We start from the raw sequence: 141,566 nt of genomic DNA on the forward strand, positions 1-141,566 counted from the left end.
CCCCCTCTTGTGGGTTCCTGACCTGAGGGACCTCCCCCCGAGGAGTCCCTACCTGTGAGACCTCTAAGAGGTCTCTGAGAAGTGATCAGTTTCCCCTTAACACCCTGATGGGTGGGCCTCACTGGGTCCTGGGGCCCCAGGCCTTACCAGAATCCACTGTTGGGACCAGGTCCTCACCTGCCAAATCTCCTTTGAGCCCAGGTGGAAACAGCAGAGCTGGCCGGTCTGAGGAGACTGGGTGGGAGATTATGCAAGATGTGCATTAGGCAGGGTGTGCCTTCTCGGTTAGGATCCCTCATTCCATCATTGCCCCACCATTGCCCCAAACCAGTGGCAACAATGCGCCAGCACAGTTGGGGTTTCCCGGTCAGGGAACCAAATGTTACAGAACCTGAACTGGATCCTGACAGAAGAACCAAGTGGCACTCAGAGACTCTGGAGGGTTGGAGGTTTATTTAACACCAGTAGGCTCAGAGGAGACCGTTCTCCAAAGGTCTGAGCCCCAAGCACAAGCAGGGAGGGTAATCTATACCCTTCTACTTCTGCATACTTGGTACTTTTGACATGCACAGGACATGGGGTAGGAAAGAAGAACCCAAAAGGGCTTCGAGACAGGGACCGGAATTCCCATGCTGGTTTGGTCAGCCATCTCAGAGTACAGTTTTTCCCTTATCATTCCTATTTTACAGATGAAGAAACACAGACACCAGACTTTAAGGCTGGCCAAGTGGGAAGTAACAGCCAGGATTCACTCAGGCAGTCTGACTCCTGAGTCACCCATCCAATCACTCCATCTGATCGCTTCTGGTTATAAGACAGGAAGACCCCTATCTGATTGAGTTTTTTGTTTGGTCTTGCCAATTAAAGTTAGATTATATCAAGGCTTTGAAGACTAAACAAGGATGGATCTTGATTTTTTTTTAATTTTATTTATTTATTTGACAGAGGGAGAGAGAGAGATCATAAGTAGGCAGAGAGGCAGGCAGAGAGGGAGGGGGAAGCAGGCTCCAGGCTGAGCAGAGAGCCCGATGAGGGGCTCAATCCTAGGACCCTGAAATCATGACCCAAGCTGAAGGCAGAGGCTTAACCAACTGAGCCACCCAGGTGCCCCTGGAATTCTAATTTGACAGCTAATTGCTAAGTAAGCAAAAACTGAGCAAGTGGCATAGGAGAGAGCCAGCTAGTAGGACAGAGATGCTCTGTTCACAGATACATGGAGAAAGATCTGTGCTTGGTTGCTAATCAGCTCCAATCCCTCCTTACAGCTGGCTGCTTTACTTTACCACACAGCCAACATTCTCCTCCTGTAGGCCTGGCGGCTCACAGATAGGCTCACAATGGGCGGGGTGCGGGTGGGACAGGTTCTGGGTGTGTGCACAACTCCACCACCATCCCTATTCTACCTGTCCTACCAATGGAGGGCCATCAGGGCCACAAGAGGACAGCCTTATGCCCTGGAGAAGTGCCATTTGCCAGGACCCCCTCTCAGCTGCCTGAATTGCTTGGACTCAAGGAGGGTTATTAGCTCTGGGTCCAGAGCCATTATTTGAGATGAAAAAAAGAGGCACAGCAGGGGGTGAACGTTTGGTTGCACCTAAATTCAAAAGCAAGCCGAAAATTACATTTAACCACTTTTTTCTTGGGCACTAAAGTGAGTTAAGTATTCTGTCATTGGCTAGCAGTTTCCATAGGTCTAATTCAGGTCATTAAAGGTAACACAAAGTTCCTCTAGGCTTACAGCATCATGCTATATCATGATTCTGTAGAGGTTAAGGGCAGGCCACCCCAAAATGGGCCATGTTGGCATGAAGATAAAATATTTTAAGTTAAAAAGCAATCCAGACCCAGCAGATTCAGGAAAAGCTCTCTACCACCCCCACATCTACCTGAGAAGAACTGAGATAGAGGACCTGCTCCAGAAAGAGAGCTATCATGGTGGATAACTACCTTACACCATGAGCTAGGTCTGGTTGGCAGGAAGGAACCTAGCGAGGCCTGTTTGATCAAAGTCCTCAGTGTCCCATTGTTTCTGAGTGGCCCAGCACACATGTGTTTACCCAATACAGACTCTTTTTCATCTTCCTGTGAATCTCACTCCTTCCCTTTGAAGTCCCAAGGGCCTAGTCCTTCTCCCTAGTTCAGGAGTATATATCATTCTGCCTGACTATCTTTGGAATTTCCATGTCTATGTGGATTCCTCCTCGGTATGAAATTAAATTTGATTTTCTCCTGTTAATCTGTCTCAAATCCATTTGATTCTTTTTTTTTAATGAGGTTTACTTTTTATATTTAATAATTAATTTATTTTTGAGGGTTTTTTTTAAGATTTTATTTATTTATTTGACAGACAGAGGTCCCAAGTAGGCAGAGAGGCAGGCAGAGAGAGAAGGAGAAGCAGACTCCCTGCTAAGCAGAGAGCCCGATGCAGGGCTCAATCCCAGGACCCTGAGATCATGACCTGAGTTGAACACAGAGACTTTAACCCACTGAGCCACCTGGGTGCCCCAGTCCATTTGATTCTTAAACCAGCAAGAAGGACCTAGAAGGGGAAAGGAAATTCTGCTCCTCAACACTACAAAACTTTAGTACCACAGTAAGCTAGTGTGCCAGGAGTGGCCACCGTGTTAGACCTTCCTTAGAGAGGTCAGCAAAATGTGCTTGCCAAGAAATTCATCTCATCTTCAGAGGAGCATGAATCCTACAGAATGCCTGGGTTCGTACGCAGATGGTTGACTAGCTGTGGAACTGGGCAAGTTACTCTACTTCTCTATCCCTCAGTATGCTTACTCCTAAACAGGGGATAGTAATAGTTCCTACCTCTTAGGGTTATTGTGAGGATCAAGAAACTAATTCATGTCAAGTGCTTGTTACATTTCCTGGGACAGCCCGCCACATATTTCAGCTTTGGCTTTAAGAATCTGCTGTTCCTGGGGCCCCTGGCTGGCTCAGTCACAAGAATGTACGGTTCTTGATCTTGGGGTAGTGAGTTCGAGCCCCACATTGGGCGTAGTGATTACTTAAATAAATAAACTTAAAAAAATATATACCTGCCATTCAGATGAGATTACTGTGTTTCCGCATGAGTTCAGTCTACCTGCTAACATGACTTAAGTATGTTGAAATAGGGTATGAGAGATAGGTTGGTTTGCCTGCTAACTGGGATGCCACTATATAAAAAGGCTTATTTATATTACTTGTCCTTAAGGTAATTCTGATCATAATCTCAACCAAGCACCCAGATCAAGTTCAAAAAGGTGGTCAGACAGATTTCAGGAAAACAAACCATAACCCCACCTTGTTTGCTACAAATCTACTAATGCGGGAAGAGCAAGTTCTGAGGAATGGGACCCAATCCGCATTGTTTTAATTCACAACACCTCAGTGCAGGGATGCAGGCTGTCACCAAACTTCCCATGTGCCCTCAGAGATTTCTACAAAGGAGGGTTCTAGGGTTAACAATCTGAGGGTAGGGCATGGATACTTCTCTTGCAGCATTTGAGATAGCAAAATAGTTGCATATTTACTTGGAGGGCCTTTGTGGAAGATATTTTGAAGAAAAGGAGGGGCTGAATTCCCCATACCACCCCTTGGTTACCACCACTTTCCTCATTTCCCACTCAATGTCAGGAGTATTCAGTCACATCAAAGATTTATATTATGTTTCAAGAGTATTTTGAGTTTATCTGGATAGCTCCATCTGTTAAATGTCTGCCTTCAACTAAGGTCATGATCCCGAAGTCTCAGGATGGAACCCCACACTGGGCTCCCCGCTCAGCAGAGGAGTCTTCTTCTCCCTCTCCCTCTGCTCCTTCTCTGCCTCTCACTCACTCTTTCCACCAAATAAATAAATAAATAAATAAAATATATATTTTTTTAAGTATTAAAAGAATCTCTTATTTCCCTCTCCCTGCTTCCCCAGTGAGATCAGTGAGGAACCCTGGAGGGTTTCAAAGCTAGGCTGTATCTTGATGTATTGGAAAAAGGAAAAGACATGCCACAGAAATGCTATTTGATCCTATTTGACAGCTATTTGAGAAATGCTATCCATTCCCTAATTCAAGAACTTCCTTGAAATTTTAGCTAATGTCCCACCATGACAGGTGTGTATATAATATACTCTTGTCCACTAACTTGAAATGTTTCTGAAGAATGGGCTTAATGGTGCTAAAACTGGTACAATTCCTGACATTCCAGAGAAGTTACAGGAGGGCTTGGATGATGTACTTTTCAGTCACTTTGCTCTGTTGGGTTCTTGCTACCCAGCTCCTCCACATGGAAGGGCTGGACACATATTTGGTGACACATGTGTGACAAGGTACAGGCATTGGGTAAGAGGTTCTGGGCACCAGGCGGCAGCTGACTCAAATGTCTTGGAGCTGGCAGATGACAAGGAAGTGAAAAGAGAGTTCACCCATGGGGGCGACCCCATTTCAGTTGCACTCTACTGCTGCCAAGTAGGAAATAGGGCAGGGGATTTCAGACATTCCTATATTCTCAAGAGAAGCCAGAAGTCTAGGTTATTACATGCTATCTCCTGATTTTTAAGGCCGGCAAATTACTAAAGTATTTTTAAAGTACTACATGGATGACCAAATATGTACAGGCCACTAATTCACAACCAATGGCCACTAAGGACATGCCAAGTACATTGCTTCTGACCTTCAAAGGTTTGGTGACCTTGGAGCACTCATAGTATTAAGTTCATCCCCCACCTTACTACTTGCCTTGGGCACCGACTGGCCTGGTTATTGTATACCCATCACCTTATTTCACCCCCCTGCCTCAGCAACACTATGAGTTAGGAACTAGTATTATCTCCATCCACAGCCAAGAAAACTCTGTCTTGAAGAATCTGAGTAACTTAACCAAGGTTGAAGACCAAGTATAGGGTGAAATTTGTCCTGGGGCAGCCATGCACTCTAACTGAGGGGTGGGACTCACTGGCACCTCAGACCTAATATGCTGTCATTCCACTGAGCCCACCTCTCAGACTACAGGTTCTTTTTTTTTTTTTTTTTTCCAGACTACGGGTTCTAACACATGTCATTCAGTGTGGTCTCACATTGACCACTCAAACACAAAATTTGTTTAATTCTTCTTTTTTAGTGAGGGACAGCAGTGTAGAGTTTTGCCAATAAATATTTGAAAGTAGTGATTTCAAAAGCTACTGTGAAGCAATTCCATGCCATGGATTTAAATGTCTAAACTTACAAAATTTGGCAAAAAGCATGTTATAAATGGATGCCAAACACAGGGGAGTGAGGAAAAGGTAAAGCATGAAGGACTACTGAATTTTTGTTTCTCTGTGATACTAGTGAGAACTACAGACTATATAAAAAGGGGTGGAAAAATCTGTATGGACTTTTACCAGAGCCGTTTTCAATTTTTACAAATTGCTTACAACCATGTATGGTTACCAAGCAACTGTAACCAAGTTATGACTTCAGTGGTGAAAATACAATACACATACACCCTCATGATCTCTCCAACAAATGGCCCCTGACTCATTTTCACCAGTCCTTGATAGCAGCATTTGCAGATCTGCAGGAACTATGATATCATCATTTCTTCCAATGAGCCAGAGGAAGTTAAGCAAGTACAGTGTGTGTGTGTGTGTGTGTGTGTGTGTGTGAGAGAGAGAGAGAGAGAGAGAGAGAGAGAATGAGAGAGAGAAAGAAATGGAGCAGGGCATCTAGAAACAGAGTCAAATGATCTTCATCAATTTCCACAACAGCAGGCCTAGATTACTTTAGGACACTGATAAATTTTAAGAGAATCACCTTTTTTTTTTTTTTTTAAGTATTTTGAGGGAACTGATTTAAGCCTGATCACCTTCTACCATAAGGCAATGGGTGCAATGTTTACTCACACGGGCTCTGGCACCAGACTGCCTTGGTTTGAATTCCAATTTCTTTACTTCCTTGCTATGTTTTCTCCTAACCTTGATAAACTTCAGTTCTCCCATCTGTAAATGGGGGATAATAACAGACACTACACTGTAGAGTTGTTGTCAGGATTAAATCAGTTAAAATAATAGATTAAGTACTTAGAACAGTGGGTGGCACATAATTAGTACTCAACAAATGTCAACATTATTATCTCTCCTGATGAAAATCACAGGTAACTAAAAAATGCTGACCCTTTTGACCAGTCGTTCTCAACAAGGATGGGTCACCTCTAAAAGGGGGGAATCTGGGGCACCTGGGTGGCTCAGTGCGTAAAAGCCTCTGCCTTCGGCTCAGGTCATGATCCCAGCGTCCTGGGATCAAGCCCCACATTGGGCTCTCTGCTCAGCAGTGAGCCTGCTTCCCTTCCTCTCTCTCTCTGCCTACTTGTGATCTCTATCAGATAAATGAATAAAATCTTAAAAAAAAAAAATAAATAAAAAATAAAAAAAATAAAAAATAAAAGGGGGGAATTTACAAGTGTGTTCTTTGGTTGCACCATGATCGGCAGGCACCAGCACTCAGCTGGCAGGGTCAGGTTTAGGGATAGACACTCTACATTCCGTGCAACAGTAACCGCCCCCCGCCAAGGTCTTACACAACTTTAAAAGTCCTCCTAGCCTTCCTGTAGGTCAAAATTTTAGGACTATCTGAACGTAGAGCCTAATTCCATTTTACATATAAATGTGAAGCATTTTTTCCCATAGCTGGAACATCACTGAATTTTACAGGAATGCACCTGGCATGTAAGTCAAATAAAGCTAAACTTCAGCTATTTAGAAATGTCCCAAGAATCGTTCACATTTTGTAAAACGAGGTGACTGACGACAATTGCGAGTCACCAACATATCTCTATCAGCTCAAATCTGCACTATTGCAATCACAGGGATTCCATGTGTACTTTCAAGATTCGGGGTCCATCCTATGTCTTTGGAGTTGTTATGTGAAGTTATAGGAATCTGTAATCTTTCTGGGCCTCCAGTGTTCTCATTCAGATAACAAATATTTACAGAACAACTGCTCCCAACCAGAATTTGGGCTGAGGTTTAGGGGGTCAAAGAATAGTACAGTGTACTATTCTTTGTACACTGTACACTGTACACTATTCTTAGTACACTGGTGAATTTCAGTCACCCCAGAAGAGAAGAGAGGTGTCTAGACGCTCTCTGAGATCTCACTCAGCTTCAACAGACTACGAATCCAGGAGTCTAATTACAATTTGATGCTTACTACTTTTTAGGTGTGTGTGAGAGATTCCCTGAGCTCTTAAGTTTTGTTAGAATGCAGGAAACAGTTATTTGAAGCTAGATTACTGAAAAGGTTTCTCCAAAACAGTAAAAGAAATCACAGTCTTAATTTATCTCAACTCAAAGCATCTCTGTGAAACTTTCTTTTTATCCAAACTAAGATATAAGTATTGCTATCACTTTCAATTTCATTTAATTCCATGCCGCCTCCCCCTAAAAAGTCAGGGAGCACCTTCTCTTGGTAGTAATTACTTATTTTATAATACCAGTGCTGCTGTTATGTTATCTTCGCATGCATAGAGGCTATTTTATTTTTTTATTATTTTATTTATTTTATTTGACAGAGAGAGAGAGATCACAAGTAGGCAGAGAGGCAAGCAGAGACAGAGGGGGAAGCAGGCTCCCTGCTGAGCAGAGAGCCCGATGCAAGGGCTCAATCCCAGGACACTGAGATCATAACCTGAGCCGAAGGCAGCCACTTAATGCACTGAGCCACCCAGGCGCCCCCATAGAGGCGATTTTAAATGAGTAAATTCTAAGGCAAATTTGAGGTTTTTAAAAATAAGAGAAGTGGGGGCGCCTGGGTGGCTCAGTGGGTTAAAGCCTCTGCCTTCTGCTCAGGTTATGATCTCAGGGTCCTGGGATGGAGCCCCCCATAGGAGGGCTCCCTACTTGGGGAAGAATCTGCTTCTCCCTCTCCCTCTGTAGCTGCTACCATGCCCTTCCTGCACAGCACTCTCTCTTGCCTTCTCTCTCTCTTATATGAATAAATAAAATCTTTAAAATATAAAAAATATATAAAATTAAATTAAGAGAAGTAATAAAAAATAAGGATCTTTAGTAAGAAGCAAAATGTAATTATGGTGGACTGGATGGGGGAAGTTAACAATACAAGAACAAAATAAAACAATTTTTAAAGGAAGGGAGAGCAATGTGGTAGGAAAACAGCAGGGAGAAGAGGGAGACACAACCTCTTTCCATCTGTAAGCTTCACTTTGTTTTATTCCTGCCCACATCCCCCAAATAGCTGATACTGCCCTAGTCCCAGGGCCCCTTCTTTTTGAATTTGGCTAAAGACAAAGGAGTACCAGGGTCAAATGGGCCTCTGATGCCCCCTGCAGGTCCTCAAGGCAAATTGCTTGCCCTTTTTAAAAATTTTTTAAGGCTGTATTTTTTAAATTTGAATTTAATTTTAATTTCTTTAATTTAATTTTTAATGTAATTTTTAAATTTAATTAATTTAATTTAAATTTAAATTTAATTATTTTTTTAAAAGACTGTATTTAACCTGTATATATAAAACTGGGTCCAACAAGATAGAGCAAATATAGGTTTCAATAGTGTATGATTCTGGAAATGACATCAGTATTATGCTCTGGGTGCACCTGTGTGGCTCAGCTGGTCAAACACCCAACTCTTGATTTTGGTTCAGGTCATGATCTCAGGGCCCTGCTTGTGGGGGAGTTGGCTTGGGATTCTCTGGCCTTCCAGCTCTGTGACACCCCCGACCCCTACTCGCTCTCACTCTCAAAATAAAAAAAGATAAATCTTTTTTTAAAAAAAAGAAAAAGGATTATGCTCTAGAATTGCTCATATTAATGAAATGAGAGATTTCACCAATATTGGTAAAAGACTAGCAGTGTAGTTAGCTGTAATTTAGTGAAAATGCATATAATTTGTCAGGAACACTGGGTTTGAATTCCTGCTCTATAACTTATTAATTCTGTGATCCTGGGAAAGTTAATTGATCTCCTGGAACTGTCTTCTCACCTTTAAAATAGACATTCCAAGGCAGACACTCCAGGGTTGCTGTGAGAATTAAATGCGATATGGGTAAAAAGTGCCTCATTCGGTATCTAGTCTCTGGGAGCTCCTTAACAAGTGGTTATATTCTTCCAAAGAGAAGAATATAGTAAGAGTTCTGTATCAGGGCACCTGTGTGGCTCAATTGGTTAAGCGTCTGCTTTCAGCTCAGGTCATGATCTCAGGGTCCTGGGTTCAGGCCGCACGTCCAGCTCTCTGCCCAACAGGGAGTCTGCTTCTCCCTCTGCCCACCCCTCTGCCTGCTTGTTCTCTCTCTCTGTCAAATAAATAAATAAAATTAAAAAAAAAAAAAAGAGTTCTGTATCTCTTGTGGTACCAAAGACCAAGGAAATGTAAATAATAGTCATGTTCTTCATACCCCACCCCCCCCAGTCCTTCATGCTGAAGGCAACTGCAGTTCCGGTGGTTTCTGCTCTGGAGGGAGAAAAACCCACAGGCACAGCCCACGTTGCCTGCAGCTGCCAGTTCTCCTATGAGGAGGACTATCCTGTGACTCATACCTCATTTTCCAGGACGATCCTTAGAACTCATCGTACTTTTTTTCTTACAGCCTTAGAAATTTGGCGGAGCATTCACCTACAAGACACCACATGTCCATACATTGAAACCTGCTTTCAACAACCTCATACCCACTCAGAGGAGGACATAGATACTGCTCATTACCCACTCTTCACGTGTAGAGTACCACCTGGCAGAGAACCCAAACAGCAACAATCCAGAAGCTGTACCCCCTCTTCTAGCCCATAAGATTTGATGGTAACAACTTTGCAGTCCAAGGTTCAAGGAGATCGAGGACAGGTACTCCTAAAATCTGAACTATTTCGAATCACTAAACATACTTCATTGTCCTCCGGGCACATTTAGTCCTGCTATGGATTTAAGTACTGGAGAAAGAGGAAGGGAGCATCTTATACCTCTCCTCATAGAAGAGGAAACAGTCCCAAGATCTCATTGTTTATATCTCTATAAAATGTCTCTTCTGGGGGTGCCTGGGTGGCTCAGTGGGCTAAGATTCTGCCTTGGGCTCAGGTCATGATTCCGGAATCCCACGTGGGGTTCCCTGCTTCGCAGAGAGTCCGCTTCTCCCTCTCTGTCTGCTCCTCCTGCTTGTGCTCTCTCTCTCTCACTCATTCTCTCTAATAAATAAATAGAATCTTCTAAAAAAATAAATAAAATGTCTCTTCTGTACCCAATTTGGAAAACAAAAATGTTAAATAACAATTTATCACTGTGTAAGCCTCAGCAGATGAAGTTTTGAAGTTTTTCCAAGCCCTTAATGAGACAGTAGTCATCAGTTAAAGGGACAAACTATTAGGTATATAACTTACTAACTTCTTGAGGAAAATCAGCCACCAGTGTGCAGGGAAATAAAGATGTATAAAATCTTCCTAATTACTCATAGGATGTTCATATAGTCAAAAATTTTACCTACTGACTACAAATTCAGAAGATTTGGGCTAAAGGTCAATGGAAGATACAGATAACTGTCTAAAAATACTTCTAGGCAGAACAGAAGGCCCCCAAATATGTCCACATTGTAGTCCCGAGAATCTATGAATGTTCCCTCATGTAGCAAAAGGGATTATGCCAGATGTAATTACATTGAGGAACTCAAAATGAGATTATGCTGGATTTCCTGAGTGGGCCGGATGTACTTACAAGGGTCTTTAAATGTGAAGAGGGAGGCAGAAGAATCAAAGGAGATCTCAGATGATAGCAAAGGCAGGAGTTAGACCCTTGCGGGCTCTGGGCCCAGAACCAAGGAATGAGGGCGCCCTCTAGAGGCTTGAAAGGGCAAAGACCTAGACTCTCCCCTGAATCCCACCCCACCCCCACCCCACCCCCTCCCAGCATTCAGATTTTAGGCCCATGAGACCCCTGTGGAGTGTCTGATCTCCCCAACTATCTTTGCACTGTTTTAAGCCACTAAGTTTGTGGCAATTTGTCGGAAGCAATAAGAGACTAATACACACTATCTTGGCTGTTTCAGGTTAATGTGCAGTTTTGGTGAGAACATACCGAAAAAAAAATCAACAAATTCTATGATGTTCCTTCTGTGTGTTCTTGGTGTACCATAAGGTAATTTCAAAAGAAATGAAAGGGCGGGAAAATGTAATACATAAATAGAAGGCAGAGTTACTATAGCCTACTTGGAAATGTTAAAACCACTAGCTTTCTGGGATGTAGAGCTGCAAACAGTTCCACAAAAAGACACCAAAAAATGGGTCATAAAAAACTACAATACATCCTAATCTATTTCTCTTCAAGCTGGGAAGACGTCAGTAGATTCTTAATGGTGTTTAAACCCCACCTCTCTTCATATGGAATACCAGCTCCAAAACCCACATTTACAATTTCTCAAGCAAAAGAAAGGCAGAAAATGGCACGCATTTGACAAAGAATGTCTCATAAGCGAACAGATCTTTAATGTGCTGTCACTTCTTAGTATCTACCAAAATTTTTATGTAGGATTAACTGAAGTATATGTAAGTTACAGTACATTTTTCTCTACAATAGGCCAGATTGTCAGAAAGCTATATACCTGTTGCCTCCCCTGCTGGGTCTTTCCATTCCCCCAGAATTTCCTTCCTTGGACTTTGGGACCATCGGCTTATGTTGAGGGACATTATATGGTAGAACTATATGAGGCTTTTTTCTGTTTTCACAGCCAGGATGTCACTGAGGGTGTTACTCGTTACATTTTACAGAATCCCCTCCGTGAGAACCCCTGTATACATCCATGCCTCAAGGTCTCAGTACTAGAAACTGGTAAGCTATTTCTGAGCAGAGGGTGGCTCTTTTTACCTCTTATGGAAATATAACATATATGACATGATACATTTGTCAAAGACCAAGTACAACATAAAGAGCAAACCCTAATATGAATGATGGACTTTAGTTACAGCCTCACTACTGGTTCATCATTTGTAACAAAGGCTGTTAATAACAGGTAAAACTGTTTGGGGGAGAAAGGGTACAGAGGAACTCTCTGTACTTCCTGTTTAACTTCTCTGTGAAGCTAAGATTGCCCTAAAATATAAATATCTAAAATACCTATACAATGGGGCAACTGGGTAGCTCAGTCAGTTAAGCATTTGCTTTGGCTCAGGTCATGATCTCAAAGTCCTCAGATCGAGTCCCACATTGGGCTCCTTATTCAGTAGAGAGTCTGCTTTTCCTCTCCCTCTGCTGCTCTCACTGCTTGTACTGGCTCCCTCTTTCTCTCTCTCTCTCAAATAAATATTCTTTAAAAATAAATAAATAAAATAAAAATTAAAAAAAATAAACTATCTATACAGCACAGGGCATGCATCTGAGTGTAAGGGATTCAGCAGGGATGGCAGCAGCAGTTTTTTTTTATCTCTGAATCCTCACCTGAAACCAGACAAGCAGGGGTACCTGGGTAGCTCAGTCAGTAAGCATCCAGCTCCTGATCTCAGCTCAGGTCTTGATCTCAGGGTTGTGAGTTCAAGCCTCACATTAGACTCCACTTTTTTTTTTTTTTTTTTTAATTTTAAAGATTGATATTAATTCATTTTTGAGACAGAGAGAGAGGGAGAAAGAGGGAGAGCACAAGCAGGAGGAGGGGCAAGGGGAGAGGAAGAAGCAGGCTCTCCCCTCGGCAGGGATCTCAACACAGGACTTGATCCCAAGACCCCAAGATCATGACCCTAGCTGAAGGCAGATGCTCAACCAACTGAACCATCCAGCCACCCAGGCTCCACTTTAAAAAAAAAAAAATTCAGACAAACAAGTAGATAGCAAAACCAAAACCTCACGGACAGTCACCGCATGGGGAGGAAGAACTTCTGGCCCCTTCAAGGTCCCTCTGGCTGGACTTCTTAGTCAAATTGACAAGAGACAGTTTAACAGGAGAAAATCAAATTTAATTTCATACCGAGGAGGAATCCACATAGACATGGAAATTCCAAAGACAGTCAGGCAGAATGAGATATACAGCAGTCCTGAACTAAGGAGGAGTAGGGGTCTGGGACTTCAAAGGGAAGGAATGTGATTCACAGGAAGATAAAAAAGAGTCCATGTTTGGTAAACATACGTCTGCTGGGCCCCTCAGAAACAATGGGACACAGAGGACTTTGATCAAACAGGCCTTGCTAGGTTCCTCCCTGTCCACCAGACCTAGCTCATGGTGTAGGGTAGTTATCCACCATGATAGCTCTCTTTCTGGAGCAGGTCCTCTATCTCAGTTCTTCTTAGGTAGATGTGGGGGCAGTAGAAAGCTTTTCCTGAATCTGCTGGGTTTGGATTGCTTTTTAACTTAAAATAATCTTTATGCCGAAGTGGCTCATTTTGGGGTGGCCTGCCCTTGGACCCTTTAATAGTAAAAGTAGATGGCAGAATATCTCCCAGGTGTCTCAAAATAAAAGCAACTAGAGATAAATCAGCAGTCACAAAACCTGCACAGTATCAGTATCAGTATGGGAAGAAGAAGGAAGAAATGGCAGCAGTGTCTGATGGACCCAAGAACAGGAAAACTTCAAAACAGCAACAGACACAGAAGGCCCAGCTGAAACTGGGGAGATTCTGCTCTCTCAATACTAAGTGAGTACAAGGGGTCCCTAGTAAGGACCAAAGAGGCTGAGCAGTCTGGCCCCCATAAACTGTCAGTACCCATCCCCCAAGGTGTCCTAGCACAGAGAGGAGGCAGAGGTCCTGATCAGGGAGGAGAACAGAGTCCAGAAATCTCAGAAAGTGGGCTTCATATTTTTAACGTTACACCAAACAGAAGAGGAAGGTCTGTGAAGTTGGGAAAATTTTCTTACCTCACTCTAAAAGTTCAAGAGAACTACTTTCATACAAAAGTGAGCAACGAAAGAGGATTTAGTTGAGTCATCACAAAGTTTTAATAACAATAATTTTTTTTAAAAAAGAGTTAAGGAACAGAATAAATCCCCATAAACAATAGAACATTCCAGAAAGATATGTCCCCGAAATGGATCAAAACTGTAACCTTGGGGCATCTGGCTGGCTCAGTTAGTAGAGCATGTGACTCTTGATCTTGGGACTGTGAGTTCAAGCCCCATATGAGGTGTAGAGATTATTAAATAAGTAAACAAACATTTTTTCAAAGCCCTATAAACTATTATTTCGAAAGGAGCTAAAAAGACATTAAGAATATGTTATAGGGGCGCCTGGGTGGCTCAGTGGGTTAAGCCGCTGCCTTCGGCTCAGGTCATGATCTCGGGGTCCTGGGATCGAGTCCCGCATCGGGCTCTGTTTCCTCCTCTCTCTCTCTCTCTGCCTGCCTCTCTGCCTACTTGTGATCTCTCTCTGTCAAATAAATAAATAAAATATTAAAAAAAAAAAAAGAATATGTTATAAATCATAAGTGTGGTTCAATAGATTTATACAAAGGGACATATACTTGTAACCACCGTCTGTTTCAAGAATTGGAACATTACACACATCTTTGTAGGTTCCCATGTATCTCTTCCTTATCAATAATCTCCCTCCCTAAAGATAACGCAATTTTGACTCTATGATTTTAAATGTATTGCCTGGTTTTGAAGGTTGTATGAATGAAACTTCAACCTACTCTTGTGTGCCTGGCTTGTCTCCACCCAATATTGTTTATGAGGTTCACCAGGCTGTTGTGGAAAGCATGGTTCATTCTTTTTCAAGGCATAAAAGAAGTCTTGTATGAGCTAACCACAGGTTATCCGTTCTGCTGCTTATGGGTATGGAGCTGCTTCCACTTCAGTACTATTATAAAAGAAGATACTGTGGACATTCTTTTCCTTGTTTCTTTCATTCGCTTTTGTTGGGTGTAAGCCTAGGCGTGGAACCGCTGGGTCATAGAGAATGCATATGTTCAGCCTTAGCAGTTGCTACCCAACAGCTATCTAAGGTGGTTTTATCAATTTATACGCTTAGTAGCAGAGAATGAGAACTCCAGTTGCCCGTCCCATTCTTGGTACAATTAAAAAATTTGGTATTGCCAGGGTTTTTTCAGTAGACATTCTGGTAGGTGCATATTGGTTAATTAGCATTCCCCTAATGACTAATAAAGCTGAGTACCCTTTCATTTGCTTACTGACCATTGGATATCCTCTTTTCTGATGTGCTTGATTGAGTTACAAGCACGTGCTTACTCAGCAGGGTGTCTGCTTCTCCCTCTGCCCCTCCCTCCTGCTCAGGCTCTCTCCCTCACACAAAAATAAATACATAAAATCTTTTTTAAAACAATAATTACATAAAGCCCTTCATCAGATGCATTTCTACAAGTATCTTCAGCCTCCCTTAGGCCTGCCTTTTTACTCTCTTATTGGTATCTTTTGATTAATAAAAGTTCTTAATTATAATGAAATTCAATTTATCAATATATTTCATTTACGATTAGATTTTTTTTAAATTAACATATAATGTATTATTTGTCCCAAGGGTACAGGTCTGTGAATCATCAGTCTTACACATTTCACAGCACATACGCTCCCCAATGTCCATAACCCAGACATCCTATCCCTACCCCCTACCCTCCAGCAACCCTCAGTTCGTTTCATAAGATTCAGTCTCTTAGGTTTGTCTCCCTCCCTGGTCCCAACTTTTTTTTTTCCCTTCCTATCCCCCATGACCCCCAACTCTGCCTCTCAAATTCCTCATATCAGAGAGATCATATGATAATTGTCTTTCTCTGATTGACTTATTTCACTAAGCATAATACCCTCTAGTTCCATCCACTTTGTTGCAAATGGCAATATTTCATTTCTCTTGATGGTTGCATAGTATTCTATTGTATATATACACCAGATCTTCTTTATCCATTCATCTGTTGATGGACGTCTAGGTTCTTTTCATAGTTTGGCTATTTTGGACATTGCTGCTATAAAGATTTGGGTACACTTGCCCCTTTGGATCACTACATTTGTACATTTGGGGTAAATACCCAGTGGTGTGATTCCTGGGTCATAGGGTAATTCTATTTTCAACTTTTTGAGGAACCTCCATACTGTTTTCCAGAGTGGCTGCACGAGCTTGCATTCCCACCAACAGTGCAGAAGGGTTCCCCTTCCTCCGCATCCTCACCAACATCTGTTATCCCCTAACTTGTTAATTTTAGCCATTCTGACTGATGTGAGGTGGTATCTCACTGTGGTTTTGATTTGTATTTCCCTGATGCCGAGTGATGTGGAGCACTTTTTCATGCGTCTGTTGGCCGTTTGGATGTCTTCTTTGCAGAAATGTCTGTTCATGTCTTCTGCCCATTTCTTGATTGGATAATTTGTTCTTTGGGTGTTGAGTTTGGGAAGTTCTTTATAGATTTTTGGATACTAGCCTTTCATCTGAGATGTCATTTGTGAATATCTGCTCCCATTCTGTCAGTTGTCTTTTGGTTTTGTTGACTGTTTCCTGTGCTGTGCAGAAGCTCTTGATCTTGATGAAGTCCCAATAGTTCATTTTTGCCCTTGCTTCCTTTGCTTTTAGTGATGTTTCTAGGAAGAAGTTGTTGCAGCTGAGATTGAAGAGGTTCCTGCCTGCATTCTCTTCAAGGATTTTGATGGATTCCTGTCTCACATTGAGGTCTTTCATCCATTTTGAGTCTATTTTTTGTGTGTGTGTTATAAGAAAATGGTCCAGTTTCATTCTTCTGCATGTGGCTGTCCAGTTTTCCCTACACCATTTGTTAAAGAGACTGTCTTTTTTCCATTGGACATTCTTTCCTGCTTTGTCAAAGATTAGTTGACCATAGAGTTGTGGGTCCATTTTTGGGCTCCACACTCTGTTCCACTGATCTATGTGTCTGTTTTTGTGACAGTACCATACTATCTCAATGAATGCAGCTTTGTAATAGAGCTTGAAGTCTAAAATTGTGATGCCACCAAATTTGGCTTTCTTTTTATGGATAGATATTTTTATATCTCGTTAAGAAATACTGTTTCTACTCCAAGGTCTTAAACATCTTCCTCCTCCTCCATTTTCTCTAAGTTTTATTGTTTTATCTGCCTGCTTATATCTACAATCCATCTGGAGATGATTTTTTTTTAAGATTTTATTTATTTATTTGACAGAGAGCGATCACAAGTACGCAGAGAGGCAGGCAGAGAGAGAGGGGGAAGCAGGCTCCCTGCCAAGCAGAGAGCCCAATGTGGGGCTCGATTCCAGGACCCTGGGACCATGACCTGAGCCGAAGGCAGAGGTTTTAACCCACTGAGCCACCCAGGTGCCCCTGGAGTTGATTTTTTTTTTAATTTCTTTTTTAAATTTTTTTAAAAATAAAATATTTATTTATTTATTTATTTGAGCATGTGAGCAAGAGTCGGAGGGAGGGGCAGAGGAAGAGGGAGGAGCAGACTCCCCACTAAACAGGGAGCCCAGCTCAGGCCCTTATTCCAGGACCCTGAGATCATAACCTGAGCTGAATGCAGACACTTAACATACTGAGCCACCCAGGCACCCCCAACCAGAATTGATTTTTGCACATAGCATGAAAGAGGGTCAAGGCTCATTTCTTCCCATCAACTATCCAATGGATCCAGCACCACTTGTTAAAAAGAACATATTTTCCCTGTTCTGTTGCAGTGACACGTTGGTTTTAAGTCAGGTGTCTATGTATATAAATATATATATATACATATATATATATATATATATATATAGACATATATATATATAAATGTCTGTGCATTCATGCTCTTTTCTATTCCTTGGATCGGTTTGTCTGTCTGAAACCTAATGAATCCAAAACTGAGTTCCTGATCTTCCGCCTAAAATCTGCCCTTATCTCAGTTGCTGGCAGTTCCATGCTTCCAGTACCCAGGGCCAAATCCCTGGTCTCATCCTGACTCCTTTCTTTCTCTCACACTCCACCTGCAATTCATCAGCAAATCCTGCTGTCTTTACCTTCAAAATAGATCAAGAGTCACTACCTCCATCACTCCCTTCCTGGTCCAGGCTGCCATCCTCTCTCATCTAGATTACTGCATTAACTTCCTAACTGATCTCCTTGACTAGTGGTAACTGGTTGGATGTGAGTTATGAGATAGAAGGACTCAGAATGCCATCTAGGTTTCTGGGCATGAATGGTGGAAACTGATTTCCAAAATGAGCTAGGGAAGGAATTGGTTTGGGGGAAGAGGGAAGAAAGGCCCCTCTGCTGTCAACTGTCCACTGAGTGGCCAGAGTAACACTGTTAAGTTAGCTCTTGTGAGTCACATCATGCCTTGTTCTACACCAAAGCCTCCAATGGTGCCCCATTTTGCTCAGAGTAAGAGCCAAAGCCTTTACGATGCCCTACAAAACTCTGTGTAATTTGGCTTCCATTAGCTCTTTCCATATAATATTCTCCTTTACTCATTGTGATGTGGCCATAGTGGCCTCTCTGCTCTTCCTTGAAAAACCAGGCACATTCCTGCCTCAAGGCCACTGTACTTGTCATTTTCCCAAAACCTCCCTTATTTTCACCAAGTCTTTGCTCAAACGTCATGTTTTCAGGGTCCTTTCCCTGATTACCCCCAATCTAGTACTCCCTCTCTGCTTTTCCTGCTTTATTTTTTTTCCTTAGTTCTGATCACCTTCTACCTCTGAAGTGTAACAAAAGCAATTTTGAGAAAGACCAAGCCAGCACTCTTTAATGAAAATCATACAGTAGAGGAATGAATCATCAGCCATAAGGACTTTTAAAAAAAAGTTTTTATTTTGTTTGCTGCTATATCCTTAGCACTTAGAAAAGAACCAAATATATAGTTGTCTAATAAACATTTGATTAAATAAACTCAACAAATAGAATCAATGAACCAAACTTGTCTTAAAGACCTCCAACATTTAATAGTTTAGTCAAGGAATTTAACTTTCAAAGAAGACTGAGAAGGAACAACCCAGAAGATGGAAAAAAGCTAAGAGAGTCTCATGCCCCAGACACAAAGGGGAATTTCCTGAGTGCTACACTGTCTTTTGTTATTCATAATAGGCCCTTTCAACCATACCTGAGTGTAACAAGCTAATGACAGGACTCAAGGCAGAGCCCCTAGGTATCTTCAGGACCTCAGAGCCTACCATGGGACTGGGGGGGTTGGAACTTTCAGTCCCACCTCTGGACCTCTGGAGATGGAAAAGGGGCTAGAGACTGAGTTCAAACACCAGTGGCCAATGATTTAACCAATCATGCCTACAAAATGAGAGCTCAATTTTAAAAACAGGGTTTGGGGAAAATTCCAGGTTGGTGAACCTGATGTGCTAGGTGGGTGGCGAGCTCAGAGAGACATGGCAAGTCTGCATCACCCTCTCCCCCAACACACCTTCCTCGGATTTGGCTGTCCCTAAGTTACATCTTTTATGATAAAATTGTTACAGTAAATGTGTGCTTTCCTGAGTTCTGTGAATTCTTGAACTCAGTGGGGAGATGGGTGTGAGAACCTCTGAATTTTTTTTAGTCACCTGGCAGAAGTGAAAGTAGCTGGAGTGTCCCATTTGAAGATTGCATCTGAAGTAGGGGCAGTGATGTGGGATTGAGCCCTTACTCCACAGGGCCTGGAAAAAAAGTCACTCGGTCAGATTTGAACCCAAACTTTTTGCCAGAATTAAAGAGTACCAAGTTTGCCCGATCGCAATCCATGAAAAGAAGACAGCCGAGGATAGATGTCCCAAGCTGTAATGAGAAAGTTGATGACTCCACACAGAAGCAACTTTCCAGAGACCCAAGAATTAAACTTGGATGAGGTGGAGTTAAGAGAACCAGAGAAGGGGCGCCTGGATGGCTCGGTCAGTTGAGCCGCTGCCTTCAGCTCAGGTCATGATCTCAGGGTCCTGAGTGGAGCCCCACATTAGACTCTCTGCTCAGCAAGGAGTCTGCTTCCCCCTCTCTCTCTGCCTGCCTCTCTGCCTACTTGTGATCTCTGTCTGTCAAATAAATAAAATCTTAAAAAAAAAAAAAAAAAAAAAAAGGAGAGAGAACCAGAGAAAAGGAAGCTTTAAGAAAAGAAATCAATATGTTTAATTGCTGTGAAGAGACTCCAGCAAGAAGAGGCCTTCAAATCCCCACTGAATATGGCAACTGTGAGGGAAAATTCAGTAGTACCTGGGGAAGAATACAACGGGTTGAGAAATGTGGGTTTTTTTAGAGCTGTGGCTGTGGCGGAAGAGAGGGGCCACACTGGGAGAGTGGCTGTCTATTAGCATTATTGGGTGAATGTGCAGATTTAAACAGAAAGGGGCAGAAAGCACCGAAGGATAGGTGTCAGGCTGCCTGCTCAGGAGTCTGGTCACCAAGCAGGTTGAAAAGTTTTTACTTTTACTTTTACTTTTATAACTTGTGTTGTTTGAATGTTCTTAGCATGTATAGTTGATAGTCTCTGTATTAAAGAAGAAAGAACAACAACAGAAATGAGCCTCATTTTTTAAGAACAAACAAACCTTTCTTCTGCTGCAGCTGCTGCCGCCCCTTCTCCTCACAGGGAGGCTTCTGAGGGGCAGTCAGTCCATTCCCATCTATGTCCTGCCTACTTACTCCCCACCATGCCACACCCCTCTCCAGTCTGGCCACCAACCTCACTCCACTCGTGCAGCTCTTGGGAAGGCCTGCAGTGTGCTCTGTGTGAATATCTCAAAATACGTTTTCAAGTCTTTCTCTCAAACTCCTGACTTTTCTATTTGCCCATTGGCTGTCTCCATGGGTATCTCCAACTCAATAGATATTCCTTCTTTCCTCTGTCCCCAAACACACTTCTTTTCCCGCTTTGAGCAGTATCCTCTATTCTCGAGCACATCCTTGATTCTAATGCAATTTCCACAAAACCTCCATGGTGATCATTCTAAAATATAGACCAGAAAATGTCACTCCTCTGCTAACAGGACCCTTGTAGCTCCCCAAGGCCTAAACACCAAGACATCAGTTGGGCAGTAATGGTCCTTCTGGATCTTGAAGATCCTGCTTGCTGCTCCATCCTCATCTTTCCCTACATCCCTCTCCTACCTAATCCCCAAACCCCACAGAAACCACAAGTGTTCCCTGGGCTTGCCAAGCACCTCCACACTGTCCTTTGGCATTGGGAGTTGATCCTGGACACCCTGTACCTGCAATGTCCTCTCCTGCTTCACCTGCTGGGCCAACTCATCTTAGCCCCACAAGACTTAACTCAGACTTCATCCACTCGGGGACTTAGTGTCTTATATAGGGACAGTTTCACTATTAACCTATTGCAGCTTTCCTCTTCAAGACTCGTAAGATATTTGGGCTAGTGCCCAACCCAAATAGTTTCATACAGTAGCAAAGGAAGTATGGCCTACAGTAATCCTACAACTGTGGAAGTAGACGTGCTTCTTTAGTCGCATGCTAGTGCTTTAAAATCTATATTGAGCATTTGTCAGTATTTATTTTTCAAAAGATTTTATTTATTTATTCTAGAGAGAGAGAGAGAGAGAGAGAGAGCACAAGTGCAGGGAAGAGCAAAGGGAGAGATAGAGAGACAAGCAGAATCCACAGTGAGCACAGAGCCCAACACAGGGATTAATCCCACAACCTGAGATCATGCCCTGAGCCAAAATCAAGATTTGGATGCTTAACGCACTGAACTACTCCCATTTATAAGTATTTTTAAATGGTGCTTTTTATTAGTCATGGCATACCATGGCAAAAACACGCTTTCTTAAAACATAATTCTGTAAAGGATGCTGTTTATCCAGCTTAGCAGATCCCACTCACTACCAGAATTTTCATCTAACAGCATGGTTGGATCCATCAATCCAGGTGTCTTTACATTACAAACCTTATGGGAGCTTTTAATTCTGAAGTCAGCAAAGGCAATGTTGAAAAAGACTGACCCAGCACTCTGTAATAAGAATGACATAGCAGAACATTCTTAGGAATGTATCCTAACATCCAAGAAACCGTACCTTTGATGACAGTACCAGGACATATAATTTTCTCTAGGTGTTTCATCTCTAAAATAGGGATAATAATGGTTATCACACACAATTGTCCTAATGATGAAGTGAAGAGAGCTTTGAATTAGAGATAAAAGTTGGGAGCATCAGCATATAGATGGTGTTTACACCCTTGGGAATTGATGAGATAATCTAGAGAGAGAGGGACTGAGAGAGGAAGAGTCGTCAGCCTCTTTCCAAATGTTTCCCATTCATTAGTTCATCCAACAACTGTTTTCTGAGTGCCATGATCTGTCCATTACTGTGCCAGACATTAGAGATGCAGGGCTGAGCTTGGAGACCTGGAGAAAGCTCACAGTCTCCTGAGGGAGGCAGAGGGCACAAAAATACATACTTAATTACAAACTATGCTAAATGCTTCAAAGGAAAAGTCCCAGCTACTATGGGTGAACTTAACAAGGACCTAATTAGATTAAATAAACTATCAAATGTAAAGCACCTAGCTTTGCCTCTGATACACTTGGTCAAGGAAGTCATACTAAAAGAGTGACAGTTATGCTGACACTGGAGGATTAGTTGGAGCTAGCCGGGTGAAAAGTTGGGGGTAAGAGCAATGCCAGAAGAGGAACAGCATATAAGAAAGCCCGAGGCAGGAAATTTCTGGGGTATTCCCTGAAAGAGAACCCATGTAGGAAGCACATTTGACTGTTAGAAAATGACAATGCTCTATGTCTGGCCATTCAAGGCAGAACTCACCCTCTTGCCACGTGGTTCAAAGGATGATAAGAACCATCTAATGTGTCTAGATACTACATTAACATAGTAATGACACACATGAATTGCAGCTGCCTGAAGTGGCCCTCTTTCTAGCCTCTCCTTTCCTCACTACCTGCTCCCCACCAACCTGTACTCTTTGCCATCCAGTATGTCACTTTGGTGCACTATCCTGGGCATACCAATTCAAGGATGCATCTTCCGTTGGCATGATATATTCAAAGTGCTGAATGGGAAAAATCTGCAGCCAAGACTACTCATCCAGAAAGCCTGTCATTTGGAATAGAAGGAGAGATTTAGAGATCATGAAGAAATTCATGATCACTAAACCACAGCTACAAGAAATATTAAAGGGGACTCTTGGAGTGGAAAGGAAGATCATAAGTGAGAATACAAAAAATAGGAAGCGTAAAAGCAGTAAAAATAAATATACCTATAAAAATCAGTAAATGAAGGGATGCCTGGGTGGCACAGTCAGTTAAGCATCTGCCTTTGGCTCAGGTCATGATCCCAAGGTCCTCGCAACAAGTTCTGCATCAGGCTCCCTGTTCAGTGGGGAGTCTGCGTCTCCCTCTGCCCCTTCCCTGCTCATTCTCTCTCTCTCTCTGTTTCCATTCTCTCTCTCTCTGTCAAATAAATAAAATCTTTTTTAAAAATCAGTCAAGTGATTCACAAAATAAAAGTATACAAAATAGGACACCATATACCAAAATATGGGGAGGAACAGAGTAAAGAATGGGTTTAAACTTAAGCAACCATCAACTTTATATAGAGTATTATATGCAGAAGATGTTATAAAAAAAAAAAAAAACTAATGGTAACCACAATCAAAAACCAATAACAGATATGCAAAGAATAAAGAGAAAGGAATCCAAGTATATCACTAAAGAAAGCCAGCAAACCATGAAAGAGAGAAGGACCAGGAAAAAAAAAAAAAACTCATAAAACAACCACAAAACAAGGGGGGGAAAGTCAATAAATGCATATTAATAATTACTTTAAGTATAAAAGGACTAAAGGCTCCAATCAAAAGGTGTATGGTGACGGAGTGGATTAAAAAAAAAAAAAACAAGATTCATCTATATGCTGCCAGAAGAGACTCATTTCAGACCCAAAGACACCTGCAGATTGAAAGTGAGGGGATGGAGAAACATTTACCATGCAAACAGATGTCAAAAAGAAGGTGGGGCAGAAATACTAAAATCAGAGGACAATCCAATAAGAAGATACAGCAATTATAAATATTTATGCACCCAACACAGGACCACCCAAATACATAAAACAGTTAATAACAAATACAAAGGAACTAATCAACAGTTATACAATAATAGGAGGAGACTCTAACACTCTACTTACATCAGTGGATAGACCATCCAAACAGAAAGTCAACAAAGAAAGAGTAGTTTTGAATGACACATCAGACTAGATAGAACTAACAAATATATTCAGAACATTCTAACCTAAAACAGCAGAATACACATTCTTTTTTTTTCTTCTGCACAAGGACGTTTATGGAAAATTCTGCTCCTCTCCACACTTAAGATTCTTTGATGGTAGCATGGGGGAGGGCTGGACGAGGGGCTCCTCCTCCAGCTCCTCTCCAACCCAGATGTTCTAGCATATAGTTACCTGGCCCAACTAATAGGCACCCAGTGAGTGTCCTTGCCCAGCTTCTCCAAGAGCGCTCTGAGCTGGCTGTGAGCGCTTTGGAGGTCCAGAATACACATTCTTTCCAAGTGCCCATGGAATGTTCTCTAGAATAGATCACATATTGGGCCACAAAACAAATCTCAACAAATTCAGAAAAGACTGAAGTGATACCATACATCTTTTCTGACTACATTATTTAAAGTTTTTATTTATTTATTTGACAGACAGAGATCACAAGTAGGCAGAGAGGCAGGCAGAGAGAGAGGGGAGGAAGCAGGCTCCCTGCTGAGCAGAGAACCCTATGTGGGGCTCAATCCCAAGACTCTGGGATCATGACTGTTGGGTCCATGGTCAAAGGAGCGAGACTGATACAAAGCGAAGGTCAAGCAAAGCTTTATTTCACGCCAAGCATCGAGAATCAAACTGACCAGCCAGGGCCATCTCTTGCAAAGAGGTGACCCCTCCCAGCCTCACAGACTAACTTTTATAGAGTAAAGAGTAAAGGCCATGTGGTTGAGCCTGCCACACACAGGTGGCCAACTGAATTACAATTCACCCTATAGTAACTACTTGAACTAGCCTGTCATTCTGGTCAGAATTGGCACCCAAAAAGCAGGGCCCACATTCTTGGGTGGTTAGGAAGATGCTTTCCCGATTGGATGTCTCCACCTGGCTTGACTCATCCTTGTATTCTGGGCTCTGTTACCTCCCCCTGACCTGACACGTCCTGGTATATGGGCTCTGTTATGAGGGGCTGGTCAATCATATTTTACTGGTTTCTCAGACTTGTTTCTAAGTAAGTTCCTCTGGGGGGGTAGCGGGCAGGGTCAATCTAAGTTTACTGCATAAACAACAAAATGGCTCGCTCTGGCTAAGTAGGCCCTTACATGACCTGAGCTGAAGGCAGAGGCTTTAACCCACTGAGCCACCCAGGCACCCCTTTTCTGACTACATTATGAAACTAGAAATCAACCACAAGAAAAAATCTGGAAACAACACAAATACACGGAGTTTAAATAACATGCAAACTAAACAATGAATGGGTCAACTAAGAAATCAGAAAAGAAATAAAAAATGACATGGAGGGGCACCTGGGTGGCTCAGTCAGTTAAGCATCTGACTCTTGATTTTAGAGCCTGATTAAGATTCTCTAGCACCCTCTCTCTTTACCCTTCCCTGCTCACACACTCTCTCTCTCTCTGTCTCAAAAAACAAAAACACATAAAAATAAAAACACAATGGGGCATCTGGGTGGCTCAGTTGGTTAGGCAGCTGCCTTTGGCTTAGGTCATGATCCTAGGGTCCCAGGATTAAGATGGAGCCCCATGTCAATCTTCCTGTCCAGCAGGGAGTCTCCTTTTCTCTCTCCCTCTGACTCTCCGCACTGCTCATTCTCTCTTTCTCTCTCAAATGAATAAATATCTTTATTTTAAAAAAATGAAAACGTGATAGTCCCAAATCTTTGCAATGTAGCAAAAGCAATTCTAAAAGCAATTCTAATACCAATACAGGCCAACCTCAGAAAACAAAAAAATCTCAAAACAGCCAACATAGACTTACACCCAAAGGAGCTAGAAAAAGGAGAAACAAAACCCCAAATCAGCAGAAAGAAAGGAATAATAAATATTAGAGCAGAAGTAGATGATACAAAAACTTAGAAAAACAATAGAACAGTTCAATGAAACCAGGAGCTGGTTCTGTGAAGAAAAGATCAACAAAGCTGATAAACCTCTAGCCAGAGTCATCAAAAAGAAAAAGATGAAGGACCCAAGTAAACCAAGTCACTAATGAAAGAGCAACCAATACCACAGAAATACAAATAATTTTAAGAGAAATTATGAAAATTATATGCCAACCAATTAGACAACCTGGAAGAAATGGATAAATTCCTAGAAACTTATAACCTACCAAAACTAAAGCAGGAAGAAATAGCAATTTTGAACATACCAATTATCAGCAAGGAGACTCAATCAGTAATCAAAAAACTCCCAATAGGGGTACTTGGGTGGCTCAATTGGTTAAGTGTCCATCTCTTGATTTCAGCTCAGGTCATGATCTCAGAGTTGTGAAATCAAGCCCCACATCAGGCTCCTTGCTGGCCATGGACACTGCTTAAGATTCTCTCTTTCCCACTCCTCTGTCCCTCCCCACCAATGCCCTCTCTCTTAAAGAAAGAAAGACAAAAACCTCCCAACAAACAAAAAGTCCAGAACCAGATGGCTTCACAGGTGAATTTTACCAAACATTTAGAGAAGAGTTAATACCTATTTTTCTCAAATTACTCCAAAAAATAGAAGAGGAAGGAAAACTTCCAAATGAATTCTGTGAAGTCAAAATTATCCTGATACCAAAACTAGATAAAGACACCACTAAAAAAGAACTATAGGCCAATATCTCTGATGAACATAGATGCAAAAATCCTTAAGAAAATACTAGCAAATAAAATCCAACAACAAGGCGCCTGGATGGCTCAGTGGGTTAAGCCGCTGCCTTCGGCTCAGGTCATGATCTCAGGGTCCTGGGATCGAGTCCCGCATCGGGATCTTTGCTCAGCAGGGAGCCTGCTTCCTCCTCTCTCTCTCTGCATGCCTCTCTGCCTACTTGTGATCTCTGTCTGTCAAATAAATAAATAAAATCTTCAAAAAATAAATAAATAAATAAATAAAATCTTTAAAAAAAAGAAAAAAGAAATTACTAGAACCAACCAGTGACTTTAGCAAGTTTGTAAATATAAGATCAATATATAAAAAGTAATTGTATTTCTTTTGTTTTAAAGATTATTTATGAGAGAGAGAGAAAGAGACTGGGGGAAGGGGTAGAGGGAGAGGAAGACAGAGAAGGAGACTCCAGGCTGAGTGCAGAGCTCTGTATTGGGCCTGATCCCAAGACCCTGAGGTCATGACCTGAAATCAAGTCAGTTGCTCAACTGACTGAGCCACCCAGGCACCCTTAAAAGTAATTGTATTTCCATATATTAGCAGTAAACAATCAGAGATTGAAAAAAAAAATCTTATTTATAAGAACACGACACATTCGAAATACTTAAAGATAGATTCAGGCATACCTCAGGATATTGTAGGTTGGGTTCTAAACCACCACAATAAAGCAAATATCACAATAAAGCAAGTCAAATGCTTTTTTTTTTGTATCCCAGTGCATATAAAAGTCAGGTTTACACTATACTGTAGTCTATTAAAGGTGTGATAACATTATATCTAAAAAAGCAAGATACATAAGTTAAAAACACTATATGGCTGAACAAGGCTAACCATCATCTGAGCACTCAGAGTCATAATCACTGATTACAGATCACCATAACAAATATAATAATAATGAAAAAGTTTGAAATATTGAAGAAATACCAAAATGTGACACAGAGACAAGAAGTGAGCAAATACTGTTGGAAAAATGGCACCTTCAATTGTAAAAACACAGTATCTGCAAAGCGCAATAAAGAGAATCATACAAAAACAAGCATGTCTGTGTGACAAAAGATGTACAAGATCTATATTACAAAATATTGTTGAGAGACATTACATATGATTTAAATACATGGGAAGATATAACTTGTTCATAAGACTTATCAATGAAAAACAACTTTCATAAGGAGACTCCATTTGCTGAGATGTCAATTCAAAATCCCAGCAGTTTTTTTTTTTTTTGTAGATATTGACAAGCTGATTCTAAAGTTTCTATGGAAAGTCAAAATATCTAGAATAGCCAAAACAACTTTGAAAAAGAAAAACAAAATTGAAAATAATTTCAAGCCAATAAAGATAGTATAGGATTAGCATCAAGAAAGATAACTAGCTTAACGTACAGAATACGGAGTCTAGCAATAGACCCAAACATCTATGAATAATCAGTTTTTGATCCAGGTGCAAAGACACCTGACCAGAGAGCTGTAAAGTTTTTTCCGGCGAGATAAACACAACACCAGGCAAAGTGGGTGCAAGGCAAGATTTATTAAAACGCTCTCCAGCGAAGTTTCAGGGCTCAGGAGAAGGGGAGCCAGGAAAGTTGCGCCGGGAGGAGGTGGGCACCCTCGGGCGAGGTTCCGCCAATCTGGAAAGCAGAGTGGCGGAAGTCGCGCCCAAGGCAGGGAGGAGGGGGCTTTTAAGGGGTCTTGGGGAAAGCTCAGGGGTCTTTTGGCAAGTTTCCCTTATTTGGATATCCCGCCTGCTCACCGGGATCCCATTGGTCCACAGGAGCCCGGGGCGGGGGTCTCAGGTTCCTGCTTGGGCCTTTGTTCTCCTGTCCGAGCTCAGGTCTTGTGGCGGGAACTTTTGCCATCTTTGGTAGCCCTTCCTGCCAGCCCAACAAGAGCAAAGACACCTGACCAAAGAAAAGAGAGCCTTTTGATAAAGGATGCTGGAATAATTGGAAATTAGTTTCACAGATACTCATTTCTCACACACACACACACACACACACACACAAAAGTAGAAGGGGGCTCTCTGAACTTAACAACAAGCCCAAAGCAAAGTTTTCTTACCTCCGATGACTCTTTCCTCATAATGGTCCCTCCAGTTCCACCTTTTAACTATGTGAGTGGTGACTGAGGTGTGTTGTTGGGAAAATATGTAATGAATGATGTGCTGAGTGTAAGCAATTTTAATAACCTATTATGCTAGTGTTTTAAGACTTAGTGTTTTAAGACTTCAATTCTTAAATGGACTAATGGCATATTATTGCTAAATGTTTAATTAAAAGGGGAGAGAAGGCCCTCATTTGCAATATCTGACTGAATACTCCCATGAAGTGAATTTCAAGCCACCATGTGACTGAAAGTGATGTTGGGAAAATATATGCCTACTATTCCCACCACACAAATAGGATAGAGGTAAATAACCCCAAGAGCACAGGTAGTGTAAGGACCTATTTAGCCAGAGGCTTCCATCCAGGTTAAATAACCTTGTTGTTTAACCCTTAAACTGTCCCTGCCCCCCTTCCCCCAAGGGACTTACTCAAAAACAAGTCCTGGAAACCGGCCCCAGGTAACAAAGCCCCAAAACAAGGGTGGGTCAGGCCAGATGGAGATACCCAATCAGTGGGGGGATGCATACTGTCTCCCTAGTTACCAAGGAGTATGGGCCCCGCCCTTTGGGCACCTTTTTGGTGCCAATTCTGACCAAGGTGATAGGCTGGTTCAAATGTCTACTATAGGGTAAATTGTAATTCAATTGGTCACTTATGAGTGACCTAGCATGACTGATGAGGGAGCACGGGGCTGGCTGAAGACAAAGCGAAAGCTGGCGCCTTGCACCCCCCTCTCCATGCGCTCCCCCTCAGTCCTCTGTGTAGCTTCCCTCAGGCAGCCCTGACTGCCATGAACAATAAGCAAATAGTTAACTTGCAGAGCTCACAATCCTGCTAGACAGGAGTCTCCCTTGGCTTACAAATGTCCTAAATCTCACTAACAAAGACGATTGATAGCAGGATTGTGACAACCCACCAAAAAGTCTCCCAACTATCTTAATGTTAATGGCTGGTCTAAAGACAACACTGATCCAGCCGCAAAGGCAAGGCCTGCGGTAGGCCTGGGACATCCTGGCACCTTGTAGGCCCTCTTTAGCATATGAAAACTCCATTGAAACCTCCCTTCCCCTCACCTTCCCCCAACCGCAGGGTACAAACCTGCCATCCCTCACAACCCGGGGGCGGTAGCTCTTCCTGCCCACGGGTCCTGTCCCCTTGCTTTAATAAATCATCATTTTGGACCAAAGATGGCTCAAGAATTCTTTCTTGGTCATCGGCTCCAGACCTCAGCCCACCGAACCTCACCTAGGTTCTAGAACTTCATCATGACTGTGCAGCTTTCTCTGTGTTACAATTTCATTGGCCACCTGTGTGTGGCCAGGCCCAACCACATGGCCTTTGATCTATAAAAGTTAGTCTGGAAAGAAGGGAGGGGGTTTTCTCTCTGTAAAGGGCGGCCCCGACTGGAGTGTTTGACGGTTGGTTTGATTCCCGATGCTTGGCATGAAATAAAGCTTTGCTTGACTTTTGCTTTGTATCAGTCTCGCTCCTTTAATCACAGACCCACTATTGGGGTACCCATTTTGGGGGGCCCAACAGTAATTAGAAAGTTAGACTCTACCATCAAACACCTTCGTGATTTTTTTAAAGATTTTATTTATTTATTTGACAGACAAAGATCACAAGTAGGCAGAGAGGCAGGCAGAGAGAGAGCGTGGGAAGCAGGCTCTCCACTGAGCAAGGAGCTGGATGCATGGCTCCATTCCAGGACACTAAGATCATGACCTGAGCCACCCAAGCATCCCAAACACCTTTATTTTTAATATAACTTATTCAATTGTAAGTTGACATAAGTTTTTTAAAAGATTTTATTTGAGACAGAATGCACAAGCATGGGGGAGGGGCAAAGGCTGAGGGAGAAACAGACTCTTGGCTGAGCAGGGAGTCCAAGCTGGGGCTCCATCCCAGAACCCTGAGAGTTTGACCTGAGCTGAAGGCAGCTGCTTAAGCAACTGAGCCACTCCCGCCCCATGACATAATTTAAATTTCAATAATAGCAGTATTTAAGGATTGGCTAGCCAAATTCTGAATTTTTAAAAATTTGAGAGAGAAAGAAAGTGAGACAGCATAAGCTGGGGAGAGGAGCAGAGGGAGAGGGAGAAGCAGGCTCTCCACTGAGCAGGGAGCCCCACGCTGGGTTCCATCAGAGGATCCTAGGAGGAGGATTCCCCCCCCCCCCCCCCCCCCGGGCCGACACCCAACCCACTCAACCGCCCAGGAACCCCCAAATTCTGAATTTTTAAGTCTGCTGCTAGGAGCTTATAGGAGCCGGCTCCAGCACACCACCAGCCTGGGACAGTTCCTCTCCTTTCCTTTCCTTTTTCCTTCCTTTGTCTTTTCTTTTCTTTTCTTTTTTTAAGATTTTATTTATTTGTGGGGCACCTGGGTGGCTCAGTGGGTTAAAGCCTCTGCCTTCGGCTCAGGTCATGATCCCAGGATCCTGGGATCAAGCCCCACATCAGACAAATAAATTAAAAAAAATTAAAAAAAAAAAGATTTTATTTATTTGACACAGAGAGAGAGACACAAGGAGGCGGAGAGGCAGGCAGAGAGAGAAGGGGAAGCAGGCTCCCCGCCGAGCAGAGAGCTCCATGTGGGGCTGGATCCCAGGACCCTGAGATCAAGACCTGAGCCAAAGGCAGAGGCTTAACCCACTGAGCCACCCAGGCGCCCCTCTTTTTTTTTTTTTTTTTTTTTTTTTTCTTAAATCTAAGATTTTATTTATTTGAGGAAGAGAGCGAGCGAGCACAAGAGAGCACAAGCAGGCCAGAGGGCACCTTGAGCAGGGAACCCCAGGGGCAGGGCTGGATGCCAGGCCCCTCCCGACCTCCACGGCAGTAAGACTCTTAAAGGACTGAGTCACCCAGGGGCCCCTGGGGCAGTTTCCTGAGGGACGTACGAGGTGACTTTTGGTAACTTCAGGTGACTTCTAACTTCGTGACTCCCACTGAAGAGAACATCCTTTTGTGCACCTTTAGTATTCTCCACAAACAGATGAAGAAACAGAGGCCAGGCGTGGAGAGGAGTTTGAGCTCAGGCCTGTCTCCAAGGCTACAGATGAACACGTCCTTCAAGAGTTCTTAAGAGTTCTTTCTTTTTGAAAAAAAGCAAGACTTAGAACTTTTAGCTCTGCTCGGGGCTTTAAGGGGGCGGGAGACCCGGGGCAGCGGAAGAGGCTGAAAAGGAGCATTTTACGCGTATAAATGCACTCAGTAGTTGGAAGGCTCTCTATAAATCAATACCAGTCTGATCCCAGGGAACGTCTGTGGCCTACAAGGACCTCACCGCTACCGTCCCGCGGGTCCGCTCCCAGCCGCCGAGGGCCCTTCTGTCTTCCGCCCGACGGACTTCCCCGTAACACGCCCAGAGATCCCAGCGCCGGGCGGGAGGGGTGGGACCGGGCGTGGCGACGAAGGCCGACTGGAGCTGCCGCGCTGTGGGCTGATCCTCCTGCCCTCCCCGCTTCCGTGGCCTCGCTCCCCTTGCCCTCCAGCCGGGTGGTTTAACAGTAGTCGGCCCGGACCTGGCGAGGGCCAAAGTTTGACGACACCAAAGGCCACCGCCCCGCCGGCCTCAAGCCGCGCCCACTTGGTCACATGTTCCCTCGGAGAATGGGCCGAGCCGGTGAGCCGGAGACTGCCCGGCCGTTTGTGTCGGAACCCTGCGCCCTCTCCGAGCCATGCTGCGGAGCTGCGTCTCCCTACTGCGGACGCCGGGAGTCCTCTGCGGCCGGCTGGGAGGCGCGTCCCCGCTGGCGAGGGACTCGCGGCCTCTCGTGAGTCCGGGGGCGGGGCGTCGGGAGCGGGCGGCCGCGCCAGGACAGCCTGTGTCTGGGGGGAGCGGGTGAGGAAGGCCGCGCTGACCTGTTGATCCGCTCACTGCGGGGTAAAAGCTAATGTCAGTGCCAGACGTTGTTGTTAGCGGGGTCGCTTTCAGCCCTGAGAGCCAAAGGCGGAGACGGACAGGAAGGTGACACCGGCGTGCGGCAGCCTCCGGGATGTTGGACTCCGGTCTGCTGGTCGGGGAGCATGATGGCTACGGCTGAGACCGGTAAAGAAGCGGTCGTGGGGGCGCCTGGGTGGCTCAGTGGGTTAAAGCCTCTGTATTCGGCTCAGATCATGATCTTAGGGTCATGGGATGGAGCCCCGCGTCAGGGTCTTTGCTCAGTGGGGAGCCTGTTTCCCCCACCCCACCCCCCTGCCTGCCTCCTTGTGATCTCTGTCAAATAAATAAATAATCTTTAAAAAAAAAAAAAAAAAAAGGCGGTCTGGTTTGGGCAAGGTCAGACAGGGGCCGGTAGTGACGGTGGGGTCTGACCTAGGCAGTACTGCTCCTGACCATTACAGTATGTGCTCGCCAGAAGAGCGGTGTCCCTTCGAGAGTTCATCCTGATCATCTCTGCCCAGCGGATAATTGTCCCATAAGCCACTTTCTCAACTTCAAAGGCTGTTGTAAGAGGAAAATGAGGCAACGCTTAATGCACTGCCTGTACTAAATAATGCTTGTTCTTACTTCCCTATGTTTCGCTTCACTGAAGTATTATTACTATTTTTTAAAGATTTTATTTATTCATCTGACAGACAGGGAGAGATCACAAGTAGGCAGAGAGGCAGGCAGAGGGAGGGGGGAAGCAGGCTCCCTGCTGAGCAGAGAGCCTGATGCAGGGCTCAATCCCAGGGTGCCGGGACCATGACCTGAGCCAAAGGCAGAGGCCCAACCCACTGAGCCACCCAGGCACCCCAGTATTCAATTATTACTAATCGAACCCCAACAACATGTAAGACATTGGTCTTCATGATACAAAGATCAGTAAGAAAACCGTTTCTCTCAAGGAGCTCACAGTCTAGTTTGGGAGAAAAGGGTGAATGGCTGTATGTTACAATGAAGTACTAAGGGAACATGGAACAGTTCTGTACTGAGCAAGAACTGCAAGCTGTCACACTTTTAAAGAATAATGTGTGCAGACTGGTTATTAATCCTATACCATCTTTCACCTGGGAAAGAAAATAGCCTGTGCTGCTCTTACAGCAAAGATAAATTTATTACTTTAATTACATGTTGGTGCCTTGTAATCTGTGCTGAGAATATTTAACAATAGTATTTAGAGGCTTTGTAAGTCTTTTTTTTTTTCCCTGTTCAGTAATTTAATCTTAAAAGAAACACATTGAAAAGAAGTCATAACTTCAGTTAACAAGTCCCCCTTAAAAAACATATAACCAAAGACTTTTCCCCTACAGAGAGCTACAAAAGGTAATGATTATCCCTAACATTTATCCCTCACGTACAGTCTGTGCTGGGTATTTGCAAGTGCCTTTACATCAAGTATCTCTTTTTTTTTTTTTTTTTTTTTAAAGATTTTATTTATTTATTTTACAGAGAGAGAAATCACAAGTAGCCGGAGAGTCAGGCAGAGAGAGAGAGAGAAGCAGGCTCCCGCTGAGCAAAGAGCCCGATGTGGGGCTCGATCCCAGGACACCGAGATCATGACCTGAGCCGAAGGCAGCGGCTTAATCCACTGAGCCACCCAGGCGCCCCACATCAAGTATCTCTTGAGTCCTACACTGTTGAACTGAAACTTTTTTTTTTATTTCTCACAACATCACAGTGTTCATCTGAGGTCCTAACACTCTACATGCCTCTAAAATTAATAGATTACTCCTCCTCTTCCCCCTCCTAACAACACACAGAGACTAACAAAAATCTCCTTTCTTTCCACCCCAATCTGCAAAGCTGCAATTCTGGAATCATCCAAGGCGCTCCTACTTCTTTTTCCCCATGATCAGTCTCTCCACATCCCTTGGTCCCAGTATCTTAAAAGTCTCTTAATCTTTTTTTCCCCTTCATTTCTCTCTACCTAGTTTGGCTTCTAACCATATCTCATTTAGATCTTTGCAACAGTTTTAACAGCTTTCCCTGCCATTTTTCTCACCTAGCAATTCATCTTTTACACCAGAGAGTGGTTTCTAAAACCTAAGTTCATATTACTGCTTTGCTTAAAGCTCCCCATAGTGGAAAAAAGTATTTTATCATTCAAATACCACTTTCGTGGTGTTTTAAAGACTACGTTTCTTTAATGAACTTCATCCTAAGAAATAACGTTTGTGAGATCGTCAAATATGACATGTTGTTTATGTCCTTTGATAATAGGCATTCTAAAAATACATTTGTTGTAGTCCTTGTGCTACCTAAAATCAGCTTTCATTTTGATGTTTGGAAACATTGACCTAGCCGATGAAATCTAAGCCCTGTGTTAAGGCCACAGAGGCTCGGTGGTTGAGTGTTCCCCCTTCTACTTTGCCATCCACATCTGGCTGCACATCTGGCTGCTCTTCTCATTGCACCTTACATCCTGAGGACTGAAATCCTGGCAGTTCCCCAAGGTGTCAAACAGTTGTGTCCTCTCTCTGTGCCTTTGCTTGGTATAGCTCTCCCATTCTGTCCTTAGTGCACTCCTTCTACTTTAGAAACCACTCCATCAGTCCTCATCCCTGTCACTCCTGGGTCTATATGTACTCCTGTTAAAGTATTTTCCACACCTGAAGCTGCTACCACTTGAGGGCAGGGCCCAAGTCCTCTTTTCCCTCTCTGCCTCAACCAGTTCCTAGCACCAAAGCAGGCATATAGCAGATTTTAAAAAGTTCACTGCATGTAGTTGAATCCCACCCTTCAAAGTTAAAATCCGGTAGGGCAGCCCACAGCCAAGGGGTCGTTCTAGTTCCTAAAAGTCTTCAATATTCTCTCATCCTGGTACATAAAAAGACGGTGGAACTGATCCATCCTAGAGTTGCCTGTTTAAGATTTTATTTATTTATTTGACAGACAGTGAGAGAGCACAGATAGGCAGGGTAAGTGGGAGAGGGAGAAGCAGTCTCTGCACCCAGCAGGGAACTGGATGTGGGGGCTTGGTCAGGACCTAAGCCAAAAGGCAGATATCTAAGGACTGAGCCACCCTAGCTCTGGTAGAGTCGCCTGTTGAGACCTGTAGATGAGCCAGATATTACAGTCTTTTCTACCTCTCAGCTGACATGTATTTCTCAGTGCATATTTATCTGTGACTGCTTAGATCAGTTTATTTCCAGAATTCATGTTCTTTAAAAGCCATGTGATTGAGACTGGATTCTAAGGAAATAATCCAAAGCAGAGAAAAAGCTATATTCAAAAATTTCCAGTGAACATTCTTACATAAAGCTGCAAAAGATTAGAAATGCTTTAAATGCCTAACTTAAATGGTTAAGTAAATTATAGTACATGAGTCTAAAGGACTATTTTTCTGATGTTGAAAATGGTGATAATTGAGATTAAGGACGTGAAAAAGTGGGTACTACATAATTTTAAGTGGTGAGGCAGAAAGGAAAAATAAATTTCTTACTGAAATTATGAGTATATCAAGAAAGGTTACAATTGGGGCGCCTGGGTGGCTCAGTGGGTTAAAGCTTCTGCCTTCAGCTCAGGTGATGATCCCAGGGTGGTGAGATTGAGCCTCGCAAAGGGCTCTCTGCTCAGCAGGGAGCCTGCTTCCTCCTCTCTCTCTCTCTCTGCCTGCCTCTCTGCCTACTTGTAATCTGTCAAATAAATAAATAAAATCTTTCAAAAAAAAAAAAAAGTTCCATTAAAGGGCACCTGGGTGACTCAGTTGGTTAAACATCCAACTCTTAATTTCTGCTCAGGTCAGGATCTCAGGGTCCTGAGATTGATCCCTGTGTCAGACTCCATGCTCAGTTCAGTGGATAGTCAGCTTGAGATTCTCCTCCTTCCTCCCCATCTGCTCCTCCCCCACCCTCAAGCACCCCTGCTCTCTCATAAATAAATAAATAAATAAATACGAGAAAGATCACATTTAAGAAAAGTTGGTAGAAAGACATAAACATTTATTATTGTCTTTTTTTTTTTAGATTTTGATAGTGAGAGACACAGAACGAAGGGGGGGGGGATGTTGGGATGTTGGAGAGGGAGAAGTAGGCTTTCTTCAGAGCAGGATGCCCAATCCCAAGACTCAGGGACTATGACCCCAGCCGAAAGCAGATGCCCCAACATCTATAATTGTCTTGAGATGGAGACATAATGGTGGATTTTAAAAATTGTTTTATTTTGGGGGCTCCTGGGTGGCTGCCTTTGGCTCAGGTCATGATCCTTAGGTCCTGGGATCAAGCCCCCACATTGGACTATCTGCTTGATGAGCGGCTTGCTTCTCCTACAGCTTGTGCTCTACCATACAGGGGCTCATTCGCTCTCTAAAACTGCTTTATTTTTGAGAGAGAATGTGCATGTCCATGAGCATGAGTGGGGGGAAGGGCAGAGGGAGAACCAGGCTCCCTGGAGCCTGATTCAGGTCCAATCCTGGGATCCTGGGATCATGAGGAGCCAAGGGCAGACACTTAACTGACCGAGCCACCCGTGCACCTATAAATTGCTCGCTCTTTTCTTTACCAGATTTTCTGAACTAGGTTCTAAAGAGATGAGCAAATTCAAAGCCATAGGAAAAAAACAGGTACAGATCCTGGCTAGGGGTGGAGTTGTCTTAACCCTACTCACGTTACCCTCATGAAATTGTTACTTCCTTCTCCTCAGCCAAGGAGTTTTTAATTCTGTAGGGTTTTTGAGACAGGCTGCCTGTATTCTCAACCATCAGGGCAGGATCAGAGCCAGCTAGATAAGAGCCAGTGGAGGTGTCATGTATCAAGTGTCAGTGGAAGGCTAGTTTGCTTGTTCTTCCATCATGGCTCAGCCTTACTGTTTTGGTTTCAGGTGTGGTCCAAGTGTTATAGATACATTGAATCTAAACTGAAAAGGGTGACTGGAAGTGGAATGCCATAGACTTGATAGCTTCTGTGATCTTAAACATTCCAAGATTTCTGCTGAAGCCAAAAAAAAAAAAAAAAAAAAACCAAAATAAAAAGTTTTCCTTTCCAGTGCCTATGGCCATTTGCTTTGTCCTGCTCCTTAATAAGTCACCTTTTCTCCCCCTCTAGGGCCTGGGACCTCTGCACCATTCCACTTGCTGCCTTGGGCACAGGAGTGGTAGCGTGGCCCAGTGCTACAGAGAAATAGCATAGGTGGAAGCCATGGTTATTCTGACAGCAAGCACCCGTCTGCCCAACCTCCGCCCCCTCTTTTTGTTCTGTTTCTTGGTAATTGGCTCTGTCACTCACTGTGTTGCATAGGTCAGAAACCTGGAGCTCGTATTGTCTTTTTACTCTTCCCTTACTCATTATCTTCTTAATGCAGTCATAATTTTTCACTTGGGTAAGTTATCTCCCAAAGCCTTGACACAGGAGTCCCCAGATCCCCTCCTATTATCTTTCATATGATGGCCAAATGAGTTCTTGTTATTTCCCTGTGAAAATCCCTCTGGGAACAACTACGGTTCCAGACCAGTTCAGGCCAACTAGCATAGTATGGAAGTTTCTCACAGCCATGCCCTTGTGTGTATTTCTGCAGCCATCTGCTCTTCCCCTTGCACTGAAACAAAGCCAAACTTCTTTAGGCCTTAGTTTCATCATCCGTAAAATGGGGATGATAAATTAGTACCTACTTCATAAGTATTTGGTCAAAGTGTGGTGGTTCTGAGGCCCCATAAAACTGTGTTATACCTCCTTGCTTTTGCGTATAGTTTCCCCTTGCCTACAGTACCCTTTCTAGCTAGCTAATTTCTGCTGTCTAATTGATGTGGTGAACAAAGGTAGAAGAAAAATTACTAAGTTTCCTTACTATACCCCATTAACAAGTCCTTCAAACAGGCGGAGTGACATTTCTTCTAGGAACTCATTTGCCTTTATGTTAATACTTTGCTAAGAGCAAAAGGCAATCTTAATCTAAGCCCAACCCCCAGGATCCTGTAAGGTCTACTTAAACACAAAAATTCCCTTGGAAACTTCCATTATCTTTACTCCCCACCCTAAGATACATGTTAGCAATCATCCTCTAAGCTTACTGCCCAAAACACAAACACAAAAATTCCCTTGGAAACTTCCATTATCTTTACTCCCCACCCTAAGATACATGTTAGCAATCATCCTCTAAGCTTACTGCCCACTGATCTACACCTGAAGGGTCTCAGGACTCAGGTTTTATTTGACAGTAATAAATGACCCCTTCCCAACAACAGTCAGCCCCCTCAAGGTCCTGGAAACTTTGCTTCCAAAATTCCTTACAATTTATGGTATATCCCTAACCCCTCCCAACTTGAAGGCATATAATCAGTCACCATCACAATCCCAGTGCAGCTCTTTCTACCCATGGGTCCCGTCCTCGTGCTTTAATAAAACCACCTTTTTGCACCAGAGGCAGCTCAAGAATTCTTTCTTGACCATTGACTTCGAAGCCTAACATCTTCCCTACATCAAAATCAAGATTTAGGGGCGCCTGGGTGGCTCAGTGGGTTAAGCCGCTGCCTTTGGCTCAGGTCATGATCTCAGGGTCCTGGGATCGAGTCCCGCATCAGGCTCTTTGCTCAGCAGGGAGCCTGCTTCCTCCTCTCTCTACCTGCCTCTCTGCCTACTTGTGATCTCTCTCTGTCAAATAAATAAATAAAATCTTTAAAAAAAAAAATCAAGATTTAGGTCAAAAAATTCCTTCCTGAACCACCACCACTGCCCCCCTCCTGCCCTCCACAACAACATCTGAGCTAAATACCTCTCCCTGTGCTCTGGGTCCTGCGTACCCCATTAGTAACTCTTTTACATTCATCTGTTTACTTCCAGTTCCTGGTTTACCTTGTGCTTAAGGTGTTTTGTTTTGTTTAAAAAGAAAGGGAATCCACAGACCTGAGCTAAATGCTGCTCTGTTACAAGCTAGTTGGGTGACACTGAGCAAATCTCAATCTCTCCTTTCAAGGAGGTTGGTCTGGCTGATTTTAAAATTTGCTTCTACTCTGAAATGACCACCTTCTGGAAAGAGGAGAGGCAGAAGCAGCAAGATAGTCTCAGGAAAAAAGAAAAATATGTTACAAGATAGGGTTCCCTTCCCATTCTTCTTTTTCTCTTCTCTTTCTTCTAGAGGTCATATTCATCAGAGGTTGCTCACAGGGACCATTCTCTCCCCAACCCCAGCTGGAGCAAGGACATGAGACTCATTTTTGACCAGTTCATGAAGAAGAGTGAAGATGGCTCTTGGAAACGTTTGCCTTCATATAAATTTACATCTTCTAAAAGGCTTGAAGAGGTCAAAATCTTTTTTCCTGGTAGGAACAACCACTCTCTCATAAAGAATATTTAAATGTTAAATACAAAACAGGAAATACTGAGGCACTGGATACTGATGTGGAAATGTTGGGGTCTAGAGCCACGGCCAGGAAGCAATTCTTGAGGTGTCTTTGGTGCAAAGTTGTGGTTTTATTAAAGCACTGGGACAGGCCTGTGGGTGGAAGGAGCTGTGGCTGCTGTTGGCTCTTGATTCTTGCTGCTCCGGGCTTATGAGGAGCAAGTGATTTTATACCTTCCGGTTGGGAGAAGTAAAGATAGGGGAAGTTCCAAATGGACTTTCATAAAGAGGAATGTTAACAATCTGGTTATAAGATTTAATTTTACCTACATTCCTCTGCCTTTGTTCCCCACATCAATAACATTTTGCATTAAAGTGTAATTGATAATTGATGAACTACTATTGCTAATAGTATTAGTATTTTTTTTTTAAGATTATTTATTTGACAGAGATTACAAATAGGCAGAGAGGCAGGCAGAAAGAGAGAGGGGGAAGCAGGCTCCCCGCTGAGTAGAGAGCACAATGAGCAGAAGGCAGAGGCTTAATCCACTGAGCCACCCAGGTACCCCGATAACAGTATCCTTAACCATAGGTTGCATTGGGGTTAACTCTTTGGATTGTGCTTTCTATGGGTTTTGGCTAATGTATGATGCCTGGCATCTATCAGAGTATCATACAGAATGTTTCCATTGTCCTCAGCCCCCCTGCCCCCTCTGTTCACCCTCCCCACCATCCCTCTGAACTGTGGGCAATGACTGATCCTTTGACTGTGTCCATAGTTTTGCCTTATCCAGAATGCCATATAATTAGGATCATATAGTATGTGGTTTCTTCAAATTGTTTTCTTTCCCTTAATAATCATTTATTCAGGTGCATTTATTTTTTCTATAGCACTTAACCACCGTTTGACAGACTGTTTTTGTCTCATACCAGGGTGTGAGCTCCAGGAGGGCAGGGATTTGTTTTTTCAAGATTGATTTATTTGAGAGAGTGTGTGCACATGTGGGGGGAGGGGCAGCGGGAAAGGGAGTCCTAAGGGGACTCTTTGCTGTCTCAGAGCTCTACAGGGGCTCGGTGTCATGGTCTCGGGACCCTGAGATCACTTAACCTATTGTGCCACCCAGGTGCCCTGAGGACAGAGATTTTTGTTTTATTCTCTGGGATCTCCAGTACTTAGAACAGTACCAACTACCTAGTAAGTGCCTTACAAATATTTGTGGGAAGAAAGGAAAGAGAAAACAAACCCAGAAGACCTGTTGAAGGTGCTCTACCTAAAAGGTAAAATTATTTACCTAAAATCTCTGCCCTCATTGAGCTAACACCATAGAGGGAGAGACAGACCATTAAAGAAAGAAAATACAGAGTATATCAAATGGTGATGAGTGCTATACAAAAAATAAATATGCACCTTAATTTTTAAAAAAAGAGTTTTTTAAACTGACCTAACAATGTTATGGTAGTTCTTTGTATACTACATAGGATTCAACAGTTCTGTACGTTACTCAGTGCTCATCACTATAAGGGTAGCTGCCCTCTGTTACTGCACATTGCCATCACAGCAGTATTGACTGCAGTCCCTATTCAGTTCTTATCATCTCCCAAAGAGAACTTTTTAGTTCCTAAAATGTGGTGCCAGATCTCTGGTATAGGAATTGGGAGGCCCATTGCTTTATTTAAAAAAAAATTTTTTCTTTTTTTTTTTTTTTAAATGAAGTTGAACATGTTTACCTCAGGTGTACATGGAAGATACCTAGGGAAAAGTGAGTAATTCCCCGGGTGGCCTTAGTCACCAGTTTAAATACCATCTTCAGCTCAGGACTGAAGCAGGGCATGGGAGAAGGGGAGAAGTTGTGGGAAGTAACCAGCAAAAAGCACAGTAAACAGGATAAGGTTGGTTAGGCAGAATTAACTTGGTGCTTTCTCCATAGATAAGATTCTCTTCAATGTAGAGCCCTCTTGTATTTGGAAAGGGCATGGGGCAGGGTGGGGGGGCACCATTACAAATAGAGATTTCCTTTAGAAATATAAATTTTCCACTCAAAAGGTTAACTTCTCTGTTTTTGGAGGTTCCCCTGTGTCTGCTGTTCCTCGGAATAAGCTTGAGGCCAAAGAGCCATACTTTGGGTTGGCGCGTTCTGCTATCTTTCATTCTCCTCTTTGAAGCTTCCCAAGAAGTTTCATGTCTTTGAACCACTGTTAGTCCTGAGAATATGTTAGTTCAGTTAAACAGTTGTGTCTCATTTCAGGAGGTGGTATTGCAGGGGGTGTTCTGCATAACGTGAGCAATCAATCACCTATTTAATAAGAGGCATTTTTTATGGAAATAAAACTAAATCAAAGGTTAATCGTTGGAACAAACTATAAACTCTGTTTTTGAGTCCAGAGGATAGTTAAGAAGATTTTTAGATACTGGGCTCAAAAGCATCTCAGATGGGAGTGAGGGCCCAGCCAAAAAAACAAAATTCAGCTGAGCAGATTTGAAGATCTAATTGGGTTTATTAAACGATTCATGAATCGGGCAGCACCCCGTTTGGTAAGCGGAGAGGGGCTCCCAGGAGTTACACAGAATAGAAGGTTTTTATAAGAAGGAGGGTGGGGCAAGGAGTTAATAGCAGAAGAAAAGGATTGCAGGCAAGCTTACTATCACCTGGAGGAAAGGGTACTGGGTCTCATCATGCAGATGACCTCATTTGCTTTTGGGGGTGGAGAGGGCCTAGGTAACATTACCTCATTGGTGATGACAGGATGATGCCTGACTCAGTTAAAACCTTTCTGGGGGAGGCTGACACTGCAGGTAGATTAGATATTAAACCCCAGTTTCAGAACAGTCTGGGTGACTCAGCTGGTTAAGCGTCTGCCTTCCAGTCAGGTTATGATCCCTGGATTCTGGGATCAGGCCCTGCATCAGCCTCCCTACTCAACAGGGAGCCTGCTGCTCACTCTCCCTCTCCTGTTCCTCCCTGCTTGTGTGCACTTGCTCTCTGTCAAATAAATAAAAGTCTTAAAAAATAAATAAGCAAACGTTAGTTTGGTGACTTGGCCTAAGTGATGCTGATGTGGGAAACAAAGGCAAAAGGAAAAAGTAAGGCTAAGATTGTGACTTGTTCTACATACAGATTAATCTTAATTTGGCTATTTCTGGAAATGAGAGTGCTTATAGAGAGAAAAATTTATGTTTCCGTAACCCACCTTTGTAGATGTTACTGACAATTACAGTTGTTATAGACAATTACAGTTCTCATTGTCTTTGTATGTTTGCTGTTTGCCTAAGCTAGAAAACTTGAGGTAAATTTTAGAAAAATTTCCGCAATAGCTCATGTATAGACAGTTCCATGTTTGTCGGAGGTTCCTGGTGTCAAAGCAACCCCAGACGTCTCTTGAATGAAATTGCTATGATCATCACCTTGCCCTTAAAGTCCTGGTAGGAAGGATTCTTGGTATTCCCCAGCTTTCCCATTGCATTCTAGACTGTAAAATGGGTGCTGACCTGTGGACTGAGATACCAAACCTCTCCTTGCCCTGAAGAACCCACCATTTTTTTTTTTTAAGATTTTATTTATTTGACAGAGATCACAAGTAGGCAGAGAGACAGGCTGGCAGGGGAGGCAGGCTTCCTGCCAAGCAGAAAGCCTGATGTAGTGCTCGATCCTGGGATCTCGGGGTCATGACTCGAGCCCAAGGCAGAGGCTTTAACCCACTGAGCTACCTGTTAGGTCCCCCAATAATGGGTCAGTGATTAAAGGAGTGAGACTGATAGAAAGCGAAGGTCAAGCAAAGCTTTATTTCGCACCAGGCATCAAGAATCAGACTGACCGGCCAGGGCCACGCCTTTTACAGAGAGCGCGCGACCTTTCTCTGTTTCACTGACTGGCTTTTAAGGGCAAAGGCCATGTGGTTGGGCCTGGCCATGCATAGGTGGCCAATGAGATTGTAATACACACAGGAAACTTCACAGTCCTGTTAGGTCACACATAAGTGACCAATTGAATTACAATGTACCTTATAGTAGACATTTGACCTAGCCTATCACCCTCGTTAGAATTGGCATCCAAAAGGTGCCCAAAGGGCGGGGCCCATACTCCTTGGTAGCTAGGAGACAGTATGCAATCCCCCACTGATCAATGTCTCCACCTGGACTGATTCACCCTTGCTTCTGGGCTTTGTTACCTGGGGCTGGTTTCTGGGACTTGTTTTTAAGTCAGTCCCCTGGGGGGAAGGGAAGCAGGGACAGTTCAAGGGTTACACAACAAGAGTATTATTTAACCTTAATGGAAGCCTCTGGCTAAATATAAATAGGTCCTTACACCACCCAGGCACCCCAACCCACTATTTTTAACCCATGGAAAAACATTAGGAAAGTTTTTACAAGGCGAAATTGTCCAGTTCTATTCAAGTTGTAAGTGGAGGACACTGACAGAAGACAGTAGAAATAGAAATTTATCATGGTCTAAGTGACATTCCACGCGTGTAGTGTTTACAGCCAACTTCTCTAGGAAACGGTCCCAGTTGAACTTAATTTGTTAATGGGTACTGGTTTCAGCCAGTTCCAGAGATCACTAGACTAGAGATGTGGAGAACATCATCACGTTAAACCAATGAGAAGAATCCTCACACGGGAGTCTAAAGATTGGCAGCTATGCTAGCAACTTAGGTGGTTGTCCTGTGCCCCCAAAAGACAACTTTGTATAAAGACAGGAATAAAGGGAAGGCTTCAAGTTTCTGGGTCTACCATTCTGTCCAGGGTCCTACCAGCCAAAAGGCAGGCTTTCTCCTCCCCATAGAGCAGCCCCAGGATAGAGGATTGCAGCCAGAGCAATGACCTGAAAGTGTTCCAATACGACCATAGTTGTTGAAAAGCCCCTGAAATGATAGTAAAGGAAGAAAGGAGAAAGTGAGTCTGAGAAGCTCAGACTTCAGATGAAATGACTGAGATGGATCCCGGGACCCCGAGATCATGACCTGAGCCGAAGGCAGCGGCTTAACCCACTGAGCCACCCACGCGCCCCCAGAAAGAATTCTTGATGTCTTTGGTGCAGAAAGGTGGTTTTATTAAAGCACGGGGACAGGACCCATAGGTAGAAAGAGCTGCACTGGGATTGTGATGGGTGACTGATAATATGCCTTCAAGTTGGGAGGGGTTAGGGATATACCATAAGTTGTAAGGAATTTTGGAAGCAAAGTCTAGGACCTTGAGGGGGCTGACTGTTGTTGGGAAGAGGTCATTTATTACTGTCAAAACCTCTGAATCACGAGACCCTTCAGATGTAGATCAGTGGGCAGTGTGCTTATGATAAAGTTCTAGAACATAAGTGAGGTTCAGTGGGCTGAGGTCCAGAGCCGATGACCAAGAAGGAGTTCTTGAGACATCTTTGGTGCAAAATGGTGGTTTATTAAAGCATGGGGACAGGACCCGTGGGCAGAAGGAGCTGCTGCCCTGGGTTCTGAGAGATGGCAGGTTATGTACCTTGCGGTTGGGGAAAGGTGAGGGAAAGGGAGGTTTCAATGGAGCTTTCATATGCTAAAGAGGACCTATGAGGTGCCAGGATAGGGAGGCCTTGCGGCTTGATCAATGTTGTCTTTTGGCAAGCCATTCACTTTTCTGTTATCAAGCGTCTTTGTTAGTGAGATTTGGGTATAAAAGAAATTTAACTTTATTTAGGGCTGAGGAACTGAGTTATTTGCCTCTGGAAATTGTGCTGTTGATAAGGTAACTTCTTTGTAGATCTCTATATGACATTTGTAAACCCAGGGAGACTCCTGTTTTACAGGATTGTGATTTCTGCAAGTTAACTCTTTGTTTCTCCCTTATGGCAGTCGGGGGTGCCTGAGGAATGTCACACACATTACCGAGGGGAGCAGGTGGAGAGGGGGTGCAGGGTGCCAGCTTTTTCTTTGTCCTCAGCCAGCCTCCTGCTCCCTCATCACTTAGAGGATGATTGCTAACATGTATCTTGGGGTGGGGAGTAGAGATAATGAAAGTTTCCAAGGGAATTTTTTTTAAGAATTTACTTATTTATTTGACAGAGATCACAAGTAGGCAGAGAGAGGGGAAGGGAAGCAGGTTCACTGCCGAGCAGAGAGCCCCATGGGGGTGCTCGATCCCAGGACCCTAGGACCACGACCTGAGCCACCCAGGCGCCCCTTCCAAGGGAATTTTTATGTGTTAAAAGTAGACTTACAGGATCTTGGGGGTGGGCTAAGATTGCCCTTAGCAAAGTATTAACATAAAGGCATCTGAGTTCCTAGAGGAAATGTCACTCTGTCTGTTTCAAGGACTTACAGGCAGTAGGAAATTTTAATGTTTTCTTTTGCCTTTGTTTCCCACATCAGGAGCTACTTCACAAAGTAATGGTCTCTCCTCCTGGGTGAAGAAGAGTTATGCCCCTTTGCTTCTGGTAAAGGGTTTGATAGGGTTTTTTGTTTGTTTGTTTGTCTTTTTTTGTTAGCTAACCATCTAGGGAGGAGCTTACTCTTTAACTTTGGGTGTATCTCCTATATTTTGGTGGTTGGTTTTTCTACTGTCCTACATAGAGTTTTAGCATTACCTGCAGGGAGTATGTTAGAAGGTAGAGGATGATCAGTAAACTATTCCCAAGCTAAGACGGCACTTTGAGACCAGAAGACAAAGCAGGCCACTTGATAGTTTACATAGAGTTTTATTGAGGGTAACTTACTGACAGGGATTCTGGTGGAAAATAGTCCACAGCAGCTGCATAGTTATTCACGAAATCCAGACCTTAGTCCACAGGTGATGTAGAGTGGGGAGGACACAGAAGGGCATTGTAGTGAGATCAGAAGGTTTACACACACCTCCAAAGGCTTTCATGCCCAATTAGATCTTGGGGTACCCCCTATGCATCATCTCTGATTCATGGGAGGCCAAAATAAACCTCCCTCTTCCCCCACCAGTTGTGGCCTTACCAGGCATTTCTAAGGTATATACATTAATCTCCTAGTGGCCCAGAACATGTAGTCCCAAGTGAGGTTTGTGAGCAAATGTGAACAAGATGGACGGCCAAAGATGGGGTGAGTATTGTCAGCACAACACTCTGAGGGAACAGTTTCAAAAATGTCCAACTGACATTTCTTTTATAGCCAGAGGGAGTGGGGTCTTTTGGGTCTATGACCTGCTGACTTACAACCTAAAAACCAAAATGGTTTTACTTGGGTCAACTTCCCTCCTGAGCTTCCATTCCCTCCTTCCTTCAATTATATAAAGGTCAGGTTGATGATTAGCTTAGCATCGATCACAGGTGGGTTCCTGGCCTAGGCAAGACCTTATTGCTGGTCTATGCAGTCCTTATTGCTTGAGGGGCAGTTTTGGTTCCCTAGACAGGATACTTTGCATGGAGGGCTTTTTGCCTGCCTTAAGAGATGAGCTGGAAAGAAATCTTAAGGTCAAAATGGAGGTAGTTGAAAGCCCGCTTTGAGCAGTCTCATTCATTTTCCTTGTGTGCAGTTTGACAATCTCTGGTGATGTCATCAGGTGTGAACCCTCTGAATAGCCCAGCTGCAACAAGCAAGAACATCATCCACGCATGGCTGTTAACAGTGATTCTAGGAAATTTCTGTCTGGTTGTCCAGTTTCAGTTTGCAGGACCTCAAGAAAAGCGGTTTTGTTCTTAGTGATTCCAAGTCAGAAAGAAGGCTGGAAGAAAATTGGAAATGTTTGTTTGGAGAGTCTTAATCAGATAAATATTTGAGAAAACCAGAAGAATTTAGGATCCAGGTCACTTTGCAGATAACAACTTCAAAGACAGTGACAGCACTGGCATCTGATATCCACAAAGGTGTGCTATTGAAACATACTTTTCTCTTCTGCAGTCATCCCATTTGTATCTGAGATGCTCGCAGTAAGACTAACTTGTTTGCAAAATAAATCTGGTCTCATTAAACATGGCCTGATTATTTACATAGCTACTGAATATGCCCAAATTCCAAGACCCCCCAAAGACGACCACCAGAGTCCAGAGTCAAAGCCAAACAGCAAGGGTCATTTATTACAAATTCGAAACCAGACCTCCGCGCACTCGTTGCTGGTGACGCTAAGAGATCCCAAGCTCGGGGTCACAACACCTTTTATATACACTATTTTTGGGGAGGCAGGGACTTAGCATACATCATAGTTTCTTGTAACAGATCGCCACATACCACGGGAAAATTAAAAAGCAACTCCATGACTGGCGCGCTACAGAGCGGGAAAAGGCTGGGAACAGATTATTGGTTAGGTCAAAGGGCTGTCGTTCTTCAAACTGCTTGGTTGGCACCGCTAGGGTATGTGTCACCTCAGGATTGGCCAGGGTCTCCCTGTCAAGACGCGGGGCGCCAGATTGTTATTACCTCTTGCACCCAGAGCTGAGTGGGGGGTCCGGGAGCAGTCATTCTGTCACGTCCAATTCTGGGTGGGGGTTTCTCTGGCGCCAGATGGCTGTTACCTCTCGACCCAGAGCCCGGTGGGGGGGTCCGGGAGCGGCCACTCTGCCAGGTTCAGTTCTGGGCAGGGGATGTGTGGTTACAGAGTGTCCATAGAAAGTCGGCTGGTATTTTTCCATCTCCTCATGGGTTAGCAAGCAAAGGTACAGAAGCAGAAATAGCGGTTAGGTGTATAATGGTCATAATTTTATTCCCTAAGCATCTCACTACCACAAGAATAGTTATTGGCCACCTGGGTTTTTTGGATTTGCCTTTTTTTTTTTTTTTTAAAGATTTGATTTATTTCAGTGAGAGAGAGTGTGAGTGAGCCCAAGCAGGGGAAGCAGCAGAGGGAGAGAGAGAAGCAGGCTTCCTCCTGAGGAAGGAGCTTGATGCGGGCTCAATCCCAGGACCCTGGGATCATGACGGGATCATGACATGGACCAGATGCTTAACCAGCTGAGCCACTTAGGCGCTCCTTTGCTTTTCTACGGAATCTCTGATTCGACGTCTATTTTATTACTATTTTATTTGCCAGAGAGCGAGCGAGAGCACACACAAGCAGGGGGAGCAGCAGGCAGAGGGGAAAGCAGGCTCCCTTGTGGGACTTAATCCCAGGGTCCCAAGATCATGACCTGAGCCAAAGGCAGATGCTTAATGAACTAAGCCACCCAGGCATCCCTTAGATTGTACTTTTTTAATATATATATAAGATTTTACTTACTTATTTGAGAGAGGTCATGAGAGGGGAGAAGGTCAGAGGGAGAAGCAGACTTCTCGAGGAGCGGGGAGCCTGATAGGGTCTCCATCCGGGGACTCTGGGATCATACATGACCCGAGCCCAAGGCAGTGGCTTAACTAATAACTGAGCCACCCAGGTGCCTCCTCAGATTGTACTTGGAAAAGCCACTCAAGGCCAGAAGCCAAGCCAAGGACTCACTGCCCTTGCCTGCAATACATATGAATTTGAATGGATTCCTCTCTTCTGAGAGCCCCCAAAGTATTCTGAACTTCTCAAGCTTCCAGGAGGGGGCAATCTTTATTCATTGTGATGTCGGAAACCCAGTAAGCAAGATACCAGGCAGTGTTCTGAAGGGCTTTTATTGGCTCTATAAAGTCAGCCTTAGTTCTTGAGGCTGTTTGGTCATGTCTGTGTCTGTTATAAGGAACAGATTATCTGCAAATAAATACATAATACCATAAAAATAAGAATACTTAAGCATTTCCAAATTCTAATGAGATCAGGTAAGGAGAAAGATAAATGTTTCAGTTCTGTTTATCTTCAGCAATTCATTTAGTCCCTTGTAATTGATTCTTGTTTTGCTTGATCCTGGTGATGAGGGAACTGAAGCCTGGCTGAGGACAAACCAAAAGGCTGACACCTTGCAACCTCCCCCACCCCCAACCCCACTCCTTGGTGAGACATATGTGACATTCTTCAGGACTCTCCCAACTATCTTTAACAGCTTGCTAAAAAGGGCAAAACGACCTTGGCAATGGCCTGGCCTCTGGTATCCCCTATCTTATAGGTCCTCTTTAGCATATGAAAGTTCTGTTGAGACCTTTTCCCTTACTTCCCCCACCCTCATGGTACAGAACCTGCCACTCTTCACAACCTGGGGCAGCATCTCTTTCTGCCCACTGGTCCTGTCCCTGTGCTTTAAAAAACCACCATTTTGCACCAAAGATGTCTCCATTTTTTCCTGGTCATCGGCTCTGGACCTCACCCCACCAAACCTCACCTACATTCTAAAACTTCATCATAGGCAGTTTTGTGAGTTGAGTTTTCCATTAAAGTTAAGGAAATTCTTACCCAGTTCAGTGGTAATATCTTAAAGTTTATCAGAAATCTATGCATATCAGAGTCCTGTCCTTGAATCTCAGAAGACCGAGCACTTGAAAAAATCATTAGTAAAACTGTAAATGACAGACTTTAAAATGGCCATGGTTTTAAAGATCTGATGAGAGTTCATTCTAATGCAAATGACAAGGAAATGTGGTTATTTCTGTGGCAGAGATTTTTAAGATAACCAGAATTATGACTGATAACATTATACCAGAACAGAGCAGATCACTAGGAATTTAATCACATGATTTAAATAGTAAAGTATCTCTCCTTTAGAAGATGTTCCAGGGAACATGCTGGGAAATCCCAGAATTAGTCTGAGTTTAGAAAGACCTACTTAGACTTTTTGGGGGGAAGTTTGTCAAATATCAAATGTTTTAGAACACCTTATTAAGCAGGTCACTGTGAAGCAGCACTCTTTGAACCAAAGAGATGGTTAAAAGATGTCAGAGGCAGGGCATCTGGGTGGCTCAGTGGGTTAAAGCCTCTGCCTTCGGCTCAGGTCATGATCCCAGAATCATGACCCCAGTCTTCTGGGATCAAGCCCCATATTGGGCTCTCTGCTCGGCAGGGAGCCTGCTTCCCTCTCTCTCTCTGCCTGCCTCTCTGCCTACTTGTGATCTCTGTCAAATAAATAAATAAAATCTTAAAAAAAAAAAGATGTCAGAGGCAAACCAGAAGAATACTTAGTTGTTAAAACACCAAAAACTTAATCTCTGTGACTAGACTAGACTTGGGTTCTCAGGTAAAGACCTGCAAAAGACAACATGGAGCATAGAAATGATGCTGGTAAGATAAAAAATCTGTGCTTTCTAGGCAGATTGTTTAAAAGGTAAAAAAAACAAAACAAAACAAACAAACAAAAACCCTTCCACAGTCTCTTACCAAGAGCAGACCAATAGTCTTTTAAGAAAACTCTGTCCTAATGAGGAAAAGTGGTGAAATTACAACTTTGTACAGCCATTCAGATAAAACTTAGTTTAAAAACTCTTAAAATAGGGGCACCTGGTTGGCTCAGTTGATGGACCATGCGACTCTTGATCTTGGGGGTGTGAGTTAGAACCCCATGTTGGGTATAGAGATTGCTTAAAAATTAAATCTTTAAAAAAAAAAAAAAACCCTCATAATAATTTCATTCAGTTCTGGCCACTTTGACCACAAAAGGTAAGAGTGTTTCTCCCTCTCCCCTCCAACTTTATCTACTTAGTTTGTCCTTTCTTCTCTTTTCATTCTGAAACAACTAATTACTTTACTTGAGGACAGATTTACCTTTTTTTCCTTAACAAAAATACATCTCCACACCTCATACATTTTCTTACTAAAAATACATTCTGCTTGCTTTGCATAGAGTTGTTTCCCTTATTACTTCTAGTACATTTAATACCATATATTAGAATTCTTAACCCACAGACAACTTAATTTCTAGTGAAAATGAAGAAGTAAGCAGTTAAGAACTGCGTCATGCCAGCATTGTGGAGATTATAAAAATGTATTCACAAATTTGCCAATTTCTAGAAGCATACACTTCCTCATAGTACAGTTTTTCAGTGTGGCACAGGACATAATTACTAACAGACCCCAGTATGTTTATTTTTTCTGTAATAAGAAGCCACAGCAGGTAAACTTAGCCTGGGTGGCTCAGTGGGTTAAGCCTCTGCCTTTCGCTCAGGTCATGATCTCAGGGTGCTAGGTTTGAGTCCTGCATCAGGCACTCTGCTTGGCAGGGAGCCTGGTTCCTCCTCTCTCTGCCTGCCTCTCTGCCTACTTGTGATCTCTCTCTGTCAAATAAATAGAATCTTTAAAAAAAAAAAAAAAAAGTTTAAGCAAAAAAAACACTTAGGCTTAATAATATAACAATGTTTCAGTATTTACCTTATTTGGAAATGATCTAGATATTTAATGACTACCCATAACAGCAAAATTCTAAGAATGTAAGTTACCAAAGAGATTTAAGAAACCATTTTTAGGTAGACTTAAAGCCTAATTATTGTTCATTTATAAATGTTTAGCTTACATCCATTTAATTCATTTGTTCTTAGCAATGTTTACATTATTCATAAAAATTTCATCATCTTAAGTTATTTTTCTTGCTAACAAATTTGTATAACAAATAACAGGAGCTTATTTGACTAGCAAACGAGGTAGAAAAAGTTGCATGTCTGCATTTAGTGCTGACAATTCTGAGAACGCCTATCTGTTTTCCTGGGTTAGTGGTGGTTGTTTTAGTAAACCAACAGTACTTATGATGAGGGAGCAGGAGGCTGGCTGAGGACAGAGCAAAAGCTGGCACCTTGCACCCCCTCTTCACCCGCTCCCCTCCATAATATGTGTAGCATTCCTCAGGCACCCCTGACTGCCATAAAATGATAAATAGTTAACTTGCAGGGATCGCAATCCTGCAGAACAGGAATCTCCCTTGCTCTATAGATGTCCTAGAGACCTAAACAGGGAGGTTACCTTATCAATAGCACAAATTTCCAGAGGCAAATAACTCTCAGTTCCTGAAGCCCTAATGTCTCCCTCCCCACCATAAACTGGAGGAGGCTGAGGTAGAAGGGAATGTAAATGATAGCAGGATCATAATACCCCACCAAGAATCTTCCAAATATCTTGATGTTAGTGCCTGACCTAAAGACGACATTGATCAGGCCATAAGGGCAAGGCCTCCCCCCGGCACCTTGTAGGCCCTCCCTAACATGTGAAAACTCTGTTGAAACCTCCCATCCCTTCCCCTCACCTTCCCCCTACCACAAGGTATATAACATGCCTACCCTCACAACCCGGGGCAGCAGCTCTTCCTGCCCACGGGTCCTGTCCCCGTGCTTTAATAAACCACCATTTTGCACCAAAGATGTCTCCAGAATTCTTTCTTGGTCATCGGCTCCAGACCTCAGCCCACCGAACCTCACCTAGGTTCTAGAACTTCATCACTTATATTTACAAAAGATTACCCAAGTCATGTGAATTTGAAAAACATTTGGCTTAGTCTCTTTTTTCTGAGTTTGAAGAATGCTTAATTTACATAATAAGCACTTATATATATATATATATATTTTTTTTTTTTTTTTTAAGATTTTATTTATTTATTTTACACAGAGAGAGAGATCACAAGTAACAGAGAGGCAGGCAGGGAAAAAAGGGGAAGCAGGCTCCCTGCTGAGCAGAGAGTCCGATGCGGGGCTCAATCCCAGGACCCTGAGATCATGACCTGAGCTGAAGGCAGCGGCTTAACCCACTGAGCCACCCAGGCGCCCCAATATAAGCACTTTTTTTAAAAGCCAATTAAGTAGAGCTCTTTTTACAGAGTAATTTTGGCAGTGCCACCTAGAGGTAGAAAAATACCATACATCTAGAACATACATACATAGACATACATAAACATACAGATAAATGCAAAGAAATCTTATACTCAGTTTAGAAAGAACAGTTGAATCCAAATTGTATTTCAGGCAAATGGAATAAGTTGGGGTTAACCCACTCAGCTAAAGCTTTTTACAAACATTTGTATAGAAGACTTTTTTATAAGATTTTATTTATTTATTTATTTGACATACAGAGATCACAAGTAGGCAGAGCGGAGGAAGCCGGCTTCCTGCTGAGCGCTCGATCCCAGGACCCTGAGACCATGACCTGAGCCGAAGGCAGAGGCTTTAACCTACTGAGCCACCCAGGCGCCCCTGTGTAGAAGACTTTGAAGAGTTTTTCATTTGCCCCTTGTCCAAATAGCTCCTTTTTTTCTTTGCAGTCTCAGAGAGTTGCCTGGGATCTCTGTGATGAAGTCCCAGAACCTAGGTCGGGTTCAGTGGGGTGAGGTTCAGAGCCGACGGCTAAAGAAAGAATTCTCAAGACCTCTCTGGTGCAAAAAAGTGGTTTATTAGAGCACAGGGCAGGCAGAGATGCGGCTGCCCCGGGTTGTGAGGGATGGCAGGTTATGTACCCTGCGGTTGGGGGAAGGTGAGGGGAAGGGAGGTTTCAGTGGAGTTTTCATATGCTAAAGAGGGCCTACAAGTAGGTGCCAGGATGTCCCAGGCCTACCGCAGGCCTTGCCCTTGCGGCTGGATCAGTGTTGTCTTTAGACCAGCCATTAACATTAAGATAGTTGGGAGACTTTTTTGGTGGGGTATCACAATCCTGCTATCAATCGTCTTTGTTAGTGAGATTTAGGACATTTGTAAGCCAAGGGAGACTCCTGTCTAGCAGGATTGTGAGCTCTGCAAGTTAACTATTTGCTTATTGTTCATGGCAGTCAGGGCTGCCTAAGGGATGCTACACAGAGGACTGAGGGGGAGCGGATGGCACGCGCTCTTGCTTTGTCTTCAGCCAGCCCCGTTGCTCCCTCATCATCTGGGTCCCTGGAGAGCCCCCAGTAGAGGAAAGCAGTCTGAAGCTCAGGTGGCTATAAGGAACTAAGGGGGTAAAGTGGGAAGGGAAAATCTGGCTGGGGTGGAGAAGGTTTGGAGAGGCAGGAGTTTGAAGTAGGGGATGTAGCTAGGATTCAGGGAACTGAATGGAAGATAGAAGGTGACAAAAGAAGACAAAAGCAGTAGGAAGGAAGAGGTCCCAGAGGAGCCAATCTAGGGAAATCTTAAATTTCCCAAAGAAGCCAATTAAGTTCCAAATTATACTTAACTAAATCATGTGAGCAAGAAGGAAGTGGACAGAGCTGGTGGAGCATATAGTCAGCAGGGATTCAAGAAGGGGGTTTCAGTCAGTTGAGAAGTTCACATGGGAGGAGTCAGGATCAAATAGAGCAGAGAGGCATATAATGGGGCACCTGGGTGGCTCAGTTTGTTAACTGTTAACTTCGGCTAGGTCATGATCTCAGGCTCATGAGAGGAGATGGAGCCCTCCATTGGGCTGCCCACTGAGTGTGGAGCCTGCTTAAGATCTCCTTCTCCCTTTGCCTCCCCGCCCCTGACTCTTTTTCAAGATTTTATTTATTTATTTGAGAGAGCACAAGCAGGGGGAGCAGCAGGTAGAGAGAGAACCAGGCTCCCCACTGAACAAGGACACCCCCCTACCCCCGCCAAGATCATGACCTGAGCTGAAGGCAGCCACTTTTAACAGACAGCCACCCAGGTGCAGCCACCTCCCCCTTAAAACAAAAACTGTCAATTTCCAGTGTGGCCAGGTGTTGACCATTGAGCTTTTCAAAAAATTCCTTTCAAATATTTTCTCATGTTTTGACTGAAACAGTAAATTTTCCTGACATTATTTCTTTTTTAAATACTTTTTCCTGTGTCTTATAAATCAAAAGCATATCCATCAAGTGATTAAAAACTAAAACGAGTGGGACGCCTGGGTGGCTCAGTTGGTTAAGCAGCTGCCTTGGGCTCAGGTCATGATCCCAGCGTCCTGGGATCGAGTCCCACATCGGGCTCCTTGCTCCACAGGGAGCCTGCTTCTCCCTCTGACTCTGCCTTGCACTCTGTCTGCCTGTGCTTGCTCTCTCTCTCTCTCTCTCTCTCTCTGATAAATAAATAAATAAAATCTTTAAAAAAAAAAAAAAAAAAACGAGTAAGCCTTTTATGGCTTAATGGCAGACACAAAAAGTGTCCCTAAAGAGAGGCAAAAGATTCAGACCTTCCAAGACCCAGAACCACTCCCCAAGGTAACCTAAAGAAAGACCTATACAGCCCCCTGAGAGCTGGCAAAAGTTGGCAGGACACTAGCCACAAATGGGGTAGAGTTTACATTTCTGTCTGGCCACCTTTTTGGGACCCCCAGCCTGACAGTTGGACCACTTGTACGCATAAGAACCAACAACCTATGTTGGCAGCAGACAGAAATGCAGCCCAAGTTCTCAGAACAGAAAACAAGACAAACAGAAAAAGTAGTAACTACCCACAAGAGGGAAAGGGTTGATAGCCAGTGGGTACCTGAAAGTAAATCCAGGAGTCACACAGTTCAAAGAATTAATTCTTACTCGTGTTTTTTTCCTACTAAGCTGAATTTAGGAAGGGTGGAACAACATTTTACCTTCCTTTCTTGTCCGGGCACTACAGATGGAGATCTGAGAGAGCCAAGTTTGGTAAGAATTCTTACCCTTGGCTGGCTTCTGCCTGTTTGATCCCATCTGTAGGCTCTGGAAAAAGTGATATGTTTCAGCAGGTACTTTCTGGATCGCCAGAAACTATAGGGGAGGAAAAATAATTCCAAGATCTTGGTGGGAACCCTATAATAAAAGACAGATTAGTAAGAAAATTAAGCTTATTAACATGTATACCTCATGTATAACATGGGAGATAACCAGGGGAAAAGGAGTAACTGCAGCAGCCCATTGCTTGCTTTACCTCCCTTCTTGGGTCTGGTAGGAGTGAAAATCACAGGCCAGCTGTTACGATTTAAAGGGGGCGCATCTGAAAACTTGAAAAACTTGTGTTTCCAGGTCTGCATAGGTTTACCGCTTTTACACTAACTAAAGAGTTAAGCTCCTTTGTGTTTCTCCTGATCTGAATCATTTGGACCCTTTGGTGTAGAGCCTGGGAATCTATTTTTAACAAGCTTTAACACTGTGGGTGCAGTTGGTCCTGGAATTAGGGAACCACTGATTTCTGTTAATGATGTTAACCAACTAGAAGTTGAAAGTTCTTTAAACTGGTTTGATCTTCACATTGCAAAAGCCAATCTTACTGAACTCCCCTTTGGTTTTATCTCCCTTTAAGTGGAGGTAATAAAACCTTTTTTATATGCCATTTTAGGTGATGCTCTGTTGCCCAGTTAGACTTAGGCTCCTAAATTGGACTTCTGCATTTATTTTTTAAAGATTTTATTTATTTATTTGACAGAGATCACAAGTAGGCAGAGAGCCTGACGTGGGGCTCGATCCCAGGACCCTGGGATCATGACCTGAGCCGAATGCAGAGCCTTTAACCCACTGAGCCACCCAGGCGCCCCTAGACTTCTGCATTTAAAACAGAAACGAACACTTGAAATACCTGACCTTAGGAGAATGTAAGAAGTATGTCAGACTTTCAGATAAACAAAGTGATGGTCTTCCTTCCCTAAGGAATGTCCATTTTTTATGGGACCAGTCAGTGTTTCTCATAAGATTCCCAAAGGAATCCATGACCTAGAAATTTCAGGAAGTTTAAAGAGTTAACACATGTGGATAGTTATTGAGATAAATGTATTAATTAGCTAAGTCAAACCAGGATAAAATAGAGACAATAGAATCTGAGAGTTGGGACCTGGAAGATAATTTAGTCTGGAATATAAGAATGGACCATCAGAATCACTTAGGGAAGGGTTCTTAGTCATCATTGCAACTTCCTTCTTTCCTCTCTTGAGATTACTGGCTTTCTTCCTTATACAAATATTTACTGAGCACCTACTGTGTGTCAGACACTATGCTAGCCACTGGGTATAGCAATGAAGAAAAAAATTGAGCTGCCCCACCCTTGTGGAACTCATAACCCAGCACTCTTACTAAGCCACTGCTTTTGGAAAGAACAGTGGGCGCCCTTGTTTTGTAACGGAAGGAAGGCTGGGACCCACTACTCAGTCTAACTTTTTCTCTTTCTTCTCTTGCTTTCTGTATTAACACTTAGGATCATTCATCCGCACTTCACTTGATCCCTTCCCGTCGTAGGGTGCTTGGGACAAAGGGGCTTTATCCATTCTGGACAGCTCAAATTATTAGTGATTTCTTCCTTCGACTGTATTGAGCTATAGTCACTCTTAGCCTTTCACCCATTTGTTCAGGTCTACCAGCTGGGAACACATAGAGTAAGCATCCTTTCACATCCTTTTCATGTGTAGAAGTTAGATACATGCATCTCGCATCTGTGCTGGACAGTTCTTGTTGCCAGGCTTCTCTTCTCTGTTTTTTCAGGTATTTTTCCCAGAGGACATTTCAGTTTGTTCTATAAGCCTGGTTGCTTTTTCCAGGACACGTTCCAGTTTCTCAGAATTTTTAGTGTGTGTTTCCTAGAACTAAGTTTGAAGCCATTTATATCCTTTCAGTTTAGAATAAGATATTAGCAGTAGGTGGGTAGCCATGTCCCACTTTCCACTAAGAGTCAGCTAAACACCTTGTGGTGTTTGTGTGAACTGTTGGTCTCCCTTTTTCTGCACCTACGTGGCCAAATCGTTGAACCTTACTGAAATTTATGTATATACCTAATATATTCTTCATTTTTTGAGTCAGCCTATAAAGACCTTTTAGGCTGCTGATTTGCAAATCCAGGATTTTTTCCTTTGATAACTATCTTTTGAGCATTTCTGCTGCCCTAAGTACTGTAGTTCTAGAATAGGCCTTAGTAAACAGATGGTAAACAGAGCTTATACAGGTATTTCCTAATTTATGCATTATCTTTTAGTCATCCAAACTCATCCCTGAGGATAATTTGGGGATTGTGATGGGTTTTTGTTTGTTTTTTCTTAAGATTTTCTTTATTTGTGAGAGAGAAAGAGCACAAGTTGGGGGTGAGGAGAGAGGAAAAGGGAGAAGGAAAGAGGGGGAAGCAGGCTTCTGGTGGAGCAGGGAACTTGATGTGGGTGGGGGTGGGGTGGGGTGGGACTCAATCCCAGGACCCTGAGATCATGACTTGAGCTGAAGGCAGACGCTTAACTGACTGAGCCACCCAGACGCCTCGGGATTAGTATGGTTTTTTACAAAATAACCTTGAGTAGGCCCTTAATGTTGCCTGAGAAGCATTTTTCATTTTTGCCTATCTGTTCATGCTCCTGCTGTCCTAGAAGACTATATCCTACCTTCTCAAGCCTTGCTTTCAGTTGATCTGCCTCCTGTAACCCTAAGAGAAAGTAAAAGCATTCAGAAAAGAACTTCCATCCACCCTCTGCCTCATTTTTCCACTCCCTGCATCTGTGCCTGGTGTTCTGCTTTTTCCTGATTTTCCTGTTAATGGCTCCTCTTAGGGGAGCCAAGCCTTGTCTCTGTGCATTGTATCCCCCCCTCCTTTGGCCTACTTACAGACCTCCCACTGTGCTGGGTCTTTGTCATCAGTGCCAGACATGCCACAACTCTATCTTTCTCTCTTCCAGTTGCTCTAGAACCCACTTCAGTCAGAATTTTATCACTTCATTGAAACTAATCTTGCCAAGGGCACAGTGACCTTTACGATGCTAACCAGTGACCTCTCAGCTTTTGGCACAGCCAGTGCCTCCTTTCCAAGGCTGCACACTCCCCTACTTCATTGGTCCTTTCCTGTCCATGTCTTTTGCTGGTTCCTCATTGTCTTCTAACTCTTCATGTTAGGGTGCCCCACATCTCAGCTACTCTGTTGGTAACCCCATTCATTCACATGGCTTTGGACACCATCCAAAAGCTGACAGCTTCCTACTTTACTGTTGAAATTTAGTGTATGGGCTCCAGTTGGGTTCCAAAGTTTAAAGCTGTATGATCTTGAGCAAGTTATTCCTTGCCTCCATTTCCTCATGGTAGGTACTTCAGCATTTGTTGAAAGAACAAAGGAAAGAAAAATAAAACCAGTTTTGGGGCGCCTGGGTGGCTCAGTGGGTTGGGTCGCTGCCTTCGGCTCGGGTCATGATCTCAGAGTCCTGGGATCGAGTTCCGCATCGGGCTCTCTGCTCAGCGGAGAGCCTGCTTCCCTCTCTCTCTGCCTGCCTCTCCATCTACTTGTGATTTCTCTCTGTCAAATAAATAAATAAAATCTTTAAAAAAAAAAAAAAAGAAAAGAAAAAGAAAACCAGTTTTAACCTAGAAAAATAGTAGAGTTCACAAGTTTCTTTATAGAACTGCCAATAGAGAAAAATAAGAATTACTTTGTTTTACAAATAAAGGGGAAAATTAGTAACTTGTGTTACTAACTCCATTCTAACTCTTTATCCTGTCACACAGTTGAATGTCTTTAACAGTGTGATCTGGCTTCTCCCCTAACAGCTCTATGGAAGTTTCTTTACTTAAACTACTAGTGACCTAAATACCAAATTTGGAGGGCATTTTTTTGGCCCTTACAATACTTGACCTCTCTGTTGATCTCATTCTTCTTGGAACTTCTCTCTTGGCTTTCACAAACCTCTCTGACTAGTCTTCTCTCTCTCCTCCCTGCTCCTTAAATATCAGTGTTTTCCAGGGCTCCTTTCCCACATGGTTCATGGTTCTTGCCTGAAACTTGACTATATCTGAATTTGGTGCCGGGGGACTTGGAGGTTCTTGTTACCCACACTTGCTTTCAACCCATATTTCCTGTTCCTCTTAGAAACCCATTCCTTTGAACGGGGTTTCTGCCGTCTGACATTGTCACCCTCTGTGTTGGCTGTCCTCTGCCAACCTCTCCGTCAGAGTATTTCAATACCTGCTTCACCATCTGAGTCCCCATCATTTCAGTTCACTTAGCTTCCTGTCAGCTGTGAACTCTTTACCCAGCCCCAGCTGTACAAGCCGGAGACATCCTGAGCCTTGTCTGCAACAAGTTAACAGCCTCCACATTCACACATTTAGACAGTTTCCCTACCATGGTTGTCTTCCTTCCGTCTTGCTTGCTTAAGGCTCACAGAAGCAATTCTTTGAGCTCATTTGTCTGAACTTCTGTCCTACTCATCTACGAAAACCCCAACCCTGGACGAATCTCGCTGCATCATCTCTAACACTGGGGACAGTCACCTCACCTAGGCTGGTGACCATGATTTTGTAGTGTTTCAGTGGTCTTCCCCTCATCTTTCTCATCCTCATCAATCCCTCCTTTCATCCAGCTGGCAGAGTGATTCAGAATGTAAGTCCAATCATGTCACTCCTGTATCCTGTGTTGTAAAAGGCCAGTGCCTCTCAAATTTGAACATGAATATATGAGGCACCCGCCGCTTCCAGTCGGCGACGGCGACGAGAGAAGAATTAGGCACAAACAAGTCAGCTGCAAAAGACTGGGAGCAGGGGACAACAGTTCGAAAAGGACTGCTACCACGAGCAACTCCACAGTCTGACTTTTATTAGATAGAAAACAATAGCCAACAGAAGGATTGATGAAGGTCACACGTTAGTCAGTCTTGCAGGCCAGCAAGGAGGAGGGTAATGTTTATAGTTAACCAAGCACATTCAAAGGACTCATCTAACTAAGAAGGAGCACTTCTGGGAAGAGAAAGGAGCGATCACGAAAAAGGGAAGCAGGCGGTTTTCGTTCCACCCTGAGCTGACCGGGCGTTCCCGGGTGCTCGGCTTCCCTGAAGCAGGCGGCGTTCCGCCCTGAGCGGCGTTCCGCCCTGAGCGAGCCGGGCATCCCCAGCTGCCCAGCTTCACGGTCCTACATCGTCCTTCTCCCCAAAGAGCTGTTGTCAGTATCAGTGTTTCTTAAGGCCATATCTAAATGTGCTTGGCAACTAGTAAAATCCTCCAGGGGTTACAGTTTAAGTAACAAATTGTTCCGAGGGGCAGCAGCAGGCACCTGAGAGTCTTGTTAAAATGCAGGCCGCACTTCAGTAGGTCAGGGTAGAGCCTGACAGTCTGCATTTCTAACAAAACTTTACATCTTTGTTTTCTCATTTCTTTGAGGTAACCTCAGGGTTTGGTAATCTAGATCAGAAATTTTGAACTTTTTTTTTTTTTTTTCTAAGATCTTATTTGACAGAGAGATCACAAATGGGCAGAGAGGCAGGGAGAGAGGGAGGGGGAAACAGGTTCCCTGCTGAGCAGAGAGCCCCATGCGGGGCTTGATCCTAGAACTCTGGGATCCAAACTCATCCGAAGTGAGCCGAAGGCAGAGACTTAACCAGCTGAGCCACCCAGGAGCCCCAGAAATTTTGAACTCTTAAGTAAAAAATTAGAAGGGTTTGTTGCTTATTAACTGAAGTTCCAGTGTCAGAGTTAGATGGCTCTCCGAGTCATTGAGGTTTATTTCCTCACTGTCTGGATAGAGTGTGGAGGATTGAACAAGTTCTAGGCAAAGAACTCACTTTTCCCAACTCTTATGATATTGGTCCTCCATTTTAACTGTCTGGCTCCCTTAATTTTCTCCACAACCACTAGAGTGCGTATAGTGTGTGCATACACAATGTATGCCACTTGTGGAGCAGACAGAGTCTAAAAGGGTACCTGCCCTAGGGGATGTTCATGACCTAAAATAAAGGCATTCTCCCCTCTTCTCCCAAGTAGTCTCATCTCCTATCCTTTTCAAACTTCGTAAATACAAGTTTAGTAACAAAAGAATTTAGTGTTAGGCATGGCAAATCATGATGAGCCGAGAAAGTAGAGTTTGGGGAATTAAACCTTTTTTTTTTTTTTTTTAATATTTATTTATTTATTTGACAGACAGAGATCACAAGTAGGCAGAGAGGCAGGCAGAGAGAGGAAGAAGCGGGCTCCCCGCTAAGCGGAAAGCCCGATGCGGGGCTCCATCCTGGGACCCTGGGACCATGACCTGAGCCAAAGGCAGAGGCTTTAACCCACTGAGTCACCCAAGATTTAATTGAGGAATTAAATCTTAACATTGGTGTGTAAGTTTAAACACGCCCTGCCTTCAGAACAATAGCTTTCAGTCTTTGCTTGGAAGTGACCTGTGTTTTGACTCGCAGCCCATTAACACACAACTTGGGCACAGATGTGTAACTGAAAAAGCGTGTCTAAATAAGAATACTGTTTGTTGCCTGGGATATATGTGAAGCATTCTATTTCTTTTAAAGTCTGATTACAACTCACTAATTTGATTTTGCTAACCTTAATGCTTCTAACCCAGAATCTGGGGCCTCAGAGTCCTAGTCACACAGAATATTCAACTGAACTGGACCTGATTTTGATTATGATAACTTTTCTTCTGCTGAGGCTAGACTCACTTCTGCAGAGAAAACCTCCCTACTGTTAACACTTAATTTTCTTTAAATCCCATTTAAGCCGTACTTGTTCCAAGAAGACTTTGTACCTTATTTACTGTTTCATTTAGTGTACCCTCAGCATTGATATGCTCGATTTCCTGATTGCCATGTGTGAGTAAGTACTTCGTTTTGATTTCATTTATGTTTACTCTGTCCCCAATTAGACTGTTAAGTCCATAAGGGCAAAAATCCTATATTCTTTTTTTTTTTTAAGATTTTATTTATTTATTTGTCAGAGAGATCACAAGTAGGCAGAGAGGCAGGCAGAGGACGTGAGGGAAGCAGGCCCCCCGATGAGCAGAGAGCCTGATGCGGGGCTCGATCCCAGGACCCTGGGGTTATGGCCCGAACCAAAGCAGAGGCTTAATCCACTGAGCCACCCAGGTGCCCCAAGACCCTATATTCTGTTTCTGTGAGATGCTCCCATTCCCTCTAATTTTGTACCTCGTTGACGTTTTAATCAGTCATCCATTAACGTGGTTCTTGCACAGTACAGATGCTTAGCTCTGTCAGGGCATCTTTCTCATCCTGTTTTCTCATATGCTCATCCACCTCATTTCCCTACAGATTCAAAGCCTGTGAAAGAAGAACCATTGTCACAGGCTCGGCTCTTTCCCAGAAGCCTTGAGGAAGGTCTGGGGTTTGAATATGCGATGTTCCATAATCAAGTTGAAAACAGGACAGTTTGCATATTGCAAGGAGGTCCTTACCTGCAAGGAATACCTGGGTAAGAATGATAGCATCCCATTGATTAGTAGCATCTGAAAGATGGCTAGCTTGTAGTCTTACATATCCGTAGACTACAATAAAGGCATTGAAGTGGCAGTGTGGATACATATTTATTGACATGGAAAGATGTTTATAAATACTAAATTTCAAAAGTATGAGGGCAAGAGAGTATCATTAATATGTTAACTGATTTGTCACTAGATGGTGGCATTATAGGCCTTCCAATTTTTAATTTATTTTTCTTTGTTGATCTGCCTTTCCTACATTTTTTTTTAAAGATTTTATTTATTTATTTGACAGACAGAGATCACAAATAGGCAGAGAGGCAGGCAGAGAGAAAAAGGAAGGGAAACAGGCTCCCCTGCTGAGCAGAGAGCCGGACACGGGGCTTGATCCCAGGACCCTGAGATCATGACCTGAGCCGAAGGCAGAGGCTTAACCCACTGAGCCACCCAGGCGCCCCTTTCCTACATTTTTTAAGATTTTATTTATTTATTCACTTGACAGAGAGAGATCACAAGTAGACAGAGAGGCAGGCAGAGAGAGAGAGGAAAGCAGACTCCCCACTGAGCAGAGAGCCCGATGCGGGACTCTATCCCAGGACCCTGGTATCATGACCCGAGCCGAAGGCAGTGGCCTAACCCACTGAGCCACCCAGGTGCCCCCCTTTCCTACATTTTTTAAAAGATTTTACTGTTTTATATATTTTTAAAAGATTTTTATTTATTTATTTGACAGACAGAGATCATAAGTAGGCAGAGAGGTAGGCAAAGAGAGGAGGAAGCAGGCTCCCCGCCGAGCAGAGAGCCGATGCAGGGCTGCATCCCTTATTTATTTATATGACAGAAAGACGCAGAGAGGGAACACGGGTGGGGGGCGTGGGACGGGAGAAGCAGGCTTCCCGCTGAGCAGAAAGCCCGATATGGGCCTTGGACCCTGGGATCATGACCTGAGCCCAAGGCAGCCACATAGCAACTGAGCCATCCAGGCGCCCCTGCATTTCTTATATTTTTAAACAGTATTATATACAGTTAAATAAAACAAATGATTTGGTATCCAATTACCATTAAGTTCTGGTGTATTAGCAACACTATAGTATCATGCTAAGAATGAAATAAATCTGGGGACATGGATATTATTTGAGTTCATTGAACATGGACCTTTCATAAGTAAATTATATGGAGATGTGCTTGGGTAGTTTATCTCCAGAGGCTCCGTTTTTAGACCTTCCTGAAAACGTTTTTCTTTTTTTTCTCTTGTTGTAACTAGATTCCTTCACGGAGGTGCCATTGCAACCATGATTGATTCTACTGTTGGTATGTGTGCAGTTTTAACTGGGGGAGCTGTCATGACTGCCAATCTCAACATCAATTTTAGAAGGTAAATTCCTGGTATTACCTGGTTCTTACATGTCCTGGATCAGGCAGCAGACCTTGAGACAGAGATTGGTGTGCACACGGTAAAGGAAATGCTTCTTATGGAAGCTAGCTTTCTCTTTCAGAGATACTCAGGTGGGCAACACATTTGCCTTCATTCTACTTGGTTCTTTTCTGTAATCAGTCCTTTCTGTAAAGAGTACCATTCCTGTATTTTCTGAAATTGTTTGGCTTCCTGACAGTTCTCTGCCTGTTGATGTGGGGAGAGGGTTAATGAGGGCTCTTAGATTGTGCGAGACATACATAAACCCCCAAATGGCAGTTGTCTGGGTGTAAATCCACCAATATGCATAGGTGTTCTTTTCACCTGTCAGCTCAGCTGTTAACCATGACCTTTAATAGAGTAAAATACTGTGAAGGCAGACATACACTTTTATCTTCATTGTTCTCTATATGTAAACTGCTTAAAAAATTAAACCTATCCAATCATAGCCATCCTTGTTTTTTAATTACAGCTATAGTTTTATAGTTCTTGAGTTAATTTTTCCCCTTTTTCAGAATCATTAGGGACTCCTGGCTTTCCATAACATAGTCATAATTATCACACTCTTTTCTGTGCTTAAATCGCATTTGGCCTGTTAGGAGTTTTTTTGGACCTAGATCCTGCCCTTTCAGTTCTTTCCAGACGGAATTTTAAGTACTTTTGTCTCCAGAGTGACAGTATAATGTAGTGGTTAAGAGGACAGACGTTGGAGCAGGTTCAAATGCCCCTTTTGCCACTTACTACCTGTATGGCCCTGGACAGGTTTCTTAACCTCTGTATGCTTTAATTTCATCATCTTTAAAAAGAGGTTAATAATACCCACCATAAATATAGGGTCATTATGAGCTGTAAATGAGTGAATGCATGTAAAGCACTTAGAACAATATCTGGCCACATAAGTACTCAGTGTTGGCTGCTTATTATTATTATTGTTAGTGTTGTTATTATCATTACTTTTATTTTAGCAACAACGAGGTGTATCTATGCCAAGACGTATAGTAGCTACTCTGTAAAGACTGCTGATTTCTTTTGAGTGGAGAATAGTGCAGAAGAATAGGAAAATATTAGATGTGTTCTCATGGTGGGCAGGATAACCTTGCTGTTGGGCCATTTCTGTGTCATAGCTGGAAAATTCTTAACATTTAGTAAGTTTATGAGTTCACATGGTATTTAGTTTTTTTGGTATCTTACTTTATAGTATTTTAAATTTTTTTTAGAGATTTTATTTATTTATTTGTCAGAGCATGCACAAGCAGGGGGAACGGCAAGCAAAGCAGGCAGAAGGAGAAGCAGACTCCCTGTTGAGCAAGGAGCAGGTCTCAATCCCAGGACCCTGGGATCATGACCTGAGCCCAAGGCAGATGCTTAACTGACTGAGCCACCCAGGGATCCCCACAGTGGTGTTTAAGATTTAATGGGCTTTGTGCAATATATATATATATATATATATATATATATATATATATATATATAGTGTGTGTGTGTGTGTATATATGTATATATGTATACACACACATATATATATATATATTTTAGATTTTATTTATTTATTTATTTGACAGAAACACAGCGAGAGGAAACACAAGCAGGGGGAGTAAGAGAAGGAGAAGCAGGTTTCCTGCTGAGCAGGGAGCCTGATGGCGGGGTTTGATCCCCAGGATCCCAAGATCTCACAACCAGATCCAAAGGCAGATGCTCAATGACTGAGCCATCCAGACACCCCTGTGCCTTATATTTTCAACATTTTTTTGAATAGTGTGAAATATATTCAAATTGTTACGAAACTAATCTTCAGAACTTTTTTATCTTGCAAAACTGAGACCCTATACCCATTAAACCTTAACTCCCTATTTTCCTGTCCTTATAACCCCCTGGCATCCACCATTCTTCTTTCTGTTTCTATGAATTGACTATATATATATATGGACTCCATACAACATTTTCTCTTTTTGTAACTGGCTTATTTTATTTAGCAAAATGTCCTCATGTTTTGTCCATGTTGTAGCATGTAATAGGATTTTTCTTTTTCTTTCTTTTTTTCCTTAAAGATTTATATATATATATATATATATATTAGAGAGAGAGAGAGCAGGCGGGAGAGGTACACAGAGAAAGAAAGGGAGAGGAAGAGAATCTCAAGCACACTCCCCGCTGGGTGCCAAGCCAAGTACAGGGCTTGATCTCACAACCCTGAACTGAGATCATGACCTGAGCTGAAATCAGGAGTTGGAGACTTAACTAAACCTCAGGCATCCCAGGATTTCTTTTTTCTTTTTTAAGGCTGAATAATATGCCATCATGTATATATCACATTTTGTTTATCCATACATCTATCATTGAATAGTTGGGGTTGTTGCCACTGCTGACCTTTTACAAATAATGCTGTAATGAACGTGAGTATGCAAATATCTCAGTGAAATCTTGCTGTTAGTTCTTTTGAGTAAGTACTAAACAGCAAGTAGAATTGCTGGATTACATGGTAGCTCTATTTTTAATCTTTTGAGGATCCACTGTACAAGTTTCCATAGCAGCTGCATCATTTTGCATTCCCATCGGCAGCCTATCTTTTTGCTAGCCTGTGTTATCTTGGATTTTTTGTTTTTGCTTTTGTTGGATAATAGCCATCCTAATGGTATGAGGTGATACATGATTGTGCTTTGATTTGCATTTTTTTTTAAAGATTTTATTTGTTAGAGCACGAGTAGGGGGTGCAGGCAGAGGGAAAGGGGAGAAGCAGACTCCCCGCTGAGCAGGGAGCCTGATGCAGGACCTGGTCCCAGGAACTTGACCTGGGAAGGCAGACGCTAAACCAACTGAGCCTCCGGGGCACAGTCCATTGAGTGGTCTTAATACTCTTAATGAAAATCATTAGACCAAGATGAAAGGGTTTATTTCTGGGCTCTCTGTTCTATTTCATTGGTCTGTATGTTTGTCTCTATGCCAGTACCACACTATTTTTATTACTTTGTAATATGTTTTGAAATCCGGAAGTGTGAGACTTGGAGCTTTCTTCCCCACCCTCAACACTGTTTTTGCCATTCAGGGTCCCGTGAGAATACTATGAATTTTAAGATGGATTTTTCTTTTTTCTGCAAAAAAATTAAGCTACTGGGATTTTCTAAGATTGCATTGAATATGTAAATTGGCTTGCATACTACTGACATCTTACTAGTATTTTCTTCTAGTCCATGAGCAGATACTTTTTCCATTTATTTCTGTCTTTAATTTCTTTTAACAGGGCTTTGTAGTTTGCGGTGTACACGTTTTTTTGCCTTCTTGGTCATGTTTATTCCTAAGTATTTTATTTTTGTGTTATTTAAATATAATTATTTTCTTGATTTTCTTTTCTGATTGTTCATTGTTAATGTATAGAAGTGGAATTGTTGAATAGAAGTGACAGAAGTAGGCATCCTTGTGTTTCTGATCTAGAAGGAAAAGCTTTCAGTCTGTCTCCATGGAGTATGGTGTTAGCTGAGGGCTTTTCTTACATGGCTTTTATTACGTTGAGGTAGTTTCCTTTATTCCTAATTGTGTTTGAGAGTTTTAACTCCTCACCCAAACTGTCATCATACCTTCTCTTACATAATCTTGTGTCTTACCAGCCACCTCTGTATCATTTGAATGAATCGAATGAAAATTAGAATAAATTTGCTAAAATCTACCAAAAAACAAAATGTGATTTTGATAGCAGTTACATTAACTTAAAAATCAACTTGGGAAAAATGGTCATCTTTACATATAGCCAGTGGTTTTTTACATTGACTTTATTTTATACACACATATATATACATTTTACTATACATTTATACTTAAATATATTATACAGTATATATATTTTTATACATTGACATTAAACAAATAGTTTTATACTACTTATACTATAAAATTAGATCCTAGAGATGGTTTTTCTACATGATAAAGAATATATTTAAGTATGTTTAAAGTAATAAAAGTGGAATTAGGTTGTTCTATCAGGAGGTTCAGGAAAAGCTAATTGGGAGCAAAACCAGGGCAGAGGTAATCACTTGTGATGACTTCCCGTCCACCTGGAGTAGTTCCTTTCTGTGGTGGCACTGTAGGAACAGAGATCTCATCCTGCTCGACGTTACATTTCTGCCAAGTAACACTTCACCTTTGAAAAGGTACCTCTTTCATCATCGCACTGTCTCCAGGATTCCCAAAGGCCACTGTAGCCACTGGTCATGTGTAGCTATTTAAAATGAAATACAAATTTATTAAATTTAAAGATTCAGTTTCTAACTCACAGCAGTTCCTCTTGGGTATTCATTGTAAGGTGGCTACTGTAGTGGACAACTACACCAGAGGTGGGACATTTCTGTTACTATGGAAAGTTCTCTTGAACGGCCTACATTAAGCTATTACCTGCAGTTTGTTGTTATTGGGTGACTTTCTAGTGACAGTCACTCTAAAGGGGATTGGGTGAGAAATTTGGATTATGATAGAAAATGAGACCTCCCATGGCCCTGTTTTCATTTCTTTAAAGGATTCTAGTATGTTCAGAGTTTGCTCTGGGTCTTCAGATGTGACAGCCTGTGCCATTGAAAAGTTGGAATCCCTCAGGTTCTCTGAAGCTAACATCAAGGGCAGCTGGGTTCAGCCCAGGGTAGGGGTGTCTGATCTGAGAAGGTAGTTCTATCTGACACATGCTGATACCCCCTATCAGAGATTTCCAGCACTTCACAAGCACTTGGTCATTTCAGTGTTACATAAATTTAATAAAAACAAATTTTGTCTCCTTTTTTTTTTTTTTCCTGCAGGCCTATCCCCCTTTGTTCTGTTGTTGTGATAAATAGCCAGCTTGATAAAATTGAAGGAAGGAAACTGTTTGTTTCCTGTAATGTCCAAAGTGTGGATGAAAAGACTCTATACTCTGAGGCAACAAGTAAGAAACTACTACTATGTCTTTTTTTGGTTTGGTTTAGTTTCTTGGGTTTTGTGTTTGGGGACTTGGAAGTGGTTGGGTTTTGTTTTTGTTTTTGTTTTGCTTTGGCTTTATAACCCACAAATGCCCAGAAATTCTTAGTTCCCTATCATGTAAAAATAAAAGTTAAAGGTATTCTTTTTTTTTTTTTTTAAAGATTTTATTTATTTATTTGACAGAGAGAGATCACAAGTAGGCAGAGAGGCAGGCAGAGAGAGAGAGAGAGGAGGAAGCAGGCTCCCTGCTGAGCAGAGAGCCTAATGCGGGACTTGATCCCAGGACCCTGAGATCATCACCTGAGCCGAAGGCAGCGGCTTAACCCACTGAGCCACCCAGGCGCCCCGTTAAAGGTATTCTTAAACACTGGTTGAGAGCTACTTGCCAAAATCTATCAAAACTGTAAAGTCATGGGACACCTGGGTGGCTCAGTCGTTAAGCATCTGCCTTCGGCTCAGGTCATGATCCCAGAGTCCTGGGTTTGAGCCCCATGTGGGGCTCCCTGCTCAGTGGGAAGCCTGCTTCTCCTTCTCCCATTCCCTCTGGTTGTGTTCCCTCTCTCACTGTGTTTCTCTCTGTCAAATAAATAAAATCTAAAAACAAAAAACAAACATCCCTACATAGTCATTGTACTCTTTTTCACTTATTTCTAGGATTTATCCCACAGGTGTACTAAAATGTGCAAAATTACAATGTATATGTTTCTCTACTATCACAGTAATTGTGTTACTCTTGTAAAGATACTTGGGAGAGCAAAGGATTGGCAGAACACAGATACCTGTCAGTGGGAGACTGGTTGAGCAACCATTTTTGTGTGTGCCACAAGAAATTTTGTGGAATGTTATGGTACCATAAATAATAAGGAAATTCTTTAGCTCTGGGGCTATCTCATTAATATATATTGAATGAAAACCCTAAGATACAGGACTATGAATGTGGTATCATTATCATTAATACAGAAAATGCATTCTCTTACCCTTTTCTTCCTCTTTCCCTTTTACTCCTTCCCTCCTTCCTGAATAATTTATTCCAAAAGCCATTAGGTAGAGTGGGCAAGATAGGCTTGGGATTGACCAAAGGCTGCGGTGAGGTATGGCTGTGGTGAGATATGGCTATGATGGCTTAGCACCATGTTGGAGCCCAAGTGGAATGAAGGGCAAGTGGCCCAATGCAGGGTGTCAGAGCCTTGTGGGACTGTGGCATTTATACAGGCTGGCTGCTGAGAGGGGAGCCAGGTGCCTTACTGTCAGAGAAGGGATTTCCAGATATGGAAAGAGAACACTAAAATGAATGCTGTGATGTTGGTTGGATTGAAGATCTTGGACACGAATGTTTTCCTAGTCTCTTGCTCTTAGAAATAACAGTGTGAGTAACTTCGTATGTAGTCATTTTACACACATTTTGGCAAGTTAAACTCCAGTGGTGCCAGAGGAGACCATTCTTTGTACTAGTCTCACAATTTTCTGGCAGCTTGACATTTCAAAGTAAAAAGTAGGAGAGAGGGGAAAGTATTTGTATATTCTTGTGTTGAATAGACCTTCAGGAGTGCCACACAAACTTTGGTTTCCTCTGGGAGGAGGACCAGGTAGGTTGGAGGGAGAAGCCACCATAGGCCCTTGTGTGTAGCTTGTGGCATGATTATGTCAGTGGATTAGCAGGACAAAAGCTAGGTTTCGTGGCACCTAAAACTTGCACAGTTTAAAGAATGCAGAATTGGGTACAAATGTGAGTCTTTATTTAAAAAGAGGAAAGAAACTGCAGTATTGCTGCTACTGCTGCTGCTGTCTGGACATGCAGGTCCCTTCCCTCTGTGGTCTCTCTAAGCTGTTCACAAGTGGTTCCAAATTGTATCCCTGCGCACTCATGGCCCCTCGACTGACTGGGCCTTTGCAAGGGAGGAGCCCTTGAAGCCTTACATTCCTTAGCTTCAGCTGGTAGACGAGTTAATTAAGATATCCAGTGCTTTTTGTTTGTTTCTGTTCTGGTTTTTTTTTGTTGTTGTTTTTTGTTTTTAAGATTTTATTTATTTATTTGATAGATCACAAGTAGGCAGGGAGGCAGGCAAAGAGAGGGGGAAGCAGGCAGAGAGAGGGGGAAGCAGGCTCTCGCCAAGCAGACAGCCTGATGCGGGGCTCAATCCCAGGCTTGATCTCAGGGTCCCGGGATTGTGACCTGAGCCAAAGGCAGAGGCCTTAACCCACTGAGCCACCCAGGCCGCCCCTGTTCCGTTTTATTTAATAGACCTCAGATGCCCACATTTGGCTTAATCAGAATCTTTGAGTTAGGACACAGTAGGCATCATTGATGCATGAAACAGTCATCTTTTATTTCTTTATTCACTAAAGTATTTTTCAGTTTAATAAGAAACACTCTGAAAACCTACCATCAGCCAAGAATCAGAATCCTACTATCATCTTCCTATCTAATTATTTTCCCATCTCATCCTCCTGCTTTCCTGAGGTTTTTGAAGTATAATAAACATAAAATGTTAGGGGCACCTGGGTGGCTCAGTCTTTAAGTGTCTGCCTTTAGCTCAGGTCATGATCCGAGGATCCTGATTTCGGGCTTCCTGCTCTGGCGGGAAGCCTGTTCTCCCTCTCCCACTCCCCTTGCTTGTGTTCTCTGTCAAATAAATTAAAAAAAAAAACTTATATTTGCTTATACCTAGTTTTTTATTTTAATAAGTTTTATCAAGAATATATGTGTGTACTTAAGGAATGTACAGTTTAGTTGTTCTGAACTTTGTAAAAAGATCACACACTGTATGTATTTTTCTGAGAGTTGATTGTCTTTTCATTCAGCTTCACATTTCTGAAGTTCATTCTGTTGTTGGCATGTAGTTTCCGCGTTTTTTCTACTTAGTGATACTCCATTGTGTTACTATACCACAGTGGATTTATATCCTCTTCTGATGTTGGGCTTTGGATTCTTTTTTATTTTTATTTTACTTTATTTTTTTAAAGAGAGGCAGGGAGAGTAGAGGGTGGGGGCAGGGTGGGGAGAGAGAATCTTGAGCAGACTCTACACCCAGCCTGGGGCCTGATGGGGGCCTCAATCTCACGACCCCGCGATCATGAACTAAGCCGATATCAAGAGTTGGTTGACTAACCGACTGAGCCACTCAGGTCTCCCATGGGCCTTGGACTCGTGAATGGGCTGCTGTGAGCATTCTGGTGGTGTACACGGGCAAGAGCTTGGCATATAGGTGGTAGAATTTCTGGGTTGTAGAGTATGGGAGTATTCAGCTTCAGAGAGGAAACTAGCTTGCTTTCTAAAGCTGTTAATAAATTATACTCCCACCAGCAATAGATGAGATTCCGTTGAGCTCTGTCCTCGCTAGCATTTGGTAAAGTTGGACTTCTGGATTTTTGCCAGTGAAATGGTTGTAAAATGTTATTTTTGTGTGATCTTGATTAGCATTTTCCTAATCACCCATGAAGATGAGCATTTCATCATATTATTTCTCTACTGTATTAGTTTCCCATTCTATAAAATTTCTATTTGTTCAGCCTCTTCTATTGTTTTTTTTTTACCTGATTTATAGGAGTTCTTTCTTTATTTTGTATTAAACTAGTGTTTTTGTTGGACATACAAGCCTCACTTTCCAGTATGTAAGTTTTATTTGCTCTGAGGTATCTTTTTTATGAATGGAAGTTGTTTTTTTTTTTTTTTCACATTAATGTAGTTGTGTTTATTAATTTTTTTTCCTTTACAATTACTCCTTTTTGTGTCTTAATATTTATTCCTCCTCCCCACCTCCTGCCAATTAGTAGCTGTTTGCAGAAATGATGGGTAAAAGAAGCAGGAATAGGATCCTGAATAATTTGAATCCATAGCAAATTTAAAGACTCCATTCCAGGCTGTGGTTATATGTCCTGTCTCCCTAAAGCTTTCAGTATCAAAGGTTCCATATGGCTTAGTTGTAATTTCACCTCCTTTCACTTCCCTCTCTCTAATGGAAGTGGTAATGAACCATGAAAATGACCAAGTGGGAGCGGACGGTTCCTGGAGGTGCTGTTGTACTGGGATAGTCAAAAGCTGACTCTTAATTTGGCTAAGAAAGGAGAGTAGGCCCAAAGAGGGAAGGTACAAATATGAGTGAAAATCCCTTTCCTTATGTATACATTTCTACTCAGAGAAGTCCCATCCGACTGTAGTCAGCCAGCTTATAATCACCTTCTGTTATTTTGTTTGTTTAGGCTTATTTGTAAAACTGGATCCTAAAAAAAGTTCGCCATAAAAGTTTCTGGTGCATTCTGCACCAACCTGCACTGGGCTCTCCTTTCCTCCAGAAGAAGCTGGTGTCTCTGATCCTGCCCCGCTTACCCACTTTTGAGGCCCCCCCAGGGGGTGAAGCCTGCTAATACTGATCTTCCTGAACAAATCTTCGAAATACAACTCCAGGAGGTGTTCGCATCTTCTAAACTCTTTTAACACGGAAGGACTCTCTGTGACAGTATCGGCAGTTTTTTGTGTGTCCTCAGAATAAGTTTCTGGTTCTACTAAATTTGAATGGGCTCCTTAAGGTTGCATAAGCATAGTATCTTCCCCATTACAGACTGAAGAAAATTATATTGAAACTCTTAACACAAACTAGAAAATGCCAGAAAACCGAAGGAAGGTGTGTGTGTGTGTGTGAGAGAGAGAGAGAGAGAGAGATAAATTATAAAGCTAGCTTTATTATATCCAAACAAAATCTTTTTGGCCACAGTAGGAAGCACAACTAGTTCCTATAGGAATGAATGATACCTCAACTCTGAATCCTAGGGATTAAATAGCTGTACCAACATAAGCTGTCCTGTTGTGAACCAACAGCATAGTTGATCTTCACTGGAAGGAACCTGTATTTACTTCCCAGGTATCTTCATCCATTCAGGCTGCTATAACAAAATACAGAACAAAGTAACCAACGAAAATTTATTGTTCACAGCTCTTAAACCTAGAAAGTCACAGTCACCTGGTGAAGGCTAGCTTAACTGGCTTAGAGCTGATGCCTTCTCACTGTGTCCTCACATGGTAGGAAGGGCTAGAGGTTCTCTAGATCCTCTTTTATTAGGACACTAACCACACAGGAGGGTTCTACTTTATTACATATTTCTCTACAGCCCACCTACTGATAACATCACGTTGGGTGTTAGGATTTCAACACACGAAGGCAGTGGCGGGAACAAACATTCAGACCTTCACATCAGGGCTGCCATGACAAAGTATCACATATTGGGTGATTTCAAACAACAGAGGAACTCATTGCCTCACAGTTCTGGAATCAGAAATACAAAATCAAGAGTTCTACAAGGCCAAGCTCCCTCTCAAGACAAGGCCAAGCTTCCTCTCAAGGCTCTAGGGAAGGGATTGCTCAAGTCTCTCTCCTAGCTGCTGGTAGCCTCAGCAGTTCCTGGGTTTGTAGATGCATCACTCCTGCCTTCCCATCATCTTCCCTCTGGCCAGATTTCCCCTTTTTATAAGGCCACCAGTCATTGGTAGAGCCCATACTAATGACCTTGCTTTAAACTCATTACCTTGATGAAGATCCCATTTCTGTGGCACCTGGGTGGTTCAGTCAGTTAAGCATTTAACTCTTGGTCTCAGCTCAGGTCTTGATCTCAGAGTCATGAGTTCAAGCCCTGCACTGGGGTCATGGACCCTACTTAAAAACACCCCATTTCCATATATGTTCTCATTATGATGTAGGGGAATTGGGACTTCAGCATGCCTTTTGGGAGGACATGGTTCACCCCATAACAGAACCTTAAACAAGATGAAAGATGAAAAAACGAATTGGGAGACTAATGTTCTAGGAAACCTATTCTGCTTCTAATAGATCAAATAGAATCTACTGCAGACAATAGTTTGGGCTTCGGTTTCTTGCCTTTCTTTCCCCTTAAGAAAGTTTAGGTTGAACCACACAAAATAGCCATTTTCAGAGGTCAGAATGGTCAAATACAATTTCCTGTGGCTCGACCTAATGACAGGGATACCCTTGCAGCCCCGTACCCAGTCATCCTTGCACAGCTGAAAGATCAGCTAGACGACTCCACTGCCAGAGTGGATTGATCCTGGGATGGCCAAGCCCAGAGAAGATTCCCATCCCTGGGGCACACCTGCAGTTTCCAGGCTGCAAGAAAGGCCCCAGCAGAAGATCAGGGTCACAGTAAAGGTGAGGCTAACAGTTCCTTCTTCCTGGAAATCCTGGCAGAGCTTGGGCAGGTGCCTGGCCCGCATCTGTGTAGTTTGCATGTCTGGCAACAGCCTCTCTTCCAGATCTTCCATCTAATGACACTGGAGCCTGTGGGCTCTTGATGCCTCTCTCATAGCTTCTCATGAATAGTAGGCATGTGTAAAAATGTGAAGCTGAAGGAATGAGCCAACACTGCCATCTAGTTTCACTTAATTAGTAGAAAGGAGTTTAGACAGAGAAGGTACTTCAAATTGCTAAAGCATACCAGGCCATCATCCAAGCTAAAAAGAACCTAACAAAGATTCCCAGAGGACCAGGTTTTATTACGTATGTGCACACCTTCCTTCCCATCCACATGTAAGGTTTTCGTCTCACTGTTTTGCTGGTGTCTGGGCTGTCTGTATTGCGGGTGTTCTGCTTGCACCTGCACAGGGTCAGCCGCGGGAAAGGCTTGGCGGCTGTTTATGCAGGGCCTTCCACAGCCAGCAAGGGCAAAATGGTTTCCCTGCTATGCAGTAGACTCCATTCCTAGGCTTGACCAAACTTGCTTTCTTGCCTTCATCAGCTTGCATTTTTTATAAATCTGTAAGCTGGAGGGCAGGTGGCTTAGGAGGGAGGTTTCCTGAGAACTGGGCCAGCTCTGCTCAGTCATGAGCTTGCTGTGTAGCTATTGCTGTGCAGATACTCCTCCATGCCCGTTTCCCCTCATTACCCTGGCCAGTAGGGAACAGTTTGAATAAAGATTGGGAATTGATGTGGGTCAGTGTTAAAATACCTTTGAACTATCAGGGCAAACAATTAGGCAGCCAGCTTTTGCTCTTAACCCCAGGTTTCTAAATGCCTAGGAAATATAATAAAGTACATTGAAGGAATTTTTAAAAATTAACTTTTTCTCCAGTGGGAAGGTGGAATGAAACATAAAAGGAAGTCAAGAAAAACCTATTCTTAGGGTGCAGATGTCCTTTGTGTTCTATGTTTCAATTCGCATTTCCTTCTCAAGATGCTGACCACCTATCACAGGGAGTCATGAGGCCAAATGACTATTTTATCTAATAACCAGCCATCATGGAACCCTAGGCAAACCCCTCTTTCCAATGCCAACCATACAGCATTCTCTATGGTAGACACAAGAAAATCTCAAGTTTAAATCACTAAAGTCTTGGATTTTATGTTTCAGGAAGATTTAATTTTTTTTTTTTTTAAGATTTTATTTGTCAGAGAAAGCACACAAGCAGGCAGAGAGGCAGGCTCCCCGCCGAGCAAGGAGCCCTATGTGGGACTCCATTCCAGGACCCCGGGATCATGACCTGAGCCAAAGGCAGCAGCTTGACCACTCAGCCACCTAGGCATCCCTCAAAATTTCTTTTGATAATATTCTTTGTCACTACTAACATCAGCTCAGAATTACAGAATTGGCTTATTTTTCATCTTAGTTACAGATTTAAAATTAAGTGAACTGCAGACAGATAAGGGGGAAAAACCATAGGCTGATATCCTTTATGAATATAGATGCAAAAATTTTCAACAAAACACAAACTAAATCCAGCAGCACATTTATTTTTTAAAAGATTTATTTATTTTAAAGTGGAGGGGAAGGGCAGAGGGGGAGAGAAAATCTCCAGCAGACTCAGCTGAGCAAAGAGTCTGAATTGGGGCTCAGTCCCAGGACCCTGAGATGACCTGAGCTGAAATCAAGAGCTGGACATCCAACCGACTGAAACACCCAGGCCCACCTCCCTCAACATCACATTTTAGAAGATTAAACACCATGACCAAGTGGGATTTATCACAGAAATACAAGGGTAGTTCAAAAGAATATAATGTAATATACCATGTTAAGAGAACAAAGGAATAAAACCACATGATCAATTGATGCAAAAAAAGCACTTGACATAATTCAATGCCCTATCATGAAGAAACTCAAGAAAACTAGGAATACTTGCAGAACATAATAAAAGGGTATCTATGGAAAACCTACAGCTAGCATACTTGGTGAAAGACTGAAAGCTTCCCTGCAAAGATCAGGAACAAGATAAGGATCCAATATGCAGCCATCAAAAAGTGAAATCTTATTGTTAGCACTGATGTGGATGGAACTAGAGGCTGTTATGCTAAGTGAAATTAGTCAATCAGACAGTTATACATGGAATTTATTTATTTTTTACTATATGAAAAAATCAGGGCACCCGGGTGGCTCAGTGGGTTAAAGCCTCTGCCTTCCACTCTGGTCATGATCCTAATGTCCTGGGATGGAGCCCTGCATTAGGTTCTCAGTGGGGAGCCTGCTTCCACCCCTCTCTCTGCCTACTTGTGATCTCTGTCTGTCAAATAAATAAAATCTTTTTAAAAATAAATAAATCTGTATCTATATATTTATATATACATACACACATGCGTACATACACACATACGTGTATGTATATATGGCCATCCCAGTAGATGTGAAGAGAAACCACTTTGTGCATGTGTGTTTTAATCAAGATGAAAGTCACATAGCATAAAATTAACTTTTAAAGTGTATGACTCAGGATGCCTGGGTGGCTCAGTCATTAAGCATCTGCTCTCAGGTCAGGTCATGATCTCAGTGTCCTGGGATTGAGCCCTTCATTGGGCTCCCTGCTCCACGGGAAGCCTGCTTCTCCCTCTCCCACTCCCCATGCTTGTATTCCCTCTTTCTCTCTCTCTCTCTCTCTCTCTGTCAAATAAATGAAATCTTTAAAATAAAATAAAATGTATGCTTCAGGGCATTTAGTACATTTCCAGTGTTGTACAACAACCACCTCTCCCTAGTTTCAAAATTTCATCACCCCAGAAGACAGCCCCATTAGTAGTCACACCCTGTTCTTTCCTCCCACATTCCCAGGCAATGCACAGGAATTAAAAAGAGAGACTCACCTGCAGCTCAGGTCGCAATCCCGGAGTCCTGGGGTCAAGCCCCATGTCGGTCTCCCTGCTCAGGAGAGAGCCTACTTCTCCCTCACCCTCTGCTGCTCCCCACTGCTCATGCTCTCTCTCTCTCTCTCAAATAAATAAAATCTTTTTTTTTTTTAAGATCTTATTTATTTGACAAAGATCACAAGTAGGCAGAGAGGCAGAGAGTGGGGAGAGCGGAGCAGGCTCCCTGCCAATCAGGGAGACCATGACCTGAGCCAAAGGCAAAGGCTTCAACCCACTGAGCCACCCAGGTGCCCCTCAGATAAAATCTTAAAAAAAGAAAAGAGAGACTTAGATATTTGGATGCCAGTGTTCATTACCATATTATTCATAGTGGCCAAAAGGTAGAAATAACCGGAGTGTCCATCAGCAGACGGATGGATAAACAAATATGAATATATTTGTTTGAATATAAAAGAATGCTATTACTAAATTCTGACGTGAATGAACCTTGAAAGCATTATGCTAAGTGAAATAAGCCAGACACCAAAGGGCAAATATTGTGTGATTCCACTTGTATGAAATACCTAGAATAAGCAAATTTATTCACAAAGTAGATTACAGGTTAGCAGAGGCTTGGGGGGGGCCGAGAATGAGGGGTTACTGCATAATGGATATGGTTTCTGTTCCAGGTGTTGAAAACTTTGGAAAATAGTTTTACATTTCATGTGCACAACATCATAAATGCAATTAATGCCACTGAATTGTACACTTGAACGTGGTTTAAATGGCCGATACTGTATTATATATTTTTCCCACAACTTCTTGCATAAATGTTTTTATCTCTTTAAAGTTTTTATAAATTTTATTTTTTAAATTAAGTTTATTTAAATTCCAGTTAGTTAATGTACAGTGTAATATTCATTTCAGGTACAGAATTTAGTCACAACACCCAGTGCTCATGGCAACAAGTGCTAGCCTTTTTTTTTTTTTTTTTAAGAGAAGGAAGTGGTGGGGAGGGGCAGAGGGAAAGGGAGAGAGAGAGACTCTTTTTTTTTTTTTTTAAGATTTTATTTATTTATTCGACAGAGAGAAATCACAAGTAGGCAGAGAAGCAGGCAGAGAGAGAGAGGAGGAAGCAGGCTCCCCGCCGAGCAGAGAGCCCGATGCGGGACTCGATCCCAGGACCCTGAGATCATGACCTGAGCCGAAGGCAGCGGCCTAAACACTGAGCCACCCAGGCGCCCGAGAGAGAGACTCTTAAACAGACTCCATGCCTCGTGTGGAGCCGGACGTGGCTTGATCTCACGACAGTCTTGACTTGAGCTGAAATGAAGAGTTAGATGCCTAACCAACTGAGCCACCCAGGGACCCCCTACAAGTGTCCTCCTAATCCATCACCCATTTAACCCATCCCCCCACCCAGGAGTACATTTTTGATGAGCACTGAATAATGTATAAATTGTTGAATCAGTATATTGTACACCTGAAACTAACACTGTATGTTAACTATACTACATCTTAATTCCACTCCCTTTGAGTGTGGGTGGGACTTAATGGCACGTCTAACAAATAGAAAGCTTACATCTTGGAGCACCTGCGTGGCACAATTGGTTGGGCATCTGCCTTCAGCTCAGGTCGTGATCCTGGGGTCCTGCTAACATCAGGGCTTCCTGCTCTACTGGGAGTCTGCTTCTCCCTCACCCTCGGTCCCTCCTCCCTGCTTGTGTATTCTCTCTCTATAAAATAAATAAAAATCTTTAAAAGAAAAAAAAGCTTACATCTTTACATCTTGAATCCTCCTTTTCCCCATCTCTATCTCTCCCTTTCTCTCCCTCCCTCTCTTCCCCTCCCCCCTTCCTTTTTCCCTCTCCCCATCCGATCTCTCTCTCCACCCCACCCACCAGGTTGACCGAAACCTCCTGAGAAACAGGACCACAACTACAGAGTTAACACACTTCCAAATTCCTCACCCTCTGAAATTATATAAATGTTATTTTGAGCTAAAATTTTAGGTAATTTGTAATGTGGCACTAGACAATTGATAGAGAATTAGGTGAATAAATGCTAGTGGCACAGATGATCCCAAATAGATAATGATAGAGGGAATATTTTATGAATTTTTAGAAAAGTTTTTATGTAGCAAGTTTTCAGGTCTAATTAATAGACTGATATTAGGAGGAGTGAGTGATTTCCTGAGTGTACATTGTATTTATCTGTGATAAAAGCCTGGGGGTGATGTTGATACAAAAATAGGGGTTAAGTCAAGAAATGGGCAGAAGATATAAACAGACATGTCTGCAAAGAAGACATCCAGATGGCCAACAGACACATGAAAAAATGCTCAAAATCACTTGACATCAGGGAAATACAGATCAAAACCACAATGAGATACCACCTTACACCAGTCAGAATGGCTAAAATTAACAAGTTTGGAAACAACAGATGTTGGAGAGGATGCAGAGAAAGGGGAACCCTCCTACACTCTTGGTGGGAATGCAAACTGGTGCAGTCATTCTGGAAAACAGTATGGAGGGTCCTCAAAAAGTTAAAAATAGAGCTACCTATGGCCCAGCATTTGCACTACTAAGTATTTACCCCAAAGATACAAATGTAGTGATCCAAAGGGTCACCTGCACCCCAATGTTTATAGCAGCAATGTCCACAATAACCAAACTATGGAAAGAGACCAAATCGACAGAAGAATGGATAAAGAAGACGTGCTATATATGTTGGAATATTACTTAGCCATCAAAAAGTGAAATCTTGCCAATTGCAATGACACCAATGGAATTAGAGGTTATTATGCAAAGTGAAATAAGTCAATCAGAGAGACATTATCCTGTGATTTTACTCAAATGTGGAATTTGAGAAAACAGGATCATAGGGGAAGAGAAGGAAAAATAAGATGAAATCATAAGAGACTCTTAACTATAGGAAGCAAACTGATGGTTGCTGGAGGGAAGGGTAGGTCAGGGAAGGGGGTAACTGGGTGATGGGCATTAAAGAGGTCATGTGATATGATGAGCACTGGGTGTTAAATGCAACTGGTGAATCACTAAACTCTACCTCTGAAACTGATAAATTCATTAATTAATTGAATTTAAATTTTTAAAAATAGGGGTTAAATATTGGCAAATAAATCACAGAGTAGAAGACCAAAGTTCGTGATACATTTTTTTATTAACATATAATGTATTATTGGCTTCAGGGATACAGGTCTGTGAATCATCAGTCTTTTACAATTCACAGCACTCACCATAGCAGATATCCTTCCCAATGTCCATAACCCAGCCACCCTATCCCTCCCCCCACACTTCCAGCAACCCTCAGTTTGTTTCCTAAGATTAAGAGTCTCTTATGGTTTGTCTCCCTCCCCAGTCCCATCTTGTGAGTTCCTGATATTTTAAAAAATAATATAAAACTAGGATTGAGGCTCCCAGTGCCAGTACTGAGTTTTAAAATTTAGTTTAAGAGACAATTTAATATAATAGAAATTGCAAATATTTAATTGCTGAATACACAAATTCTTACAAAGCTCCTATTAAAAATATAGCTTAAATATTTTGAAGTTTCATAAGTTCTAATTCAAAATAAAATGTGGAAATATTAGGGAAATAAACCCAGAGTATAAACCCAACAATGGAAAATCATTTTAATCAAGTTTTAAAAAACCAAAGGAACACTACAATAGTTAAAAGTGATTGAATCTATGGAAGTGGAAAACGGAGCAGTGTGAAGGGAATATGTTGTCTTTTTTTTTTTTTTAAGATTTTATTTATTTATTTGACAGAGAGAGATTACAAGTAGGCAGAGAGGCAGGCAGAGAGAGAGGAGGAAGCAGGCTCCCTGCTGAGCAGAGAGGCCGATGCGGGACTCGATCCCAGGACCCTAAGATCATGACCTGAGCTGAAGGCAGCGGCTTAACCCACTGAGCCACCCAGGCGCCCCGGGAATATGTTGTCTTTAATAATAAACCTTACTTTGGGGGTGGGGGCCTGGGTGGCTTAGTCAGTTAAGCATCCGACTCTTGATTTTGGCTCAGATCATGATCTCAGGGTTATGGGATCAATCCCCACATCAGGCTCTGGGCTCAGTACAGAGTCTGCTTGTCCCTCTCCCTCGGCTCCTCCCCACTCTTGCTCTCTCACTCTGTCACACACACTCTGTCTCAAATAAATACAATCTGTTTAAAAAAATTTACTTCCATAAAGCTTAACCTTAAACTCTATGCAAGAAATTACTTTGATGGGGCACCTGGATGGCTCAGTGGGTCAAGCCTCTGCCTTCAGCTCAGGTCATGATCCCAGGGTACTGGGTTCGAGCCCCTCATCAGCCTATCTGCTCAGCAGGGGGCCTGCTTCCCCTCCCCCCTCTGCCTACTTGTAATCTCTCTCACTCTATCAAATAAATATATATAATCTTTTTAAAAAAGAAGAAGAAGAAGAAGAAATTACTTTGATAAAATAGAAGTTGGATTTTTAAAATAGAGCATACCTGGGGCACCTGAGTGGCTCAGTCAGTTAAGTATCTGGCTCAAGTCTTAATCCCAGAGTCTTGGGATCGAGCCCCACATCAATCTCCCTGCTCAGTGGGAAGCGTGCTTCTCCCTCTCCCTTTTCCCCTCACCCGCTTGTGCTCTATCACACTCTCTCTCTGTTAAATAAATTAATTTTTGTAAAAATTTTTTAAAAAATAATGGATACCTCATGAGGATATGAGGCTTAAAACAGCAAATCCATACACAGCATTTAGTATGATGCAGAGAAAGCGTTCAGTAAAAATGTGTATGAATTCCCAGGTAGAAAAGTGATTTGAATAGGACACCCTTACCCTTAAAAAGAAGACAAAACTTGTTGAAATTTGGCTTCTGCTGGCTAGGGCTGGGCTCTGTGCTCATCTAAGGAGACGTATACGCAGTAATTTATGGCCTCTGGCTGGTGAAAGAGCTTGGTAACTACAGGTCCTCTTACTGGTAGCTTCTCATCCACCCAGGTTTCCTCAAAAGAGAAGTCTTCTGGTAGCCCACGATCCATCAGTGTCTGTCAGCATCTGTCAGTCAGGGTCTTTCAGGCTCTGTCAGTCAAGGTCTGTCAGGGTCTGTCACAGGGAAAGAAAGTCAGAGCCTACCCTTCAGAGTTTGACAGCCTAGCTTCACATCCTGACTGTGCCTTGGAGCAAGTTAAGTAATCTTAGTCCCTAGTTTTGATTGTAAGGGGAATTAAGTGAGTAAATGAATGTAAAATGCATGTTTGCTGTTACTGTCACTCTCCTCTTCATCACATTGGTTGGGAGCTATGCCAGCACACTACTGAGCCCACAGGATGCAGCAATGTGTGAAGTATTTAGAGTTTAAATGTTAAATAAGCATAGCTATAGTCCAGGAACCATATATATAGTCTCATATAACTTATATGAGATAAACTCAACCTACAATTAATGGAGAAGTGCCTGGTGAGTTAATATAACAAAACATCTTTTGAAGAGGATTAGCCATTTCTGGTTGACATGTCACCCCATTTCTGTCTCTTCTAGTGGAATCTTGTCAGACTGGCAGAGGGACAAATGGAACCAAATCATCCTTCTTTCCACGCCCTCACAAACTCTTCCCCTTCAACTACTGACATGTGAAGCCCAGAGAGTCCGTGAGGAAATAGGGAGATAATTGCATAAGGATCCGGGACCTTTCTAAGAGTCGAGTGTTTTATAATCATGTCTGGAGGTACCCAGGTGGGGGAGTAAGGTGCGGTGGGAGGCAGGGGGGCAGAAAGAGGCAGAAGTCATGGGCAAGAGTTGGAAGGTGTATGAGAGGGCTGGACTCTAGAGTTGACTCTTTTCAGCCCTTTGGGTGCCAGACCCAGTCCTTGGGTCTGCAGACCCAGAAGTGGTCACATCCGGGACCCCTGCTGAAGAACGGTGTCTATCTGTAATTTACCCTTAGAGCACAGTTGGAACCCAGGCCCAGCTGGCAGGAACACAAAGAGGTGAGCCTCACTCTGGGAAAACAACTTGCCATCCTCCCCTCAGAAAGCAGTGGTGGCTCTCCCCATGAAAGCAAGATGTGCCTAGGTGACTCCTAGTAACCGTGGAAGAAAGACAAGGTCGGTGGGGGGACATGTCTCAGTCACTACAGTGAACTAAGGGTCAACTAGAGAAATAGTAGAGCACCGCCACAGAGATAGGCTCCCTCAGAACCCCTACGCTGTGTTTGTTATCCCTACCCCATACTATTAGAACTAGCATTAAACATTCTGACTAGTGTGTGCACAATTATAAATGTGAAGGTCCCAGCTAGCTCCCCGGGGAAAACTGTGGCCAGCCTTGAACTGTGGCAGTCCACCCACCCTCCTGTAAACCCTTTTCTGCCCTCAGCCTTGTGCTTCCACAGCATGGCAATCTAGGCAAGGACAGAAAGGGAGAGGGGAGGAAAGGGACCCAAACCCAAGGGCTATCAAATTCAAGATTGCAGCAATCTACACGGACCTTAAGAATCTTCTTTTTCGGGTGCCTGGGTGGCTCAGTGGGTTAAGCCTCTGCCTTCAGCTCAGGTCATGATCTCAGGGTCCTGGGATTGAGTCCCGCATCGGGCTCTCTGCTCAGCAGGGAGCCTGCTTCCTCCTCTCTCTCTCTGCCTGCCTCTCTGCCTACTTGTGATCTCTGTCAAATAAATAAATAAAATCTTAAAAAAAATAAAGAAAAGAAAGAAATTGGTAAAGTTTTAATCATAAGGCAAATTAAGTGTAAAGGGCTAGGGGTAAATGTTACAGAGTTGTAGCTAATTGTTTCTGGTTAGCTGAGTACATCAGTGCTGTCAGGAATACAAACAAAATGCTCTAAGTAAGGGGAGGAGACTCAGGCTGTTGATTTCCTCTGAAGTAACTTTCTGTTCTCAGGAAAAATTAATCCGCCACCACAGGTAAGAATAAATGTGACGAAGGAAAGCAACTGGAAACAAGATTCAAGAATAATATCCACTTCACCCATATCTAAAATATGGGGGAATAAAAAAAGAGCTTCCAAGTCCTCTGTCCATTTGTGACATGCCCCACAAACATCCCCGAGTTTCAGAAGAGCCTACTCTAGAGTCGAAACCACTAGAACTGTAGCGCTGTTACCCCTCCTCTTACTTTGTACGTCTTCGACTCTTGCCCAAACATGGAACCTGCAACCACTGGGAGAGAGGCTCTCGGGTTGATCTCCCTGCTCTGTTTCGAAGGGAGCATCACAACAGGCTGCATAAAACAAGAAGGAAGCCGTGGCCTTCCTAAGTACCCCAGGCTCTGTCCCCAGCGTCACCTGGAAGACCACCCTGGAATTCTCCTGTGCAACCCCACTGCACACCCCCAGCCCTGCTTCTCCTGCGGGCAGAGCCAGCCTGACCCAAGGCTGAGCCAGGCAGCCTCAGGGCCCTTGGAGAACTTTGCATTCGATTCAGAAAACAATTCTGATTCTAGGCATTTGCTCTGTGGCCTTGGGACAGGTCATGGGAGACTGGGAGTGGGCAGTGCTACTTTCTTGGTGAAATGGTGGAGAAGGGCACCCATGGGCCTTCGGCCCCAGCATGAAATAAAAACAAAGCGTTTGGCAAAACGAACAAAAACAAGAGACATTACGTTCTACATTTTATTTTGTTTTGAAGTTACATTTCAAGCAAAGGTCATTTTTTTCCTAAGCAATATCTCATGAGATATTTCCTAAGCAATTCCTCATGAGAGCACAGCTGCTAAACCATAAACCACTGCAACCATATCTCAATTCTCCAGCTACCAGCTTTGGTTTGTTCAGGAAAGAAATCCTCAGCTCTGCTAATAGGAAACAAACATAAGCAATTCAGTCCCTTGAACAAAAATGAAGTCACGAGACCACTCTCACATCCACCATTTTCTGCGTGACTAAAATCGGTACAAGAAAATAGACTGCAACCACAACTTTCATAGAACAGCTGAGAATCCCATGTGAGGGCAAACATACTCTCAGCTTGAGTGAGAAAGAAGAGACACTGACCAAGCTTTCTCCCAGATTCCATTAGTGCACGGAGCTCCAATCTCCCCGTGCGGGTGTTGGGGACATGTGTGTTACTGTCGATCCTGGAAAGATGTGAAGAGGTCGTCCATTCCATAGCATTTTCCAGAGTGGCACTGGAATAACGGGTCCGTTTGGGGTTGGCTCATGATAAGACTGTAGACCCACTCCAATGGGTGCACAAAGGAAAAAAAAGAGCAGAATCAGAGCTGAGTGCCCCTTTAAAAGCCAAACACCTACACTGAGAAGGAGGCACCCCTCTCTAAAAACCCTTGCCCTTTTGGGATTCCCACTGTGGAAGCCTTCAGGTCTCAAGCTTAGCTAGAGGGAAGCCAGGTAGGGTACAGCTGGCTGTAGGTGACCAGAGGATGGGCAACGTAGTAGTTGTTGAAGTTGCCATCACTGACGTAGGGAGATGTCTGGTAGTAACAGGTGACACTGGTGGCGTTGGGGATGATGTTTTTGTTCTGCCAGCATGTGTGAGGCCAGGAGGGAGATGGGGTTCAGGGTCTGCTGTCGTAGAAGACAAGCAGAGAGTCCAGGATGATCTGAGAAGAAGAGCAGAGAGTCGAGTGTGAGTCCACGTCAAACTCCAACTGGCACTGGATGGAGTCGAAAACTTCAGCTCCACGTTCCAGCCTTTCTTGCTGGAGAGGGAGATCAGGCTCCAGCAGTCCGTGTCCGTGCACACCTTCACCATCTTCTGCATGTACGCCTCCTTCAGAGTGACCAGGCTGATTCTGAGCTTGTTCACGCCCTCTGGCAGGAAGTTCAGAAGGGAGCTCAGCAGCACGTCCCTGACCAGTTAAAATTCGGCCTCTGTGGGAAGAGCTACGTGAAAGATCAAGTCCAGGTCTTTGCAGTCTTTGACCAGGACGTGGCCCGCCGTTCAGCCGTTCAGCCAGACAACCTGCACTTTGATGCCCGCCTCTTCCAGCCAGTCGTGCTGGGTGTCCCATGTGAGCGTTTATTTCAGTGACAGTTTGTAGTAACTGCCCGGTGGCTGGAATTAGCTGGTGTGGAGAACGGACAGCAGGCTTTTTCGGACCCCATGGCCCCCATGCTCATGGCGAAGGCCGGGACACAAGGCAGGCTGCAGGGGCCCTGGCACAGAGGTGAGGATAGCAGCTCCCTCAGATGTGGTACCAACTGAGGCTGTGGACCTGGTCCTGTGGGTTCCTCTGATCCTGGCTTTTTGCGGAAACTGCAGTTCAGGAGGTGAATTGCACCCCGTGTGGACACCCCTTGTAATGCTGTATTCCAGTAAAGCACCAAAGCAGGGATCTAAAACATGAGGATTTCCCAGCAAGGCTTTGGGTCTGGTGATCGCAACATTAGATCTTTTTGAGTTGGATAAGAAACCCAAAAAATATCTATAATCTTCAAATCTGTTTTCATTTGATGATACGGTAGAGATGAGGATGGCCAAATATTCCTGCCCTTGAAACTCCTCTACTGATCTGAACTTTATGTCCATCAAATCAACATTTCACAAAAGAATTTTTATTTTTTTCCACCTGCTTCCATTAGGGGGTGATCACACCAATGTCACTTGCAGACACCTGGCCAGAGATGCCCCTGGCCAGAAGGCAGCTACAGCACATGGCCTGTGATGGGCTCCCCTCCCTTCACGGACTTCACTGCCCCTCACACTGTGAAAGATGAGGGGAAAGCCTTTCTTTGGTAATTTCTCCCAGTCCAGCAGGTGAGTATGTGTGTGCATGTGTAAGTGTGTGTAACCATGCATAGTATGTTTGTAAGTGAGCACACGTGCCCATGTGTGGGTGTGTGTGCGCGCATGTGCGTGTGTATGCACTGAGACAGCGGGGACTCGGGCTGCTGGGCCGAAGGTAGGCGAGAGGAGTAAATCCCTGGGCTTCACGGTGGCCAGGAGCCAGGCCAGCTCAGCCTCGCAGGGGACACCAACGGAGGGAGCAAGGCTTTTCTGACACCAGGGAGTGGCTGCAACACTGTTCTCTGCTGACAGGACCACCAAGGCCCAGTGCCCAGCCGTGGTCAGGAGAGCCGCCTTCTGAGGAGGCCACATCCTCCGAGCTCCCCTGCCCCACTGAACCAGGAGCCCCGACCTCAGGAAGGGACCTCCCTATGGGTCCTTTGACTTCGTAGAACCCAAGGCAGAGCCCCAGCCAGGCACTCCCGGGCAGCCTGGCTTTGAGGAGGGAATCAAAGGTTAGGCTGGTTTAATATCAAACTTAATCTTTACCTGCCACTCAAAGATGGGATAGTTCTTCTTATCTCCCCGAGCTGGTGGGAAATAGTGCCCTACAATACCCCAGAAAAGGAAGAACTGTTCTGGGTTGGTTTTTTGGTTTGGGTTTTTTTTTTTTTTTTTTTTTTTTTGACAGATGCTAATCATTCAGGGTTTATGGGCTCTGGGAACTCTACGGGAAGAATTTGGAGAAGGAAGTGGGCCTTCCGCATGGGGACTAAGTGTAGGTCTGAGGACTGGCTGGAGAGAAGGGGAGGTGGAGACGGCGGGCTACAAGGAAGCTGGCAGGGGAAATTGCCCCAAAAAAGGAGGGGGTTCCTTGCCTGGGAAGCACAGAGGTGGGACCTTGAAGGGGACAGTCTTAGGAGGCTACCCTGTAAGGTCACTATTCAAGGCCTCCAGGGACTTAGTCGACCACTGACTCATCCTGTGAGCCCACTCCCAAGGCCTAGAGGAGGCTCCTCCTGGAGGCCTGAAGAGGAATTGCCTTCACACCCTCCTCCCCTAGCCCATGCCAGGGAGTGTCAGGGCCACAGGACTTGGCTCCATGCCCATGGGATAGACACACACTCTACCACTGGGATGCCCGTGACTTGAGGAAAGTGGGCAGAATACGGGGCGCACCGCAGCAGCTAGTGAAGCCACTGTCACCTGTACTTGGAGGCCTCACAGACTTGGCCCCTGAACTCATTCAATAGATTGTTGACACCCCTGTTCCAGAGCTTTTGGAGAAGAAAAGGTTCCAGGTATCATGGGATCTGTGTTAGCCGTGTGATATGTTTTCAAAAGGCAATGTGACCTTACTCTGTGTCCGAAGATCGTAAAAGCAGATTTGCCAGTGGCACCATGTGGCTGTCCCTTTGATGTGAAGGTGCTATCTCTCGAGTGACCGTCTGGGTTTGAAGAAGAAAGGATTTTACATACAGACCTGGCTGGGAACTGGGAGCCCTACCCTGAGTATGCACACACACACCCACACACACCCATTCAGGATTTGTCACTTTCCGAGCTTAGAGGTCCCAACTCTCTGCCTCTTGGCCGTTCACAAATAGAAACTCTGGCTGAGCTGGGGTAGGGGCGCTCACATCTCAGAGGAGGAGAGCAGGTCCCCATCAGTCCCGGCGCAGTCCCTGCTTTGTATTCTGCTGGGACCCCCTCCATTAGTGCAATGATCATACCAGGATCTAGTGTCTGCTTATCGGCTGCCCAGGTCCCCTGGACACAAGGTCTGCCACAGCCCTGCTCACCCTTCCCCCAGGCAACACCCACCAGCCCACCCAGTCAGGGCCCCTCTGGGCACAGTCCGTAGCAACCACTTCTTTTAGCTCCATCCCATGCCCTGGTTTCGTGAAGGCAGCCTCCCTCACCCCTTCCAGTCTTGGCTATCCTGAGGCTGAGCCTCTGCCTTTCCCCAGGCTGTTCATTCACAGGTCCCATGACCAGCACAGACAAAACCTCTTAGCAACAGGATGGAGGGAAAAACTCTTAAGGCAATTGATTTATCAGTTTCAACACTGGACAGTTATTTTTCTTTCCAAAGTGCCCATGGTGAGTGTCCAGGATATAAATGCATCTGAGGAGGGTCCCTCCCTCAGGGAGCCATAAAAAGAGGACTATTTGGGGATAGTCAGAGAGATGGGACCCGAACAGAAGAGCAGCGGACTCCCGGGAGAGCAGTAGTGTGAGAAGGTCCAGACATGAACTTATACCCAGCTGGCATCATCAAGCAGCCTGCCAGATAAAATCCAGGCAAAGGCATCTGAATTGGTGTATGCTGTGTACTTATAAATTAGGGGCAACGGTTGCAGGTTGGAAGGTTTCACATAACATAAAAGTCTGGTTTTATATTAGCTTTTCTGGAGAAATTAGAAAGCTGGTAACTGAGCCTGTATTCCTTCACGGCAACTCCTGAGGGGAGCAAGACCAGGGCAGCCCCCTCTGAGTGCCCTCGGTTTCACATCACTCAGCCTGGCCCCTGACCCTTAACTCAGAAGGTCAAGAAACCAAGGTTCCCTGAGGTTGGGGCTAGCCTGACAAGTTTGAAGATCAGTCACAGACTGAGAGAGGCCTGGGGTAGTCTGGGAGCCCTCTAGAAATTGCAGAGATGAGTGTAAGAGCCAAGTCTTCAGGAGGGATCAAGATCACAGAAGAGCAAAGACATCTAGGAAGTCCCTTCCTCATCCAGAAGGGCCTGGGGCCATTCTGACAGAACAACTCCGAAGTGCCCAGAACCCACCATCACAGGTGGGAGCCGGCCGGCCCACATGGGGAGTTCCACTACATGTCCAGAATGATCTGAGAGGGCTTCCAGGGCCCCCAAGTTGAGAAGGACTTTGTAAGATTTCTGGCAATGTTCATCTTTACCTGTTTCCTTTTAGTGATTTACAGTAAATCCCCCTAAGCAAAAAGGGTCCTCTGAGTTTGTTTGGTGAGAGCAAGGAAGGAGGGCAGGCTGGGGAGACTAAGGGCTACCACATAGTCATACAGTGAAAGAAATTCCCAAAGAGACAGAGGTGGGTGTGCATTCAGATTGGGGAACCTGCTATAAGGAAGAAAGAGTCCTGGGACTGGGAAGTGATCCACGGAATCTACCAGCCCTTGATCACCCCTGTTGCTTTACAACACACCAGAGAAGTTCCTAGATCAGTGGAGTGCTGGAGCCAATACCTACCAGCTTGCAGGAGACAACTGTCTACATCTTTTCCCAGCTTCACAGTCAGAGTCCATGGCTTCATAGTAGTAGCCTGAAACCAGCCACCATGGGAATATTTCCACCCCAGAAGTTGGTAAACTTCTGAGCTCTCCCCACCCCCAAGAGGCAGTTGTAAATTATCTGGTTCTCCTGATGGACCACCCACCTGTCAGATCTGGCCTAGGACGTGCTTCTGGGGACAGGCCGAACCCTGGTGAGAGAAATTCCCAGACTCCACATCCCCCCATAGGTCCCAAATAGGAAATGAACTGAACAGGCAAACAGGCTGAATCAGAATTCAACAGGAGTTCTAAATTATAATGAACCTTCACTGGCTTCCTTCTGCTTTCTTTTTTTTCTTCCCTTTTAATTATTTTTATTTTTATTTATTATGTTATGTTAGTCATCAGACAGTACTTCATTAAGTTTTATTTTTATCTCTATACCCAACATAGGGCTTGAACTCATCCCTGAGATCAAGAGTTACCTGTTCCTCAGACTGAGCCAGCCAGGCACTCCACTCCCTCTTTTTTCTAATTGCTTCTCCAGAGAGTCCAGGTCTGGGAGAAGCTCTCTTTCCCCTGAGCTGAGTCAGGTTTGTTTTTGTTGTTGTTGTTGTTGTTGTTGTTCTTTCTAAGTTGAGTTCACAGTGAAGGATCAGGGCCAAATTTCATGTTGTAACAAAATCCACTGAAGGCCCTAGCCAACACATTTCCTCCTCCCTGCATAGCTGACCTCCCAGCCCATTTCTAGAAGGGGCTCCATATTGCACAGAGAACCTGCAAGATATGTGGAATGGCCTTGAATAACTTCCTCCATTCACCAATTGCAAGGCCATACCCATGCTTTTGCCATCAGCATAGATGTTATCTCAGGGAAATGAAGGTTGATCTGCAGCACAGCCCCTTATGTTCCCTGTATTGCCCCGGACCACAGCATCCAGCAGAACCTTGGGAATCATCAGCTCACGGAAAATTAGTTACACAAGTAAGGAAATTTAACAATAGGGCTTGAGCAGACTGGGAACAAAACTTACAGAAGCATAATGATGTAAATACTTGAAAGCAGATTTAACCAAAAGTTGTGAAACAACTTAAGTGGGAGGATGTCCACTGGAAAATGTTCCTGCATTTCTCCTTTTTAATTGCACAGCGCTTCTGACACTAGATGTGTGGGGTTTCTCAACACCAAGCAATTCTCTGCAACACCAGGTAGATGTCCTACAATTCAATTCTTTTTCCTTTTTTTTTTTTTTTAATTTATTTAAGAGATGGTGAGAGCATGCAAGGGGAGGGGTAGAGGCAGAGGGAGAGGAAGAGGAAGAGAATTCCAAGCAGACTCTGCTCTGAGCACGGAGCCCAATGCAGGGCTCAATCTCATGACCCTGAGATCATGACCTGAGCTGAAGCCAAGAGTCAGAGGCTCAACCAGCTCAGCCACCCAGGCGTCCCTACAGTTCAATCCTGACACTAACTGGAATTAGGTGCAGACCCCACAGGTTAATGGCTTAGTCCTGTAACACTACCCCCAACTTCAGATGCCAATGGCAAGCGGTAGGTACCTGGGTTAATTACAACATCTGTCTGTCTTGGCTACAAATCCGAAGTTCCCATACCCTTTTTCCTAGATTCGATTGTTGGCTGAAACTGCTCACAGAAATCCAGGAAGCAGTTACACTTACTGGTTTATTATACAATGAAGCACGTGATAAATGATATAGATGACCAGCTAGATGAAGAGATACGTAAGATGTGGTCTGGAAGGGTCTTGAGCTCAGAAACTGTTATTCCCACTGGGTTGAGATGCACTAACCTGGAAGCTTCTCCAAACCCCATAATTTTGGTATTTGTATGGAGGCTTTCACATAGGCATGGTGGATCATTAACTCAATCTCCAGCTTCTGTCCCCTTCTTGAAGAATGGAGGAGGGTACCTGTTGGGGAAGGTCATCAAGAAGACATGACTGCCAATTGAACCATAAGTTGGACCCTGGTGATCAGAGGTTCTTGCCTCCACCCCTGTCCTTGGAATGTGGGTTTCATTTGCCTTTCCTACTCTGAGAGGCTGCTCCAAGGACACAGCCTTGAGTAACAATGTGCTGTTGAGAAGTCCTGCATAGTCTACATGACTGAATCCAGTTAGGGTCCCTCTGTCCCTGAACCTAAAAGGTGCCAGGTGGGTGCAGGGTTCCATTTGTCTTGCTGCCACCCAAGACTAGCCTCTCCTGTAAGTTCCCTTGCCTCCTTAAAACTGCCACCTACCAACCTGGCGTGGCCTGCCTCTTTTCTCCAGTCTCTCTTTGTTGTTACCTTATGAGCTAGTTTCAGATTACACAGGGAAGCTCCCAAGAGGTTTCTTTTTCTTTTTTTTTTTTTAATATTTTATTTTTTTATTTGACAGAGAGAGAGTTACAAGTAGGCAGGCACAGAGAGAGGGGGAAGCAGGCTCCCTGCTGAGCAGAGAGCCCAATGTGGGGCTTGATCCCAGGACTCTGAGATCATGACCTGGGCCAAAGACAGAGGCTTAACCTACTGAGCCACCCAGGTGCCCCCAAGGGGTTTCAAACCAACAGAGACTGTAAGTTCCAAGCTTCTCATCCTGGGTTTGTCCTTCCGCTGACCAGTCTCCACCCTGAAGCTATCCAGGAGACTCCTTTTCCAGATTTGCCTCATTAGAACGAAAGACATTTGGATCATCCAGAAAACTCCAAGGGATTTGGGAGCTGTGCTCAGAAACCAATATATATATCTTCTATTATTTTGCAGAGAGTATTTCTCTGCTAGTCCAACAAGAAGAGAGGCTGATCCCGTTGGGGTATGTGATCTGCAAGGGAATTCAGGCTGTGCAAGGGCGATAACCTAGCTTCCACATGGCTCTTGAGCAAGAAAACAAGGACTTCCTTTCTCAGGTTCAGCTATTCTTCTTGGAATCTGGACAAAAATGGCAACCTTTCTGGGATCAGGCCCCTGTGGAGCCCTTCCTCCTCCCTACTCCCATTTCCTCAGACCCTTCTCCAGTCTTTCTGAGATTCCTCTTTCCTCTCTCGTCTCCACCTCAGGCCCCGTCGTTTCCATCAGGTATCACACATAGAGGCTTCAAGGGAATGAAGGGATGCCAGGCACCGGGGGAGGCCTGGGCCAAGCCAGAGAACACAATGCCTGCCCCGGCCAGCTGCTGCAGCACAGTGCTAGAAGGACACTGCTGCCAGATCTTCCTACTTATCTGGAGATCCTTGACCTCCTTTGTGTGAAACTCCCTGTTTTTTAAATGCTAGCAACTAATTCTAATTGTTTGGGCTAGATACAGAGACTAACTCAATCAAAAACCTGGTTTCCCCGTCCTTGAAGAAATTTCATTCAAATCGTGAGAGGACATGAGGGAAATAGTTATACTCTAGTCTTCTGGGGAAGCCAAATACCGAAAGTGGGACAAAACCTGTAAACTTTCCTATTAAATCAGTTTGATTGTTCAGAAACTGCCCCAATCGTCACCATCAACACCATCGTCATCAGAATTCCACCTTTACATGGTTCTGACCGTCAGAACATGCTTTTCTCCAGTAAATTAAAAACCAGGACTTCTAGTAGAAAACTGGCAGTTTTAATTCAACAGAAAAAATACCAGCACTAGAAAAGCCTGCAACTTCGTAGACACTTTGCTGAACACTCCTCTCCACTTTCCCCTGAAAGCTGTCTTTCTTCCAGGCTTGTCAGGAACAAGGCTTCCACTGCCCAGCTCCCCACCTCACCCCCAGCACTCATGCCCTTCTCTGGGCTTCCCAAAGCATGAAAGTACCTTTGCTAAGCTCACTGCTCCCAAATGATTTTCTGTCTGTGTCTCTAAGACCATCTCCTTCTTGCCAGTATCCCCTCTGGGGACCAGCAAATGGAGGCTTCTCTGTGCGACCCCTTGTCTGCGATATACGAAGGGGTGCCAGGACCATACCAGGGGACTTAAGTGGTCTTGCTGCAAAGCACATGCCACAAAGGCTCCACCAACACACACAGACACTCCACCAACAATCTCCAATCGAGAGACAGACCTCCCTTATCCTTCTGGGAATTTTCTCATATCACGCCCCGCAAACACTTCAGGGCAGCCCTCTGAGGCCCCGTGTACCATATGCTATTTCCTTATGTGCTTCTTTCTCTTTAACAAATGTTTCTTTCTGGACTCAGCCCAGTCCTGTTAAGCATTCCTGTCCAAGCAGGGTCTGCTCCTCCCCAAGCGCTAGGCGGGGCTTGGGACCAGTGAAAGGCTCCAAACATCTGTGGTCTTGTGTCAACCCAGCCCAGCCTTGCCTAATCATCTGCGGAGGCAGCTTGCTGCTGGAAGCCTGGTGACCGAAAAGGTGAGAGGCTTGTACCAGAGGTGGCAGCGATCCCCGCAGCACCCAGGTACATCCAAAAAGCACCCACTCACTTTGCTGCTTTCTCAAGAGTCTGCCGGTGGTCCCACCAGCCCCAGCCTCAGAACTCAGCCATGATCAGGAGAATCTTCCTGGGGGCAGTAAGACTTGGCCAGCACAAGGTCCTTCCTGGCGTCCCGCAGGTCTTACCCAGACTCAGCCCCACCTCAGCATTCGGATCCTCCGCGGACTCCCTGGTAAGTTCCCAGCTCAGCCAGGTAGGCAGCCCTCCTTCTCTTGGGGGCTTAGGGCATAAGGAGCACCCCAAATTTCTTCTTTCCAGATGATGGCTGGAGCAAGTGGGCAGTGTGTTGGGGAGCTATGTGATTTGGCAAAGGGAAGGTGTTCTTGGGATATCAAGTCACCCAGATCAAGGGGCTCCTGGTAGCTTAGCTGGTAGAGCATGACTTTTGATTTCAGGGTCTTGAGTTCAACCCCCATGATGGGCCTAAAGATATGAAGGGAGGAGGGAAGGGAAGGGAAGGGAAAGGAAAGGAAGGGAGAGAGAAAGAAAGAAAGGAAGGAAGGAAGGAAGGAAGGAAGGAAGGAAGGAAGGAAGGAAGAAAGAAAGAAAAGAAAGGGAGGAAGAAAGAAAAGGAAAGGAAGAGAAAGAAAAAGAAGAAGGAAGGAAGAAAGGGAAAGAGAGAAAGAGAGAGAGGGAGGGAGGGAGGCAGAGAGGGAGAGAAGGAGGGAGGGAAGAAGGAAGGGAGGAAAGCAGGGAGAAAGAAAGAAAGGGCAAGCAATCCGAAACTAAGACCACCAGGACACTTTTATCCTGGTCTGGATCTTGTGCAGCCATGCATGAGTCACTTTCCTCCCATGGAACTCAGACTGCTGCAGCTGCATTTGGGCATTTCCCGATGGACAGACCTGTGTGTGGTTTGGCCAGCAGCCAGCCCACTGCCTATAGTTGTGACAGGTCTGTGAGTATTTGAGTATTTGACACCACAGAGGGCTCACTCTTCCTACAGATAGAAACACCCTTGTGTGGACACCTGAAACATGTTTCAAAGAAGCCACCTTAAAAAAAAAAAAAAAAAAAAAGGAGCCACCTTGCCAGGGCATGCCCATAGCTATAGACACCTGGACTAGTCCCCAAAGCAAGCAGGTGGCAGCAATGGCCCTCAACAACTGGACGCACCCTCTGGGATACAGTATCTCAGGACAGGCTCCAGTATGACCATCAGCTCTCACACTCACAAGCCTGGCAACCTTAGCCATATTTCCTCAGTTTCCCTATCTGTACAGCACGGCTTAGACTAGTAGTTCTCAGCCTCAAAGAACAGCTCACGGGTTTTTAAACAGGACAGTTGCAAGGCACACCACAGAGCCGTATGCCTCTACTTGTCAGCCCCCGTTCCCTTTGCACTGTAGGGTCCCCTTGCCATCACCACAGGTGTCCCCTAACCCTCTGCAAGGAACCTGGGCCGCTTTCTGTAAGTCGACACTGGTGGAGCCAGTGAACCCCGGAGCAAATCACCTAGAGGTCCCACAGCACAAGCAGCAGCCCCCATCCCTCAAGAAGCTCTTTAATCTCTCTGATTTTTCCTGCCCAGGTCTCAAGGTTCTGTCTAGAGAAGACAGATTTGAAGGATTACGCCCTTCCCAATGCCAGCTGGTGTCCAGACATGCTGAACCTATACCAGGAATTTCTGGAGAAGACCAAGACTGATGGCTGGGTCAAACTCCCCTCCTTCAAGTCCAACAGAGACCACATCCAGGGGCTGAAACTCCCATTTGGGTTAGCAGTTGCCTCAGGTAAGGCCTGGCCTGGGAGGGCCTGTGGGCACATCTGCTCCCCAGCCCACAGGGGGTTCAGCCAGTCCCATTCACTGTGTTGACCCTCAGGACCCTCAGGAAGGGGATCCATAACCTCCCTTCTAGTTCTCAGCAGGAAGTTCTTTCTGTGTCTGACCCAGGAAAAGAGAAGAGTATTCCCTCCGCTTTCTGGTTCTTTCCTCGTATCCGAGAGAACACAACCTAGTGTTGGCCTTTGCTTCCAGCCAAGAGCCCCCACTGAGCACAGCCTTTAGCCCCCTACCCTTCTGCCTTCCCACTGGGTGTTCTTCCTATGCCGTCAGGCTTTATCCCAAGTCCTCCTCTCCACCCAGTAGGGGCCCTGGGGCCTGCCTCCCCGACTGCAGGCTCAACACAGCATCCCCACTCTACTGGCTCCATAGCCAGGCTCCCCAGACTCCCACCAGATCAGACGGATAGAACTTTCCACCTTCACCTTCCTTCATGTGTGTGGGTGCGTGGATGTGTGCCTGTGCGCACACATGTCCCTGTTTTCTTGTCTCTCTCATTCATGCATGTGGTTTTCCAGCCCACTGATGAATCTGTGGTACGGTAGGCACATGACCTTTGCATTTATACCACAAAGCAGGGTCACCAAATTAATTTTTTTCAAAGAATTTTATGTCCACCAAAAAAGGATGTAGTTGTTGTAGTAGTCATCTTGGGGGGAAAATCAGGACTTTGGTGGACTTTTCTGCATTTATTTTACTGTGTTTTTTTTTTTTTTTTAAGATTTTATTTTTAAGTAATCTCTACACCCAACATGGGGCTCAAACTCAAACCCCAAAATCAAGAGTCATGTGCTCTACCAATTGAGCCAGCCAGGCATCCTGATTTTACGGTTTAGTACTGTTGTTATTTTGAATTATATGTGCAGTACATGTTACATTTTTAATTTCCCAGGTTTAAGGTCTGTTAAAGTCTTGATCTGGCCATGAGCCTGTCTCTACCCCTCAGCTAGGGAACTTCCTGAGTGTTTCCCCCTCCAGACCAAGGGCTCCCTGAGGAAAGGGCAGACTCTCCACTCTCAGATTGAATGCTCCTTGAGGGCAGAGCCGGGGCATCCTCTGGTTCTCTCCTGGACCCTGTCTGTGCCTAAGGCAGGGCTCCACCATGGTGCTGAATCCCAACTAGGGCCCACACACTTGTGCATCCACTTCTCAAACTACAGCACTGCCCATCTCTCCCTAGACAAAAGCGACTGGCGCATCTTCACCAGATGTATCCAAGAGGAAGGACAAGGCTACGAGTATGTCATTTTTTTCCACCCATCCAAGAAGAAGTCCATCTGTCTTTTCCAACCTGGCCCCTACCTGGAGGGGCCCCCAGGGTAAGCCACAGACAGAGCCTGTGTGGATGTCCCTGGCTGCTTTCTGGGCTCGGCTCAGATGGGCCACACACAGGGCCCCAGAGTCTGTCCCTCTTCCTCGGAGCTGGAGGATGGGAGGGTGGGCACTGGGCTTCTGTCTCCACACCAGGCCTGGAAGGGCACTCTGGGTCACCTGGTCCAGGCCTCATTGGGCAGATAAGGAGAGCCTCTGTATGGTGGCCTGAAATTTTTTCCAGTAAGAAGGTGGTCTTAGAGGCCACTTGGGAGAAATGTGCTGTGAACTTAGAAGAGGACAAGATCTGGAGCCAGGCTTTCAGTTCTGTTCTACCTTGCTGGCCTTGGCACCCTAAGCAAGCATTTCAACCTCTGGCCTTCAGCCTTCTTACCTGAAACCTCGGGCAATAATACCTAGCTGCCAGGATGACTGAGAGATACGGTATTACAGGACCATGTCTATGTACTCACAAATCATATGACACAATTTTAGCTCTCAGACACCATCTCTCCAGACTTCATCTTTTGCCTAGGGGCAAACACAGAGATAAGGTAGCACAGCAGCCCACGCAACCAATCAGGTCTCTAGTCCAGGATCTGGGACTCCAAGCCACTGATCTGTCCATTATACTCTGCTGCCTTTGAACCTGGGATAGGCCCAGGAAGGAACTCACACTAGGTAAATTCCACAAGGGAAATCAAGCTGGCCTTGAGCCTCTTGCCCAAGGCCACTGGGCCACCAAGTCCATGGTTGTCCGCCTTCTCCTGCATCCCTGTTCTTTCTTTTTTTTTTTTAAGATTTTATTTATTTATTTGACAGAAAGAGATCACAAGTAGGCAGAGAGTTAGGTAGAGAGAGAAGGGGAAGCAGGCTCCCCGCTAAGCAGAGAGCCTGATTTGGGGTTTGATCCCAGGACACTGAGATCATGACCCAAGCCGAAGGCAGCGGCTTGCTTAATCCACTGAGCCACCCAGGCGCCCCCCTGTTCCTTCTTTAGACAGTCACCAAAGCCTGCTAGTGGTGCCAGAGTTCCTACAAGAGAGAAAGAATGGTGGGGGGGCAGCTTTAGGGTCCTAAGGCCTGGGAGAAACTCACAGTTAAATTCAGAGATCTTAAAAGATGTCAGCTCCTTGGGACACCTGGGTGGCACAGGGGTTAAGCTTCTGCCTTCAGCTCAGGTCATGATCTCAGGGTCCTGGGATCGAGTCCCACATCAGGCTCTCTGCTCGGCAGGGAGACTGCTTACTCCTCTCTCTCTCTCTCTGCTTGCCTCTCTGCCTACCTGTGATCACTCTCTGTCAAATAAATAAAATCTTAAAAAAAAAAAAAAAAAAAAGATGTCAGCACCTCCACAGGCCATGGATTCAGACTGCAGCCCTTGGCCACCTTTGCCATCCCAAAGGCATCTTCCATGAGAACACTGATTTTCCCACTGAGCACTGGGGGACTAGGTCAGAGCCCTACACAGGTCAGGAATGCCTGTCTTTCTCAAGAGGAAAACTATAGAAGGCGGGGCTGAGGGGTGAAGTATAGCTGATTTTTATTTAGGGGCTCATGGAAAGGCAGCGGAGGACCACCCAACACTGAAGGCAGTGGGTTGAGTGGTTCAGAGAAGAGATGAATACTGAAGAGAAAGAGATATCCAGTTCAGTCTATCTATTGCATAGGGGGGGGGAAAAAACAGTTCTCAACTACTATGTCTTTTTCTCCTGTGCATCTCCTTTACTGCTCACACAGGACACTTCTGATAGTTCTGATCACCAAATGTTTAGAGGCTTTTCCCCACACCAGGTAATTCTGGGACACCAGCTGGGTGTCCTACAATTTAACTCCATTCTGACACCATCTACCTGGAGACAGCATCAGATCCTACAGGGTAAAGGCTTAGTCCACAAGACTGCCCCCCACTTAAGACGCCAAGAGCAAGTGGCAGGTTGCCAGGTTCCCACAACTTTTGTCTGACTTGGCTATGTTGGGAAGCAAGATTTTCCTGTCGCTTTCAAGGGTCCTTGCAGCTGGACTAGGAATCAAATTGACCTGAGACAGATTAACAGGAGAAAGTCAAATTTAATAGTGTACATACAGGAAATTCACACAGACATGGGAATTCCAAAGACAGGCAAAATGAAGCCTATCTGTCATCCCGAACTAAGGAGCAGGGGGCAGGGATCTGGGACTTAGAAGGGAAGGAATGCACTCTGCATGGTAATAAGAAGAAGAGCAGATGTTTGGTAATTAGATGCTTATCCTGCCTTACAGATGGGTCACTCAGGTAAAACTTAATCTCTGGTAATAACCTTTACTCTGGGAAAGACTCCCAGTTTAAATTCTTCTATGTAGTGAAGGAATTCCACAGGGTCTCAACTGCTTTCAGCTCAAAATAATATCCATGCTCGAGTGGCCCATCCTGGGGCAGCTTGCCTTGGCCCCTACAGTTACCAGTCAGAGTTCTCACAACCCCCTCCTCATGCCCACTTACTTTGCTAGAGAGGCCTCCAGAACTCAGGGAAACACTTATATTTACCAGTTTATTAAAGGATATGATAAAGGATACAGAAGAACTGCCAGATGAAGACGCACATACGGCGAGGTCTGGGAGGGTCCTAAGTACATGCAGGAGCTCCTGTCTCTGTGGGGTTGGCATGCATCACCCTCCCCTGGGCCTGTGTTTGCCAGCCTGGAAGCTCTCTGAACCCTGTACCATTGGGATTTTATGGAGATTTCCTCACCAGGTGTGGTCCATCAAATATTCCATTTCCAGCCCTTCACCCTTCTCTAGAAGCTTCTAATCATGGCTTGGTCTTTCTGGAGACCAGCCCTCATCCAGGAGTCATCCAGAAGCTTGCCCAGAGCCACCTCAGTAAAACAAGACACTCTCACCGCCCAGGAAATTACAAGGGTTTCCGACAGCACTGTCCTGAATCCAGGGCAGAGACCAATATATATCACCTATCTTATCACAAGTGTCCACCCAGCCCCTAGGCAATGAGGAGGGCTAGGTTGCGGGCTGGCCAAGAGCTATCCTGCAGAATCCACAAGCCTGTCAGTGGGTCCCTGTCTGCCCAATGAGGATGCCAAGGGAAGAGCAGATTTGGGGTTCTTTGGCACCAACTTATTTTCCCCTCTTTAAAGCAATGTGAAAGTAGGGGGTTTTATGAACATTACTTCATGTAATCTGCTGAAATAGGAATTATTTCTATTCAGAATTTATAGTGGAAAAACTTAGGCTCAGAAAAGCTTAGCCACTTAGCAGCTCAGCAACTTAGCAGCTTGCTCAAGATCAGACAGGTAGTGGGAGGTGGGGCAGGAAGTCAAACCAGGTGGAGGGTGGTTCCACAGCCTTCCAGCTCTTTCCCCTCCTGGTGGTAGGAACCGGAACCGGAGGGTAATCCATGCTAGCACAGCGGGGACAGCTGGCCTGGTCCGTGGAGAATCATGCTTCTGGAAATCAGAAGCTTGAATCTGTCTCATGTTATCTGCATTCTAGATTTCAGCGCACTTCTCTTTTTCCCAACTTCACCAACAACAAAGCAGCTTTGGCATAAGGTCGGCTTACACAACTGAGATTGAGAAATTCTCTCGCTCTAAGGAAAGCAGGTGTTGGCAGCAACCTGCCAAAGGGGCGCCCTGGGCCTTCTGCAGGCAGGATTGCTCAGGAGTCTGTCCTATTGGCCCTGTAGAGAACATAAGTTACAGTTCACATTTCTCTGCCTTGAAAATGTGGGCTTGGCCCCAGATGTACTGATGGATAAGGTGGGAGCTGGCCCAAGGCCATGCCCTGGAGCCCACACTGAAAAACACCAGGCATTTTCCAGGCCCTGTACAAGCGCACCTTTCCAAATGATGGCCATTTCTGCCAGCCACAGGTGATGAATCAGAAAAAATGTTTTCCCATTAACCTTATCGGAAAAACAACAACAAGAAGAAGTTTTCCTGGAAAAATAAAAGAATTATGTCAGGTGGTTGCTGACACCTTTGAAGGAACATGGTAGAAAAGCTGAAGTGACTGGGACCAGTTTGATGAGCTGGGATGCTGCTCTGCTTGTTTTCTCTCTGGCAGAGAGGCAGAGGCAGGGCGGTTCCTTGTCGGGATCAAGGAGCGGGGCGGGGAAGTTTGCGCCCCCGCCTAGCTCCTGCCCCACCCCCAGGTTTGCACATGGAGGGTCCTTGGCTGCCCTGATGGACGAGACCTTCTCTAAAACGGCTTACCTGGCTGGAGAGGGGCTGTTCACAGTAAGCCTCAACATCAGGTTCAAAAAGTAAGTATGGGTCCTTGGGGCCCTGGCCAAAGTCATGCCCTTTTTATCCTTGAGGAGTGGCCATGCTCAGCGGTGGTGGTGTGGGAGCCCTGTCTGCTGCCTTCCTTCCCCAGCCACTGCTCAGCCATTCCTTGGGTCCCAGCCAGAGCACAGCCTCTGCTGTCAGATTCTGGAAGTCTGCAAACGGGGCCCTGAGTCCTGAGCCACTTATTCCCTGAGGCAGAGTAGAATGAAGAGAAGGCTGGGGGAAATGGAGGGGTGAAGGGATGGCTGCTGGGGAGTCCTATGAGGGACGGGCTAAACCACCTCCTTTTCCAGCTTGATCCCTGTGGGCTCTGTGGCTGTCCTGAATGTTGACGTGGAAAAGATCGAGGACCAGAAGCTTTACATGTCTTGCATCGCCCAGAGTAGGGATCAGCAGACAGTCTATGCCAAGTCTTCAGGTAAAGAGATTCTCAGCCTCAACCCCCTGCCACCATCACCCTCAAGGCAAATGGAAGGAAGAATGCTGATGATGCTGTCCCCAGCAGGGACCAGCTTTTTAGAGTGGGCTTGGGCACCTGGAGAACCAGGCTAGGGTTTTTTTGTTTGTTTGTTTGTTTTCTATGTATGAGTGGTCTGACCTGTTTCACAGGGACAAGATCGGGCGCCAGATAACAGGATGCAAATGCTCAGGGCACCCCATCCAGCTCCTGCCATTCAGCCTGTCCTCTTCCCACGCAGGTGTTTTCCTTCAGCTGCAACTGGAAGAGGAATCATCCCAGTAATAGTCACTAAGCCTTCCTGCTGACTGCTTTGCCTGCTAGGGACCCACTACAGAGCAGGGAGGGGTCCCCAGGAAGTGACTGGTGAGATAAAGGAGAGGGCGCACTCCTCTGAATAAATAGATCTATGGCCTCATTCTCAGGCTAAGACCCTTCTGTGCCCGGAAATTAGAATCCCGCCAGCACCTCCCATAAACCCACTTTCCCATTCAGCACCAAGAGATCTCCTGGGCACCTGCAGGTTCCAGGCTCTGGGTGAGGCACCAAGCACACAGCAAGGAAAGACTTTAAAGGGTATAGCCTGGTGGTGGTCAGTAAGGGCGGGGCGGGGAGGCACAGTGCATGGGACATAAAAAGTTTTGTTTTTTAGAAAGAGAACTCTGGTGGCCGTAAAGCAAGGGTCAGCAAGCCCAAAGGTGGGAACCCTGGGTGGGAGACCCCATCACGGCCCCCAGCTAGAGATAGTAAGGGCCTGACATGGGTCAGAGCTTTGAAGATGAAAGAGATGGAACATGGGACAAACAAAAGAGCGTGGGACTTTGCTGCTAATTACATGTCATGGACTGGTGAAGAGCTCTGCAGGATGACACCATGTTTCTGGCCTAGGAATTGCAAGGGGCATTATCGGGAGTAGAGAGGAGCAGTTTTGAGGTGGGGGTGGATAATGAGCTTAGTTTCCCACCGATGGAGCTTGATGTGCTCGTGGTGTTTTAGCCACATGGCAGGCACCAGCAGGAACCTGGAGCTCGAGACTGATGAGCAACTGACTCGGTCTGTAAGTGATCAGTATAAAAAGGGACATGGAACCATGGGGAGTGAAGCATGCAGAGTGACAGGAGGGAAAGGGCGGGGGGAAATGAAGGATAGGGAAAGGGTCACAGATAGAACTTTTAGTCACGCTAAGGCTTAAAGTTGGGGCAAAGGATGAAAAGCCACCAGAGACTGGGGATAGGACAGGAGTGACCATTCTGAAGAGGAAGAGCTCAGCAGTGTCCAACACTCATGAGAAGGCAAGACAGATGAGGACCAAAAATAGGCCTTTGCCTTTGGCAATGAGGAAGATGAGGGTCTTCTTTGCCACGTGGGAGCAAAATCAGTATTAAGGTGAGTGAAAAGATGGGTGGGAATGACAAGTGAATCTAGATGATTCTTTCTAGGAATGTTGTTGTTGATGAAGTTATTTAAGGAAAGAGGGTTGACTATATTTATAAATTGCTTTGGAAGGAGCTAGTGGAGAAAGGCTGACACTCTAGGAGGGAGAGAGGTGTCATTCAGCAGAACACCTATCTGGTCTCAGAGATGGATTGAGAGCACAGGTGGAGACAGCATCAGTGACTCTGATACCAAAAAAGGAATTAGTAGAAAGGGGAGTGCATAGTAGGGGGGAGGAGAAGGAGCTTCATGCCAGAGGACTTCAGCGTCCTCAGTGAAACAGGAGGGGAGGCCCTCAGTGGGGAGAGGGGTCTGGAAGGAGGGCAATGATTGCCATATGCCACTGTGGGGATCAGAACAAACCAACCAGGTACACGTGGGCCAAAGCATGCAGAAGGCCCAACTGCTGATGGAAAATGGGGGTCTGGAGTGTACTGACCTGGGATGAATGGAAGGTGGGAGCCAGCTGGCAAGACTACGGGACAATGGCCAGTAAGCCAGGCAAGGAAACAGCGGTGACAGAGGAAAAAGAATATGGCCGGCGAATATTTTTAAGAAGGAATGGTCTGACATGAAGGAGAAGAATACAGACTGAAGGAGGAAATCATCACCAAGGAGAAGCCAGAGCCTCCTCTGAGCCTGCAGAGAAGAGAAGTGGGAAACTGAGCAGCGGCCTCCGGGATGGGCAGAATGCCATCCAAACTAAAGGGGTGCAGGTGAGGCCCAGGAAGAGGTCAAGGGCTTGAGAAGTTTTACCAAAGAATGAGAACTCCAAGGGGGCATACCACAAAGGACTTTATTATCAAGTGTGGTAAAGCCAAATACTGAGACAGGTATACCTTTACATCTCTGAAGTGTCACCATATTTTAAAAAGAATGGACATAAAGTCCAGCTGTTGGTGTGTAGGAGTCATTCAGGAATCTGGCAGATGGAAGCTCTGCTCTCTTTAACACATGACTTCCAAGATCATCCTGATGTTGACATATAGTTGCCAGATAAGAGAAGAGAGAATCATAATAGAGGTGTTTAGGGACCAAGCCTCAAAATATTTCCATTGACCAGAACTCAGTCACAAGGCCCCACTAAACAACAAAAGGAGAACATGGTCTAACTATATGTTGGGGAAGAAAGGGAAAAGGTTAGGGTGAATAGCTAGTAACCATGGTCTCCGTTTGAGAGGAGGATGGGCAGAGGAAGGAAGAGTCTATATCCAAACCCACACCCTGGAAAGTGAAGAATTCAAGTTCGGGCCTAGGCTGAGGTTCCAGGAGCTGGGGCCCCTACCCCGGCACCTCTAACAGAAACAGGCACAGGTTGGAAATCTACAGAGCTGGGAATGTCTCAGGCAAGACCCCACAGCAGGGCTGGGAACATCAGGCTTGACTGGATAAAGCAGGCAGGGACCCTGGTAAGGGAAATAAGGCTATCGGCTGCTGGCACACTTCTCTAGGCTCTAGGGCTTTGAGAAGCCCCTCTCCTTTCCAGGAGGTCAAGTATCACAGCTTTCTAGGTAGGAAAGGGGAGTTGCTGCCTCCACACTTTTTAAAAAGTCATCGGAAACGCAACTACTCTAAAGGTAGATGGAATGGAATCCACTGGCCATCCTGGCAAATGAGGCAGCTTATACTGCTTAAAGCAGAGAATAGGGCTGCCTGGGTGGCTCAGTCAGTTAATCATCTGCCTCTGGCTCAGGTCATCACACCAGGCTCCTGGAACAGACCCCCTCCTTGGGCTCCCTGCTCAGCAGGGACCCTGCTTCTCCCTCTGCTGCTCTCCCTGCTTGTGCTCTCTCTCTCTCTTTGTCAAATCAATCAATCAATCACTTTTTTAAAGAAATTAAAAAAAAACAGAGGATATGTTTTCTCCAGATGCCTGAGTCCAGTGCCAAGAGAACCGAAGAGTGGATAATGCAATTGTAAGAGCAACCAGGTCAAGAAGGCAGGAGATACTAGCTCATATCAGCTCTTTAAAAAAGGGCCCCTAAGGCCTTCCTGGAACTGCAGAGCTAAGTCATTCATAAAAAGTCTTAGGTAAGGAGCCAGACCTGTAAGACACAGCATATCACCAACTCCATCACCTGCCAGTGCCCACAGTGAACATTGTAGCAAATCATGCTGAGGCCACTACTCAAGGCCATGGGGCAGAGAGCTTAGCAAGACCCAAAAGCCCAGGGAGTCTTATAGCACTTGCCTGCCTACTTGGGAGAAAGTCCTGCCTGCCTCTTCATCAGGCTTGAACCCAGATAACTTCTGTAATGCCCAGTCTTCCAGGGGTCCCTCTACAATGGCACCAGCAGGAATAAGGCAATCAGGGCCCTGGGTCACATGTGATGTTCTCCAGGAGTGGCAGTGATAGTGCTGGTGGAGGCGAGGAGGCAGCACTCTGGGCCTCATTGAAGGGAGTAGTTCTGCTCCAATCCAAAGACCTCTAGGGTTCAAGAAAAAAAAAAAAATGCTCTTTAACATAGATCTAGCTTCTAGCCTCAACTCTGCTACTATTTGGCACATCATGGTATTCTAGCTCTGTTCCTTGTTCTATAAAAATGGAAGGACAGGTGAGGTGACGTCTAAGTTCCTTCCAGGTCTGACATCTTGTTCTCGTTAAGTTGACCTGTGGTTCCTCTGTGCACCAGTCATTTGCTTGATGGCTCTCAGATCCCTCCTCCATCCCTCCTCTGCCTTGGATTGGGCAAAGCCAGTGCCCACAACCTGGGAAACCAGGCTCCATTGTCACTCGTCTCTTTTTTTTTTTTTTAAGATTTTATTTATTTATTTGTCAGAGAGAATGCCAGCGAACACAAGCAGGGGGAGCAGCAGACAGAGGGCGAAGCAGGCACCCCACTGAGCAGGGAGCTGGATGTGGCACTCAATCCCAGGACCCTGAGGTCATAACCTGAACCAAAGGCAGTCACTCAACCGACTGAGCCACCCAGGTGTCCCATTGTCACCTTTGAGAGGCTCTGGTGACCAGTTGGAAGGCGGGAAGTAGCAAGAAGTTAAGAGTTCTCCCCTTCTCTTTGCTTTGAAAGGCTGTGTCTCCAAAGTCCCAGATTCTGCTAGACTGTGCTCACCAGCCTATCTGCCTCTTTAGCTCTTTCAATACCTTCGTAACAAGTTCCCTGTGTTAAACTCCCTCTGTTGAACTGCCCAACAGGTGCTGTTTTCCTCACCTCACCTGACCCTGACTGAGGCAACGAGGCTGTGAATTATCTATACTCCATTCTCAGTCCCACTGCTGTGTGACCCAGGCAGTGGGTGCGCTTGTATGTGCCCTTGATTTTATCCACCAAGAGAAGGAAATGGAAGGAGAGAGGGAGCCAGAAAGTGAACTATCAATGACTGAGCACAATCCTGAACCAAATCTCTGCCCATTTTCTCCCTGCATTTGTATAACTGAATACAGCTAGAGAAAACTCTCACGACCGTGCTGTTTGGTTGCAGCATAAAGTTACGGCTGCTATCCTCCAGGCAAGCCTGCAGTACTGCCCAGCTGCCAGCTTGTATTTCCCTAGAGCTTTCACTCCCCTGTCCTCCTGGGTGATTGTTCCTCTCCTGGTACCTACCCAAACCCTAGAGTCACCTTCTCCTCCAGCCATCATCACTCTCAGCTGGTAACCTTGCATCCTGCTTCATGAGCAATTAGGAGCATTCAGAGAGAACAAGCTCCCACCACCCACTCCTTCACCTTCTACCTCTACTCAGTTGTTCTTTTCCCTTCAGTAACTGGGTGAACTGTCCGCATAGTAGGCAAAGGACAACCCCCAGATTGATTTCCCATGCCCAAAACCTATTTCTTTGTGTCTACTCAGGAATATCGCTGCATTAATTCTCGTTTGTCTCTTCTGCATTACCAATTTCCTCCTTTCTATGGAATCTTTCTCATCAGCATACAAACATACCATTATTTCTGTGATTTAAAAATTTCTCTCTTGGGGCGCCTGGGTGGCTCAGTCAGTCAAGCATCTGCCTTTGGCTCAGGTCATGATCCTAACATCCTGGGATGGAGCCCCACATCAGGTTCCTTGCTTAGCGGGAAGTCCGCTTCTCCCTCTGCTCCTTCTCCTATTCATTCTCTCAACCTCTCTCTCTCTCTCTCGTAAATAAATAAAATCCTTTAAAAAAAAATATTGGCATGCCCAGGGCTCAGTCTTGAGCCTTGAGCCCGGGATCCTTCCTCTTTCTACCTATACTTAATCAGGTCTCTTGACTTTAAATTCTATCTTCATTTCTCTTGGTGCCCACGCTTATATTTCCAGTCTGGACCTTTCCTCTGAGCTCCAGGTTCATATATGCATCTGCTTATTCAATGTCTCTATTAAGAGGTCCGCAGGCATTTCAGACTATATAGAGCTAACACTGAGCTCCTAATCTTTCCTCTTCTCAGCCCATTCTCCATTCTTCCAGTTGCTCGACCCAAAAAGAGATTGTTCTTTCTCTTTAGATGGAGATGGATCCATTTATTGACTTGATCTTCAGAACAGATCTAGAAACTACTACAACCCTGATCTATGCCCCAATCATCTTATGCAAAGATTAATTCATTAGTGTCCTATCTGGTTTCTCTAATTATGCCCTTATCCCCTTCCTTTTGTTCTCAACATAGTCACCAGGCAACCCTTTTAATACATGGCAAGTCATATTACTCCTCAGCTCAAATAAAAGCTAAAATTGTCACAGCAGTACAGGTCCCAACAACATCTGGCTCTGTTACCGCTCTGACTCTACCTCCCCCTCACTCATTCTGTTCCAGCTCTGTGGACCCATTTGCCTCCTTGAACACTCCAGGCATGCTTCTGCCCGAGAGCCTCTCATTGATGATTCCTTCTGCCTAGAATGTTTTTCCTTCATAAACCCTTTCTCTCTCCATGTTGTTACTGAAATGTTCCCTTCTCAAGGTGGCCATCCCTGACCACCCCATTTAAAACTGAGCACTCCTCTATGATCCTTTATTTTCTTCCCAACACTTCTCATAAACTGTACTTTTTTTTTTTTTTTTTTTTTTTACTGATTTTTTTTCTATCATCTTTTCTTCCTCTGCTAAAGTATCAACTTCAGGTTGCCTGGGTGGCTCAGTGGGTTAAAGCCTCTGCCTTCAGCTCGGGTCATGATCCCAGGGTCCTGGGATCGAGGCCCGCGTCGGGCTCTCTGCTCAGTGGGGAGCCTGCTTTCTCCTCTCTCTCTGCCTGCCTCTCTGCCTACTTGTGATCTCTGTCAAATTAAAAAAAAAAAAAAAAAAAAAGATTTTATTTATTTATTTGACAGATGGAGATCACAAGTAAATAAAATCCCAAATAAAATCTTTTAAAAAAAAATAAATAAAGTATCAACTTCGGCTGGCTAGGAGATACATCTGTTTTCTCACTGCTATATCCTCCAGTCCAGCACAGTGCTTGGCACATATACGTGGTATGTAACTGAATGAATGAAGCCACAGAATCAAACTTCCCTGAACTCCACCCTACCTCTGGACTTCTTATAGAAGCCAAAAATGTCTGACCAATGCCAAAGCCTGGAGTTCTTGGCTGCTGCACTCCGCATAGACCACCCTCCCCAGAAAGGACACCAGGGCCTCGCTGAGTCAGAAGCCATGGGACTAGAGGGTTTGAAGTTACCAGGGATCTCCACAAAAGAAACATATGCTTTTTTAAAACTCTCAGGTATCAGATGTCAAAATAACCATCTTGATTCCTGCATCTTGTTGTTGTTTGCAAGTTTATTAACTGTCTCTTCCTTTAGCCTGCCCCCATTCTATGTATCCCCAGCACCTAGCATAGTGAATGGATGAATAAATTGATTCAGATATAATTCTGCTTAACGTCATTAATTCATTCAACAAATCCTGATTGAGCACCTGCCTTGTCCTAAGTGCTGCCTTTATGATGCTCACGGTCTAATAAGATGTTAAATAATCATATACAAAAATCACAGAGGGGAAAAACAAACAAACAAACCAACCTGTGACCCATGCCAGAAAGGAAAATATGGGGTGCTGTGAAAGTATACAACAGAAGCTAATTTAGATGGCAGGCTGTCAGTGAGGGCCTCCAGATCTGAAGAATGGAAGGGGGCAGTCGTCCTAGGAGAGGGAACAACCTATGCAAAAATCCTAAGGAGGGAATGAGCCTGAAGCCTTTGAGAGAGTGAGGGATGGTAGGTGCACTTGAGGGTCTCATCTTGCTAGTGGTGGCCTGTGCTTTGTGGGATCTGCCTGCAGGGGAGGGGACGGGAGGAGAGGCACCCTCCATGCTTCTAGTTTAACAGCCTTCTGCGAAAGACAAGGAGCACAGGCCAGCTGGCGCTTGACCCACTGATAGAACCAGCTCTGTCTTCAGTGTCTCTATGTCCAGAAATCTGAATCCTGGTAACTTTTCCTTGAGCTTAGTTCAGAGAACTAGTCACACTGCAAGTCCCTCTGTCTGAGAGTTACTGTGATGGCTCCAGAACAGAACAATGCGGGGGGGGGGGGGGGACTCCATCAAAGAGGGCTTTGCAGAGTGTGTGTGACCATGGCCATGGGTTTCACCTAGCAAGCCGAGAGTAGGGCCCGGGCAGCAGAGGTATGGAAGCCACTGCCCACTGATGACCTCCTTCTACTTCCCTGCAGAGAGGGCCAGGGCCCAGGACTGGCTTGCTGCTAGAAACCTGGAGGAAGGAGTTAAGAAGGCTGGGCTGATGACCATGGAGACAGAGCTCTGTTTATCCAGGAAAAGAGGTCGAACGTAGGCAACAGAGGCCCCTGCCAGCTCCTCCCAGAAGAACTGGGCTGGGGGAGCAAGCTGGAGAGGAAGCTGCTCCCCTCTGGGCTCTGAACTCCTGCCAGCCAGAAGCCAGGAACCAGCGGCAGCCCAAGGGTGAGGCCTGCCCTCCAGGCGTCTGACGGAGCTAGCTGTGGGCTCGGGCTCCCAGGCAGATGGTCAGACGGTCAGGATGTCGCGGTCCCGCGGGTGGGGCGTGGGTGTGCGGTGAGGGACCAGCGGTGAAGCCTCCGGAACCGACTCTGGGGGTGGCAGAGAATCAATACCGCCTTTGTGCTCAGTGGTTCCTAGGGAGAGGAGTGGAGAGTGGGAGTGGCGGACCAACCGACAGACCGCCAGCCTTGCAGACTCAGGATGCCCTGGGGCTGGGAGGCTGCGGCAGGACAACGGAAGGGCTTGGGGAGGAGGAATACCCTTCTGTGATCCCGGCCTCACCCCCAGAGGTGCATCTCCTTGGTCCTGCCCTGGGGGCTCGCAGGGCAGCAGCCTGGTGTGGGCGTGGGAGCCACTCAGAAAGGAGAGGGAGGAGCAAGAGGAGGCAGGTGGGGCCAGGACGGAAGGATGGCTCAGGTTGGAGAGGCTTGCTCCTGGCTGCCAGGAAGGTAGCCAGGAGCTAGCTTCCTCCTTCCTCTGGGAGGGGAGCCAGACAAGACCTAGGAGAAGAGTCTGAGTTCGGGATGGGCGAGGGAGAAGGGGATGAGATTGCCAAGGGCCTCTGTGTCTCTTCCGGGGAACAGGATGTCCCAGCAGGGTTCGGGATCTGTGTCCGTGTTTGTGACTATGGACCTTTCGGTAGTTTGCGCATGTTCATCCATTCTCCTAATAGTAGCCTAGAGTTTCAGTGGGTGTGTTGGGCCTTCTCACTGAGCATCTTTAGCACTAATGGCGGAGTCTGAGATCTCGGGTGCCTAAGGCGTGCATCTGCAAATGTGACTGTCCGATGCCCTGATGCCCTCCGTTTCTCCTCATGCCCCCAGGCTTCACCCCCCACCCCCTTGTTTTTCCTGCTCGGATAGGGGCCCGTGCGCCGGGAGAAAGTGCGCCGTGGTGGACCAACCGGTGTATGTTCGCTGTATCACCCACTTCGGGCCCTTTTCTGTCCTCCGCAGGCCTCCGCCGGGAACGCTAAATTCGGACTTTCCCCACCCCCACTGCATGTGGCTTTTGGAGAAAGCCGGCTACAGGCTGGGGCCCCCGGAATCCAGGCCCCAATGGGCGCCCTCCAGCCTGCTCCCCAAGCGCCGAGCCCCGGGCCCGCCCGCGCGCGCCTGTCCCAACGTCCTCACCCCCGATCGCATTCCGCAGTTCTGCATCCCGCCGCGGCTCCCGGACGCTGGGGGCCCCGAGCCCCTGGCCGGGCGCAGCCTCCCCGCGGCCTGTTCGCTGCCCCACCTGGCAGGCCGGGAAGGCTGGGCCTTCCTGCCCGAGAGCCCGCACACGCGCCGGCGCGAGTCCCTGTTCCACCCGCTGCCGCCGCCCGCCGCCGCCGCCGCCGCCGCCGCCAGGGGGCTTTCCCCAGCGCACGGCCGGTGGCACGTCTCCGCCCCGGACCTGCGCCTCTGCCGGGCCCCCGACAGCGACACGGCCTCGTCGCCCGAGTCGTCGCCCTTCGGCTCGCCGCGGTCAGGCCCCTGCAGACCCCGGCCGCACTCGCTGCCTCCGGAGGAGGCGAGCTCGGCGGACACCAGCCCGCCCGCGCCACGCCGCGCGGGGCCGCCGCTCTTCCACCTGGACTTCCTGTGCTGCCAGTTGCGGCCGACCAAGGAGAGCGTGCTGCGCCTCGGACCCCACGGCGGCCAGCTGCGGCTCTCGGCGGAATACCAGGCCGGGCCCCGGCGGCTGCGCCTGCGCCTGGTGAGCGCCGAGGGCCTGCTGCAGTCGCGGCCCGGCCCCGGGAGCGGCGGTGGAGGCTGCTGCGTGGTGCTGAGGCTGCGGCCGCGCGTGGGTCCGCGAGGCCAACGGAGCCGCGTGGTCAAATGCAGCGCCAACCCCATCTTCAACGAGGACTTCTTCTTCGACGGGCTGGGCCCGCCAGACCTGGCCGCCCGCAGTCTGAGGGCCAAGGTGCTGGACAGGGGCGCAGGCTTCCGCAGAGACGTGCTGCTGGGGGAGTGTGAGGCGCCCCTCATTGCCCTGCTGCCCCCCTTGGGCGGGGGGCTGGGTCTGGGGACCTTCCCGGCACCTGCCCATCTCAGCCTGTAGACTGAGAGACTGTCTCTTCCTCAAAGAGATCTCCTCTAGGTCTGCGTATTCATTCTTTTCGTCTGCCCAGCTTGTATTTATTTTTGCTAATAAAATATCTGTTTTTAGCAGGATCTCGCCCCTTGTTGGCATCCTAAGCTCCGATCTACAGCCTACTCTTTTCCCTCCGCCTTGGCTACACCAGGGATAGAAGAAACTCACTTACACAGAGTTAGAGCTGACCTCAAGTGGTGGTTCTCAAACTTGAGTGAGCATTAGAATAATCAGACATCCGCAGGCTTGGGCTCCATCCCCAAGAGATGCTGAAGCTAGATTAATAGGTCTGGGCGGGGTAGGTCCTAAGGCCCTGTCCAAAAAGGCCTCCACCCCTTCAGGGGGTCCTCTAATCACTGAGTCACTGCAGAAAAAGCTCTATGACTGAAACCAACATCAGCCACCTTTCCCCCAAGGGGGTTCCTTGGGGCTGCATAGGGGAAATCAGCAGTCCCCCACCCCTCTGCCTCGTGTGTCCTGAGGAGAAAAGAAATTTCTGTGTCTTGAGAGTGAGTCAGGAGATGTCAGCACAGAGTGCTGAGTTACGTGTTTTCTCTCTTGCCTGTGCCTGTGCCACCCTAGCAGGCAAAGCTGCAGCCAAGAGTCCAAGCAGCCCTTGAGGAATGAATGGCGGAGAAAAACTGTCCCAGGAATTGAGATGGGAAGGGCGTCTTACCTGAGTGTGAGAGCTCTTCTCAAAGATGCTCTGAAAGGCTACCCCAGTGAGTAGGGGGAGGGTGGGGAAGGAGAAAATGTAGGTCACATTGTGTTTACCTCCTACCTGAATGTCCCTGACGTCAGCAGTGACCTTCTTCTCTCTCTCTCTCTGTCTGTCTCTCCACCCTCCCTGGAGTTGGTTCCTCTTGGCTCATGCCCAACTTAGAGGAAAGAGGGATGGAGGGAAGGAGGGAGAGGAGGAGGAAGGCAATGGGCCAACCCAGCTTCTTTCCTCCTCCCCCTTGGGCCCTTTCTCAGTTTCCATGGTGCCCTGAACCAGAGCCTGCTGGATCCTGATAAAGCTCAGCATGAGTGGTGCTAACAAAACACAAACGTACTTGGCTCAGATCTCAGGGATGCCTTCTCCCTCCCCTGATTAGGTACCCCCACCAGCCGCCCCAGGCCAAGGCCAGGGAACCCTTGCTCCAGCCATCCACCAGGGGGTAACATTGACCAAATCATAAAAAGGGCTAACAGCTACAAGGATTATCACCCAGCAAGGAACTGTTCAATAACTTGTCAACTCGTTTATTCTTCCCACAACTCCCTGGAGGGTTAAGTACTTTTGTTAGCCAATGTGACCTTGGGCTTTACTCCTATAGTGAAGAGTATAGTTAGGATTCAAACTCAGAGGGTCTGGCTCCAGAGTCTGGGCTCTTAATACCCCACTATATCTCTAAGTGCCCGTTGCCACCTCCCACCCAGTTCACTCTGAAAGGTGTCTCTTCCTTCCCTAGAAGGACAGTGTTACCATTTTTTGTCCAGTCTGTGAAATCACATATCGGTCTAGCTCTTTCCTTAATACTGTCCTTCTCCGTCAGCCCCAAATCCCCCCATCACAACCTTTGATGAGCAACTGGATTTGGTGCCCATTTGAAAGTCCCTGGAGAGAAACACAGAGGTCACTTAACTTTCATTCATGCATTCCTGCAACACAAGGTAGGGAGGCCCCACTGAGGTGCCAGTGATCAAAACAGACATTGGGATCAGACAAGTTACAAAATGAATAAGTAAAATGTTAAAGAAAGAAAGAAAGAAAGAAAGAAAGAAAGAAAGAAAGAAAGAAAGAAAGAAAGAAAGAAAGAAAGAAAGAAAGAAAGAAGTTAAGTTACTTGGTAAATATTATGGAGAAAAAGAAAGCAGGAGGGGGCCTAGGAAAGGGGAGTCAGATAAAGGGAAGGGAAGACCATAGGAATGGATGAGCCAAAACATCCTTTTTTAGCCACAGTACTTTGGACCAGGTCCTGTAGCTTACCTGTGTTTTCCCAGTAATCATCACACCTGCTCGGTAAGGAAAGTACTGTCATTCCCATCTTACTGAGAGGTAGATCAGAGAGCCTAAGTAAACTTGCCTGGGAATGGCCTGGTTGCCCAGAAGGTTTAGGACCCTGGCTCCCCCAGATCTCCCACCCCACCCTGCTGCTCAGAGGAGGCTGTGAGGTGGAGATTCAAAGAGCGACTCACTCAAGTCACAGCTATGAGCTGTTCCCCTGTGCTGGAGGCCAGAGTTCCCAGAGGAACTTCTGTGTTCTGTGTTTCTGTGGCTGAAGCCACAGAAACGTGCCCCCGGACAAATACAGTGCCAAGAATCCCTCCTGTGTGCACACTGCTGGGGTCTCAAAGCCTGTTCCCAGGAGTTACTATCATCCCCTTTTATTTTATTTTATTTTATTTTATTTTATTTTATTTTATCCTTATTGAAGACTCATAAATAGCAAGCCATGTTCTTATCCAAGTCTTTCAGCTCCCAAACTCCCAGCTTCCACCTTTCAGCACTCGCTGCTGTGCCCAAGCCTAAGTGATCACAGATGTTAACTGACAGATGAGTGGTACAGGCAGGTCACCATAGAAAGTTCAGGGCCAGTAGCTGGGGTCAAACTCCTACTATTCCCTCCACCCACAGTGGCCTTTGTGACAGGAAGGGGGAGGGGTGGAGACCTGGAGCTCTACAGATGTTTCTAGAGCCTCTGTTATGTTTTTTTTAATGGTTGAGGGAGGAGGGAGGTACAGCCCCCTCCCTGGATCACTCCCATGGGTTGAGGACTCCCCAGGCCTGGACCTCCTAGAAAGGACCCAAGAAAAGTTGTCCTCATCATTGACTCAGGCTTCCCAGAGAGGATGGCCCTGGAAGGATGGTGCTGGGGCAGTATGGGACCTGCAGGCTGCCCAGACCCCACATTCTTTCCACCTTCACACCCCCAGTCCCTCCCTGGAAGGGCAGGCTTGCACTGAGCTTTAAGTGGTTTCTGTGGTTTAGAGGGTGGGGAGGAAGGGAAAACAAGTCGGTGACTGGTCCCCCAGTTCCAAGCCACCACCACCACCCTCTACCTCCTCCAGGCTGCTTGCCCTCCCCCCCCTTTGAGATTCCCCAGTCTGATAAAGGAACTTGGGCACGTGGGGGTGAAATGATTCTCTGATCCCTATCAGCCTCTTCCTTGCATAAGAATTGTAAGAATAAATTTGAGGAGGGGAAAAAAAACCCCAAACACTGCCCTGCTTTGAAAGGACCGATTCTTCCAGAAAAGGGGCTGTGATTGGAGCAGGAGGCAGGAAGATTAGGCATGAGGGGGTACTTCCCAAAAGGATGATCACAGTAACTTCTTGTCCTAGGGACAAGAATCCCAGGAATCCATGCTTGGGAAAGGAAAGGGGTAGAGATCCTGGAATGTCCAGAAAGCACATGACTTGCTTAGGCTGAGACGCCAGGACCCTGTCTTCCAAAGCCCCAGTCACTTCCTCCCCACCCTACACAGTGTCACAGTGGCGTGGCTGGGAGAGACAGTCATACCTGTGGTTTGGGGGGGTAGCCCGATAGCCTGGCATGGTGGCCCCAACCGGGAGGTCAGAAAGGGCTCTGGGAGACCCAGAATCACAGAGGAAGAGAGGCTGGAAGAGGAGACAAGACGGAGAGGCACGAAAAACAGAACCATAGACAGGAAGGGGCGGACAGGGAGAGACAGAGAGGATCCTGAGCGGAAGCAAAGCCAATCACTGGGCTGGGAAGGGGAGAGCAGTACAGCCGGACCCCAGCCTTCCCCTGAACCCCTGTCCCTCTGCCTCTGGGCTGGCTCTACTTGTCTGCCAGAGGGCACCAGATGGGGTGGTACTTTGGAGAGCCTTGCCTCTTAATCCAAGCCTGCCCGAGGGGGAGAGTACCAAAACAGGTCTGCATCCTGTTCTGTGTGGGGAAGTGTGGTCCATAGAAGTGTGGGCCACTTAGATGTGTGGGCCTTCCATTTACAAAAATGGTGTAGGGGACACACCATCAGAATCTTGGCATAAGAAGGTCCCCCAAAGTGGCCGCTCCACTCTTCCTCACTGCCTATCCCCTTGCCCACCATCCTAGGAGTTGGGAAGTCCTTCTTCACTTCTAACCTTTGTCCTTCAAGCTGCAGCCACTGGGAGATACCAGGAGTTACCCAGGAATGGAGGTGCTGATGGCAGCAGAGTGCAAAGCTCCAGGGTGGGGCGGGAGGGTAGGATGGCAAGACGGGAGGGCAGGAGAGGGAAGGGGCAGCCGCCTGCCCTCTCCATGCCAGGTGCCACGTGCTGTGGTGTGGCTGGCTCCTGCGCTGCTGTTTACCAGCTGGGAGCGAGAGCAGGAGCTGGGGCCAGGGAGCCGCCCCACTGCGTCTTGGCCCCTGGCCAGCCAGCCTGTTGGGTAACCAGGAGAGCCAGGCCCAGCTAATCAAACTCTGGACTGAGGCTGTGCGAGAGAGAAGCGGCATCCAAGACCAGCACCAGCCTCATCCTGTCCTGAAGCCTTCTGCAGAGCCCTTCCTCTGCATGGGCTCCAGTGTGGGCCCATTGAGGTGAGGTGGGGGGCCTCTACTTCCTCCAGCTAGTGCAGGGGCATCTCTCCTGGCTGCTCACCTCCCATTGTTCTCTGCCCCCACACACTCCTCCAGCCCTGCAATGCCCCCAACAGACCAGGAAAATGTGGAGGCATCAGCAAGCCAGGGAATTCAGGGGAAGGACAGGGAGGCACAGGGGCTAAGCAGCCAGAGACCTCGAGAAATTGAGGAACCATGGGATGAGTCTGACCTCATCCCAGAGAAGCAGCACAATCCGTCCCCCCCACCCCCCAGGGAAGCCATCCCTTCCCCATCTCCTCTGTTCTTGCTGCCTCTCTTGGTCAGGTAGAAAACACACCATCCTAAAGTCACAAAGACCTGGGTTCAAATCACAGTTCAGCCGCTTACTCTCCTTGGGCAAGTCAGTAACATCTCTGAGCATCATGTAGCTTAGGGGTAAATCTGGAATAATGATAGGTGTTGTGAGGATCAAAAAAATCATGGACCTACATAAAGCATCTGGCAAAGGGCCCAGCACCCATAGGTGGTCAATAAATGCTAGTCCCCTTCCCTTTTCTTGTTTCTCCTCCAGGTTCCAAACTCTGTTCTTCCAATCTCTCGCCTTGTCCCCTCCTGCGGCCAGGCCACTCTGCCAGCCACTCCTTTCCCCTGCCTGCTGACGGGCCAGGTGCTCCCTCCCTGCTCCCTCCTCCCTCTCCTGGGCCCTGCTCCCTGCCCTCCTGGGCAGCCAGGGCAGCAAGGACGGCACCAAGGGAGCTGCCCCATGGACAGGGGCCCACAGAGACAGCACCGAGCCTCGCAGGGTAAGAGGCCCATGGCCCTGCAGGCAGGTGGAAAGGACTTGCCAGGAGGTTCAGCAGAGAGAGAGATTGGAAGAGTTTGGTCAAGAAAAGAGGAGGAGAAGGAGGAGGACAAGACAAGAAAAGAGGAGAGAGATGGACTGGCTGGGGATGCCGGCCAGTCTTGATGGAAACTGAAGGAGAAGCAGGAGGAGAGACTGGGGACTCAGCAGAGGAGGAGAGCAGGGAAAAGGGGAGAAGCAGGAAACACATGGAGAGGAAAGAAAGGGAGCTGTGGAGAAGGAAGCAACAGGTGTGGGGCAGGGGTGGGGGGGTGAGGAGCTGAGCCAGGAAGAGTCAGAATGTGGGCAGGCCCTCCCCAGCACGAGCGCCCCCTGCGAGGAGGTGGCGACACTGCTGGCGGAACAGAACCTAGCCATCGCTGGAAGGCTGGCCACTCCACCTTCTGTTCACTCAACAACGGAGGGACCTGTCCTACCTTTAACGGTGACAGACCGAGGGTCGGGGATGGAAGCAAGCACACCCTGTCAGCTGCCCATGCCCACTAGCCTGGCACTTTCCTTTCCACTGGCCCAGGAGGGTGGGGTTTCTGCAGCAGACCGGGGCAGTGGGAGACAGAGTCAGGCAGTCCTTGGCCCCACGTGTGGTCTAACTCAGAGACCCTCTCAGAGAGGGAGCCACTGCCACATGCTTGATCAGTAATGAGCACCAAAGCGAGTGAGGCCAGCAGGCTCTGGGGCCACCTGGTGGAGGAAGAAATCCACTTCCCAGGCAGGCAACTGGCTGGCTGGTGAGGGGAGCACCCTCCTCCCAGGACTGCTCCGAGGTACAGGGTTGGAGGCCAGAGAGAGGTGCCACCTCAGGGAGGAAGCTGGGTGGGGCCAGTCAGGATCAGGGGGAGGGGGGAGGGGCCGGATAGAACCTCCTTCCTGGGGCAATCCTCCCCCACCCCACCCCAGCAGAGCCCAACACTTCTAGTCCATTCATGACCACTACCACCACTCCCCAACCCTGCCCCGTTGAAGAAGCTGACCAGTGGGGAGCATCTCCTGTGCAGAAGGACAGTATGTGGGGGATGGTGGAGAGATGTCCAGGATTGGGCAGCGGAAGGGAAAATGTAACAGGAGAGCAGATTCGGAGGTCAGGGAGATTATAGGGGGCATAAGAGAGGGCTGCAGCCTTTTCTCGGACAAAAGGCTGGCCTTGTGCTCCATGAAAAGCTGCTGTGTGGTGGTAGGAAAGGGACCAAGGACTGGCAGGAGAAACTTCTTCCCAGGGGCTCCCTTGGTAGGTGTTCAATAAATGCTATAAATGAATAACCACCTTCCCCACCCCACCACTAAAACCACCACTGCCATGACGCTGTAGCTAAGGCTTTCCCCTTAGCAGCCACCCCTCAGAAGTATGTGCGTCCCTGCCCACCCTGTGTCAACCCACCCAGGCACTCTACTTGCCTGCTGTCTACCTGCACTAGCAGTAGGAAGGGGCTCCCTCCTCTGCGGGCTGGTAGACCAGATGTCTGGGAAGGCAGACTCTCCCTCTTTTTCCTCCAGATATCTTCAGTGTCTTACCCTCAATCTCCATACCTCTGGAAGCCCTAGGTGCTTTCAGGCACCAGAAAGAAACCAAGAGATTTAACTCCCACAGAGCTGTAACTCTAGCTCCAAAATATTTACGTGTTCTTCTAATGGGCCAGCCACTATGGAAGGCTCTGGGAATAACAAGGTCACTGAGACAGCCTCCCAGGTAGCAAGAGAGCCTCATTTCATGGATAATGACACAATGATAGCAGTTAGATAACCACATGGCCATGAGTGTCGGGAAACCAAATGCAAGGGGCTGAGTGTCAGCACGAGGTCAGGAGAGAGGGGCGTGGGCAGCTTCTCCCATTGGAAGCTTGAATGTTAAGTTGGCTTAACATTGAGCAGGGCGTCAGGAAAGGACATTTCGAGAGAAGGAATAGTTTGGGGGACTCCCAGACGTGATGAGAAGCCTGGCACTTCGGAGGCCCTGAGGGTCAGAGAACGGAGAGATGGGTACTGTGAAGGATGGGGCTACCTTCTGCTCAGATACCAGGTTCTGGAGGAAGGAATGGGGTAGGATAGGGGCTGTGATGGGGAGGGGTTTGTCTCCTGATGCCCACGGTGGTCTTCAACTTCTGACCCCGAACCTCTGTCTTTTCTTTCCAGAGCTGCTGGCTGCAAAGAAGACCCACACCTGTGAGTAGAGGGCTGGGGCAGCCCCTGGCATGGGGTGTGGAGAGATGAGTTGAACAGGGCTCTGGGGCTGTGTGCGAGAGAGCAAAGCTCGGAGCAGGCCCAGAGACAGGGGAGCCCAGCAGAGGCAGCAGAGGCAGAGCTTAGGGAAAGAGGAGAGATGGGGAGCCCAGCAGGGGGAGGGGTGAAGAAACCTCAAAAGCAGGGTGACAGATCGGGGGAAGCCCACAGAGAGGGGGCACCACAGACACAAGGAGAGAATGATTATTAAAGGGATCCCTGGGAGATTGAGAAGAGGGGTGCTGGACAGAGGCACAGGAGCCAGTAGGGGAAAGGAGGGAGAGAGCGAGCAGAGGGAGGCAGGGGCAGCCTCGGGAACTCAGGGAGCCTGTGCCAGCAGGCTTCATGGCAGCTGAGCCATGTTTGGTGCTCCTCTCGGTGGTTAACACGTCCTGAGGTGTGAACAAGCCAGGCTGTACAGAGCTGGAGAGCAGGAAAGCCTTCACCTCTGTAGGAAACATAATACCCAGGGACACTCTGGGCCCTGAAAGATTGAGGTTACAACATGTGGGAAGGGGTCTAGAGCTCAGGAAGGACTTCCCAAGGATACTGGAGAGTATGTACCCTCTTTTAGGGACCTCTCAGCACAGCAGATCTTGTCCCCTAGTTTGTGGGAGAGACTACTCTCCCAGAAAATGCACCCACTCCACTTTAGTCACAAAGCTTCTATCCCATCAGGGCCAGGCACGCTGCCCTTAATAGCCCGAGGGTACTCTGGGGGAAGGCCTCCATAAGCATAAGTCCCTGAATTAATGAGGACAGAGGACCATTCTGGGGCAAGAGACCACCTGCTTTTCTCCATGGCCCTCCCTTGGATTACCAACCAGTTCCTCCGGAGAGCCCGCTGACCCTACTCTGGCTTCCAAGATTGCTTAGAGCCTCCCCGTTCCCCATCGAGAAATCTCAGAGGCAACAGCATCCCCTGGTCCCTGAGCTGGGCAGACAGGGGCTGGGGGGGCATCCAGGATGCCACATCCTCCTGGGTGGGGGCTTGCTTTGCTCAGCACAATCCTGATCTGTGCCTCGCCTGCCCCTAGCCACAGGGCCCCACGGAAATGCTGAGCAGGGCCCTGGGAGGAAAGCAGGTCAAGGAGTGACGTGCTTGTGAGCTGGGGGATGGGAGCCAGGGACCATATGTGGGTGGGGAGGGAGAAGGGGGACTTTCGGAGCAGCTGGAACTGGAAGAGGCTACATGCCATTCCTACCTTAACCTCTTACCACAAAAATCTTGGCCAGGACCACGCCCCCTTCCCAGCCCAAAGGTCCTGGGCAACCATGCCCCTACCCCCAGACCAGAGTGTCCTCTGAGAAGCCAGGGGGACAGCCCCTACCCCAATCCACTGCCCAGGTCCTGAGAGCCAGAGGAAGGCCAGTGGGGAAAAGCCTATACCAGGCTGAGGAGCTGCTGGAGGCCTGGCAAGATCAGAGACCTCTTTAAGAAGTTTGGTGCAGAGAACCCAGGAGAGATTGACTCCCCCAGGCTGGGAGGCTCAGAGAAATGGGCTCCAAATTGAGACAACCCCAAGGAGGGGCTCCAAGACAACCCCAAGAAGGGAGGAACCCAGGAGAGACCCCCAGACAAAAAGAGGGCCTAGCTACTGGAGGGCCCTGAAAAGGGAACTCCCAGTCTGAGGTACCCCACAGAGCAGATATGAGGCTGAAAGAGCCCCTCAGAAGGACCCCCAGGCCGAAAAACTCTAGACTCACATGCCAGGAGACCTCCCAAGCTGAGACACACCCTCAAGAGCAGATTTGAACCAGAGAAACCCTGCCATTCCTCAGGCCAAACTGCCAGAGTTTGAATCCTGACCCCACCACTTATTAGCTGTGTGACCCTGGGCAAGTTACTTCACTTCTCTGTTATCTCATTTTCTTCATCTTCAAAATGGAGATAACAGTACCTTATCTCATAAAAGTATTTTGTAAGGATTAGATAATCCATATAAAACCTTAAGAAGTGTTTCTGGCACAATGTAAACATTATTATTATTATTATTATTATTATTACCCTCACCATCATCACCGCTATCATCGTTATCTGCATTCCAATTTCAGTTTTGCTCTTGAGGAAATTTCTGACAGACTAACACTTCCTGCAGATAGTGGGTATTTGTCTGATGATTATTACCGCTGCTCTTATCATTGATTCCCTAGCCCCGGGGCATGCACCACGTCAGTATTGGAGGGCTTGAGCATGGTGGGCGGTGGGGCAGCCTCCCAGATCGCACCCAATTGGGTGGCTGTTGGCAGTCCACAGGGTCTCAGGTGGCACAAGCCACTGCCCCCTCCAGGCAGACATCCTGTGACTTACCTCTAGAAACATCCCTGTCCCTGGAGTCACCTGGCAAAGAGGGTCAGGCTTGGGTCCTCAGTGGGAGGGGGGAGTAGGAACCTGGCCGGGCTCCTATGAGCTCCACTCTGGTTCCCCAGCCAGAACTACCCCAGCGGGTGGAAACAGCTTTTACCGCGTGTGGCTGTCGCATGTGGTTTTGGAATTTTCCAACGCCCCCTGCAATTGTCTGCCCCGCCCCTCACACCCTGCCCCGGGCCCAGATTGGCCACGTGGGGCGCCTGTCATCCTACTTGCTGCACCCCAGAGGGGGTGGGGATGCGGTGAGGGGGGTTTGTCACTCGGCCACCTGTGTGGTGGTGGCTTAAACCCCCCTGCCCCAGAAGAATTGGGAGAGAGCTAGGTGCAGAGCTACGAGCTGAGGCTCTGCAGAAAGGGCCTCACCCCCAACCCAGCTGCCAGCTGTGCCCCATCCCTGGACCACCCCCTGCTGAGGACAGAGAGCTGAGGCAGCAGCAAAGCCCAAGGCTCAGTCATGAGAAGTAAGTGAAGGGGGCCACGTGGGAGTGGGGAAGCCTGGACGCCATCGTCATCCCTGGGCCTCTAGAACAGAGGGGTGTCTTGGGAACAGTGTGAGCAAAGCTGAGTGCTCTTTCTTGCTGGCAGTGTGTGTCCCAGTCAAGGCCAAGGTCTGTTGGGAGATGGGTGGAGTAACTGACAAGTCCTGCTCCCCAGGCAATTTTGCGGGTTGGGTAATACATGGCGTTGTAGAGGAACGCCACTGTCGTGAGCCCTGGAAACGATCTGCAGGATTATCTGAGGTGTTTTGCTCCTTGTTTAACAAGAAAGGACTGAGCCCCAGGAAGGGGAGAGCTTCGCCCCAGATCCCACTGCTGTAGCAGAGGGCGGCTGCTAACTGACAGGCACAGACCCGGATTCTCACTGCAGAATTTCCCTCCATGCCTCCAACCTGCCTCTGAGTTGGTGAAAGAGGAGCCAGACGGCCAGAGGGGTTACTGTGCCCCAAAGCAGCAGGACAGGGAAAGGAAAGCCAGATCAGCAGGTAGAAGGGGTCCGAACCCCGCATCCAGGTCTCAACATGCATGTGTGTGTGTGTCCCCAGTTTCAGTCACCCATTTGATGAGGGGGATAGGGGAAGGGAGATGGGAGCAGAAAGCCTTCAGCTTCCCCCTCTTCCTGGTGTGGAGCCAAGGGCCAACAGCTAGTAGGCAGATGTCTGGGGTCTTTGTGCCTTCTAGCAGAGCAAGGATGGGTGAATCAGACAATTCCTGTGTTCATGTAAGGAAAGCTAGAACACCTCTCAGAGCAGCGGGCAAATGCACAAAAGGGAAGCCCCATGTCCCTGTGGCCTGAGGCCTGAAGCAGCCCCAGCCTCAACCTGGGGTCTTCCCACAAACCACAGAAGAGAAGCCATATTGGGTCCTGGAAAGACCCATGGGTCGAGAGTCTAAAAACCAGGTTCTGGTGCCAGTTCTGTCACTAACTTGCCATGTAGCCTTAGGCAAGTCACTAGGCCCTGGTCTCCTCATCAACAAAACAAGAGAGCTGAACCTAAAAACAAAACCAGCTTGGCAGAGGCTCCCAGTTCTAAGGACCTATGACCAAGAAGAGAGCCCTGGTCCCCGAGGTGAGCATCCCCAAGGCTGGTGAAGGCGTCTCAACGCTCTCAGGACACAGACGAAAAGGAGGCCATAGGAAAGGAAGAGCTTGGGACAGAGATCCCAGTGCAGGTGTATGAGCTGGGTGGGTCAGTGAGGCGAGGAAAAAAGCCAAGCCCTCCACAGGAAGAGGGGCCCTTTGGAGCTTTCGTTTCCTTCTAGCTTCTTCTGATTAGCAGCAAAGGTTAGCAAACCAATCTTCCCCGAAATGACCTCCAGTCAGCAAATCCACCCTAGCAAGCAAGGATCAGATATGCTTCAGAGCTCGGCAGGAGAGCAGGAGTCCCCAGAACTGAATGAGGGAGCTTCTAGGCAGCTCCACATGATATCCCCCAACAGCTCCATCCAGGCTGGTAGATAGGAGAGAGGGGTCCCCTCCGATCTGGGACTGGATGCCACCAGTGCTTCTCACTTGGACATCTCTGGGTATCTCATGGCCCTGGGTTACCTGACTGTCCCCCACTCCCACCCCATAACACTCCTAATGAATGCCAGCCACCCCCAAGCCCTCTGACCCTAGTCAGAGAGAGGCAGCACATTGGGGGCTGGGGACTATGACACACCCAGAGACCAAGGGGACAGACACAGACCAGGAAATAAAGAGAGGAGCAGAGGCCAGTAATGTCCTGATGGAGCTATAAATGGAGAAGTACCAGGAAATACCACCAAAACATCGAGGTATGAAACCCAAGACAGAGCTGGGGCACAGAAGACAGTAAGGCACACTGACACAGAGAGAGAGATGCAGAGGGAGGATGGGTGGCCAAGGGGAGACGTGAAATAATGACAGCGTCCAGGAAGGCAGAGAGAGGGAGGTATGGAGTACATGGAGGTTCTGAAAGGATGGCACAGCTCCTCGCCATGGCTACCTGCTGCTAAGTAAAGAGGAAAAGTGCATTGGCCAAACAGACTCCCCAGCCAACCAGAGGCATGGTGGCCCTAGTCATCTCTCTCTCTCTGAGGACATGCTAGTGTGAAGCCAAGAGGCATGAGGCCCCAGCACTGGCTATGGATGGCGAGGTGGTGGGGGTGGGGGACAGATGGGAGGTCTCATGCCTGTCTTTGCTATGCCCTGATCTTCCCAATTTTGGTCATGATCATGATGAGCAGTGGGTCAGAAAGAAGTCCAGGTCCCCAGGGGGTCACAGCTCTTATCCTGAGAGCCCAGGGCCACCTGAAGACTTTACAAAGGGCCTCCTCCTTCCTTGTATCACCCCTGCACCTTTGCCTTTTCCTCTCTTCCATTCCTAACAGGAATCCCAAACACCCCCAGTCCAAGATACTAGCAGCTGGAGTATCCCAGCCTGTCCCGTACAGCGAAGCATGGGTGTTGGTGTCCCCACCCGTCCCAGAGGCACCCCTCCCCTCCCCTGCCTCTGTGTCCCTGACTCAAACAGGGAACAGGGACTTTCCCATGCTAAGAGCCCTCCACGGAAGGCAGCCCTGGGGTCTCCTCTAGTCCTCCATGGCCAGTCCTTTCTGAGATCTAACCTCTACTCCTCCTGCCACTGCAATGCTGTCCTGGGACTCTGGCCTCAGAACAGACAGAGGTGTCTCTCTCGGAAAGGGACACTAACAGGGCGGGACTCAGCACCAGAGCCGGAGTGTCACTGGGTTCCATGTGTCCTGGAACGGCAGAGCCCTGTGGAAGGGAGCTCCGACCCTGGCGGCTGGGAAGCCCTTGCCTGGGACTTGGGGCTCCCACTCCTCAGAGCTTCCTCCTGGTGATTCACCGCCCCCCCATGCACTGGTTGTTTTCACTCAATTCTTCTGTTTCCCCTCCTTTCTCCTGTCCCAGACTGCGGGGGTGGCGGGGGTACCAGGAGGGGTTTCAGGTGGTTGGCTGGCTTTCGTGGCTTTTCAGAACCCCAGACTCTCCCTCGCCCACCTGAGTTTTAGCTTCACGACTTTCTCAGCCCCGGGATCTGGGTGTATCAGCAGAAAATCCTCACCCTGGCTTGGGAGTAGTGTTCAGCAGGTAGAGAGCAGCTCTCTCCTGGCCCCCCACCGACCCTCCCCCTCCTGCTCCCCTGTGGTGGCACCCACCACCGTGGTTTCCAGCTTTGCAGAAGCTGTGGGAAGGAGGGCTGAGAAAGGAGGGAGGCTGGTGGCAGGCTGGGGTACACAGGGGACCCCTGGCCAGAGCTGTGGTCTCTGTGCTGGTGGGGGGTTGGGAGGAGCTAAACTAAGAATTCCTCTTTCCCATTCACTCATTCATCTCTGCAGAGGCCTACTAAGATGTATGAAAGCCAGTTCACACCCCTGAAGGAGCTCTGCTGGGTCAGACAAGCTGTTCCACCTTGACCTTGGAAGCCTGCCCCAAGACATGAGTAAAGGCAGGAGGAGGTGGGCTCCAGAGAGGAAAAGCTGGGACAGAGGGAGCCATGTCTCCATGGGTCTTTACACTAGACACGAGTGTCAGCTTTAGTTCCACAGGGGGTCCTCTCTGAATTCTGTTCCCAGCCCACCTCCACACTTTTCCTCTGCAGCCAATAATCTTGACCCCTATCCCATCTCCTTGATGTAGTTGGGTATCTCATCCTTGGAGGGGGTGTAGCTTAACAGCTGGGGACATGGGCTCTCGAGGTACAAAGACCTGGGTTCAAATGCCAGATACTCCACTTCAGACTGTGTAACCGTAGTCAAGCCACTTATGCCCTCCCAGATTGCTTTCTCATCTGTGAAACGGGGACAAGGCAAGTAATGCCTAGTTCCCAGGGTTGGCATAATCATTAAGGAAACACATATGGAAAGTCTGGCACAGAGTAAGAATTCAGCCAAGGCTGACGTCTATCACTACCATCCGACCTTAATCACTGTCCAGTGGAGAAAAGGAGAGAGAAAGAGAAGAGAAGGAAGGCCCAGCGGGAGACTGACAAAGCACCAGGAGAAGCTAAGGACCCCACGGCTCCTCTGACTGCACCCACTCACCATCAGGGCTAGAGGAGGCTCTGGGGTTGGAGGGGAGAGATCCCCCTGGGTTAGAGCCCCTCCTTTGCTCCTACCACTTCCTCTCTGTGGCAGAGGGCACCTGGACAAGGCTCACAGCTGGCTTCCTAAGGTGGCCCAGGGCCAGGCTCTGGAAGCATTCAGAGAGCGCTATCAGTGAATCTCACAGCTGTGGGAAGGGCGAGATTAGAGGGGTTGGAGGGAGGAGCAGACAGACCACTTTGTTGCTACCGGATTTCCCCACAGAGGAGATGTGCATAGCAAGCTCCTTGGGAATACTTCAGTCTCTGAAGCAATCCAGAAGAGATTCCTTTTCTCTCCCCAGCACCCTATCAGAATTGAAGCTTTAGAGGTCTCCCAGGTTGAAGAGAAGACACAAGAATGAACTGGGGGAGGAGATGACCAACCCTACCCTCACCCCCCAGGAGGAGCCGCCTGACCCAAAAAGCCTCAAGAGGGCCCAGATTCTTGCTACTCAAAAGCATAGGCTGATGACCAGCCAGAGTGAGCACCAACCAGAGCCTGTTCAAATGCACAATCTGGACCCCCACACCTGAGAAGGGACCTGCTCACAACACGTTCACAAGATCCCTTGGTGATCTTGTGTGAAACGCAAAGGGCTAGAATCACAAAGTCCCTAGATGATCGCGGGAGCCTTCCTGAGCAAGGAGGCACTTCTGTCTCCTGGGAGTGTGAGAGTTTCCTTTGCTGGGCCCCCCAGGAGAGAGCAACAATGAGATACAAAGATCTTCCCGAAGCAGCGGGGGCCACAGGGGTTGGCCTAGACAGTCCTGACCTTTGCTTGGTTCGAGTTCCTGGCACCCGCAGGCCCTTAGATGGTAAGTTCCTGGCAGGCCAGGCTCCAGCACAACAGTTTGAGTAATCCTGTGATTACTCAGCTCCCCCTCCCCAACCTGGGTTCCCATCACCTGCTGCTTCAGGCAGGGGCTCAGGGGTAGGCTGTGAAGGTGAGGGATCCGAGGTGTTTTTCAGCTCCTGCTCACCCCACTGCCACCTCTGCCAGCCCTTCCCGTTCTCTCCCCTCCCCACCTCCACAAGTCACACTCATGCGCACCAGTACTTTCTCTTTGAGGTTTCGGGCAGATGGCATTGAACGGGGTACAGGTGGCAGGGGAAGGAGGGAGCAGTGGGAGCAGAGGGCCTGATGGTACACACAGGGCCAGGCTCACGGCACTGGGACTGGGACCACACTGTGGGTTTTTCTGTGTCGCTGCCCCTGTTTCTCCATCTCAAGTCTAAATCTCTGTTGCCTGCCAGCCCCAAGCCTCTTGGTCTTTCTAGCTCAGAGGCTACAGGGTCTGGACCCCTCTAGCCCAGAAACTCTGACTCCATGTTCCTACCTCACTGTGTACCTCTGTCTTGGGGGCCTGGGGTTGGGGAACCCTGAAGATTGGCTGGCCTGGTGGCTGGGGTCCAAACTCCAGCATCGCCCCAGGCATAGGTATCTGTGAAGGGGTATACCTCTGGTGGCTGGCTACACCATCCTATGAGAAGAGCAAGGTCTGGTTCACAGCGTTGTGAGGTTCCTGGAGCTGGGATCAGCTGTGGGTCAGGTGTGGGGCAGAGAGAGATGGGTCTGGGTCACCTGTGTGGTTGGCGCACACACGCACACGGATGTGGCTCTGGGAGAAGGGAAGAGGCCAGGAGGCCTGTGGTTGACTGCTGGGCTGGAGTCCGAGTTCCCACTGTGGCTTGGCCTAATCTCCCCTCTGCTTGCTTTTTTGGGTGACCCACGTTGGTTTCTCCCCTCTCTGAGCTGAGGGCCAGAGAGAGAGACCCATGCTGCTGGAGGGGAAGGTGTCAAGGCAAGCAAACAGATTCTATGGGGCACAAGGCTTCTGCTGGGCCTCAGGTGCCCATTGCATTTCCGTGCTCCGTAGTAACAGCATATATAGAATTTGCCTCTTAAACACAGTGCTTTCCGCAGGTAATGTCATCACACCTACTGACCTACCTACAATCATCCCACAGACAAACAATGTTCTTTTTTAATCCTGATTTCACTGACAAGGGAACCTAGGCCTAGAGAATCTAAGTGCTTGACATGCAGGTGCCTCCACATTTTCTGCCCCCTTTCCAGCTACCGGTCCCCTCTTGTTCTCTCTTCCCTTCCATGCATTCCAATCTGCTCTTAATTTACTGGGAAGAATCTGAAAGGCTCTCTTGCCATCTGTCCATGATGATCACACCCTCCTATGTGGATGTTGGGCAGGCAAGTAGGGGCTGAGATTGGGGAAAGAAGTGACTTCTCTCGAGGGAATTGCAGACACCCATGGGCCTTGTCCCCCAGGAGAAGGCAGCTGCTTACTCTGACTCAGCTCCAAGTTGGCTTGAGGTTTCAAGGTGAGGGAAACAAATTCCACGGGCAAGCCACCGTTCCCCTCCCCACCTCACATCAGGAGGCCCTTTGCAGGACCAGGGTCCAGACCTGGGCCGGAGGTAAGCTCAACGGAACAGAGGCTTGCCCTATAGGCAACCTGTTGCCTTCACTGACCCTTACAGTGGAACACAATTGGGGACCAGTCAGAGATGACCTGGGGCTGGGGGCTCAGATCACTTTTCTGGCCTGCTCAAAGGGGAGGCAGCAAGGCACCCACGGCAGAGAAGAGACCCTTGTCCCCTTGGGATGGATAAAAACCCCTCACATAGTGGAAATCCCAACTCCCCTTCAAAGATAAGCTGGGAGAAGCCCAACTGCTGGTCCCTGAAACTCAGTAGAGAGCTTTGGGCATTGAAAGGGATAGGGCAAAGTAGAGGAGAAGAATCTGGAGCCCTGAAAGGCCATGATGGGCTCAGTGGGCAGCCAGGGGCCCTACTGGCCAATGAACAAACACTAACACACCAACAGGCAACTGTGCCTGCTAGCTAACAAACAAACGTACCGTTTATGTGTGCACATACCCTCATACATGCCCGATGGCATATGGACCCCAAAGCCAGGTATAAGAAACAACTTAATGGAAAGCAGGGGAGATAGAGTGTAGACCCAGCTCTGGAGGAAACTAGCTGCATGAACTCCAGGCCAACCACCTTACCCTGTCTGGTCTATCTGTCCACCTGGAAAGGAAAGGAAAGGACAAAGGTTGCATGAGATGGTCTCTAGTCCCAGCCAGAGTTAACATTCATGACTGGCGCACATGTGATTGGGCCCATAAACACAGGCACTCTCATGGGCGCACACACGCAGAGCTGCCCACTCTCTGCTCCAGGGCCTGGGGCCTCAGCGTCCTGTTTGATTCTTGACCGGATCTTCAGTATCTGACAGACCTGGCTTGTTGAGCCCTCTCCTGGGCTCCATCTCACTCCTCCTTACTCTCTCTGGGTCCTACTCAGTGTCCTCTTGGCCCCTGGTCGCTGCCCAGCCCATCCCTGAGCCTTCACTGCCAGCCGAGCACAGCCAGAGCATGGCCAGCATCTCTATTTGGTCCCCTGGGGCCTCCTGCCTTAACGTACCACATCTCCTCCCCCCACCCCCACGTCTCACCCTATGCCCATGGGAGCAAAGCCTGGTGGGGGAGGGTGGCCTAGAGGAAGGCCCCTGGGCGGGAAGCAGGTGTTGTTAATCAGCAAGAACTCCTAGGTCCTCAGGAGGGAGGGTGGCAACTGGAGCTTTTCAACTTCAAGGGTGGAGCAGGTGTCCTCTCTGCAGCTGCATTTTCTGCCCCCATGGAGCTAAGACAGCTCCTGGTTGCCCCGTGAAACTGAAAACGGCCTCCCCAGACCCTTTGCAGGGCAGCACTGGCACTGCCCTTCTTCCATTTTGCAAGACGGGGTAGAGCAAGCCGGAGCAGGGTGGGGAAGCACCGTGTACCTGTATCTACAGCCCAGAGGCGCAGGCTAGGAGGCGGATCAGGTCCCTGGGCTGACCTACTGTTCCTTCTCTCTTTCAGCACAAATTGAAGTCATTCCTTGCAAAATCTGTGGGGACAAGTCATCTGGGATCCACTATGGGGTTATCACCTGTGAGGGGTGCAAGGTGAGCATGCACAAGCAGGCACACTCGCGCGCAGTTTCTCTTCCAAGGTGGACAGAAGGGGTGATGTGGGCTTTGTTCTCTTTCTGTGGCATTTGTTCTGACACTGGGTCGGTCTCCTGAGGCAGGTGGGGGGCTGCTGAAGCAGTGCCTGACTCGGGAGGGCCTCTCCGTAATCTGGGGACATGACTGTGTGGCAAGTCGTAATTCTGCTAAGAAAGGGAGGAGAGAAAATGGACCGGTCATGGGGTCTGGGAATGCTGGGGTCAGAACCTGGGCTGGAAGCCCTGGGGACAGAGCTGGGGTTGGCCGAGATGGACAACTGAGGTCTCTGCCTGCCTTCCCCAGGGTTTCTTCCGCCGGAGCCAGCAGTGCCATGTGGTCTACTCCTGCACCCGCCAGCAGAACTGCCCCATCGACCGCACCAGCCGAAACCGATGCCAGCACTGTCGCTTGCAGAAATGCCTGGCACTGGGCATGTCCCGAGATGGTGAGGCCAAGCAGGCAGCCCCCTGGGGTTTCCCTGGAGTCTCCAAAGAGGCAGGCAGGCCTGATGTGCTAGGCAGAGGTTGCCCCTTAGAAACGTCCTTCCATCCATGGGGCATGGGCTGGCCACGCATTGGGGGGTACACCTCAGCAAAGTTCTTCGTGGTCCCCAACTGTAGGCTCTGCTAGAACAGCCCTCTCTGCAGCTGCATTTTCCCCCAATGCCCCAGGCTCCTCATTTCCTTCTTTCTGGGATGGATTCGCCTTACTTCCTTTGCCTGTGGCCCAGTTACCATCCAGCTTCCACACTCCGGAGCTAGCACCATCCCCCCAGACCCCCATCCCCTTGCTAGGACACGGGACAGTGGCTAAAGACTGGAGCCAGAGTCAGCCTGAGAACCACCTGGAAGGCATGAGGGTAAGGGCTGCAGTTCCTGAGGCCTTTCTCCTCAGCCCTTGCCCACCACCTCAGTGCAGCCCCCCATCACCACCACAGAGGGAACCCAGGGTGGGGTTGGGGGAGGCATGAGGTGAGGAGGAGCCAGAAAGAGGCTGTCAGCACTTTTCAGCGCCCAAAATAACAAAGTGAAAGGAAACACGCAGGGGTGCAAAGGGGCAGGCGGGGCGAGGGGCTGTGCCCCCACACCTGGGAGGGGTGTGGGGGGTAGCGAAAAGGCAGGAAAGAGAGAGCAGAAGAGGATGTTCAGAAACAAGCCGCGGAGCCTGGGTTGGGCTGTGGTGAGTATCTAGGTCACCAGGGAGCCTGCAGGCCTGACCACAGGGAGACCTGTGTTCTCAGCTCTCCTCTTCCTCCGACCCTCCTAGACAGGCGAGGTGACCCCAATACAGCTCGAGACACCCAACTCGACCACCCCCAGCCCCGACATCAGGAGGTCAGACTCCTCAGTCCAGACTTGCTGCTTGAATTCTGCTACCAGCAGAGGCTGGTTTCCAGCTGGGAGAGTTTGCTTGGGAGACTGGGCTGGACATAGCCCGCGGCAAACACCTGCAAGAGGTGGAAGGGCTCTCAAGCAAAAGTGGGGGTCCCCAGGGGAGGTTCTTAGGCCACACTGGAGAAGCTCTGCTTGGAGCCAGCTATTCAGGGAACAGCAAGTGAATTCTGTAATGATCAAAATGCCTGTCGATGCTGTCCTGTACCCTGAGCTCCTGCCTTGAAAACTCCTGATCCCCGACCTCTTTCAGCTGTCAAGTTCGGCCGCATGTCCAAGAAGCAGAGGGACAGCCTGCACGCCGAGGTGCAGAAACAACTTCAGCGGCAGCAACAGCAGCAGCGGGGACAGGTGGCCAAGACCCCCCCAGCGGGGGGTCAGGAGGCCGACCCCCTCGCCTGCCCTATAGGGCTCCCTGATGGGCAGCTGCCCCAGGGCTCCTCACCTGACCTGCCTGAGGCCGCGGCCTGCCCCCCTGGCCTCCTGAGAGCCCCGGGCTCCGAGTCTTCCTACCCCAGCAGCTTGGCCAAGGCCGGGCCTGACGGGGCTTCATACCACCTGGAATACAGCCCTGAGCGGGGCAAGGCTGAGACTGGCAAGGGCTTCTACAGCACAGGCAGCCAGCTGAGCCCTGACAGATGTGGACTTCGTTTTGAGGATGCCGGGCATCCTGGGCTTGAGGAACCAGGACAGGGCCCGGACAGCTACTGCAGCCTCAGTTTCCACAGCGCCCCAGAGGGGCCTTATGCCTCCCTGACAGAGACTGGTGAGCAATGGGGTGGCGGAGAGGGTTAGGGATGATGAGGGAGGGGCTTCCAAGAGAAGGGCTCTAGTCAGCACCCTGTGTACACCAAACATGAGCCCCAGGGAGCTGAGGGGCCTAGGGGTGGGAGGTAGAACAGGGGTGGGCCAGGCCAAGGATAAGCCAAGGGCATATCCAAAGAGTATGGGTAGGGTCGCAGCTGGCTGAGAAGAAGCCTGTGCCTTCCTCTGTCCCCAGAGCACCTGGTGCAGAACGTTTGTAAGTCCTACCGAGAGACATGTCAGCTGCGGCTAGAGGACCTGCTACGGCAGCGCCCTAACATCTTCTCCCGGGAGGAGGTGGCCGGCTACCAGACGAAGGTGAGGCCAGGAGACCATGTGGGAGGGGCTGGGGGGAGGGTAAGAAATAGCTACCTGCACATGCAAGTGGGCTGGGGCGAAGCAGACAGACACAAGTATGTACCTGCTTTTAAGTCTGGGGTGTGTGTGTGCTTACGCGTCTATGTGTAGCAGATAGATAAGTTTTCCTTTTCTCCTATTGATGTTTTGCCTGGACTTCATCCTACCTCTGCCAGCAACCAGACCTTGGTGTGTACAGCCCTCAGTACACTCTCCTTTCCCGTCCCCTCTGTGTGATAGCAGTAGACAGAACCCTGATTCCCATTTGTTAAACACCCCTTCTCTGCCGGGCACTTTGCTAAATGCACGCTTCCCAGAAATGATCCTCCACCCTCACCACAGCAACCTACGAGGCTGGCATTTATTTCTGTATTTAACAGACTGGGAAACTGAGCTTGGGGAAGTCAACAGACTTACCGCAGGTCATAAAGTAGCAGAGCCACAGGCATACTGAGATCCACTGGGCTCCAAAGTTTATGCTCTTGCCTATCACACCTGTTCTAAAAAACACTCATTGGGCATTGTTTTTCCTGCTCTATAGGTCTTTACGGGGAGAGGGGTCAGTGTGTGCTTCTCACCTCAACAAAACACAAACCCTTTGAGGGCAAAGCTGCATCTCAGATTTTTGTTTCATTTCCCCACAACAGCTAACTTGGTGCCAGTGGCTGGTGGGTGCTCAGTGAGTGGGACCAAATGACAGGAGTTGACCCCGAGTGTGCATCTGTGCTGAGAATGGGCTGAAAATGCCAGAGTGGAGAGTGTGGGAGTTCTGAACCTCACGACGGCAGTTTATCAGTCTGGGCTCCCAAGGGCGTGGGAGGGTGACAGGGTCATAAACGAGGCTACAGTGGGACCCTCCTCCTTCCTTGCAGTCCATGTGGGAGATGTGGGAACGCTGTGCCCACCGCCTCACCGAGGCCATTCAGTACGTGGTGGAGTTCGCTAAGAGGCTCTCAGGCTTTATGGAGCTCTGCCAGAATGACCAGATTGTGCTTCTCAAAGCAGGTGCCCGGAGACTGGGGGCAGGCCTGGAGGGAGGGGGAGCGAGCATGCAGTGGGGTGGGGCTGAGCAGAGGGAGGTGGCTTAGGGAAAGCAGGACACTGGAGGGGCACCTAGCCAGCTCCCTGGCTCCACCTGACTCCTGCTCGCCTGTCCCCCGCCTCTCCAGGAGCAATGGAAGTGGTGCTGGTCAGGATGTGCCGGGCCTACAACGCTGACAACCACACGGTCTTTTTCGAAGGCAAATACGGTGGCATGGAGCTGTTCCGAGCCTTGGGTGAGGGGCAGGGGGAAATGAGAGAGACCAGAATTGGATGGCAAGTCCATCTAAAGCTTCAAGACCCAGGCTCCCTCTTTTCAGGGCAAATCACTCCCCCTGCTCCCAACACCAAGAGGGCGGGTGTCCTCGGGCGCAGTTGCCTCATCTACCTTGCTTATCCTTTAGTTTTTCCCTCTCTCAGGCTGCAGTGAGCTCATCAGCTCCATCTTCGACTTCTCCCGCTCCCTGAGCTCCTTGCGCTTTTCTGAGGACGAGATCGCTCTCTACACAGCGCTAGTGCTCATCAATGCCAGTGAGTGTCGCTGGGCTTGCCTGAGGGACATGCAGGTGGCTGGAGTGAGAGATGCTGAAGGGCCTGGACCTTCAAATGCGGTTAAATCTGGGAAATGGCTTTAAAGAGCAGAGAGCAGATTTCAGAGGCGCCTCAGGGAGGGAAACACCCTCCAAGGTGGACTTGGAGAAGTGGGGAGCCGGGGAGCTGTGAGAGGAAGGGTGCCGCTTCCCAGGGAGAGTTTCCTCTGCTCCTGAGCTCTCATGTCACTCAGTTCAGTGAGGCCATACACTGGAATGACCTGGAGATTTTAAAAAAGTGATTCTTCCCTGGGCTCCACTCCCAGAGACTCTGAGGTCATTGATCTGGGGAATAGCCAGAACACCAGGATTTTTTATAGCCTCCCGCAGGTGATTGCCATGTGCGTGGGGATCACTGCTCTGTGTAAGCTGGGTTGAGGACCGTGCGCTGTCATGGCAGGACTCGGGGGCCCACCCCCCGGAACAGAGCAGGCTGGGCTGAGCCGGGGAAGGCTAAGAATTTGGAGAACTCAAGAGAAGTGGGTCGAGCTACTAACCTGAGTTTGCCCATCAAAATTAACTGTTGTCTGACTCTGCCAATGGGTAGAGACCTAGACACATCCTTCGAACTAGAGATAAAGACTTAAAAGATGACTTCTGGCCGTTTTATGGAGCCAGGGCAAAAGGTGGTTTGTCTGTTGAAATTTGCCCCAGATGGCTGCAGAGGCCCTAGTGCTGGCCTAGGAGGCTTCAGCAGGGCCACTTCAGACAGGGCCCCCTCTCATTTTTCCCCCCATAGTGGAATCCGAGCATTGAATGGGCTATGTGAAATATCAGGGTACCAGGGAGAAGGCTGCTTGGAGTCAGGAGATTCAATGTCTTTACTTTTTTTAAGGATTTTATTTGAGAGAGAGAAGACAAGAGAGAGAGAAGGAGCAGGGGGAGAGGCAGAGGGAGAGAGAGAACCAGGCTCCCCACTGAGCAGGGAGACAGATGCGTGGCCAGGTCCCAGGACCTTGGATTATGACTTGAGCCGAAGGCAGATGCTTAACTGACTGAGCCACCCAGGCTCCCCAGGAGACTGGATGTCCTTATCCATTTCATCTCTCCCCAGCTTTCCTTGTAGACAGCTAGCCAAGCCCCAGGCTCCAGAGCTTCTCATGACCAAACCAGGATGCACATGCACGTGCGTACACATTCAGCTGAGAAGGCCACTATCCAGCACAGATGTCCAAACTGATACACCCTTCTGGGGGCCGTTAACGTCCGTGTTCTTTCTTGTTCTCACTCTGGTCCCATGCCCTCCTTCAGACCGGCCAGGGCTGCAAGAGAAAAGGAAAGTAGAGCAGCTACAGCACAACCTGGAGCTGGCTTTTCATCACCATCTCTACAAGACTCACCGCCAAGGCATTCTGGCTAAGGTAAGAGCAGTCCCTGAGGTGGAGGAGGTCAGGTCCAGTGCAGGAGCAGGGCCCCCAGGACTGGCAAGGGCCAGGCTCCAAGGTTGGGGGTAGGAAACCCTTGAGTGCCATGTTGTGTTAAGAGAGCTTGCAGCAGCTCGGGAACCAAGGGGATGAGATGTCGCTTCCATGTGCATAGAGACAGAAGGTTAAGAGAACCTGGAATCGGGAGGGACTGCCAGGAAATAATTTGGCTTAATATAGCCCACACTCACCCAGCACCTGTTTGTGTAAGGCACTGTGGAATGGAAAGATCCCAAGAGGCCGTCCTTGCCCTCACCGAGTGTTTCTGGTCTAGTACAAAGAGGCTCGTATACCAGTGACTCTAATATAGAGTAGCCTACGGTATGTGATACAATAGTAATGCAACTAACAAGATGCTGCTGTCCCAGACGTGCAGTCATCCTCAGGGCAGCTTAGTCAACAGTACAGGTATTAAAACCTCCTTTTAGTGATGAAGAGACTTAAGCAACTAGTCCAAGTTTGCACGATTGGTAAGTAATAAATGTAAGATTTAATCCCAGTGCTCGGCTACCATATCCCCGTACCACTCATAGGTTACTTCGATAAGAGATAGTGGGGGAATGTTATTACAGCATAAAACAGGAATTAAAAATAATTCGGGGTAAAAGGAGTGGGTCATAAACGCTTCCTAGGAAGGTGGCATTTAAGGTTGGCAATGAAGTATGTCAGATTTTAACAGACATTCATGGGGGTGGGGCAAGCATTCCAGGCTGTGGGAACCATTGGCAAAAATAAGGAGGTAAAATAGCACATATATGGGGAATAGCTGTGGTACATTCTAACATGTAAGATTGAGAGCTGGCATTGATGAGGGCAGGGAAGTAACAGAAGACAGTCTTGAAATTGGGTCAGGTAGCAAGTCAGAGAGGACTTCCAGTGCCATATTAAAGAACGAAGGCTTTATTTCCAGGCAATGGAGAGCTCCGATATCTGGAGAGCTCTGATATCATCAGAGCTATTATTTAGGCAATTTAATTTGGAACCCGCGTAGAGGAACAATTTATGTAATCGTTCTAGCAATGGGCCCTTGCTATGTGCCAGGCACAATGAGTGCTAGGTGCTGAGGATAGAGATGACTTACACAACATTCTAAGTCCGAAAGAACTTCCGGTCTCCTCACCTGGAATACCTTTCTGATTCTTCTTTGCTTGGCTAAACTTCCTCACTTTCAAGTGTCCCCTCCTCTGGGAATATTTCCCTAACCTGGATGAGGTGCCTTTCCTTTGGGCTTCCCTCTGTGTAGTAGCTCTTAAACCCATTTTAGGAAAACGGTCTAATTTGTTTGCCTTCCCACCCTAGCTAGTAAAAAGTCCGGTCGGCCGGATTGGAAGGAGAGACTAGAGCCTGGGCGCGCAGCTGGAAAGCAGTTCTGGTTGGCTTCACCTTCAGAATACAAACCCTCCACCATCACACTTAACCCCCAAGTGTTCTCTTGTGGCCTGTTAGGCCCCCCAGGCCTCGCTAGGCCATCCTGCAGGAGAGCCATTTAGCACAGGTTTCAGTCCTGCTGTAGCCACCCATCCTGCTGAGAGGCAATCCGAGAGTCTGTCACGGCTCACTGGCCTCATGCATGGTATGACCCCGACTTCTTTTCTCACCTCCTCTCCTCCCACCGACCCCTCAGTCACCTGTTCAGCAGCTCTGGCTTCCTTGCCATTCCTTCAGCACATCACACACACGTGCATCTCAGGGCTTTTGTATCTGCTGTTCCCGCTGCCCGGAAAGTTCTTCCCCAGTCTTCCAAATGGCTCCATCTCTTCATTCTGGAGAGGTTTTCCCTGACCGCCTGAGGCAAAAAGCCCTCCACCCCTCACCCGGCAGTACTGTTTTTAAAGAAATTCTCAAACTTATTATATATTTGTTTTTTGGATCCTTCATTAGAATACGCATTTAATAAAGCTAGATATTTTATTTTATTATACTTTATTTTATCCAGTGACATATCACCATAGCCCATCACAGTGCCTAGTTGAGTAGGTTCTCAACAGTTAGTGAATGGATGGCAGATGAAGCTACTATGGCAGTCTGGACAAACTCAGACTAAACCAGCAGAAATGAGAAGACTATGAATCCACGAGATATCAAGAGATCTCTGTGCCTGGTCTTCTCTGACTGCCCCTTTCCTAGGAAACTAAGTGGGGGGAAGAGGCAGCAGCTAGTGAGCGGAGGCTGCAGAGGTTGAATGGTTTTTTCAGCCTTTCTCCAGTGAGGTCTCCCTGCCTGTGTCTCCTCATGGGTCTCTGGGCCTCTTTTGTTCCCCTCTGGCTGAGTACTGGTACTGGTGGTGTTGGGAACCATTTATAATTCAGAGAGGTATTGAGCATTTGTCATGTGCCAAGCATTATGACAGGAACAGAGGATACAGAGAGGGAGACGGAGAGAGGGAGACAAGGAGAGACCCTACCTAAGGAAATTAAACCTAGCTAGGGTGGGAAGGCAAACAAATTAGACCGTTTTCCTAAAATGGGTTTAAGTGCTACTACACAGAGGGAAGCCCAAAGGAAAGGCACCTCATCCAGGTTAGGGAAATATTCCCAGAGGAGGGGACACTTGAAAGT

The 141,566-nt window shown here is 46.7% G+C and overlaps 4 protein-coding genes and 1 long non-coding RNA gene across 14 annotated transcripts in view; 4 read left to right on the top strand and 1 right to left on the bottom strand.

Annotated features, from left to right (window-relative positions):
- Positions 1–32,398: 32,398 nt before the first annotated feature.
- THEM4 (thioesterase superfamily member 4) lies at positions 32,399–85,683 on the top strand. 4 transcript variants are annotated; one of them, XR_014299440.1, is made up of 7 exons: positions 32,399–32,591; positions 39,812–39,995; positions 63,627–63,786; positions 65,058–65,168; positions 69,986–70,110; positions 74,346–78,514; positions 79,510–80,050. XR_014299440.1 is itself a non-coding variant. In XM_082685805.1 (6 exons), exons 1-6 carry the CDS (start codon positions 32,496–32,498, stop codon positions 74,384–74,386), a joined length of 717 nt encoding a protein of 238 aa, XP_082541931.1. In that variant the 5' UTR covers positions 32,399–32,495; the 3' UTR covers positions 74,387–80,050. The 4 variants fall into 4 exon arrangements, 3 of the variants coding, with proteins under 3 accessions (XP_082541931.1, XP_082541932.1, XP_082541933.1); XM_082685805.1 differs by having other exon boundaries at positions 74,346–80,050; XM_082685806.1 differs by lacking the exons at positions 69,986–70,110; positions 74,346–78,514; positions 79,510–80,050 and adding an exon at positions 84,734–85,683 and having other exon boundaries at positions 32,407–32,591.
- A 10,719-nt stretch (positions 85,684–96,402) lies between these two features.
- Positions 96,403–104,830, top strand: THEM5 (thioesterase superfamily member 5). Of its 2 annotated transcripts, XM_082685821.1 has the most exons (7): positions 96,403–96,492; positions 96,581–96,746; positions 98,106–98,307; positions 99,538–99,676; positions 103,820–103,930; positions 104,249–104,373; positions 104,654–104,830. In XM_082685821.1, the coding sequence occupies exons 2-7, from the start codon at positions 96,624–96,626 to the stop codon at positions 104,695–104,697; spliced, it is 744 nt and encodes a 247-aa protein (XP_082541947.1). In that variant the 5' UTR covers positions 96,403–96,492; positions 96,581–96,623; the 3' UTR covers positions 104,698–104,830. The 2 variants fall into 2 exon arrangements, with proteins under 2 accessions (XP_082541947.1, XP_082541946.1); XM_082685820.1 differs by having other exon boundaries at positions 96,432–96,746.
- A 7,484-nt stretch (positions 104,831–112,314) lies between these two features.
- C2CD4D (C2 calcium dependent domain containing 4D) lies at positions 112,315–114,916 on the top strand. 5 transcript variants are annotated; one of them, XM_082685824.1, is made up of 2 exons: positions 112,315–112,697; positions 113,711–114,916. In XM_082685824.1, exon 2 carries the CDS (start codon positions 113,757–113,759, stop codon positions 114,801–114,803), a length of 1,047 nt encoding a protein of 348 aa, XP_082541950.1. In that variant the 5' UTR covers positions 112,315–112,697; positions 113,711–113,756; the 3' UTR covers positions 114,804–114,916. The 5 variants fall into 5 exon arrangements, with proteins under 5 accessions (XP_082541950.1, XP_082541951.1, XP_082541948.1 ...); XM_082685825.1 differs by lacking the exon at positions 112,315–112,697 and adding an exon at positions 112,735–112,759; XM_082685822.1 differs by lacking the exon at positions 112,315–112,697 and adding an exon at positions 112,743–112,767.
- Positions 114,917–120,071: 5,155 nt separating this feature from the next.
- RORC (RAR related orphan receptor C) overlaps positions 120,072–141,566 on the top strand; it is a 24,030-nt gene continuing 2,535 nt past the window's right edge. The window contains exons 1-10 of one of the 2 annotated variants that reach the window (XM_082685832.1): positions 120,072–120,171; positions 122,358–122,387; positions 133,274–133,359; positions 133,705–133,846; positions 135,046–135,558; positions 135,793–135,914; positions 136,826–136,958; positions 137,123–137,230; positions 137,415–137,525; positions 138,836–138,945. In XM_082685832.1, coding sequence (XP_082541958.1) covers positions 120,132–120,171; positions 122,358–122,387; positions 133,274–133,359; positions 133,705–133,846; positions 135,046–135,558; positions 135,793–135,914; positions 136,826–136,958; positions 137,123–137,230; positions 137,415–137,525; positions 138,836–138,945 — 1,395 coding nt within the window. In that variant the 5' untranslated portion in view covers positions 120,072–120,131. Of the gene's footprint in view, positions 120,172–122,357; positions 122,388–125,029; positions 125,277–133,273; positions 133,360–133,704; positions 133,847–135,045; positions 135,559–135,792; positions 135,915–136,825; positions 136,959–137,122; positions 137,231–137,414; positions 137,526–138,835; positions 138,946–141,566 lie in introns of those variants that run through there. The other variant, XM_082685833.1, reaches the window with a different exon arrangement.
- Positions 138,405–141,566, bottom strand: part of LOC309842028 — an 18,633-nt gene continuing 15,471 nt past the window's right edge. Inside the window, exon 3 of the long non-coding RNA XR_014299455.1 lies at positions 138,405–138,846. This is a non-coding gene — a long non-coding RNA (uncharacterized lncRNA). The remainder of the gene's footprint in view (positions 138,847–141,566) is intronic.

This window comes from Mustela nivalis (genome assembly GCF_964662115.1).
Source record: "Mustela nivalis genome assembly, chromosome: 10".
NCBI lineage: Eukaryota > Metazoa > Chordata > Mammalia > Carnivora > Mustelidae > Mustela > Mustela nivalis.

Coding starts and splice junctions, on each gene's coding strand:
- THEM4 (XM_082685805.1), top strand. CDS start 32,496: ATGCTGCGGAGCTGCGTCTCCCTACTGCGGACGCCGGGAGTCCTCTGC. Junction 63,787..65,057: donor TACCTGCAAGGAATACCTGG/GTAAGAATGATA, acceptor TGTTGTAACTAG/ATTCCTTCACGGAGGTGCCA. Junction 70,111..74,345: donor TCTATACTCTGAGGCAACAA/GTAAGAAACTAC, acceptor TTGTTTGTTTAG/GCTTATTTGTAAAACTGGAT.
- THEM5 (XM_082685821.1), top strand. CDS start 96,624: ATGATCAGGAGAATCTTCCTGGGGGCAGTAAGACTTGGCCAGCACAAG. Junction 96,747..98,105: donor GATCCTCCGCGGACTCCCTG/GTAAGTTCCCAG, acceptor TTTCCTGCCCAG/GTCTCAAGGTTCTGTCTAGA. Junction 104,374..104,653: donor AGTCTATGCCAAGTCTTCAG/GTAAAGAGATTC, acceptor CTTCCCACGCAG/GTGTTTTCCTTCAGCTGCAA.